The following is a 144,179-nucleotide window of genomic DNA, read 5'->3' as shown; positions in this document are numbered from 1 at the left end:
ATCAATTATAAATACAAGATGGGAAACACTGAAAGACACAAGAAGCAACCTCTGAAAAGGATTTAGGGGTTGTGACCACCAGGAAGCATACAGCTCCCCAAACCCCTGACACAACAGACACAGAGGCCAAATCCAGCACAGAACACACGTTTATTATACAGTATGTGGGGGAGCATTTTCTCTCATTCCCCACAGCAGCACAGTACAGTGCACAAGCACAATAACTACCCTTTCCTTTCTTCTCTTTTTTCTTCTTCCTTTTTCTTCTCTGTCATCACCTCCACTCCTCCTCCACCAAAATTTGTCCTCCTCCTCCTCCCAGCTCTGGCTTGTCTGAATGGAGTGAGGAGGCCCCCTTTATAGAGCTCCCTGAAGTGTTCCAGGGATTCCATAATCTCCTTCTGGCCATACTTCTGGGTGGGGTGGCAGCCCTGCAGAGTGCGATTCAGCCATTCTCCATGCACCCTCTGGTGGTGGCAACGGGCCCTAGTAGGGTTGAGCTTCCATGTTTCAACCCCATGGCACTATAGTAAGCCAGGGGGGCTGCCCTGTGCCATCCCAGGGGAGGTATTGCCCTGTGCAAGCTCTTTCCTGTGGTCATTCAGTTACAAAGGGGTACCAGCTAGGTAGGAGTCCCAGCTGTCCGCTACAGGGTTTATGTTGATGCAATATTTTCATCAACTAAGCTACTGTATGTACAGAAGCAATTAAAAAGGCAACTAAAATGTTAGATTGTATCATAAAAACTATTGAATTTAAGTTATGGGACTATATAATGCACTGGTAAGACCACATCTGGAGTACTGTGTGCAGTTCTGGTCACCACGGTACAAGAAAGACATAGCAGCACTTGAGGAGACTTAAGAACATTTCTTACTCTGACAGACTCGGTGAATTAAACCTGATTAGTCTCAAGCAGAGGGGACTGCCTGGGCACCTAATCCAGGTTTTTAAAAATTGATAAAGTAGATCCATTAATATTCTTTCGGCTTAAGGGTGAATCAAATACTCGAGGACATCAGTGGAAATTAAGGGGAAGTAGATTTAAAACTGAAGCCAGGAAGCCCTTACTTATGCAAAGAGCTGTGGGAATCTGGAACAAACTACTGAAGCATGTAGTTGAAGCAGAACCCTTGACGACCTTTAAGAAGAAATTGGATGAGATACTGGGAAAGCTTAGCATTTAGCTAATAAAAATTCGCTTGAATGGACTGAATGGTCTTCTCTTGTTTGTCAGATTTCTTATGTTCTTATGCTCTTGGGTAATTTGTGGCCATTACCAGTTCATCTGTCTGTTTATATACAAAGTTTGCAATGGCTTTTTGATGGATTGAAGATTTTTATGAAAAATAGACATTTTCAAACCAAAATTCATTGGTGCTTTTCATCTCCTACGGACCACCAGATGGTAGCCTCCTGGGTTAAGGTGGTGCCACAGATTCCTGCAGGGCATTATTGGCTTTGGAGTTCTTTAACTCAGTCCTGTTGGGTTCTGTGGGTGCTGCCAGGGGTTGCTGAGGGGACCAGTGATCCAAACTTTGTGGGGCTCCCGCCTTACCCGGAAGTGTTCCTGGGAAAAGCCTTTGAGGCACCTGAAATACTTCTGGGGATTATTTAAAAGGAGCTGCCTACCACTGCTTGAATAGCTAGGGTCAGGAGAAAGGAGACAAAGCTTGCTTGAGGAGTGGAGGAGGCAGGAAGAGACAAAGAAAAGACAAAAACAAAGTCAACGAGAATTGTCTTGTGCTGCTTTTGCTTTTTACTATGCATTTGGTGTTGTGGAAAATGCTTACAGGAAGCATTTCACACCAGTAAATCCTCTTCTTTTATTGAGATTTGTGTCCAGAGCCTGTCTGTGTTGGGTGTTTGGGGAGCTGGAGCGCCACCTGGTGGCCACACTGCCAATAGGTCCAAATGGCACAGGAAGTAGACTTCTCTTTTTAAGAAATTTTATACTATTATTAGAATGGTGCACTAGTTAACAACCCGAGGATACTTGGTTTGAATTCTGGGTCATCACCTCTGTCAAATCTACACATTCTCCTTATGTCTGTGTGCATTTTCCTTTGAGTACTCTGCATTTTTTCATTTTAAAGATGTGCATGTAAGATCCATTTGAAGGTCTAAATCTGGTACTTTGGTGCAAGTCTCCAAATCCTGTGAACCTGAAATAGGTTAGTCATTTTGGTGATGGATGAATTCCTATGTTTGGTCCATTCTGTAGAATCTAAAAACTCTAACACCCTGGTCCATATCTGCATTTGTTGCCCTTTTTAAATTTCTAAAGCGCCCTTGCATCACCTTATCCTAAAATTACATTCTGGCATCCCTATTTCCAAAAATTAGACAGATGGTTTGTTTTTCCCTTGAAAAAGTGGAAATGAAAATAAAAAATATATTCTGAATAAAAAATGCATCACAGAATAAACAGAAACCATTACAAAAGTTCTCTGGAAAATAATGAAAAAGCAGAGTAAATGAGTGAATTCCTTCCGAGTATAATACAAAATTGGTTTTCAAAGTCAGAGGATTGCATTAAGAGGCATGCTCCTTTCCTTGTAGAGCCCATTCCCTCTAAAATAACATTAAAATGTGGTATTTGAGATAAGCAGGCAATTGATTTATTTACATGTGCAAGACCAGCAAATCGCTGGAGGAGCAACAGACAGAATACAAGATCACCAATGTTGCTGTTTTATGACACTCAGGAATGACAGCATGAGCAGCAGAAGAGGCGATATCTCCAATCTTAGACTGATAGCCATGGCAGACAACTGGAGGGAAGGTAAAGTGAAAAAAACTTAAAAAAAAAAAAAGAAGCATGAAATGAATGAAGTCTCATTCTTCAGGAGAACACTGATAAGGAATCACGTGGGCACGGGATTATTGTTGCAAAAGTGCACACATACACACATTCACACATACAGTTCAGGTATTTCCTCTGGCTTTTTTTTATCCACACACATGAATCTCAACATCCACAAAAATGTGACTATAAAAGTCAATAGATATACTGGCTTAACAGATTTATTTTTTAAAATAGGGGTGTTGCTGTAATGCTATAATGTCAGGTTTTCATGAGTTATTATCTGCCTAATAACATTTCTTCAAAATACTGGCCCTTGGTGGTTGTAATTCATGCTTATGCTAACCCTTCCACTCTAATATACTGCTGACATTTAAATGAAAGTGTTATTTCATTTTTATGAGAAAAATATCAGCTTTCAATTCAGTTCAGTTTATTTTCATACAGCATTTTTCAGTGAGTACAGTCTCAGAGCATTAGCGGAAGTTTACAGCTATAAAGAAATAACTTGAGTTGATGCATACATCATAACCAAATTAGGTCAAGCACACAATAAAATGGTGTTTTTACATAAACATTATCCTACCATTAATACTAAGACATGGCCAGTTGACAATATAGGAAAGAAAAAGAAAAAACTCCTGTCAACATTCCTGGACAAAATGATATTTTGGGGGTTCACAGTTAAAATCACAGTAAAGTCAGAGAACGTCACAATTGTGATGACATAGGTCAACTGGAAGACCCCAAACACACACACACCACCACCACCACTCCCACTCCCATAACTGTGTACTGAGAAGAAGAATAAACCCTTTCAACCTGGGGCTGCAAAGCTCCCAGTATCTTTGGCATCATTTCCCAGGGGCAGAGTAGGCAGCTTCTTAATAAAGCAGTGGCACAAGGAGGTTTGTATTAATATGTGCTGATAGGTAAGAAGAGCCGAGGTCGCTTAAAGATTTCAGCATGAGAAGATGGATTTCTAAATTAGCTCTAAACTTAAGTGGAAATTTCAGTCCCAAATCTAAAGAACTTGGGACCAACCTGTGATCATCCCCACCAGCTGTGTTTTTTGGCATGAAACTTCTAGTAAAGCCATAACAGAATATTCCTATATGTGTGTGTAGACAACTGTAACATTAACATTAATTCATTTAACTAATAAATATCTGCCTATGTTTTGCTAATAATTATTAAAATATGCAAGTTCATGCACCTTTCATGAAACAAAAATGTCAATCAAAGTGACACTGGTGCATTGCATTGTCATCATCTGAAAAATACAGCTTAAGAGACTTCAGTTCTAAGTAAACAGAGAGCCTTGCAAACACCCCTCTGCTCAGGAAAATATAATGGGTATGAATGAACTGCATAAATTGCAACCGCAATATCTCACATTTACAATCAAACATCTTTGAGATGAAAAACGACAAGCCATAATAACATGGAAAGAACATGATACATGTCCAGCAGCAGCACTTACAACCATGTGACCAGGTGTTTGCTAGCCAGCACTAGCTAATAATCAATTAAAAATGATTTTCCACATGCACAAGAATTCAATGCTTCTTTGAATCTGGATTATCAAACTGATGGCTTCTTTTCCATGAAGTGGAAGGAGCACACATGGGAGTCCTTGGTGACGTTTTTAAAATTAGCAGCAGTGACTGAAAATCAAGATACAGCACAATATCTTATGATCAATGAAAAACTGATATTAATCTAACTTTTTAAAATTACTGTTGCTATCTTTTAGGGGTTAAATAGTGTAGTATTTTTTGTATTTTTTTATTAGATTGCACTGCATGGCCACCACTAGGAAAAGCTGAAAGTGGAAGTGCAAACTCACAATTAGAAAAAATAACAAGAACAACAGGCGGTCCACATCTTAATACAGGTAATGACCTTTCAATCCCCATCGATAAACTACAAATTTTAGTTTGCACCTGCACACATACACACCCAAGGGTATAGAGAACACTTCAAGGCCAATTGGTCAGGCCCCTCAGCCAGAAACAGGTTTGGGTACTCAGCACAAAGCCAATTTCACATACTACAAGAAGCAATATTTTTCTAAATAAGTAATCACATTGAACATATGAGAGAAAATTAGAATACAATGCTGAAGAAGGAAAAGTAACAGGTCTGTGTTCCACTAGTCCTTAAAGCAGAAGTGCTGCTGATCAACATTAAAATTTTACAAATACTGGAAAAGGTAAATTGGCTAAGGAGCAAAAGTCTTGAAAGAAGGCAGTTATTCCTTACATGCAGGGATTTATATTTTCAAACCACTCAAAGCAGTTAGTGCTCACTTTCTGTTGAACAGCAGAAGAAAACCATACATTAAAACTTTTAAAGTGGTGTAAAAAAAGACACAACCATATAATTTGAAAGAATGCACAATAATGCAGCACACAATAATTTGCAAAGATGTTTTTCCAGACGCGAGTTCAAAACAGTTTCCAGATTATTCAAGAGGGTAGATAATGGAAGTGACATCAGTGGCTGTCAGTCTTCTGTTCTGCTGAATGAGAAAGAGAGAGGGCTATTAGACCACAGCGTCAACCCTTGGGTCGGCAGATAGTTGCAACCACCAGAGACCCTAAGCTGTCTCCCATGTACACACAGTGGTCATAGCTTACCTTACTTACTTAATTTATTATCTACCATTATATCTTACAATGTTTAGATGTTCATCCAATGATTACATTTTTTTCCAGGATCTTCACTTGCCCCCTTGTCATAACAACTTACAGCAAATTTCAAAAAGGAGATTCAACCTTGGGCGGCACGGTGGCGCAGTGGGTAGTGCTGCTGCCTCGCAGTTGGGTGATCTGGGGACCTGGGTTCGCTTCCCGGGTCCTCCCTGCGTGGAGTTTGCATGTTCTCCCCGTGTCTGCGTGGGTTTCCTCCGGGTGCTCCGGTTTCCTCCCACAGTCCAAAGACATGCAGGTTAAGTGGATTGGCGATTCTAAATTGGCCCTAGTGTGTGCTTGGTGTGTGGGTGTGTTTGCGTGTGTCCTGCGGTGGGTTGGCACCCTGCCCAGGATTGTTTCCTGCCTTGTGCCCTGTGTTGGCTGGGATTGGCTCCAGCAGACCCCCGTGACCCTGTGTTCGGATTCAGCGGGTTGGAAAATGGATGGATGGATGGATTCAACCTTATTAATCCACAGGAGGAGGCCATTCAAATCTATGAATGAAGACTGTAAGCACAGATGAAAGATTTTCAGCCATATGTCTAAATTACCTGAGGGCAATTCTTTTTTTCTTTTTTTTTAGTTTGTTCTACATTATAGCTCACTATTTTTATGGCCTCTTTTAGAACTTGTTTTTTTTATTTCTCAGCCTTATAATAGTAATAATAATTGTTTGCATTTATATAGCGCTTTTCTCACTACTCCTTATCACAAATATCTAGATGTTTCAATGTAAAACACCCTCCAATTTACAAATTTGAAGTATGATGCACAATTACAAATTAAACAATTTAAAAAAACCACTATGCAATACATTCATAAAAATGATACATCCAATAATGTTTAATTTTTGGTATTTTTCCTAAAAAAAAATACCTTAAATATTTCTTGATTTTATCAAAGATGAAAATGTGTGATATGGCTTATGTGGCTTTATGTATTTACAACAACAAAATGTGAAATTAAAACAATATATTAGCCACAGGGGATGCGCAAACCAGTGTGTTTCTTCATGGTGGTCCCAAGCCTGGATAAATGGGGAGGGTTATGTCAGGAAAGACATCCAGTGTAAAATTTTGCCAAATCAATATGCGGACAACAATGCAAATTTCCATACCAGATCGGTCGGCCCCGGGTTAACAACAACCGCCACCAGTACTGTTAGTCAACAGGGTGCTGGCGAAAATTGGGCTACTGTTGGCCGAAGTAAGAAGGAGAAGGAGAAGAAGAGGGGGGAGACATGTCTGGAGGCAGGAGGAGAGGAGTAAGGCAAAGAGAATGGAACTGAGGGTAGGAACTTCGAATGCTGGCAGTATGACTGGTAAGGGGAGAGAGTTAGTAGATATGATGGAGAGAAGGAAGGTTGATTGCATTCAAGAGTCTAAATGGAAGGGGAGTAAGGCGGGGGGATCGGAGGTGGATTCAAATTGTTCTATCATGGTGTGGATGGGAGGAGAAATGGCGTAGGGGTTATTCTGAAGGAACAGTATGTCAAGATTGTTTTGGAGGTGAAAAGAGTGTCAGACAGAGTAATGATTATGAAGCTGGAAATTGGAGGTGTGATGATGAATGTTGTTAGTGCATATGACCCGCAAGTTGGGTGTGCAATGGATGAGAAAGAAGATTTTTGGAGTGAGTTGGATGAAGTGATGAACAGTGTACCCAAGGGACAAAAAGTGGTGATTGGAGCGGATTTCAATGGAAATGTTGGTGAAGGGAATTAAGGAGACGAGGAGGAGATGGGTAGGTGTGGTGTCAAGGAGAGGAATGAAGAAGGTCAGAGGATAGTGGATTTTGCCAAAAGGATGGACATGGCTGTGGTGAATACGTATTTTAAGAAGAGGGAGGAACATAGGGTTATGTACAAGAGTGGAGGAAGATGCACACAGGTAGATTACCACCTACGCAGAAGAGTCAATCTGAAGGAGATTGAAGACTGCAAAGTGGTGGCAGGGGAAAGTGTAAGTAAGCAGCATAGGATGGTGGTCTATAGGATGACGTTGGATATCAAGAAGAGGAACAGAGTGAGGGCAGAGCCAAGGATCAAATGGTGGAAGTTGAAAAAGGAAGACTGCAAGGTTCAGTTTAGGGAGAAGGTGAGACAGGCACTGGTGGTAGTGAAGAATTACAAGGCAGTTGGGAAGCTACAGCAGATGTAGTAAGGGTGACAGCAAGAAGGGTGCTTGACATGACATCTGGACAGAGGAAGGAGGAAAAGGAAGCCTGGTGGTGGAATGGGGAAGTACAGGAGTACACAGAGGAAGAGGATGGCAAAGAAGTGGGATAGTCAGAGAGATGCAGAAAGTAGACAAGAGTACAAGGAGATAAGGCACAAGGTGAAGAGAGAGGTGGTGAAAGCTAAAAAAAGGTGTATGATGAGTTGCTTGAGATGTTGGACACTAAGGAGGGAGGAAAGGACCTGTACCGATTGGCTAGACAGAGGTTCCGAGCTGGGAAACATGTGCAGCAGGTTAGGGTGATAAAGGATAAAGATGGAAACGGACTCACAAGTGAGGAGAGTGTGTTGAGGAGATGGAAAGAGTACTTTGAGAGGCTGATGAATGAAGAGATCAAGAGAGAGAAGAGGTTGGATGATGTGGAGATAGTGAATCAGGAAGTGCAATGGATTAGCAAGGAGGAAGTAAGGACAGCTATGAAGTGGATGAAGAATGGAAAAGCCGTTGGTCCAGATATACCTGTAGAAGCATGGAGGTGTTTAGAAGAGATGGCAGTGGAGTTTTTAACCAGATGGTTTAATGGAGTCTTGCAAAGTGAGAGGATGCCTGAAGAGTGGAGAAGAAGTGTACTGGTGCCGATATTTAAGAATAAGGTGGATGTGCAGGACTATAGTAACTACAGGGGGATAAAATTGATGAGTCACAGCATAAAGTTATTGGAAAGATTAGTGGAAGATAGGTTAAGAACTGAGGTTATGATTAGTGAGCAGCAGTATGGTTTCCTGCCAAGAAAGAGCACCACAGATGCAATGTTTGCTCTGAGGATGTTGATGGAGAAGTATAGAGAAGGCCAGAAGGAGTTGCATTGTGTCCTTGTGGATCTGGAGAAAACATATGACAGGGTGCCTCGAGAGGAGTTGTATGAGTTGTATGAGGAAGTCAGAAGTGGCAGAGAAGTATGTAATAGTTGAACATGATATGTACGAGGGAAGTGTGACAATAGTGAGGTCTGCGGTGGGAGTGACGGATGCATTCAAGGTGGAGGTGGGATTACATCAGGGATCGGCTCTGAGCCCTTTCTTATTTGCAATGGTGATGGACAGGTTGACAGACGAGATTAGACAGGAGTCCCCGTGGACTATGATGTTTGCTGATGACATTGTGATCTGTAGTGATAGTAGGGAGCAGGTTGAGGAGACCCTGGAGAGGTGGAGATATGCTCTAGAGAGGAGAGGAATGAAGGTCAGTAGGAACAAGACAGAATACATGTGTGTAAATGAGAGGTAGGTCAGTGCAATGGTGAGGTTGCAAGGAGTAGAGTTGGTGAATGTGGATGGGTTTAAATACTAGGGATCAACAGTACAGAGTAATGGGGATTGTGGAAGAGAGGTGAAATAGAGAGTGCAGACAGGGTGGAATGGGTGTAAAAGAGTGTCAGGAGTGATTTGTGACAGACGGATATCAGCAAGAGTGAAAGGGAAGGTCTACAGGACAGTAGTGAGACCAGCTATGTTATATGGGTTGGAGACAGTGGCACTGACCAGAAAGCAGGAGACAGAGCTGGAGGTAGCAGAGTTAAAGATGCTAAGATTTGCATTGAGTGTGACGAGGATGGATAGGATTAGAAATGAGTACATTAGAGGGTCAGCTCAAGTTGGACGGTTGGGAGACAAAGTCAGAGAGGCAAGATTGCATTGGTTTGGACATGTGCAGAGGAGAGATGCTGAGTATATTGGGAGAAGGGTGCTAAGGATAGAGCTACCAGGGAAGAGGAAAAGAGGAAGGCCAAAGCGAAGGTTTATGGATGTGGTGAGAGAGGATATGCAGGTGATGGGTGTAACAGAAGAAGATACAGAGGACTGAAAGATATGGAAGAAGATGATCTGCTGTGGCGACCCCTAACGGGAGCAGCTGAAAAAAAAAGATTAATATACACAGGTTCCAACATTTTTAATTTGTGATTAGTAGCTTTCATTGGCAAAGGCATAGCTTTAAACAAAACCTTTAGTTTGCATAGATTCTAGCAGATAAATAAACAATGGTGCCCATTTGGCCACCCAGTTTCACCCTATAATATCCTATAGTACAAGCCCCTGATTATAATCTCCCTGGAATATGGCCAATGGAAAAAGTGTCATTGGTGATACTGTTGTTTCTCATCCACTGTAAAATTCCCATTCCATGGACTGGATAAATAAACTCATAAAAGTAGAAATCATGTGAAGTATTAGTAGTACACATGCCTATCTGATATATAAACGTCTACACGTGGAAGTGTGTGTCTGTATGTCTGGCCAGGAAGTGTGAGAAGGCCCGGAAGTACGAGGCTACAGCATGAAGCTCAATGAGCCGGCAAGGCAGCCCTAAGTTAACAAGTCAGAAGAAGAAAGAAGTACGAGGCTACAGCATGAAGCTGAAAGAATGCCACTCCATCGCCAAAGTGAAACCGCCGGGGAAAGACAAACGAGAGAGAAACTCGCTTAGCCATTGATCAACAATTTTTTTTCTGACGAGTTCAAAAGTTTTTGGAGCCCAGGCTTTTTACAGCACATGCTTACACAGCTAGTGTTATATAATATTGGACTCACTAACTTGGTTGTATTTACATTTGTATTTTTGTTTTTTAAATTTCAAGCCACCATTTTAATTTTCCCACAGTTGTCACCATTTTGTATAGTATTCTCATGGAGATGACCATCTTGTTTATTATTTCCATGGTTGTTGCTATCACATGATGGCGATGGCATAGAATTCTTTTGTCCTTAATTCTTCTATTTAAGATGGTGCCATGCAGGTCATGTTAAACAAGTTTTTGGAATTAAAAGTATAAAAAAAAATTTTTGCATGAAAGTATTGTTCAGGAATTCATCTTCTAAATACTGTTCTGACCTCTAGCTTTGTTATTCTTTTCTTGGATGTTTGCTTCATTTCTTGTTTTTGATACTTTGATCCTTTCTGGCTATTAATCCTCGCCTGGTTAATAGATAATTCTTTTCCCTAGTCCTTTGCCAACCCTCTTTATCTCCTGGTCCATTTCTTTACTGAATTTGCCTCACATTATTATTTTTCATCTAGCCACCTTAAAAATTTGGACCACTACATAAATGAATGATCCTGTGATGAAGAGAGTTTTTGGAGAAATAAAACAATTCTAAGAAAAGTGAAAATTAATGCAAAACATCTCAGGGATATTTCTGCTACAGTTCAGAAGCTTGAGCTGGAGATTAAAGTACAGCAACAAAGTCAGGTCTGGAACCACTGATGCAGTTCTCCACTTGGTCGTTGAATGCAAGCCACCTCCTAAGTGGTTCAATGGGATCTCAGCATACTGCTGTAGCTTTTTAAAGCAATGCTGGCTGGTATTTGACCAGCATCCACAAATATAGATATAAAATACCCTTTATTATATCTTTATTATGTGTTGTCCTTTCAAGTGGAGGTGCACTCTGTATGGAAACCAACCACCATGTTGTTCTAGTATTGAAAATTTTTATAAGAATTCTGTACTGTTTCTGATCAGCCAGAGAGAGAAGGAGTAGCTACTCGTTATTTAGTAAATCACAAGCAAACTAGTAATTGCATTGGAGACTAAATGCTATTATTCAAAGTGTTGGCAGTGGATGAGGAACTGGATGTGTAGACTTTCAGAGATCAAAATGGAAAACCATGATCTTGATGGGGCTTGATGGAAGAAAAGAGATAAACAAAATAAACCTATTTCAGTTAGATCACCAACACACCTAAAAGAAACTCCTGTGCCCAAGGAATTTGGAAAAACTGCTGTTAGTCTACAAAAAAAGAAGAATATTATTGTCATGCTTTCATTGTGTAAGGTCAGGTCATTTAATAACAAAATGTCCTATGCTTAAGGACAACAGAAATGACAATCACTTTTGAGCATCGGTGTGTTCAGAAATTGTAATCAATTGCATTTACAGAATCATGTAACAATTCCAATAATGATAAATAATTCATCTCAAGCTTTGTTGGGCTGAATGGTCTGTTATCATCCAACTTGTTCTTGAATCAGGAGCAAATGAAAATTTCATTAGTTCGGAGTTATTAGAAAAGCTGCAGATCACAATGATATCAATAAGGTATTATTTAAAGGTTTATTCAGTAAGTGGGGATTTCATTTTTAATGGTATAAATGAGCACATCCCTTCAACAGTGATGTTACAAATCAGTATTTTACATTTTGACCAGACTGTCTGTTGTTATAACCTTGCAAAGGCCCTCAGTTTATTTTGGGTTATCAATGGTGGAGAATACATAACCCTATGATCACTTGGAAAACCAGTGTACAAACTGCTTCAAGGGGCGGCACAGTGGTGCAGTGGTAGCTGCCTCGCAGTTAGGAGACCTGGGTTCGCTTCCCAGGTTCTCCCTGCATGGAGTTTGCATGTTCTCCCTGTGTCTGCGTGAGTTTCCTCTGGGTACAGTGATCCCTCCTCCATCGTGGGGGTTGCGTTCCAGAGCCCCCCGCGAAAGATGACAATCCACAAAGTAAAAACCATATGGTTATTTTTATATTGTCACGCTTGGGTCACAGATTTGCACAGAAACACAGGAGGTTGTAGAGAGACAGGAACTTTATCCAAAAACTGCAAACAAACATTTGTCTCTTTTTCAAAAGTTTAAATGTGCTCCATGACAAGACAGAGATGACAGTTCCGTCTCACAATTAAAAGAATGCAACAATATCTTCCTCTTCAAAGGAGTGCGCGTCAGGAACAGAGAATGTCAGAGAAACAGAGAGAGAGAAAAGCAAACAATCAAAAACCAATTGGTGCTGTTCGAGCTTTTAAGTATGCGAAGCACCGTGCGGGAAGCATATCGCTTGACAAAGCAGCCATAAGTTAGCCCAGCAAGGAAGGGAGCCATGTGAAGGTAGTCTTTCATCATTTTTTAGACGAGTGTCCATATCCTCTAGGGGTGCGAACAGCCCCCCTGCTCACACCCCCTCCGTCAGGAGCAGAGAATGTCAGAGCAAGAGAGAGAGAGAAAAGCAAACAATCAAAAATCAATAGGTGCTGTTTGGACTTTTAAGTATGCGAAGCACCGTGCGGGAAGCATATCGCGCAAAAAAGCAGTCATAAGTAAGCCCAGCATGGAAGGGAGCAATGTGAAGGTAGTCTTTCAGTGTTTTTTGAGGAGCGTCCATATCCTCTAGGGGTGCAAACAGCCCCCGTGCTCACAATATATTTGAGGAGTTTTATTTAATACGTAATATGTGCTATGATTGGGTAGCTTCTCAGCCATCTGCCAATAGCGTCCCTTGTATGAAATCAACTGGGCAAACCAACTGAGGAAGCATGTACCAGAAATTAAAAGACCCATTGTCCACTGAAACCCACGAACCAGCAAAAAATCCGCGATATACATTTAAATATGCTTACATATAAAATCCGCGATAGAGTGAAGCCGCGAAAGTCGAAGCGCGATATAGCGAGAGATTACTGTACTCCGGTTTCATCCCACAATCCAAAGACATGCAGGTTAGGTGAATTGGCGATTCTAAATTGTCCCTAGTGTGTGGGTGTGTGTGTGGCACCCTGCCCCGGGGTTTGTTTCCTGCCTTGCACCCTGTGTGGGCTGGGATTGGCTCCAGCAGACCCCCTTGACCCTATGTTAGGATATACCCGGTGGCATAATGGATGGATAACTGCTTCAAGGGATTCCTGTTATGGTACATCCAGGGTTGTTACCCTGGCTCAATTATATTTTTTATTAATTTAACATTTTAGTCATTATTTAAATAAAGTCACAATTTATTAACACTGTCTTTTTTCAACTTTTATTGAATTTATTTAAAGCATGTAACATTCCATACAATCAAGTCAAACATAAAACTAAATTCAATTCAACCACACATCTATGAGAAAGACAGAAAGGCCAACAGGCAGAGTAAAACTTTTGAGAGTAGTATAGAGGGAAAGGAGTCTTTCTCCCCAATATAAATGCTTATTGTAAAATATTATTGATTGGATCCTTCCAGTTTTTTAAAAGAGAATTAGATTTTTTCCAATTTCAAATAGTATATAACATCAGTTACCTACTGACTTAATAGAGGCAGGTTAAGATTCTTCCAGTTGAGCAAGATAAGTCTACGTGCTAATAGTGAAGTAAAGGCAATTACAGTTTTTTGTCCTTCTCCACTTTAAGTCCATCTGGAAGAACACCAAACACAACTGTTAATGGATCAGGAGGGATTGTGACACCAAGTCTATCTGATAGGCATTTACAAATTTTTGGCCAGAATGATGTTAATTTGGTGCACGCCCAAAACATGTGGCCCAGTGAAGCTGGAGCTTGATTGCAAAATTCACAGGTTGGATCTTGCCCTGGAAACATTTTGGACAATTTTAAACGAGACACATGTGCTCGATAAAAAATTATAAGTTGAAGAATTGAATGCAATCGGAGCTAGAGTGAATTCTGTACCTAGCTGCCTCCCACTCCTTTTCTGAAATGCTGAGTAAGAGATCCTTTTCCCAATGTACTTTGGGATCTTTAAAGGGAGGGACTTTAAAATGATTTTATATATTATAGAAATGCTGCCTGAGTCTTCAAGACTGATCAATATCTCTTCTGGAATTGAAGTAGGTGGGAGGTGAGGAAAAATGGGCAGATTTTGTTTAGCAAAGTTTATGAATTGGAGATAGTGGAAAAATTGTTGATGGGAAACTAAATTTGAGATATTTGAGATATGAGATAATCTGTCCTCTTAAAAATGCCTTCAGAGTTTCCCAGAGTATTCCTGCAGAAACTTCTGAGGATGCATTTGTCTCTAATAAATAATTAATTTGCTTGGATATAAATTCTGTGGGGCATAGTGATGTGAGCTCCATGATCAGAGGGGCATGGTCAGAGATAACAATAGCGTTGGATTTGTAAGATTTGATCATGGGCAAGAAATTGTTATCTAAAAAGAAATAATCAATTTTTGAATAACAACGATGTACTGGTGAGAAGAAGGAATATGCTCTTAAGTATGGATTTAGAAATCTCCATAGGTCTGATAAATTATGATCAATTCAAAACCTTGTGATTATTTTTGCAGTGTTAGATGTTGTTGTAGCTGAAGACCTATTCATGTCTGGATTTAATACACAATTAAAGTCTCCGGCCATTATAATTTTGTGAGTGTTCATGTTATAAATCAATGCAAATGCATTTTGGATAAAGTCTCTATCATCCACATTAGTTGGGTAGATATTTAACAAAATCACTTTAAAATTAAATAATTTACCCATCACCATCACATATCACCTTTCAGGATCAGATACTACATCTGATACAGGAAATAAAATTGTTCTATAAATTAAGACTCCCACATCTCTAGTTTTCATTTTATAGCTGGAGTGGAATATTTGTCCAGTCCAGTCTCTTTGCAACTGAAACTGATCCTTGCTGATTAAGTCAGTCTTGTGTAAAAATACTATATTGGCGTTTAGACTTGTTAGGTGAGAGAATACTTTCTTCCTCTTTAATTTGTGATTAAGACCTTTGACATTCCAACTCTGTGTTTGGTCACAGAGACATTGCTTCTGATTTTTTGTTGTCATTTTATAATCTTAAATTAAGTTTGTTCATTATTACAAATGATAGCTTGTTTCGGTCTCTGAGCTCTGCAGGTGGAGCAGCAAACCCAGTTGGGGTCAGTGGCATTGATTTGTGGTGGGTAGTTGACAGCGCAGAAAATAAGGCCATTTTCAGTTTCAATTAACCTTCTAGAATCGATGAGGTCTCCTGGCCCGACTCACTCGTGCTTTTGCTCCCACTTTAGCTGTCAGTTGGAGGTAATGTTGCGCCGTCAGGTTCTGGGAGATCCATTCTTTCCTCTGTCTGTTCCAGGTCAGTCTCTGCAAGGCCATATCTTGAACTTGAGGCCTCTGTTTAGACTTAGATTAAGCTTTAGTGGTCTTTATAGTTTCTTTCTAAGCCTTTTTACTGCCAGTCATGCTTATATATACTTGCATATGTTGTAATCAAATCACTCGCATTGAGTAAATACAGGATACTGCGGGATGATAAAAAAAAGGTAAAGCAACACCACTGCTAGTGGAGTTCCATCTCAGATGCCCATCTCCCAAAATAGATGACAGCAACTTTTTATGTAATATTGTATTAGTAATTTTGCTAATGGGTCTTATGTTAAGAACATATCTAGTGTTTTTTTTTTTTTTTTTGCCTGAGCTATCTCTTGCATGTGGAGTTTAAGGAGGCAGAGTCACCTGATTCTGTTGGTGGAATATTAGCTCCAGCAGCATTTAGGCTGTTACTGGTGGACTAGCAGCTTCATCAGCAGTAGCAGCTTTGGCATTGTACTCTTGATTTTGATTCCTGTCTTTTGTGATATTGTAATGGTTTTAACCCCTGCTTTCACTTGTATCATTTTCTTGTTTGTGATTCTCAGATTTGATCTGAGGTGAAACCTGTTTTTATTCTTTTTTGCCTTGCCTTGTTGTGCTTCTTTGTATTTTGAATTCTTGAATAAATATCTTTAGATACAACAAATTTTTGATGTTGCTGTCTTGGGATCAGAGGTTTCAAAGTTTTCTTGTCCAGCTTTAAGTACATTTTTGGATATTTTAAAAGTATAAGCCATATTTTTGGGCCTGTGTAGGTTAGACGCCTGCCATTTTAGTTTTGGGTTAGGCATACTTTTATTAGTAATTCTCAGGTTCAGTACTGGGAGACCCCTGTGGCTGTAGGTTTCTGGTCCAACCAGTTCTGCTTTTAATTATTCTTTTTCCTTAATTAATCCTGTTGTTTTCAACTTTTAGTGACAGTCCATACTTATGAGCTTGCTAAATTTTAATATGTATTTAGAAAGCATTAATAAATTTTAGCTTTTGATAACTGTGTTTTTATTTTGGATTTAAAGATTTTTGTCCTCGTCATGATTGTACTCCATTTCCAGATGTTCTAGGTATTTAAGTTTACTAATGACCTTATTAGTATCTACAGCCTTTCTGTCATGGTTTGGGGTTTCCTGCTAGGTGAAATGGGTAAGGCCTGCAAAACATGCTAAGGAGCAGGCAAGAATCTTACATGGTCTGCCCAACAGAGGCTCACCAGACTCCAGTCAGGCTTCTAAGGCTTCAGCAGAAGCAGGCCACAAAGCAGGGAGATGACAAAACAACTATAAAAATCTCAAAATGTACACCAAAAGACCCACAAGAGGAAGGATCCTCATTTATCATTAGTTTGTAAGAACAGGGCAAATGAAGATTTTTTTGACAAACTAAAGATTTACTTGCAAACAAAAATCAAAAATACAAAGGAAAGGTTAAAAGGGCAAACAGAGGCAGGCACAAATTAGTTGAGAAAAGAGAAGACCTTAAGCAAACAAAGTCCCAAAACACAGTCCATTAATAAGAATATGTGAAACAAAGCAAAACATAATTGAAACAACAGAAAATCAAGTAATTAGTAGTGATACTTACAGAACAGAAAACTCATTTATATGACCAATGGTTCCCACTTCTGAGCCTTTTCAGCCAGTTTAAATAGTCTGAGGGAGGGCTCAGAAGTGATGACATCATGGTGGTCCCACTTCTTGGGGCTCCATCCACAAATAACATGGAATTTAAGCAAATTTAAAGACTGTACATAATTAACCAATATTAAATAAAAATTTACAGAAATAACAAAGTATGAAAGATAATAACACAAAAACAACAAAACGTCCAACCATAAAGGTAATACATAACACTTTCAGTTTACATTGATGGTTGCTCCTGTGCCTACTTCGCTCATTGTTATATTTCACTGTAATTGGATATAAATCCAAATTGTATTATGTGATATTATCTACTGTTGAATTCTGCTCTGCACTTGTAATATAACTGTTGTACTATTGTATTGAGGATTACTTGTGTTCTGTTCTGTGTATTGTATTGTATTTACCCCCTTTTTTTTGACATCCACTGCACACCCAACCTACCTGGTAGGGGACACTCTTTGAACTGCTTTTCCCAAGGTTTCTTCCATTTTTTTCCCTACAAGGGTATTTTTGGGAGAGTCAAAAGCAGGGCCTGTTAAAGTCCATTGCGGCACTTCTTGTGTGATTTTGGGATATGTAAAAATAAATTGTATTGTAAATTGTATATAATCATTGGAGCAAAGTTCACTGCAAAAATGTAAATGAATAGGAAAATAACAAAAAAGAGTTAATCATATACTGTAAAGTGATGGCAAAAACACAAATATTTCTGAACATCAAATTAGTGTAGATGTGAAATTTTTGTGATTTTTTTAATGCAGAATAAGAGGAGAAAAATAAGAAAAAAAGACCAGCTAATTCAACAATGAGATCATTTGGAGGTAAAATGATTCACAGATTGTGAAACTGACTGGAACAAAAATACAACCTCAGAGTTGAGAAGCAAAGGCCTAGGGTAGGGGTACTCAAACGGCGGACCGCGGTCCACAATCCGGACCGCCAAGACGTTTTTGGCGGACCGCGACTGTCTTCTGCGTAAGTCAAAAGTCCGAATATAAAAGCTCCAAAATTATTGTTGTTTTATTATTTACTCTGTAGCAGGGTTGCCAACTGGCATTATGCCAAATAACTGAAATCTGGCATTTTTGAAAACTGTTTGTCATATAAAATTTGCGTTTGGTCTACTGGCATTTTTTGGTCTTTTTTACAATGCGAATTATCCACCAAAGTCAGAGCTCCGTTCGCATAAGATCGACGCCCTTAAGTCGTCGTTGGTAGCGAGTTCATCGCTGATGACGAAAGCGACCACCACACAATCAAATGTTACAGAAGCTTCGCTACACGTTGTTTGGTTTCTTGGCAGACATAAGAAAGTATTTACTGATGCAGAGGTTGTTAAAGAATGCATGATGTCTGCTTCTTCGGTTCTGTTTAGCGACAAAAAGTGTGTTGAACTTATTCAGCAGATACCATTATCAGACAGTACTGCTAGATAGATAGATAGATAGATAGATAGATAGATAGATAGATAGATAGATAGATAGATAGATAGATAGATAGATAGATAGATAGATAGATAGATAGATAGATAGATAGATAGATAGATAGATAGATAGATAGATAGATAGATACTTTATTAATCCCAATGGGAAATTCACATGTGGTCGGTGGTCAGTTAATATCAGATCTTAAACAGGCTGAATTGTTTGCTCTCGCGTGCGATGAATCCACTGATAAAACTGACATGTCTCAACTCTGTATGTTCACAAGATTTTTTGATGGCCATAATTTTGTTGAAGAGTTTCTGACATTACTACCGCTAGCAAAACAGACCCGCGGTGAGGACGTGTTTTCAGCATTATCGCAGTTTATGCACGCAGCTGGATTGGATGTAACAAAAATGGTTTCCCTTACAACAGACGGGGCACCAGCAATGACTGGTAAAGATAGAGGACTTGTCACTCGTATGAAGGCACTTCAGCCCAACCTTGTTGCTTATCACTGCATCATTCATCAGTCTGCTCTCTGTTCAAAACTTTGTGACGAACTGGCGGAAGTGATGTCTACTCTTGTGAAATTAGTGAATTTTTTACGATGAAATTCGTCTCTGCAGCATCGTCTGTTTCGTTCTTTTCTTGAAGAGATGTCTGCAGAATTTGGAGTCTTGCTGCTTCACAATGACGTCAGATGGTTAAGCAAGGGCCGTGTGTTGGAAAGGTTCTGGAATCTCCGTGAAGATGTAGCTGACTTTCTGCAGTCTTTGAAAACAAAGAAGCTGCAGAATTTTTAACATTTATTCAAGACAGTGACAAGGTCGCACTGCTGGCATTTCTTGTTGATATTTTGGGACATATAAATACACTGAATTTGTCACTTCAGGGTGCAGACAAAACCGTTGTCGAATTGCAAGAAAAATGTTGTGCCTTTGAAACAAAACTGAGCATTTTCATCAATGACTTGGAAGGTGGCAAGATGCTGCATTTCCCAAACCTGAAGAGCTGCATGACAGCTGATCAACAGGCATGTTTTCAGTTGATTTCCACATTTCTACATCATTTGAAGGTCGAGTTTGATGAACGTTTTAAGGATTTCAGAAAACTGAAGCCTGTGTTTTTGTTTGTTGCTGATCCTTTCATTGTCCAGCCTGACGGTGAATGGACTCAAACCCGTCACTGTTGCAAATGGAAGCAGCTGATTTGCAAGCTTCTCACGTTTTGAAAGCAAAATTGAACGAAGTCGGCATAACAATTTTTTGGTCAAAGTTTGTTCCAGATTCTCAGTATCCTGCTGCAAAGAAACTGGCGATTTCCGTGCTCACTATGTTTGGTTCAACATATTCTTGTGAGTGTGCGTTCTCCACTATGAACACTATCAAGACAAAACATCGAAGTGTATTTACCGACCAGAACCTCAGGAATGCAATAAGAATTGCACTCGCTGGTTACTCACCGAACTATGCTGCCATTATGAAATCGAAACAACAGTTTCTCACTTCACACTGAGTGACAATCACTTACGTACTAACTGTTGTAATTGGTGTGTTAATTGCAAGTAGTCATGTGACATTTTTTAATTGTTTTCCATGTTTTGTGCATGTCTTGGTCTTCTGTAAAAATTTTATCATTTGCGTTGAATCTATTACTAGCCTCCTACAGACCTACACCTACAGTCCTACAGACCTACACGGTAAACCTGGCTATAGCGGACCCCGATGGTTGGTTGCGAACTGAATGTGGACCGGCATTCAAAAACTTTGAGTACCCCTGGCCTAGGGTGCAGCCTATCTTGTTAGCAAAGATATATTAAGAGGGTGTATCTGTTTTTTTGTGGTTTTCTGCGGCCTTCACCCATTTCTGATTTAAGAGTATGTCAGGAATCACTGTTTTAGTCGCTGTATGCAGTATTTACAGATACCTAACATTCATTTTTTTACTGCACAAAATAATCAATCACATAAGTGTTCACCCTTCTTCAAGTCAGAATTTAGTAGATACACCTTTGGCAGCACTTCTAGCCTTTAGTCAGTGTGGACAGGTCTCTATCAGCTTGCAAATCTAGTTTATTTAGATATACCAAGAGGGAGGGGGTCTCAGCCACAGCAAGGTTCACAGAAACACATGTTTAGACTGCCTACACATATTACTAGCAACTTGAACTCCAGTGAAAGACTGATTTGTCTCATTTTAATTATCAAATAAATGAGATTTCCTGACAACACAATGTTCAAGATATCGGGCATTGTGTGGCATTGCCGTCTCTATGCTTTTTTATGTTCTGGGCAGTTTCTAGCAGGTGAACTCACTTCTCTTCTTTCTGTGCATCTCACAAAAATTCTGATAACCCTTATGGTTGGTTGTGATTAAAAAAGGAATATCATTTAAATAATAATGACAGAAATGGGGTAGAAGGTTGGTAATGCTGCCTCAATTCTCCAGAGACCTGGGTTTGATTTCCAGACCAAGACGTTTGCTTGATCTCCCTGTGTTACACAAATTTCCTGTCAGTTCCTAAAATTTGCAGATTTGGTAAAGTAATAGCTCTAATCTAGCCAAATGTGAGCCTGTGTAGAGTAAGTGTTTTCTGAAATAGTCTGGCATCCAATGCCATCCAAACTAATGGCCAGGGTACACCCTAGAACCCCGTGTCCCTGGTTAAGAAAATGGTCATCAAGTTCAAATCAAATGAATACAGGACCAAGATTAGAGCAACCCCAGCGTCTCTCATTGAGTTAACTTTAACTAAAATATACAAACCCATTGAAAACACTGCATTCTAGTTGCTTGTTTTATTCATGTTTCTCATCATGCAGACCTTTATTTTGTGCCTGACATTTGAATCAAATGATCTGCAATCAGGGATGCTTCCCAATGCAATTAGCATCATTTAAATTCTCCTTTGATTAGATTGTAAATATTAACAACATGCTGAAAATACTTGAAACCTGAATGTATTTCTATGCAAAGTGTTTGCACCAGCATTTAGGAATTTGCTGCAAACTCAAACTACTTCTGAATTCTGTGTAACTGTATTATATTTTTTAAAAGTTATTATACATGCAGTTGTTTTAAGCTTCCTCCAATATTTACATCTAAATTGTAGGAATGTAGTGCAAGACTGAAACGATTGTAAAGATCTTACATTGCAAGAAAGTATTTGTTTTTGTGAGCCTCTAAAATCTACAGAAAGAGACACACAGCATGGAGACACTCATGAAATAAATAAATCAATAGAAGTATTCAGCCTCGGCTGATGGTTTGAAAAAAGAAAAGAAAATGAAACCTGGAGCTCTCCATACATCCAGCTTCCTTTATAAAGTTTTTTGTACTTCACTTTGACTTCTAAGTACTGCTCTTATTATTATTACAACATTTTCGCTTGGTTGTGGGTCTCGGTCACATTGAACAGGGTATATGTTTTCTCCCATGTCTTTCCTGATGTGTTTTAATCACAAAACTTCATATTTCTCTCCAGAATAAAAAAACTTAACAAGAAATATATAACTGTGAAAAAGAATACATGCAGCATTTACCACTTTCAATAAATCTTTATAGAAATTGTTATCAGCAGTATAAGAATATCTTACTTCATCGTCCCATATCAACTCAATCCCTGCTGAACCTGATTAATCCAGGGTTTGTGGTGGATTTGTACCATAAGAAGCCATCCCTGGGTTTTGTGTGAGTCCATAACAGACACACACTTATATATCAGGTTCGAATATAGAAAAGATTTAGCAGGGGGTACCAGAAATTCACTGAGGGCCTGATGCGTGCTTACAATACAAAATATAGCCTGCAGTTTTTTTTCAATTCAACATTTGTCTCAGGGTGCATGCGCAACAGACTAGATCAAAAAGAAGTTCATTCTTCAAAATGCAACTCCACAGATTAATAATGTAACAAGTCAAGCACAGGTTGTATCTTAAAGCATACGGCACCAAACATACAGCTTAGTGCAATGAAAGATCATAAATAATCAAAATAAAAAAAGGATTATACATAGGTATAAATTGTCAAGTTTGGGTCACTAAGTTGCACAGGAGACTAGATAAGGGAACCGATTTCCAAGGAATAATATCTTTATTGCTGAACTAGCAGGTACAAATACAAGACCTTATCCAGAAGGGGTTTGTCAACAGCAGAAAGGCACACAGGTTGCTGCTGTCAAATGTGCCAGTCCAGCTCACCTCTCTAGGTCAAAAGAACACTAAGTCTTTCTCATCAAGTGGGTTCAATGGAATGACTGGAGCAGTCGCAGCCTGAGGAAGAGAGGACAGGAGAGTGAGTCGTTAGGTTGGCCGGGACTTGGTCTTTTAAATGTTCTAAACCTCGTGCTGGAAGGATGTTGCATGGTAAGCCTGCAGCTGATCTTGCAAAGTGGACGGGTAAGAGTGTTTGTTTCTCATTGAAATACTGTTTGAGAGGGAGTTTCTGAAGGGCGGCTGGGTTTCTTTGCCATAGGTTTACTGTTAAGAGCAGCAACACCAGTCACGCTCCCTCCCTCAGCTTTGTTCACACCTCTGTGAACTAAGTGACATTCCGAACTGGGTTCAGCTAGCCGATAGAGGACATCACCATTGACGTGCGCAGAGCCTGGACAATGACAAATAAGAAAATTAAACAAGCTGGGAGTTTGTATCTTTCTGTCTGTAGAGCCACTGTAGGAGAATGTGATCAGTCACCAAGGTAAATGTATGCCCCCACAAGTAATAACGGAGCACTTCCATGGCCCATTTAATCGCTCTCTTTCACAATGGTGAGTAATTATGCTCTCTGGGTAGCAGTTTTCTACTCAAATATATGATGGGATGCTCCTCACCTTCAAAAACCTGAGACAGGACAGCCCCCAAACCAAATGCACTAGCGTCTGTCTGCAGGATGAACTCCTTAGAAAAGTCGGGGTTCATTAAAACTGGGTACGACAACAAAGCAGTCTTCAAATCAGAGAAGGACCATTGCACAATCATCAGACCAGACAATACAGTGGTTCTTCTGGCCCTTCGTAAGATCAGTTAGAGGAGCAGCTCTATTTGCAAAATTTGGGATGAATCCTCAATAATAAACAGCAAGTCCCAGGAAGGCACGAACCTGCTTTTGTGTTTCCATATGGGGATATGCAAGCACTTTGCCTACCTTCTTCAACTAAAGTCTAATCAAACCATTCCCCAGAGAATATCCCAAATAATGTGTTTCAGACATTCCCAATTTACATTTCTTAGGGTTAGCTGTTAACCCGGCCTGCCTCAAGCTGTCAAATGTGACTCCCAATCATTACTAAAAATGACAACATCATCAAGATATGCCCAAGAATTTTCGGAATGAGGGCGTAAAAATGAATCCATCATACACTGGAAAGTAAGAGGTGCACCATGTAGTCCAAAAGGGAGCCTAATAAATTTGAATAACTCATCAGGGTTGGCTAACACTGCCAGTACCCCTTTGTAATATCGAGCGTAGTGAGTTACAATGCCTGAACCACTTTCTCCAGTAATTCATCAATACGCAGCATTGGATAAGCATCAAATTTGGAAACCTTATTTAAGGGTCTAAAATCGATATAGAACTGAAATCAAACCGTCCGGTTTTGGGACTAATAAGATCGGGCTCCACCAATCGCTTTAACTTACACCTAATTCAAGCATCTGTTTGACCTCATTGCGCACCACTTTCCTCCTTGCCTCCAGTATCCGATATGGGTGCATTTTTAACACCAGGCAGCATTGCGATTTTATGTTCCGCAAGGTTAGTAAGGTCAGGCAGAGAGGTACAGACATCAGTGCTTCTTCCGATCAAAGACAGAAACTCCTTTTTTTGAATGTCCATCAGATCGTCACCAATAGTAATGTCAGACTGGGAGACTACAGCCATGGACATTAACACCTCCTGAGGTTCATGCCATTCTTTTAAGAGATTAACATGTAAAATTTGTACAGGCTTTCTTCGGCCCGGTATTATATCTTTGTAATTTACAGGGCCCATATGCTCTTATACTACAGCAGAACCATGACATTTTGCCAGGAACTTATGTGGGTCAAATGGAATCAGAACAAGTACTCAATCCCCCATTTTGAATTCACAGAGTTTGCTTTTCATTTCATAATTATGTTTTTGGGTATCCTGCTCATGCTGCTGATGCTCCACGGTGATAAAGGATAGCTTAGAAATGTGTTCCTGCAGTGAAATGACCCAATCTACAAATTTGAAACCTTGAGTATTAGGCTGCACGCTCGCCCACTCCTCACAAATAATATCCAAGACACACTGCAGACGCCTGCCAAACAGTAACTCAAATGGACTTAAGCCGGTAGAAGCCTGAGGGATTCTCGAATTGCAAACATGAGGAACGGTATGTCGGGTCATCATGAGCAACACGCCTAATCATCTGCTTTAAAGTCTTGTTAAATCGCTCCATCAGGCCATTTCTCTGAGGATGGTAAACAGTGGTGCTTAATTTTTTATAACTGTTTCATTACCCGGGAAGTAAATGGCGTACCCTGGTCAGTTAAAATTTCCCAGGGAATGCCAATACAAGTAAAGATCTCACATAGAGCCCTGGCAACAGTAGGTGAGTTGGCCTTCCACAGAGCAACCACTTCAGGATATTGCATCACGTAATCAACAAGTACGAGTATATACTGATAACCATTCTTATTTTAAGGGAGTGGGCCGACAATATCCAACCCAACTCGTTGGAAGGGAATGTCTAAAATAGGCATTAGTGAAAGTGGAGTCCTAGGATGTCTGTGAGTGGAGACCACCTAACAGTCAGAGTAAGACTTACAGAACTGCTTGACATCTCTGCCCATATTCAGCCAATAGAACCGTTTTGGAACGCGGCCCCTAGTTTTCTCAGCATCAAGATGACTGTCCAAGAGGTGTGTGTGAGCAATCTTCAACACAAGCTCTTTATGCTCACCTGGGATGACCAGCTGTTCAATCAAACTGCCACCTATATGATCACAAATCACCCAATAAAGGAAGACACTTTTAACCAAAAAGTGCAGAGTTTTGAAGCTAGGGGAGTCAGGCCCTTATAGCAGGAATCATTGGTGGTATTAGCTTGTTTAAATTCAAACTCTAAGGAGCTGTCAGCTTGTTGCAAGCGTGCAAACTCCATCTGCTTGCCAGCCAATCCCTCCGGAGGGGCAGGGGCTGTGGCTCTCCCTGAAGAGGTTGAAGGACCAGGCAGCTGCCCTAGGAAATCCAAAGAGGAATCCCTGCCTTCCTCACTGGAGAGATCAGGTTCAACTTCCATGCTGGTTTCCTGGCCTACTTGGTCAGCTACCAGTCCCTCCCCTCCCACCAAAGGTGCAGGTGCTTTGTAGTTGGCCAAGACAAGCGGAAAAAGGATATTTCTCTTCCCAATCAAGAAGGAACAGGAGTCAGAAATGGCAATCCAAACTTTAAAGTTTCTCCCCTTATACTTCAGAGGAAGTAACACAGTCTCATATTCTTTAACATCACCATGAACACAGTATGTGCTCACTCGCTCCATGCCAGAACAGGGGGCTACCCGAAGCCAGTCACATCTGATCACAAAAAGCCTCTACCAGAGTCTAATAGGGCAGGGATCTTGTGCTCGGCCAAAGGGACAGATACCCTAAAACCATCTTTCTTCAAGGTTTTAGAGGGGACATTAGAGCAACACACCTCAGCTAAGCCAATCTCCATGAACTGAGCAGGAGAGAGGTGCCACTCCCTTGCCAGATGTTCAGTCTGGTCCCAGTGGAAGCATCTGTGCTCAGTCCCAGCTGTGGAGAACCTACAACAGTGTCTTCTACTCACCGCCACTCCAAGGGCCCCTGTCAGCAATGTCAGTGACTCTGGGTGGCTGGGCAAGGGTAAAGTGACTTGCTGGAGGGGTTGGTAGGCACCAAAGGCCGCTCTGATAAAAGAAAAGGATGAGCCTGAGGTTGGGGCTGAGGTAAGAAGCTGTCTTGATTGCCCGGCGGATGAGGGCAGGAGGGTTGCAGTGGAGTAGGAGCCAGACTAGGGTAGCTACTCTGCCTCCAAGTGGCTTGGGCATCTTCCAATCTATGGGCTATATCAATCAGCGAGTCAATGTGGATCCATAGCATCTCATCATGGAGGTCTTCACCTATCCCAGACAACACTGCATCAACAAAGTTTTCCACTATGCATTCGATGGAGTCTCCACAGAACCAGCTCTGAACAAGGTGTAGCAGGTCCTCAGATGGGGCAATTAGAATCAATTTGCCACAGCCAGAACTTACACCCCTTGGCTAGGGAACTCATAGCAGTACAAAGAACAACTTGCTGCTTCAGGAAATCATAATAATCAAGTTTCTCAAGAGAGAGGTTTTGCATAACCTGCAGGGCATCTCCCAACAGAAAAGGGATGGCAATGGCAGGCCAGTTTCATCTGTCCCAGTGCATCAAAGTGGTCGTCCGCTCAAAGCAGAAGAGGAAACTCTCTGGGTCATCCGTAGAGTCTATCTTCACAAGCAGGAACCTGGGAAGGGCAGCGGGTGGAGCTGGCACATCCTCTAGGTTTGCTGGAAGGGGAAGGTCTAAAGCAGGCATGTCAAACACGCGGCCCCCGGGCCGCATGCGGCCCGCAACACAAATCTGTGCGGCCCACATGACAGATCCTAGTTAGCACTGAACTTGTACAAAATGATTACTATCGTTTGTGACTGAATCATTCTGCATCTTCGGTGTTACTTATTGACTTTTCTTACTTCTGCCTTCTGACAAAAGCGCGTTTTCCCATGGCATTACGGTACCGGAAACGTCATCTGCTAGTATAGCCACGAGCCTTGACCAAAGTTAATGAGCCGCAGCGTCACAACCGAAGTGCTAGGCTGCAGCAGGGGTGGCCTTAGGCATGTGCAAACTGTGCACCTGCACAGTGCCGCCAAATCCCAGGGGCCGCCACGCCAATATATATTGAATATAAAACAGAAAGAGAAAATAACGACACAGCTGACGGCAATGTGGCCGAAAAACATTCTGTTTCTTGTTAATTAGTACGCTGTATTTACAAATGTCGCTAGAGTCGGAGCAGTAAGCTACAGTATATGTAGTATTATAATGTTTTGCCGTAATGAGAATATCATGGGCCGCCACTTGATTTTCAAGTTACGGACACTCGTATATTGAAGCGTGTCATGAGCATGAGGTGGCTATGCAGTGTCCGCAATGGATGTGGCCATCCACCGTGCATAAGATACCATATTGACATTGCCAGACGAAGGGGCCACCGATTCTTTCTCTGCCCAGGGCCGCCACGAGCCTAGAGCCGCCCCTGCTAAGGCTACACTACTGACTGGGCTACTGAGACTGGCCACTGGGCAGAACTGACCATCACGAGTAGTAATAGCCGGCATATTTTCACGTTTTTTTGCTCTAGTTTCATGTAATTTTGTGCTAGTATTGTAACGTTCTGTTAGTGCAGACTACAGCTGAAGATCTGAAGTGGACGCGAGAAGTTGGTGAGTTGTTTATTTACATATTTTTGTGATTTTGAGTTTGTAAAATTATTGTAGGTCAGGTGGCTTTTTGCATATCGGCTTATTTTACAATATAAACTTTGAAGTAAACTTAGTAAAGTAATATTTGATTTTTGGAGGATTGGTTTTCCAACTTGAATTACTGAGCAATGAATTCAGTGAGCATTTTCGTGATTTCAGTTCACACAAACAGGGTATTGCGCTTTTCTCTTACAACGTTGAGAATGCGCCTGAGAATATCCAAATGGAATTGACTGAAGTGCAGTCAGATTCTATTCTGAAGGCAAAATACAACGAAGTTGGTGTGCCAGGCTTGTATGCTTACCTGCCACCCTCGTATGTGCAGATCCGTAAGCTGGCATCGAGAGTACTGTCAATATTCGGAAGCACTTACCTTTGTGAGCAATTGTTTTTGTTAAGGAAAGCTACCAAAACCCCACATCGCTCAAGACTTACCATCGAGCACCTTTCATCCCTCATAAAAGTTGCAGCTGCACAAGATTTCAAGCCTGATATTGACGAACTGGTTACTAACAAGAGATGCCGGGTGAGAGTGTCGGGACAAAAGAAATAAATCTCACACTGTAAGGCTCCTATATAAGCAATGAATATAATATAATGAATATCAATCATCAAGACACTATATAAAAGCGGTCGGGATTGTCCTTCCGTCCCGTGAGTGCAAAGCGTAGCGGTATTCCGCTTATCACAGACTTACTACTTGCGGCTTGCGGTATGAAGTGACGCGATGTGAGCAGAGTTCTGGTGCTCCCATCGTTCCCTTGCTTTTGTGCGTGATGCGCTGGAAAAATAGACAAAATTATGTCTCTGGAAATAATTAATGTTGATGGAGTACAAATGCCTTACCGTGTAGTAAATATCAGGGGAGATGGTGCTTGCTTATTCTCATCTATAGCTTATTTAGTGCATGAAACTCCGTCTTTAGCGGTACAGATTCCGGCTGACATTGTACGACATGTTTTAAGTAACTGGTCAAGGTTTCAGCCATTTACAATGATGCCGTCAGGAATCTCTTATACAAATGAGCTTCAGTATCTCACTGAAATGTCAAAGTCTCAAACTTATGGTACCATTTCTGAGCTAATGGCAGCGGGATAGTTGTTCCCCAATGAGTTTCAAGTATATTATTATGGAGTCCTACACTCCAAGTTTGGACAGGCACTCGAAGGGATAAAAAAACTCGGGAGATGTTATGAATGGGCACTTCGATGTTCTCATTCCCTACACTTACATACCTGATGTACACATGGAGCGCACACAAATTGAGGATAAAAGTCGGTCGCCTTAAAAGGCGGGTGAGCCTAGTAATATAATAAGGACCTAGCTAAGAGGTTAAGACTCTAATTCTACACTGTTGTATGGAGACTGCATGGAAATAAATTGCATTTCTTTAAACTTTAAGTGTTACATTTTTTAAAGTTTTCAGTATTGGAAAGAAAGCTACAGTAACTTTGTATAATAGTATACAGTGATCCCTCGCTATATCGCGCTTCGCCTTTCGCGGCTTCACTCCATCGCGGATTTTATATGTAAGCATATTTAAATATATATCGCGGATTTCTTGCTGGTTCACGGATTTCTGCGGACAATGGGTCTTTTAATTTCTGGTACATGCTTCCTCAGTTGGTTTGCCCAGTTGATTTCATAAAAGGGACGCTATTGGCAGATGGCTGAGAAGCTAGATTGCTTACTTTTCTCTCTCTCTTGCGCTGACTATCTGTGATCCTGACATATGGGGATTGAGCAGGGGGGCTGTTCGCACACCTAGACGATACGGATGCTTGTCTAAAAATGCTGAAAGATTATCTTCACGTTGCTATCTTTTGTGCAGCTGCTTCCTGAAACGACATGCTGCACAGTGCTTCGCATACTTAAAAGCTCGAAGGGCACGTATTCATTTTTGACTGAAAAACAACCTCTCTCTTGCTCTCTCTCTCTCTCTCTCTCTCTCTCTCTCTCTCTCTCCCTGCTCCTGACGGAGGGGGTGTGAGCTGCCGCCTTCAACAGCTTTGTGCCGCGGTGCTTCGCATACTTAAAAGCCAAACAGCCCTATTGATTTGTTTGCTAGAGATTGTTTTCTCTATCTATGTGACATTCTGTGCTCCTCACACGCACTCCTTTGAAGAGGAAGATATGTTTGCATTCTTTTAATTGTGAGACAGAACTGTCATCTCTGTCTTGTCATGGAGCACAGTTTAAACTTTTGAAAAAGAGACAAATGTTTGTTTGCAGTGTTTGAATAACGTTCCTGTCTCTCTACAACCTCCTGTGTTTCTGCGCAAATCTGTGACCCAAGCATGACAATATAAAAATAACCATATAAACATATGGTTTCTACTTCGCGGATTTTCTTATTTCGCGGGTGGCTCTGGAACGCAACCCCCGCGATGGAGGAGGGATTACTGTAATAGTATTTGTTACAGTACGGCCCACTGACGCACGTATGGCAGTCGAAGCGGCCCACCAATGGTAGTGAGTTTGACATGCCTGGTCTAAAGGATCCATCTGTGCAACACCCCACTTCTGATGTCATACAAGAAGCAGCTGTCAAACGTGGTGCTTCAGCTACCATTTCCATGTCAAAAGAACACAAAGTCCTCCTCATCAAGTGGGTTTAATAGTTTGGAAGCAGTGACTGGAGCAGAGGGAGTCTGAGGGAGAGAGTACAGGAGAGTGAGCCATTAGGTTGGCCAGGACTTGGCCTTTAAAATGTTCCAAACCTTGTGCGAGAAGCATGTCGCATTGCAAGCTTGCAAGCCAGCAGCTGATCCTGCAAAGGGGACGGGTAAGAGTGTGCTTGTTTCTCATTGAAATAATGTTCAAGAGGGAGTTTCTGAAGGGCAGCTGTGTTGCTTTGCCATAGTTTTACTGTTAAGAACGGCGACACCAGTCACAAAATACTCCGGAATATCCTTCCTGCAGCTTATCCTATCACTGCATTAAGCTAACTAATAAAAGCTACTAAAATAATGCACTGTCATCTTAATATTTATGTGCTGACTTCAAAATGAAAGCCAAAAATGTTGAAGGACTGGAAGAAAATACTCAAAAGTGGCAAAAGAACAGAAATGCTAATTCAAAAATCAAAGTCAAATTGCAGAGCAAAAGTCTTATTTTAAAAATTCACAAAAGAAAGCACATAGTTTGCAAATAAATTCAATCTCAGATAAAGTAGGCCAGAGAGAGGTGACTTTTATATAGTCACACCAATGATGAGATCATTGCATCATCCTGGTGAATTGTGGGATGTGTCACCATGGTAACAAGCAACCAGAAATTCTCAAAATGGTAGAACTCATTGGACAAAAAATACTATTGAAAATGCTGTTAAAACATTGTAAACTTAAATAAGGTTTCCAAAATAAAAACAAATATGATATCAGAAATAAATTATCTGGGTCATTTTTACAATAATTTAGCTATGCCAACACTTCACCATAGATAAAGTAAAAGTGCAGTAAGCTGATATGTGATAATGCTGGGCTAAAACACACATACATATTGTACACAAAGAAAATTGTTTAACTGGTGAACTCACCATTTGAAGAGCTGAACGTGACAAATCTGAAAACTGAAACTCTGCAAAAGTTACATAATCAAACTGGTGAACTGACAAAAGCATGTGGGATAAATGCAAGCTGTGACAAATGTGCTCAGTAACATTTAAATATTTAAGGTAGGGTAAAGTGCCTTTTGGTAGTAATTTCTCCATTTCATATATAAATAAGTCTGCTGTGAACAGTGATTTCACCACCTAATTATTTACTAGGAAGTTATTTTTAAAAATTATTAAAAAGAAAAAAGAAAATGAGGCACAAAATTATAACTCGTGGAGAAACAATATGGACAAGTGGAGAGAAAACACAAAACCATCATGCACAGTAAATACAAGGGTAACTGTGTAGAATTTAAAACACCAAATTATGTTCAGTCCCACTCATAAAGTAAAAAAGTGACAACCATCCAATGCTGGTATTAACTGCGTGGACGGTAGTTAATCTAGACATTGAATTCAGGCATGTAATCATAAGGAATAAAAATTAAAGCTAATGGTAATTTATCTTGTAAGCAAACCTGTTTGTTGTTTTCTATATATCCACCAAATTGAATTCCCACATTTTTCTCCACAGATGGAAAAAGGAACATAAGTCGCTGGGAAGACAGTTTTGCATATGATATGGCAAACATGAATTGTGAATAAAAGGCAAGGTGATAATACAAATGTTAGTGCATTTTTCTCTTTGTTCCTGTGTTCTTTAGTTTAGCCACTCAAAATCTCATTGCACATTTTACAATTTTATGTCAATCAGTAATTTTTATTGAGTTCAGTTTTTATTGTATGAGTTCAGTTTTTATTGTTTTTATGTAAAACACATGCATTAAAAAGTGTATACATATATACTGTATGTTTTTTAAGATTTTTTTCAGTAGAAAATGTTTCTGAATGTGTGAACCTAGCCTGCACAATCCCCCAAGCCCCCCACCCGGTATGTTTCATAGGCTGGGTCAATCAAGTCAAACTTCCCAGTATTATTATCATTATTTGGCTGATGCCTTTATCTAAGGCAACTCACAACATCTAAGAGATACAATTTGTTACGTTTCTTTTTTCAGTTGGAGCACAGGCAGGTGAAGTGGCTTGTTCTTGGTCACACAATGTTAGTCATGAGGTGTGAACCCACAACCTTGGGGTTTGAAGTCCAAAGTACAGCTGAGGGTCACAAGTATAAACACTAAAACACACCAAACTGTCACCCTGAAGACAAAGTTCTTCAGGCTAAATTATTCTTTTTTTAACTGCGTCACTCTGTAAACGGAACTATAAATGTATATGGAAAACTGAAGTACCCAGACAGAAAATTCACACAAACCTGAGAAAAAGTGTAAATGTCATAGCAACAGCAGGGCCATCTTTTCATATTACATTCCCCAGAATACAGCGAATTAAATAAGTGTGATCATACAAATTAATGGATGATACTTTTATATATGAGGATAAGAAGGCTCCATAAAAATAGATTTCCACTGAGACTTTGGGGAAAACACATGGATGTAGTTTATTTTGTAAATCAATATTCACTAGAAATTCAGTCATTCAGAGTGCATGTTTATCAAAGGTGACCCCACTATCTGAAACTTCATCACATCTGTCATTTTGTCATCGTACTGGAAACGCTTAGATTTACATGCTATACTTTTTATCGTGTGGCGCTAAGAAAAGTCATTCCTTCTTAAAATGAATAATTTACCTGTTTCTCATTAAATTACAGTCTGTATGTACAGTCCATCCTAACACAAAACTTGACACCCCCGAATGCACTAAAAACACTGCAAACTTGGCTCAGAATAAAATCATCTTTTCAAAACACAAATATTTATCCAACAAAAATCCATATTTAAACTCCATTATTAACCTAAAAGTATTTCTATATAGTACTGTATATACGTATATAGTGGAGACTTACCATTTTATACAAACAAAAATGAAAAATTATGTATCAGTGAAATTATTAGGGAACAAATGCTAATTTTCCTGTTTAAACCCAAACACCCAGTATTGAATATTTGAGTGGTATTAAAATTAAATTATTTTTATCTCATAACTAAGTATAAAATGCGACAACCAGCAGGTGTAATATCTAGCTAAGTATGAAAAAGTAAAGTAGTAATAAAAGACAATACTTTTTGATTTGACCTAATACCTTTTCATGAACCCCGCCATAATTATAATACATTTCAACAACAAAAAGCTTAGTCAAAACGTGATTCTACTTACTGCAAACAGAAGCTGTCGTGGGGTCTCATATCCCTATTGTCAACCCAACTGTGACAATTATATACCTAACAGAATTGCAAAAAAGTCTAAAACCATAGATACTGTATATACCCTTTCTTGAACAAGTTGGCTAATATTACAAAATAAAATAGACTTATCCCAATTAATGTAATCGTTCAACTTCCCTTTTATACTTAATTTTATTATTATTATCTAAAGAATACTCTGTCATGAATCTCAAGGTTGTCTGGTTGCCATGTGCTCTTGGCTGATTGGCAGCCAATGCCTTTAATCTCTCTGTCTCCATAAATAGGAGCAAGAGAGCCACCAGACGATGAATCTTTGAGTCACTAAAAAGAGAGAAATGCTGTCAATATGAAAAGAAGAGATGCAAAAATATATAGTTATAAAAATTATGACAGATGGTAAGCAAGAAAAAAAATGTAAATAGTTGGATTTAGACCTTTCGTCTCCCTAATCCTTTGTTTCTCTGTTTCAGGCCGAATGCTCTTGAGTCTCGAGTACACAACCTTGCTTCTATTATTCCTTTGGTTGTCAGCAGCAATGTCTGTTAAAACAAAACAATAATAAGTTATTCATCCTTGCACATCGGTGGATACCAATTTGACGCTGTTGCTTGGAGCTTGAAAGGCTGCAGATCTAGAAGTTATTTTAAAGGCTCTTTTAAAGTGTTTTCTTTTATTTTTCCTTCTTGGCCTTGGAAAAGCATAGGTCTTACTTTTTCAGACTCCTAAGAAAAAGCAGACAAAAAAAAAAAAAACATTTCTAAGCGTAAACCATAACTGACACGCTGTTACAATATTATATTAGGTATACACTTCCCCTCACTTATGAGAAAATTTTAATGCATACCATTGATACTAAATGCAATATTAATGCAATACCTTCTCAGTCAGACAGAAAACAGACTGAGTAAATATTAAGTCTCCATGTCCAGACATTTCTTCTTTCCTCCTCTTTACAAAATATTCTGATTATAATCAGTCCTTTAGTGTAGTAATCAGTTTTCCTCACTGCTGCAGATTCTCACCCGTAAGGGCCAAATACTGAAGATCAGGGGACACTGTAAGCTCAAAATCTCAAAATGATTGGTGAGCCAAAGCCAAACATTATCCCTGAAATAACTTAAATTCCTCTACACACAATTTCCTTGATTTTTCAGCAAGGTTTTGGCATATAAGGGTATGTGGATTGAAGTTAAATAAAATGGCCCTGTGATATTACATTGACATCACTGATAGCAATACTTAAAACTATTAAGTCTTCTTCTTAAATCCTCACAATTATAGCAAGAATAATGTATTTCTTGTGCAAATATATGCATTAATTAGCAAGCTGGAGTACATCCCTTACTGTGTGTAGGTTTGCCTCAGTGCTGAAAGGTTGTTCACACCATTAAGAGCAATTATCCTATGATTAATTTTGACCTACTCTGCTTAAATTTCCAAGCTACTGTTCATTTTCAGATGACATTTAACAGTCCATGTACAGTTCCATCGTGTTGATTGCAAGTTACCTGTCTTCTTTCTATTTAGCCTTCTTGTTGCATCTTACTTAGTCTACAGTATGTCTCAGTAGTAGTCCTTTTTTGTGTCTAAATGCAGAGACTATTATGGGCAGCACTGGACTGCAATGATCGGTGTTACTACCTTATATTCCCAGCAGACTGAGCTTCAATCCCAGCCCATTAACTGTCTGCTTATTTTTTTTCAAGGTACATTAATTTTCCACCAATATTCCAAAGATGTGAAGGTTAGGTTCCTAGTGACTCTAATTTAGCCTGGAGTATGGAGCATGTAAGTTTACTGCATGCCCATGTGTCCACTTTAATGAACTGACACTCTGTCCAGGATTTCTCCAGCACGAGTCTGTTCAGTCTGATACTACTATTTTGATACCATACCAAGTTCACTTAACTCTTTGAGGGCTGAATATTTATTTCCAAAAACATAGTTTCTGAAAAGCAATGGTTTCACACAGAAATCAACATAAAACGTCTGTTGCTGCATGCTGTGGCTGCCAGTTTGCCAAGAATGTGTGGTAGGCTTGCTGCCAGGCTGACTGTGTGCCTGGGGCAAAGTTGCAGTGCATTGCAATCTGGCTTCTACCTCTTATCATTGTTAAGTGGCAGTCCTCCCTGGCGAACATTGTCAGTACAACGACTAGCTGGGGACCAATCAGCTGAAGCTGGAACCTCACACTCGTTTTCAATCACTTGTATCAAAATCTGAGTCCGACGAGTCATAGTCCAGTTCAGAGATAATAGGCAAAATGTCGTCCACAGATTATTTTGCTTTACGCACTCGCTTTGATCTCTCACCAAATGTCAGTGCCATTTTTGCCGTTGTTTGCGCCTTGCTACTCATGCGAGCACAGGAGATCTCAGTAAAACCAATGAATCTAACTTTTCTTCTAGCCACAAGAGTCCAACTAAAACATAATGGTTGTTTTTGTCACAGTTTACAGTTGATTACCATCGACAACTCCTCCTTTTGACAAAAGTCGACATCAGCCCTGAAAGAGTTAATCCTGAACAGGGTCACAGTGGGCTGGAGCCTATTCTAACAAGCATAGGTTACAAAGCAAGAACAATGCCAGTCCCTCACAGATTAATTTGATACTCCATTCATTTTTAATAGAGTCCTAATTCAGCAAAAGCCAATTTGTGATTGAGTGATATCTTATAGTGATATGACAGAAGTCTGTCAATGCCAAAGATCTATAGGCACATAGAACGGAAATCTGTCTGCATGATCTTAGCTAAAATTAGTTAGTGATTACTTTGGACATTTCAAAACAGGCTCTAACATCTGAATGAGAGCTCATCTTTTTATTAACAATGAGTTGGTCAGTTTGCTTTCTTTTTTGAGCATTGCACTGACAATGGTTACATATCTGCACCATTCAACGTTACCCCCACTTTGACTCCAAATCCACTGGCATTCTATGAAGGAACAAAGACTTTACAGCACTAAAATCTGAATTGTCTTGGACTACTCAATGCTTGGTTGAACCACTGTTTATAACCATAAGACTGTGGCCAGTGCCAGTTTACTGTCATGATTTTAAAGAGGCAAGTTGTATCTCTGATTTTGCTCTGAAAATTTATGGTGACTGTTATGTTTTTTTGTGAACCTCCTTATAGGTGTTTAACTAGATACAGTAGTTACAATTTTGTATTTTATGTTTGTGTTAACTTCTTGAGATGTATATGTATATTGTCACACATGTGCACCTCGGGGGCAGCTTAAACGCTCTGGTGGTGGTAGTTCTTTTCAGATCCACAGGGTGGTGCTGAATACTTATGCCTCTTCCTTCCTTCCTCTGAAGACTGGATGATTGACAGCCTTACCACCTCTGATGCCATTTCCAGTGTCCATCCACCTGGACCCAACCCTACCTGCCTGACCTGTACTTAACTCAAAGTGTCACCATCTTGGAGCAGTCACTCTTGAGACTTGAATCTGTGAAGACATTCTTTTCATATCTAACGAGTTTATAACTCACAGACAAACCACTGTATATTCGAAACAAAATGCAAGTGCCCCACGTCTTTATGATTGTTTGTGGTTTTTCTTACAATATATATAGTATGTCTATGCAAAATAAGTAAACAGACATTTATTTGATATTGTGGTGTGATGCAAGTTATTCCAAGTTTGGAGTTGAGTTGAGTTTCTTTTTTCACCTACAAATACCATTATTCAAAAAGAAAACCCCTATGTTTGTTTTTCTCAGATAAGTGTCAAATGCACTTTGTATTTGAATCTAAACATTCATGGTTGAGAATTTTTGTAACAGAGACTGAAGTAAGTAAACAGGGCTGACCCTTCCAATTGGTATAGGTAGTTGCATCTTCATGCTAGAAATGTACAAATTCATTTTTGACCCGTGGCCTGGATGAACTAGGCTGCTGTCTGGGGCAACTCTCTTTGGTGGAGGCTCACAGACAGAATCATAAGTGAAAATGACTTAGAAAACCTCACAACTTTTGATGCGACTTTTTTCTTACTGGTCACAGTTGTTCAAAGGCCACCAAATTCAGCAGGTCACTTAGGTATGTTGGGCCATAATGTAACTCTTTGTCCAATAAACATCTTCAGTAAAATCTGGTTCCGAGCAATGTCCTTGCAAATGACTTGAAAAATTATAAAATTTTTGCAATCTTTTTTTTATTAGGAAATTAAACAAGCTGTAATTGAATTATTCTGTGTCAGGAAATTTTATCTACATACCAATTATGCAGAACACTACATTATACATTATTGTTTTCTGTGACAATTGAGTTATCCAATCCCACATCACTTAGAAAGTAAAATGTATACAATATTACAAGAAACAAATCATTTTATGTGTTCTGGACACTTATAATTGTTTCATACTGTATGCAATTTATACATTATAAAATGCATAACAATCAGTTTAAACTTCACTTGACGCCGAGATCTGATAAGTATAAGTTTCTTCCTCTGTTCTTAAGATGTTCGTAATGTTTACTCTTTCAGCTTACCTTGACTCTTATCTTTCTACTCCATTTGAACCCTTCTTAGCAGCGGTCTTTGCCTGTGGTCAGACAGCCTTGACATTACCATAAAATTCTCACTTTCTAAGAGCCCTTTTGGGCCAATGAAGCATTACAGATCATAATGTGCAGTATACTATACAGCTCATTCACCACATTGTCTGTTTCACATGGAAGTCAGTTCTGTGTACTATAGTGTAATGAGAAAATTACAATTAAACTACAGAAAATTACAGAAAATTAAATTTCCTGTATAAAATCAATTCACACATTTTTCAGTATACAGTAATCCCTCCTCCATCGCGGGGGTTGCGTTCCAGAGCCACCCGCGAAATAAGAAAATCCGCGAAGTAGAAACCATATGTTTATATGGTTATTTTTATATTGTCATGCTTGGGTCACAGATTTGCGCAGAAACACAGGAGGTTGTAGAGAGACAGGAACGTTATTCAAACACTGCAAACAAACATTTGTCTCTTTTTCAAAAGTTTAAACTGTGCTCCATGACAAGACAGAGATGACAGTTCCGTCTCACAATTAAAAGAATGCAAACATATCTTCCTCCTCAAGTCAGGAGCAGATGTTAGAGAGACAGAGAAAAAAAGCAAACAAATCAATAGGGCTGTTTAGCTTTTAAGTATGCGAAGCACCGCGGCACAAAGCTGTTGAAGGCGGCAGCTCACACCCCCTCCGTCAGGAGCAGTGAGAGAGAGAGAGAGAGATAGAGAGCCAGAGAAAAACAAAGAAGCACAAATCAATACGTGCCCTTCGAGTTTTTAAGTATGCGAAACACTGTGCAGCATGTCGCTTCAGGAAGAAGCTTGCACAGAAGGTAGCAACGTGAAGATAATCTTTCAGCATTTTTAGACGAGCGTCCGTATCGTCTAGGTTTGCGAACAGCCCCCCTGCTCAATCCCCCTACGCAAGAGAGAGACGGAGAAAAGTAAGTTGGGTAGCTTCTCAGCCATCTGCCAGTAGCGTCCCTTGTATGAAATCAACTGGGCAAACCAACTGAGGAAGCATGTACCAGAAATTAAAAGATCCATTGTCCGCAGAAATCCGCGAACCAGCAAAAAATCCGCGATATATATTTAAATATGCTTACATATAAAATCCGCGATGGAGTGAAGCCGCGAAAGGCGAAGCGCGATATAGCGAGGGATTACTGTATACCAGTCACTCAACGTCATCTTCAGCTATTAATTGCTAAAAAAGGTCACCTGCTTCAAGTCCTTTAACTACATGTTCTTTTACTATAATTCCCCCACTCCACTCCAGCCTGCCCCGCCCCGCCCCGCCCCGCCCTTGCAATCTATGGTTTAGGCCAGTGTTTCCCAAACTCGTTCTGGGGACCCCCTGTGGCTGCAGGTTTTTGTTCCAACCGGATTCCTAATCAGTGACAACACCTGATAGCACTGATCTCATTTAATTAGCTGGTATTGTTTTTTCTTTTATTCGACATTCAGAAAAGCATAGCAGCATGATTTTTACATTTATAAGACATTTAGAAATATTTCTGCTTTTGCTATAGATTTAAATGCTTAACTCTCTTTTGTTGATTTCATTATATTTTGCCCTTTCTCTGTGCAGTTTTCCCCCCTCATTGCATTTTATTAATGACAATTTAATACGAGCAGATCAGACACCCAGGCAGACAACAAAGGCTGCAACTACTTTAGCGTCAGACCCACTAATTAGTAAATAATGGATTAGTTAAACAATTAGAACACCTAGAAAAATAGAATGAAAAATCAAGATGAAAATACTGTTAAAAAGAAAAAAAAACGTTATTCCTATAAAACTGCTTGGTACATTTTAATATATATATATTTTTTTTGGCAAACTTAGTTTTCTAATTTCTATATTGTTCTCTAAACAAAGAACTTGGGAAATATCAGTTCACTTAATTAGCCCAGGAGTTCAATTAAAAACAGAAGCTGGTTGGAACAAAAACCTGCAGCCACAGTGGGCCCCCAGGACCAAGTTTGGGAAACACTGGTCTAGAGGGAGAATTTTAAAATATTTGTTATATGGTGCACTTACTGAACGTAATTCTAAATGTGTGTCATAGACAAACATGTTAAAATCAATAAAAACAGGATTACTTGGAAATGGTTTAAGATGGCCACAGATACACCAACAGCAATTCTCCAGCATCAAATGCAATAATGCACTGCATAAAGTCTGTGAAAGATTGCTGTGCCTTTCTGCCTATTATTTACACATGTACTTGTAGCACACGTCCAGCATTTAATATAATAAATGCTCATACCTTTATAGAGTCGTACAAATAAAAATTTATTACAGACAACAGATAAACAGCCTTGTTGAGGCTTTCATTAAAACTTGAATGCAAATGAATGTCGCAGTGTGCAATAAAACCCCACAAACCTGCCAAGAACTAGTGAAATAATAATAAAACAAGGAAAAACAAAATCTATAAACAAACTGTGCAACAATAACGCATGGTAAATCAATCCAACAATATCATGGAAAGAATAAAGGAAAACATGACAAGCCCCATGGTCTCTACAAAACAAAACTTAAAATTAGTTAAAATACCTTGACCCTTAAAAATATATACATATATATAAAAATTACTTAAAATTCTCATAAAAATTAAACCCTTTAAATAAAATCTACATTTGGGGCACATAGATTTTTCTCCCTCACTGCAGCACCCAGTTAGCTGTTGATCTCCTCACACACCTGCCTGAGACCTTTTCTAGGCCAGTTTATACAGATGAGTGAATTAGTCTCTTAAAGAGACAACAGCCACCTTGTCCACAAACCACGTGTTACTATTGGGGCCATCCATCCATATTTATCAGTCCTACACAATGTTAAGTATATTGAAATGTACAGAATCCTTTACATACACTAATCAGGTTTTTCTTAAGGGATTTTAAAAGCTTGAATTTGTTCAGTGTGTGCATTGAGGAAAGTGTATTTGCAGAAGTTTTTATGATGAGTGTTTTTTTAATAGTTTTTAAAATATAAATCTTATTCACATTAAATAACATTCTTATCTTTTGGCATTTCATTGTACTGCTTAGTCATTTAAAAGTAACATTTGGCTCATTAATCCAACACATTACAGTACATTAATGGCAGGCTTTCATAATCAGGTATGACTAGTTTACAAAATGTTTATTTTTTAATCAGTTTTTAAATCAAACCAAAATAGAACTATGCTAAAGAATAGACTGTTATATTTAAACTAAATCTATATAGCAAATTTTTACTACAGAACATCTAAACAGATAATGGATACCAGATAAAGAAAAAAGAAAGAAACAGAGTTCTATTGTTAATAAAAAAAATGGCAACAATTAGCTATATTTTCTGTAACTAGCATGAACACCGTCATATAACAAGGAGCATAGGGGTGTTCTGTGCATGCTGAAAATGTATTTATTAGGCTTATACACATGAATTTGCATTAGAATTATAAAGAATAAAATTTTTCTTTCAGGTTTGCAGTGTTTTGATGGCGATCCAAAAGTGACCATTACTGTACAGTATAACACAGGTCTGGAAAATTATACACATAAAAAAAAGTTTTAATTGTGAATAGTTATTTTTATTTATACTAGGGGGCTTCGCCCCCTGCTCGCTTCACTTGCCAACCCTCGAGTTTGGTTTTCCAGATACACACTTTTAATACTCGACATTAATATGACAATCAAATATTTTTAGAAAATACAGGTTATATGGTACAATCATTGAATTATCGATCATCACAATTTTTCCATCTTTCTTTCGGTGATAAGTGTGTTGTTCATGACAATTATCTCTTCGGCGATAATCTGGAAAGCCAGCCTTAGTCATATCTGTTGTTTGAACGAAAGCTTTTGGAAATTTTTTTAACACTTTCTTTCTTTTGAGTCCCAACATGCTGAATCTTTTAAATGAGGTCCGTGAGACATGTGTTTAATGACTTTGTACCATAATTCAGGATAGGTTTCTCTGTTTGGAATTTTAGCACAAACAAAACAATCTACATCATCAGTAGTTAATAATTTTTTTTTGCAAAGTAACCAATAAATGCATGTGTGGTAAACCCCGTTTTTGAAATTCAATCGTGTAAATGTATGCTCGGATTTGACCAAACACTGTTTCGAGTTTTTTCAATAAAATGAAGACTTTCTGATAAAACAATCTACTTACGAAAGTCGGAATATCCTGAGCCAATGTAGACGGTGGCATTGTTCTCAAGAATCTCCGGATTTCTGGCCATTGTGGATTGCACGTCATTGTAATAAATAAATCTGGCCGACTGATAGTTCTGGATATTGCCATTGCATCATGATACAATTGTTGTAATGCTCTTGGACTACCTTGATATGATGATGGTAATATTACTGCTTTACCTATTTTGAATTTGTCTGAACTATTGACATTTGAATTTTGAATGTGATCAATGAGACCTTGCATATGTTCCTTTCTAAGTTTTGCTTGATTCGATATAATAAAGAAGAGACGATTAGCTTCAACTTTTAGATACGCATTAATAATGTAATGTTGCGTTAGATGTTGAGATGACAGAGGTGGGTTAAATACATTGAAACTTATCACTAATTTTGCCCCGAAATATTGTGTTGGTGTTATTCGTTTTTCTGAATTTGTGTGTTTCATATTGTATGACTATCCTGTTTCTCCATCTGGGAAAAGCAAAGGAAAGAGTAACGGATCGGAATGTGGTGAATTATTAGACAGAAATGTTGATTCATGTTTTGCTTTTGGATAAACACGAATATCTACTCTGTTTTTGATATTTTTTGGTCTTTCGAAACTATTATCGCTGATAATTCGTCACATGTTGGTTTATTATATATGCATGCGTGGTCTTTCTAATTCATATAGAAATCCAAGAAAACTTCTTTGTCTGTGTTTTGCAGATACATTTTGTGTAAAGTGTGATACTTTTGGACATATGGATTTGTATCCATTATTGACTATATAATTTTTAATACGTCAAGTCATTTAACTCTTTTGATTCTATGTTGCATCGCTTCTCCGTGATCATAAATATACACCTGACCGAATTGTGGTTTCTTCAAAATTAAACTTGTTGTTGCTTTAATTGTTGCTGGACCACAGATTCTCATAGCGTAATGGTCCATTCTTGTGTAAGTCTACGTTCTGAGCATTGAATGATGCAAATGCGAAAAGATTATTGTAGACTCGGATATTTTGCCTGTATTATTTGTGGATTTCACTTTCCCCAAACATCAAATCTTTTAACTTTCTTGGATACACCTCCTCATTGTGTATAAACACTACTTTTCCCTGATGGCAACATGAATTAGACAATCTACAAGTCTCTGACTTAAACTTCAAAGCCTTACAATATTTACATACTACATCACCTATGTCCATATATTCGATCTCTATTCGCCTTTCCATTATTTCTCAGAGTAATCATTTTTCTTTGTTTGCGCTAATGCGATCTTTACTTTCTTTTTTTTGATACTTTCGTTTTTTTCTGCTTTCATATTCTGTATCTTGCTCTGCATTTTTTTTGAGGCTTTTGAATTCCAGTTTTCATTATCTCTAACCTGCTCTGCATGTGTTTGGCCCCCTTGTTTTTTAACCTCTTTATGACGTTTTACTATGTTTTCTACTCTTTTATTTCTGACCTCGCTTTGTCCTGCTTTTTTTTTCAATTACACCTGGTCCATGGTAATTATTTTCCCTTTTTACGAGAAATAATTTCCGTTTGTTTGCGCCACTGCGATCTTTACTGTCTATTTTTTTTGATACTTTCGAATTTTCCTGCTTTCATATTCTTTAACTTTTTCTGTATTTGTATCGCGTCAACGTTTTTTTTTGAGCCTTTCGAATTCCACTGCTTTCATAATCTCTAACCTGCTCTGCATGTGTATCGCGCCAACGCTTTTGAATGTCTTTATAAAGTTCTACCTTGTCTTTTACTCTTTGTCTTTTATTTCTGAGCCCAATTGGACTTGCTTTTTTTCAATTCCACTTGTTCTGGGCTGATTATTACTTTCCTTATTTTCTGATTTTGCACATAGATTATCCTTTTCCTTTTTGCATTTTTTCTCTCCAATGCTTTTGGGTCTCTTTTCTCCATGCTGCTCTTTCTTCTTCGATTATTCGTTGACGTTTCATCTATAACGTATTGTCCTTATACACTTTATATGCGCTGAAAGCCCTGGATATGTGTTTGCTAAAAGCCTTTACACAACTGAGTGTTTTGCTGCCCATGGTCTTATTTGATATTGGTTGTAAGTAGGGCATGTCTTGCAAGAATCTTAAGTTCTATGTCCCCGCAAGACGGTCCTGGGTCCAATCTATTGGCACAAAGTCTCATGTTTAAGGTCCCCGCGAGACGCTCTGTGGCCAATCTCTTTCATCTCATGCGTCTTTTAAGTGTCTTCCGTGAAGATCATGTCTGGTCTCCCTAGTCACTCCCTCCCAGAATTTAGTTTTTATAATAGAGAGATGATTTATAAACACAAGAAAAAAAATAATTGGAATGCTTCCATCATTTCACACTTAAGTACAAAATTGAAAAGAAATTTAATTAAAAATTACCAATTACACAATTTATTCACGTTTACAATATTGCTCTAAGTAAATTTAACATGAACATATTTATTCAATCTAATATTTTTAAACATATTTTTAAAGAAAACAGCAATACATATTCTTTGACTTAAATATAAGTTCTCTGTTTTTTGTAACATCTTAGTTTTTTTGATGCAAAACTTTGTTCTTTTTACCCCTATGAATCATCCAGCAATAATTCGCCTTGATACTGATATCCTAACATCCCTGAAACCTTCTTTCCATGTCGTTGATATCCTAGTGGAATCTTTCACCCTCTTCTTCACTCACCGCTCCCAAGATTTTCTGTGAAACATTCCAAATGCAAATCCAAAAAATGAACCTTGAAACTCATGTTGCAATTGTATTCTTTAAACTTAACTAATACATTTGTCAATTTCTTTATAATTTTGATCTTAATTGTTAATTAAAGTTTAGAAATTACTTCTTTGAATGATACCAAAACCATTCGTTCCAGGTCATTCATCACACCATCAAATTCTGCATTAGAAATCAGTTTTCTAATACCAGAGCTGACAAAAATGTCCTTTTTCAATTTAGCTCTCAGACTAACCTGGAAGCATTAAACAGACTCCATCATTTGATAGAGGCTTTCACAAAGTGCATCATTACCACTTAATATGAAGCACTGGCAGCAACATGTTACCCTGTTCCACCAGTCTAGGTCTGATGTTTTTGACATCAACCTGTAGCGTTTTTATAGCTGGCAATTCCTTCAAACCCCAATGTCAATTCTTGGCTGCGCTGTCCCATTCACAGAGAAAATGTGGGAATGTTGTGCACCCTGCAATCTGACACAATATGATATACAGAACTGTCTGGTCAACACATATGATAAAAAATGTGCTCATTGTAGTTGAATGCCTCGAGAGGATTTTCAAAGTTCTCTTAGGTTTCTTTCAAATGCACAGAATGAGTAACAGGTATTGATGCATATGAGTATTAATCTATGAAGAAGTACTATATGAGGCTTCTTTTAGATCACTCTATAAACATTGTCCATTCTTCTGCATTGTTACCTCTGCCATATTTCTCCATTAAGCTGCAGTAAACCTAAGGTCCAACTCTTTTGAAATATGCTGCAAGTACCAAGACAAATTTGTATTTGGATGTAATAAGTTTTATCTTTTAACTGGGAACCCAAGAGTGCTGCAGCATCTTTGGGAAGTCCTAAATCTCTTACTAAATCATTAAGTTTGTTCTGAGTGAATGGCAATGGCTCCTTGCTTGAACATGCTTGAACAAATTCTCCATTGCCACATGAAGTATTTTCTCCCTTTTAGCAATTTAAAACTGTCAGGTGGAGTAGGGTTGGTACGTCAGGTCCATGAAGTTTAGAAGATTACGATAAATAATCGCTTTTTGTTATTTCCTTGAATTTTGCAGGAACAGAAATAACAATCGCCACTATGATTTTTGAGATGCCATATCATTGGAATACCAAAAGAAGGCACCTCTTTCTTACCTTTTGTTAATTTTCTTAGTTCCTCAAAACAAATGGAGTACACTAAGTGAGGAGGTACTGTTTTTATTAAATTCAATTCAATTCAAACACATTATCAATAATTGATAGCTAAAAAATGTGTTTTGTGAAATAATGTTATGTGATGGAGAAAAACGGTTTTCATTTTATAATTCAGCACCCATAAATATATAAAAAATCACATAAAATAATCAAAACGATTATTTGTTTTAATGAATACCTGTGATAATAATTTATCCTATTTAGTGTTTATAATCAGATTAGATGGAGATTTCACATACTGCATCCAGGCATCCAGCCACACACTAAAAATAGAACAGACATAATCAGTTCTTATCAATTGTATGCAAGGCATAGTATTTACAGTTATTTACAGTTTCATCCAAAGAAAATGTTTATTAAATTTTATAAGTAACATTTTCAAAGCTTGTACAAAGTTTAGTTTGTAGAAAATTATTTGTCTTCAATTGCATTTCAAGATACTACTGCTATTTCCATACTTTAATCTAGAGGAAATAACCAATTAAGAATAAAATAATAATTAGGGTGTTACTATGAACTTTGTAAAATATATTGTTTATTGTTTTATCTTAATTAATTAAGTGTATACTCAAGTGATAGAATATTTAGAGTTGCTGCCTCAGAGCTCAAGAGATTTGGCTTCAGATCCTGGCCTGGTCATCGTGAAGAGCTTGCATATTCTCCTTGTTTCTAATGTGTTCAAAACAAATTCATGTTAAGTTAATTGGAAACTGTAAAATAGCCAGTGATGTCAGGATGTGTCCCTTATAGTGCGGTATCCTACCTAAACCATACTGCTGCTGGGATGATACAATAAGTAGGCTGATGTTCTCAGAGAGAGCTGGAAAAGGTTTGTGGCTAACAAGTGTTACATCTTTATAAAACATGTTGATGTGCTGCTCATAGTATGTACAATAATTTGTAATACTTTGTCTTTAGATTTTTTGCACCAATATTGACACCCTAAATATAATCAAATAAATGAAGGCTATGAGCCAATCTAACAAAAATTGAATTTGACTTCACTAAACAATGTTACTAGCATGTAACATCATTACAATCTTTACAAGGACTTCTTTGGGAATAACCAGGATTTGGAAGCACAAGAATAAAAGTTTCATCTTTTCATTCTTGGTATACCATCAAAATTTGTTTCCTGCCTTGCAGACAGCGGGGCAATAATAGGCTCCAGATAAGGCAGACAATAAACTGGATTATAAAGATTTGATAATGGATAGATGAATGGATCTTTTCATCTATTGGTTGAAAGCAAGAAGACAGCTTGTATTATTAAATAAAGATTAAGAAAAAATATAAAAATTCAATTTTCACTCTTGTGTTATTAAATAAAACGTTTGAAAAATAAAAATTCATCCATTTTCAACATTCTTTGAAAACCCAGTCTAAGGAAATATTTCAGGGAGGTGATCGATGATAAAAAAAATTATATATACATACAGCAGATCCATCCATCAGTTTATGAATTTATTTTTATCCCACTAGTCCAGTGGCACTTTGCAGAGCTTGAGCATATCCCAGTAGTACTGGACACAAAGAGAGAACCTTTTTTTCAATATAAGAATACAAATCTGTCAGCTAATTTTAAGTACTGAAACCAGACCAAATTTTTGCAAAAAGCAATTAGACATAATATCAATAAAAACGTCTCTCAGTATTGTTACCAAGCTGAACTACTCAATTCAAGAACATTTGTATCAGACGTTGAGCTTAGTGGTATCTAAAACGGCCACTAAAATAAATGTCACTTTTGAGTCATGCATGTGCACAATAGTAAAGTTGTCAAAAAGAGACAAGACATTATTAAATGTAATAAAATTTGACATACAACATAACAGCTTCAAATTATGATTTGTGTGCGCATTGCTCTATTAATTCCTGACCACAGTGAGATACAGTGTATTATTCAATACAGAAATAAAAAATAAAAAGAACAGCACCAATACAAGTTCACAATGCAACTAGTTTCATTCTGCAATTAAAATGTGTTAAAGAGAATGCAAGTGACATTTATTGCAGTCTTCTTCTTCTTCTTTCGGCTGCTCCCGTTAGGGATTGCCACAGTGGATCATCTTCTTCCATATCTTTCTGTCCTCTGCATCTTGCTCTGTTACACTCATCACCTGCATGTCGTCTCTCACCACATCCATAAACCTTCTCTTAGGCCTTCTTCTTTTCCTCTTCCCTGGCAGCTCTATCCTTAGCATCCTCCTCCCAATATACTCAGCATCTCTCCTCTATACATGTCCAAACCAGCACAATCTCACCTCTTTGACTTTGTCTCCCAACCGTCCAACTTGAGCTGACCCACCAATGTCCTCATTTCTAATCCTATCCATCCTCGTCACACTCAATGCAAATCTTTGCATCTTTAACTCTGCTACCTCCAGCTCTGTCTCCTGCTTTCTGGTCAGTACCACCACCTCCAACCCATATAACATAGCTGGTCTCACTACCGTCCTGTAGACCTTCCCTTTCACTCTTGCTGATACCCGTCTGTCACAAATTACTCCTGACACTCTTCTCCACCCATTCCACCCTGCCTGCAGTCTCTTTTTCACCTCTCTTCCACAATCCCCATTACTCTGTACTGTTGATCCCAAGTATTTAAACTCATCCACCTTTGCCAACTCTACTCCCTGCATCCTCACCATTCCACTCACCTCCCTCTCATTTACACACATGTATTCTGTCTTGTTCCTACTGACCTTCATTCCTCTCCTCTCTAGAGCATATGTCCACCTCTCCAGTGTCTTCTCAACCTGCTCCCTACTATCGCTACAGATCACAATGTCATCAGCAAGCATCATAGTCCACGGGGACTCCTGTCTAATCTCGTCTGTCAACCTGTCCATCACCATTGCAAATAAGAAAGGGCTCAGAGCCGATCCCTGATGTAATCCCACCTCCACATTGAATGCATCCGTCACTCCTACTGCAGAGCTCACCACTGTCACACTTCCCTCGTACATATCCTGTACAACTCTTACGTACTGCTCTGCTACTCCCGACTTCCTCATACAATACCACAGCTCCTCTCGAGGCACCCTGTCTTATGCTTTCTTCAGGTCCATAAAGACTCAATGCAACTCATTCTGGCCTTCTCTAAACTTCTCCAACATCCTCAGAGCAAACATCACATCTGTGGTGCTCTTTCTTGGCATGAAACCATACTGCTGCTCACTAATCATCACCTCACTTCTTAACCTAGCTTCCACTACTCCTACCCTAACTTCATGCTGTGGTGCATCAATTTTATTCCCCTGTAGTTACTGCAGTCCTGCACATCCCCCTTATTCTTAAATATCGGCACCAGTACACTTCTTCTCCACTCCTCAGGCATCCTCTCACTTTCCAAGATTCCATTAAGCAATCTGGTTACAAACTCCACTGCCATCTCTCCTAAACACCTCCATGCTTCCATAGGTATGTCATCTGGACCAACGGCCTTTCCATTTTTCATCCTCTTCATAGCTATCCTTACTTCCTCCTTGCTAATCCGTTGCACTTCCTGATTCGCTATCTCCACATCATCCAACTTCTTCTCTCTCTCGTTCTCTTCATTCATCAGCCTCTCAAAGTACTCTTTCCATCTGCTCAACACACTCTCCTTGCTTGTGAGTAGATTTCCATCTTTATCCTTTATCACCCTAACCTGCTGCACATCTTTCCCAGCTCGGTCCCTCTGTCTAGCCAATCGGTACAGGTCCTTTTCTCCCTCCTTAGTGTCCAACCTCTCATACAACTCATCATACGCCTTTTCTTTAGCCTTCGCCACCTCTCTCTTGACCTTGTGCCTTATCTCTTTGTACTCTTGTCTACTTTCTGCATCTTTCTGACTATCCCACTTCTTCTTTGCCATCCTCTTCCTCTGTATACTCTCCTGTATTTCCTCATTCCACCACCAGGTTTCCTTTTCCTCCTTCCTCTTTCCAGATGTCACGCCAAGCACCCTTCTTGCTGTCACCCTTACTACATCTGCTGTAGTTTCCCAGCTGTCTGGTAACTCTTCACTGCCACCCAGTGCCTGTCTCACCTCCTCCCTAAACTGAACCTTGCAGTCTTCCTTTTTCAACTTCCACCATTTGATCCTTGGCTCTGCCCTCACTCTCTTCCTCTTCTTGATCTCCAACATCATCCTACAGACCACCATCCTATGCTGCTTAACTACACTTTCCCCTGCCACCACTTTGCAGTCTTCAATCTCCTTCAGATCAACTCATAGGATGTAATCTGCATAGGATGTAATCTACCTGTGTGCATCTTCCTCCACTCTTGTACGTAACCCTATGTTCCTCCCTCTTCTTAAAATACGTATTCACCACAGCCATGCCCATTCTTTTGGCAAAATCCACTATCCTCTGACCTTCTTCATTCCTCTCCTTGACACCTACCCATCACCTCCTTGTCTCCACTGTTCCCTTCACCAATATGCCCAATGAAATCAGCTCCAATCACCACTTTCTGTGCTTTGGGTACACTGTTCATCACTTCATCCAACTCACTCCAAAAATCTTCGTTCTCACCCATTGCACACCCAACTTGCGGTGCATATGCACTAACAACATTCATCATCACACCTCCAAGTTCCAGCTTCATAATCATTACTCTGTCTGACACTCTTTTCACCTCCAAAACACTCTTGACATAGTGTTCCTTCAGAATAACTCCTACCCCATTTCTCCTCCTATCCACACCATGATAGAACAATTTGAATCCACCTCCAGTCCACCCGGCCTTACTCCCCTTCCATTTAGTCTCTTGCACGCACAATATATCAACCTTCCTTCTCTCCATCATATCTGCTAACTCTCTCCCCTTACCAGTCATACTGCCAACATTTACAGTTCCTACCCTCAGTTCCACTCTCTTTACTCTCCTCCTGCCTCCGGACACATCTCCCCCCTCTTCTTCTCCTTCTTCTTCTTCGGCCAACAGTAGCCAAATTTCCGCCAGTACCCTGTTGGCTAACAGTACTGGTGGCGGTCGTTGTTAACCCAGGGCTCGACCAATCCGGTATGGAAATTTGTATTTTTGTCCACATATTGATTTGGCAAAATTTTACACCGGATGCCCTTCCTGACATAACTGTAACCCTCCCCATTTATTCGGGCTTGGGACCAGCACAAAGAAACACACTGGTTTGTGCATCCCCAGTGGCTGGGTTAAGTTACATTCATTTATTGCAGTAATGTGCCATTATTTGCTTAAAGGAGAATATAACAATAATGAATTGGTGGTTGAAGGTTTACTTCACCTAGTAAAAAACATTGATTCCTGTCGATTTCTGGATTGTGCCAAATTGCTGGTTTTTTTCTTCTTTTTAATTCCCTCTTCTTTAGTTCCAATTGCATTTTAGGACATAATATTCCAATAAATACTGAAATTATACTTGTCTATAAACATGGCACAGGTTTTATTTGGCCCATAGTCAGACAATATGCTCTCAAGTGATGCCAGCCCTGCTCGGTAAAAAACTCACTGGAGAAACAGCTCACCTGCCCTATTCAATGGTGATACCTGAATTATTTGCCATTTTCATCCTGATGTCTCTCAGATAAGGTAGATAAGCAAAAGTGGTACTTAAGTAGTTTAAACACAGAAGAGGGGAGAAAAACAAAGTGAGAAGTTCCCCTCGTTTATCTCCCACTTCAAACTTTTCAGACTTCCCCACAATGGGGCTACTGCAGTCTCACCAAAAATGGGCTTAGCAAAGAAAGAAGAAAATTAGCGACCTCGTATTGTTTGCTTTCTAATAACGGAAGAATGCATGCAAACATGCATATATTTTGTAAAAGTATTTGTTTTAAACATTTTTCAGATGTAGCAGGATTACAAGTGTTTTTTATACCCTTTTCTCTAGCATGTAATTTTGTTATAAAATCCCTGGCTTTAGGGAGGCAAAATTATTTTTACATAATAAATATTAATTATCTTATGATTGTTATTTATTATGTATTGTCTTCAGATTAATCAGGGAAAATTTCACACCACATGCCCTTTCTGATGTAACCCTCCCCATTTATCCAGGCCTGGGGCCAGCACAAAGAAACACAGTGGTTTGTGCATCCCCACTCTGTGGATGGGTTAGAAGAGGGGTGAAGAACAGAGTGCAGGCAGGGTGGAGTGGGTGGAGAAGAGTGTCAAGAGTGATTTATGACTGACTGGTACCAGTAAGAGTGAAAGGGATGGTCTACAAGATGAGTAGTGAGATCAGCTATGTTTTATGGGTTATAGACAGTGGCACTAACAAAAAGACAGGAGACAGAGCTGGAGGTGGCAGAGTTTAAGATGTTAAGATTTGCATTGGGTGTGACGAGGTTGAACAAGATTAGGAACAAGTACATTAGAGGGTCAGCTCAGGCTTGATGGATTGGATACAAAGCCAGAGAGGCAAGATTACATTGGTTTAGACATGTGTAGAGGAGAGATGCTGAGTATATTGGGAGAAGGATGCTAGGGATGGAGTTGCCAGGCAAGAGGTGAAGAAGAAGGCCTAAGAGAAGTTTTATGGATGTGGGGAGGGAGAACATGCTGGTGATGGGTGTAACAGAGCAAGATGCAGAGGACAGGAAAATATGGAAACAGATGATCTGTTGTGGCGACCCTTAACAGGAGTAGCCAAGAAATGGAAAAGAATTATTATTTAAAAAAGACAAAACCTAAAATCTATTGCTTGTGTATGTACTTAGCCTCTATTGGCTCTAATTACCTTGCTGTGGAATCAGAAAATGGTACAGAGAAGTCAGAAACACACAGAAACCATAGCTGGGAAGACAATAATTGCATAACAAAGCTTAGGACTTGTAGCCAGAATAGAGCTCAGAGAAGAAAGCAAAAAATCATGAACCAAAAAGGGTACACATAACTAGAGCCATGAAACACCAACATAAATCATAATCGGAAAACAGAAAAAAAGTCGTAACCAGCAAATTCAAAAATTAATAATGGCCAACTTTTCTTTTACAAATCTAAATCCTTGATGATTAGATATGTGTGGATCTGGCTGTTTAAAACATAATTCTAGTGACATCATGCCACCAGACATGTGGGAACCTCACCCAAGCTTTGGGGCTTTCCTTCCTAGTAATCAGTCTCAGCATGGTGTTGGTCATAAGGAAAATAAGACGATAAAGTTGATAGAACATGAATCATTTTTAACAATGTTAAAAGTAGTGGTGTTATTTTGGAGGAATTAGGTGGATACGATTGGTGTGCTTTGTTGGGCTGAATAGTATATTGTTGTCAGAAGTTTTCTAATGTTTTGCTTTTAAAAACACAACAAAACAAAAGATTGACCCAAAGAACCCCAAACGCCATACTCAAATATTTTTTAGAGGTCAAGGAACAGGCGGAATAAATAATTTTACAGTTCGGATCATGACAACCGTGACTATGAAGAAGTGTTATGACAATAAAGAATAAAGCAGATTGTGTTCAAGTCTGAAACAGTGAGATAAAGATGCATAGATTAAGAAAAGGGTTCAAAAGTATATTTTTGTAATGTTTGAATCTCCCTTTGAGCTTATGATTGGTTCATTAGTCAAGAGTTGAAAGCCCAGACACTACCAAAAAAAGGGCATTTGTTAAAACATCATAATAAAAAGGAGACCACTGATAAGCCAGCAAACCCCTTTAAAAGCTTACATTTTGACTCTTCAACACACCACTCAGTTGCATGTAAGAAAATTAATCAACTTTAGGCCTCTCTGGAGCTGCGGTGTGATGAAACAGATATAATGAATTTTGGGCAAATGTCAAAGCACAAACATAACATTTCTGCACACCAAAGAGACACTTACCCTTAAAAGTGAAGTATGCTTGGGGTGGAATTATGCCTCTGTGGACTGGCAACATTGTAGAAATACAGAGAAAAATAAATGGAGCAAAATACCAGAAAATAGTATTAGGAAGCTATTTTCAGACTACTACAAAATTTAAATTTGAGAGAAGATTCACCTTGTAGGAAGATGATGATCCCAAGTACACAGCTTCACTCATAGTGGAGTGTCTCAAGTGTAAGTGATGAATGGCCTTGTGTGCCAAGTCAAAGCCCTAACTCCAACTCCACTGAGAACGCAGAGAACAATTTGAAAATTGCAGTCCACCAGTACTGTCCTAGATACTTGAATGAGGTACTGTAAATCAGACAAAAAGAAAAGGAAAAAACTGTCTTAACCAGCATGCAGAGCAAAGACTTAAAGCACTTATTTAAAGTTTGAAATAGTAAAACTAACACGTTGACTCTGGAACAATCAATTTCAATGTTTATGTAAGAATGACAAAGGTACCAGTATTGTATTTTAAGGTCCACAAAACTCCCATTCTTCACCCATCTAATTATTTGATAAATAAACTACAAAAGGATTCCAACCCACTTATCTTTTAAAGCGGGCTACTTGTACTTTGTCTTACATTGTACCATGCCTGGTTGTGAATGTTAACAGTCTTTCTGAGAAAGGATTTATTTCATTTTCTTTATAATGGCAAAGCGACTGGATTCAAATTTGAAAAAGCATTTATCAAATTATCTAGATTAGTCAGAAACAGAAAAACATCATCGGTCTATGACGCACATCTAATCTCAAAGCTATCAATCTTGAGTCTGTTTAACACTTTCTGTACCTGCATACAGAGAACAAAATGTTAAAGCAGGCTGAGTCACCGAGAGCCGACACCCCAGTCACATACCCACTGAGAGGTCAAATTATTAGTAACCCTTTCCATTAATGAATGTTTGAATTTGAAACCATTTATTAATCCAGCAATTTAAAAACAAAGTAAAAGAATTCTTATGTAAATAACATTACTGAATCTGTCCTAACTTATTAAAAATCTTTTTTTTGTCATTTAAAGGCTGTTTGTGGATCTTCTACATGCAAGGCACTAAGCACTTACTAATGAAAGCATGTTGACCTCTTAACAGTTTAATTTTGATTTTTGGCTTAGGGAAATAGGAAAACTTTTACCAAAACTAAACCTTTTGTGTCAAATTCATTAAATAGACTAATTTATATAACTCTTAAATCATGGGCTGCTTTTCCATATTTATGTATTAAAATACCATAGTAAGGTGAAATTATTAGAGTAGGTGACCCGGAAACATATCAATAAATTATAATAAATGTTTTCTTTGAAGCAGATTTCTTAATCACCTTATGAATCCAGGCTGGACATATCTTATTCTACTCATTATATAACTGATGGCATTTTGACACAGCAGATAATTCACTTTAGCAATTAATCACTGTTTTAGTCTCTCAAAAAAAGGAAATTAAATAAGCCAAGCATGATAGCACTGGACTCCATTGTACTTTTTAGAAGTTCCAACTTGCAAATACTTGTAAATCAAATTGAATTATTTCTATATGGCCTAGTATTAGCTATACTGTAGGTGTCTTACTAAATATGATTTGTTACAAAATTGCTTAGCGAAATATGAGAATTAAAAAATACATTATTTTTTAAATTTTTTTATCCCATTCAGTTAATATAAGGCTAAGGCCAGGTTTATACTTTACACGACGCATGCTGCAGTGGACGCTCCTGCTACGCAAGTGTTTTACTGTTTATACTTGCGTGCGTACTTTACATAAATCTGGAGGAATCCACCAGTGGCAGTGCGAGATATTATCACGGTGAGAACAGGTTCGGCTTCGCTGTGTTGTGAATTGCCTGGACCCCCCTTTAAATTCCGATGACACCTTACCACAATATCTCTGAAAAGGATGTTTAATGCTTAAATCCATCAATCCAGGGATGTGTCCATTCCAGCAAGCATTGGGCATGAGGCAGAAACAATTCCTAAACAGGGCATCAGCTCATCGCAAGGTGAATACAAGCACACACACACACTAGACTCATTTTAGCGGCACCAAATCTGCAGGTGTTTGGAAGGAAACCGGAGCACACTGTGGAAACCGAGCAGGAAAACATGCAAACTCCAGGCAGGGAATACCAGCGACATGACTCCCTGCGAGACAGCAGCGCTACCGCTCTGCCACCATGTCACTCCCATGTGTGTAATTTTTAACAGTATTCATTATTTAAATTAAATTAATGATCTATCTGTAAAATGTAACATACAGTACATACTTTAATGCATTTCATCATGAAAGTGATATCAAGCATAAATCTAAGGATTCTAAATGTGCAAAGAGTTGGAATATCATACATTTAATGTGTTCTGTGTGGTGATGCATTGCTGTTTGCCGCTGCTGTCAGGTCAGGAGGAATCCCCAGAAAAGAAAGATGGCACAAAAGATGTATTGTGTAATTACGATCGGGAATATGCGACGCTTGAATATAAAAGCACCACGAATGCATCTGTATGTCGACATTTTGGTTCACCACATCGAACCATTCATCAAACATCAAAGAGCGTACATCAATCCCGTAGGATCCTCAAAGTAGCTTTCTGTCATGAGTAGATAGTAAACAGAGACCTTGACATCACATACCAACATTTATCACACTGCGCCCACCGACTTTTTGCTGGTACTGCAACTCGCGTACGCACCGCGTTAATTTCTGAGGACCTGCTCAGAGGACGCGTCAAATGAACGCTGGGAATGCCTTGCAGCCATGATGCATGCGCGTATGCGTTCTGAGCATGAGGTATAAACAAGCCTTTAGAAAAAGAGAAAGACAAAAGAAGAGGAGAATATAAACCTTTCTTACTTTCTAGCTGATTGCCTAAGGTCATAGTTAGGCATGGAGGTCACATTTTTTATTGATTGATTGATTGATTGATTGATTGATTGATTGATTGATTGATTGATTGATTGCTCATGATGGTGTGATGTAGTCTTCTTTCCTGAGGACCCCATGTGACTGCAGTTTTTCTTCCAGCTAGTTTCACACTCAGTGAGTCATTTTAACTGTAATTGTTCACTTAGTTAATTTTTTTCTTATCTTATTAAGTTCTTAACATGAGATTTACATCTTTAAGATATTTAGAAATATTTGCATTTTGCCATGTTTTTACATTTTTAACTCTCTAGTAATTTTCCTATTAATTCACATTTTTCCGTGCAGATTGCTTTCTTATTTGTATCCTAATAATGACAACTAAAAATGAATGGAGCAAACAGAAGTGCAAATATCCCTGAAAAATAAAACCAGACTAAAAGGTGAGAGTGTGACAGATAGGACAGTTAAACCTTCATATTATTATAACAGCCTGGCAACAGTGAGCATAGTAATAAGGCACAAGGTGGTCAGCCTGCATCAGTAAGGTCTCTCTCAGGCAGGCAGATAGATAGATAGATAGATAGATAGATAGATAGATAGATAGATAGATAGATAGATAGATAGATAGATAGATAGATAGATAGATAGATAGATAGATAGATAGATAGATACTTTTTCCAAGGGGAAATTCACATGCTCCAGCAGCAGCATACTGATAAAAACAATATTAATTAAAGAGTGATAAAAACACAGTGCACGTTAAAAAGTGCAAGGTGGAGAGTGCGAGGCAGGTATAACAGTCAATAATGTAGTGTAATGTTACTGTTTACCCCCCAAAGGGTGGAATTGAAGAGTCGCATAGTGTGGGGGAGGAATGATCTCCTCAGTCTGTCAGTGGAGCAGGATGGTGACAGCAGTCTGTCGCTGAAGCTGCTCCTCTGTCTGGAGATGATACTGTTTAGTGGATGCAGTGGATTCTCCATGATTAACAGGATCCTGGTCAGCACCCATCGTTCTGCCACAGATGTCAAACTGTCCAGCTCCATGCCAACAATAGAGCCTGCCTTCCTCCCAAGTTTGTCCAGGCATGAGGCGTCCCTCTTCTTTATGCTGCCTCCCCAGCACACCACTGCGTAGAAGAAGGCGCTCACCACAACCGTCTCATAGAACATCTGCAGTATCTTATTGCAGATGTTGAACGACGCCAGCCTTCTAAGGAAGTATAGTCGGCTCTGTCCTCTCTTGCACAGAGCATCAGTATCGGCAGTCCAGTCCAGTTTATCATCCAGCTGCACTCCCAGGTATTTATAGGTCTGTACCCTCTGCAGACAGTCACCTCTGATAATCACAGGGTCCGTGAGTGGCCTGGGCCTCCTAAAATCCACCACCAGCTCTTTGGTTTTACTGGTGTTCAGTTGTAGGTGGTTTGAGTCGCACCATTTAACAAAGTTCTTGATTAGGTTCCTATACTCCTCCTCCTGCCCACTCCTGATGCAGCCCATGATAGCAGTGTCGTCAGCGAACTTTTTTTGGAGGCCCTGGCCCCTCATAGACCCCATGATTATCAGAGGTGACTGTGTGCAGAGGGCACAGACCTATAAATACCTGCATGGCAAGGAGCTGGACAGTTTGACATCTGTGGTGGAGCAACGGGCGCTGAGCAGGCTCCTGTCAATCATGGAGAATCCACTGCATTCACTAAACAGTGTCATCTCCAGACAGAGGAGCAGCTTCAGCAACAGACTGCTGTCACTATCCTGCTCCACTGACAGACTGAGGAGACTGTTCCTCCCCCCCACTATGCGACTCTTCAATTCCACTGGGGGGGGGGGGGGGGGGGGGGCTGTAAACGTTAACATTATACAAAGTTATTGTCTGTTTTACATGCATTTTTATCATTCTTTAATTTAATATTGTTTTTTATCAGTATGCTGCTGCTGCAGTATGTGAATTTCCCCTTGGGGATTAATAAGGTATCTATCTATCTATCTATCTATCTATCTATCTATCTATCTATCTATCTATCTATCTATCTATCTATCTATCTATCTATCTATCTATCTATCTATCTATCTATCTATCTATCTATCTATCTAAAGCAATGTGATCCTAACACCTGTAAACTGAATATCAATGATAACTTCATCTACACATCCTGCAGTGTTTCTATGGCTCTTCTACAAAATAATGATGCCATCTGTTTGAGATAAAGATCTTCTTTAATAGTCATTTAAATTACTCATGGGCCTGCTTTCACCACTGGATTTATCCTATGAAGGGATTGGCCTTGGTGGATACTAAGGGTTAACCCAACCTTAGTTACAGTGGTGTCCAAATCATGTCCTTTAAAGTGGTCATCTACTGTAATTTCAGCATAAAGAGTGTAACAGACTTGAACATGTGAGCCACTATGGTGTGGTGAAGAAACTGCCTCTGCCAATAATAGCAAACTTTCCAAGCACTAAACATCAAAAGAAAAGTTTTATATTTAGCTTGGATATTTTACTGCTTTTTTTAGGTGTGATTAATTATTTATTAAAAAGGTAAAACAACCAAATGCAGATACACTGTGTATACAAAATAGTTATATAATGAAATAACTACCCTTCCTTGGGAAAATAGGCTTTGAAAGCTGAGAATGATAGATAGTCCACAGATTTCCAACAGGTTATTAAAACAGATTTAGCAGCAACAGAGCCAATGGAGAAAAACCTCTGGTGGGGAAGATTCAGTGAGAGGGGTGAAAGATCAAGCAGGAAAAAATAATAAGGCAGAGAGGAATATTAATAACAAGAATAGAACACAGAAGAGAGGCAACATTAGCCAAAAACTAGCTATGATGCCACAAAAACATGTGAAGAAAAGTGCCTACTGCCACAGACTGACACAAATGGCATGAAGGGTCTTTGACAAAGCCCAAAATAAACTGTTTACATGAGGTAGTATATAATCTCTGTTCAGACTTAATTTGAATATTTTGTAGATTTGTGTTTCTAGCAAAGATAGTAATAGACCCTTTTGGGAGGACCATGGTGATGCATGACCTGAGGCATCTCGCAAAAGTGCATACAGGGCTGATGCTGGTTTTGCAGGTAGATATTGAGGTGTATAATCTGATCAAGAAGTGACTTAGTGGGGTGGATTAGTGGTTGACAATATAAAGACATTTTACAGGCCTTAAGTACTGATCTAAGCTGGAAAAAGACATTTTATAGTTGGACCTCAAAGACTGAGGCGTACAGAGACAAGAAACATCACAAATATCTCAGGCTATGGAGATGCCTCATTTGGGCCTCAGTGGAAGGGATACTGGATTACCTTCAATACATAGAGCTGCATTATTAAAAATAGGAGTGAAGATTCCAGAATGGGCATGAATCCAGCCATCTTTCCATCTTACGCCAAATACTCAATGCATAAGAAATTATGGGACCAAGTTTGTAATTTCTGAGATTTTAATTTTAGGTAGAGTAAAATGAGGCCTGAGTGCAGCAATGCTATATTCAGTTAAAAGCCACAAAGAAAAATATCAATAAGCAAAAGCCAGTTCAAAACAGGATTTGGTACAAAGGCTCAGTTATATAATTCCATGTCTGGTAAAGATTTTCTTCCCAGTGCCCCATTTCTAATTGCAGTAAGATGTTTAAGTGCTAGTCCACTCTCCATAAATATACAGAATTTAATAAGGACTTAATATTGTATCAATAATTAGCTGGGGATAGTAAGAGTAGCAGGGTGCTAACTTAATTAATTCATGAAACTATATTCATTTTAAGGATAGCCAGTCTGGAATGAAAGGACACTAGCAGAGTGGACCATGCAGAGAGAGATTCTTTATTGCTCAATAATACTTGGTGATAGTTATTAGTCACGGTGGAATGTAAAGATGGATAAATATCTGGTCCTTATATTTGATGGACTTTGATATTGAGTAAGTGGATGGAAAAATATTCTGCTCACAAGTGACAATAAGTGGTAAAAGAGCAGACTTCATCTGAGAGGGATTCAAAGGATTTTAATTAGTTTAAAACATGGGATAAGTCCTGGGGAGCATTGCCCAAAAATATTATACTGTCATATGCATGAAGTGCAATTTTTGTGGGATACCTCATAATTACTAATTTGGGTAGTTATATAATGTTTTAACCATATTTATGAAGCAAAGTTTCCCTTCTCGCTGCAGATGCTGAGAAAGCATTTGACCATATAAAAGGCATTTCTTATGGCAAGTATTGAAATGGATGGGATGAGCAATGGCAATTGGATGAGACAGAGATGGGAATACGTCTAAGATGTGTAGTAGCTGCCTAACGTTATCTGCTGCATGACGGGCTTAGACAAACCCTGCCTAAACTGGATTAATCAATTTGTGAATAACTTGCTGTAACCGTCTCGTAAGCAGCTTTGCCAGCAGCTTGGTGTTCAAATTCATCAAAGAAATAGGACAATAGTTAGAGCAGATTATTGAATCCCTACCTTGTTTTAATAATAAAGTGAATAAAGTGATTAAAGCAGAATTAATTATTAGTTATAGTTTAAAGAAGCGACAACAGATCCCAGAATATTAAAAGTACTTTTGGTGGAATCCCTTCTGGCCCTGACAAGCACCCCGCGTTCATTGATTTCAGGGCACACCTCAGCTCCTTGACCAAAGCCGGAGCATCTAGCCTAACAACATGTTCAGAAGATTACAATGAAAACTGTACATCTTTAAAGAGAGGGTTATTGTTCTGCGAGGAACATTCCAGACAAGCCTGAAATAAGTTGGAAATGAATTTCCGAATCAGATTGTTTATTTGTAGGGGCTGTTAACAATAGTACCAGATTTATTTTTAATAGCTGGGATACTAAAGAATGCATCACATCAGCACAGTCTGAGGGCTAGTAATTTACTGGACACCTGAAGAATGGCACTTATTGCGTCTCAATTCTGCCTTTTGAAGAAGAAGGACATTTAATTCAGATCTAATGGAAGTAATCTGATGTTTGTAATCAGGGTCTACCATGCTAGGTTATGGCTCCACAAAGCACATGATACGTTTCTCCAGGTCGTTTATCTGTTGTCTTTGTGACTGTACCAAATTTGTACAGTACGTAAAAAAGTGAATGAATTGCACCTTTAAGTGCTAGCCAGATATAAGTAGGGTCCTCAGCTGAGTGCATAATAACCATAAGAAATCTACTAGCACAAATGAGAGATTTTTACAGAAATCTGTTGTATTAAAACGCCGTTGGGGCACTCATGAGTTAAATTGTGATACACTAATTCATTCAGCCAAGCCAGCTTTGTGGTCTCATAAGGTAGCAAATTCAAGAATGGAGTTTGACAATGATTTTGATTAGGACTGACAAATAAAAATGTAGTCAATTTTTGAATAAGAACACAAGCATACAGAGAAAAAAGAAATCTATTTAGAGGATGGGTTAAGCAAGCAGAATGTGACAGCAAAAAGTTGGTAGCATATTTCCATAAAACATGTGTGGACTGGGGGAAGTAGTGTCGAGCGTGTGACTTATCCAAAAGTAGAGTCATAATGGCATTTGCATAAAAACCCACAATGATGTAAAAATCTTTTAGTTAGAGGAATTGATTAGTGATGTATACATAGAATGGCAGTTAAAACGGTGTAGGACTGTATATCAAACAGAAGGTTATTTTCTTTTGTGTGAATTCAACTAGCACGTAGCCAAATCTTACTTGGATGTACATCCAGCATCTAATATTTTAAACCTCAATTTTTTTAGAATTAGAAGATACTGATGCAGCTTAGTAATATCTTTTGTTACAGAGTTGCCCGACATCTTTACTTAACAGTTTGGTTTTTTGGAGGAAGGCTATGTCACCCTGCTTAGCCAAAGGTAATTACACCCTGCGGTCCTTTTAGTGCCTGACACTACCTCATGCACATTCTAAGAAATTATTATAAAATTATTCATAAGTAAGTTAAAGTAGAGGCAGAATGAGAGACAGAAAGAAAAGAAACCTAACAGAGAGTGAACTTCCAGTCGTGCTTGCAATAAAATAACGAAGGACTATCTCACTTACACTTGACCCAACAAAGCTTTGAACTCCAGTATATAGGTACACATATACTGTAAATACCAAGATAAGACCCCCAAAGGCACTTGAAAAGGCTTGATGCCCTTCCCACATCTCCCTGGACTGCACAATTTAAAATAACAAAGTGAGCAATAAATTCCTCTACACGTGTTACACAGATAAAAGAAATTAGAATTACCCAGAAAAATGCTCTGAGTCAAAAGGATAAGTGTGTCACTAAACCCCTGATGTCCAGTTGCTGATCAGGTATTTAGGCAGCAGTGGAGCCATCCCTACTCAATGTCACCCTCCCACCAGACAATAAAGAAGGCGCATTAAATTGTATATAAACAATCCCTCAAATGAAAAAAAAGACTAATTTCAGAGAGTCGTATAAAAGTATTTGCTCAAAGGTAACATTGAAAAACACTGAAAAGGGGAGCAAAACTACTGTATAATAAAGGAACGCCAACAGCTGATCCCTCTCCTCTATGCATAATCCCTAAGACGCATCGTACCATATCATTTTGGTGCAAAGAATAAATACTGTGACTTTGCTCGACTATCAGACAAAAACCTTGTAAACAAAGGAATATGAATGGCCACAGTTTTTTCAGAAATTGAATCATGAGTTCTTCTTGAAGCCAGCTATATACAGTACTTATAAGTTGCAGCTTTTGTTTCTGTCCTCGGGTTCATCTAATTTGGCACTTAAAGATGTCACATGGGCATCAAAGAAATGGATCTGTTTGCCTTTTTGGCCCAAGGTGTGCATCATTTTAGCAGCATTTTGTGAAAGTTTTGCTTTCTTTATCCCTCACTGCAGCCAAGTCTCATTAAAGAGAACCAAGCTCTTCATTTAACCTCTGTTGAGCAGAGTCACGTGTTGCTGCAAGCTGTTTGAACACAAAGGCCTTTATGTCTTTTTAAAAGGTGTTCATCGTGGCTGTGTTGATTTCCTCAGACTCTGCTCTGACAACTTTCTTTGTTTGACTGGAAAGTTCACAATGCAATTTAGCGGACCCAGATGACATCCTCACAACAAAGGTTAGGTCTACAATATTTATGTAACAAATAGTTAGGTTAAAGGAGGGAACAGAGGAAAAAAATGGACAGCTCCAAATAGCTACCAAAACAGACTAGCATCTAGCAACTGGGGGTCTCCTGTTTGTTGGATATATTGCTGTTAAGGGCAGGATGCTGTGCCATGGATAAAGCACCCTAGATTTGAATCTCTTTTTTTTTTTTGTATTTTTTCGATCAGAACTTTGGGTTGCATGGTGGAACAGTGGTTCATGCTGCATGGATCCAGTGTCCTGAATTGAAAACCTGGACCTCGTCATTGTCTTTTAAGAGCTTCAGGATTATCAGGACAGAAAAAGAATAATTTGCATGTTTTCTGGCCATGTGGACAAAATTAGAGAAATTGGGCTCCTTTTAGCTACAAATTCACACAAAAAATAGAAATAGAAGGCATGGTAAAAGTTGCATATGTAATTGAGCATCTCCAAAAAGAGCAATTTTTTTCTAAATCCACAGTTTCTACTTCTAAACTCTATACCAGTGGTTTTTCCTACACTTCCCCACAGCTACTTTTTATGCACTTGTTTCTTTACATGTTATTAAGTGTTTCAAACTTAAGTATGGGCTGTTAAATTGCAGAACTTGAGCCTTGGGATTAGAGATTTGTTTAATTGTTAGGTTAAATCATTTTATATTTAGTAAAAAAAAACAGTTGAGAAGTTTAATAATCCAAAACCATATTTTAAAAAAGAGGCCAGTCTAGTCCTGTTGAGGTTTCGTCTTTTTGGAAGATTTTTGGGACTTTTATGCACAGTGTGTCAAAATTTCCTGACATCAACGACTCACTTACAGCACTCTTTGGAAAGAAAAGATGAATGAATCAGCTTGTTTCAAATATGATTCATGTTCTCTTTATCTTTCTCTGATTATTTACCCTTGAGTTTCCACAAGCAGACATTTCAACAGAGTGCCAATGGAAGATTAAAACATTTATGCAGTTTTCAAAATGTCTTATGACCTTTGTCATCTCAGCCCCCTTCATTCCTTCTTTCAACTCAAGGATCAAGACACCTTTGTGCAAAGAAACTATAGCAAAATCTTCTTGCTGCTTTCTGGAAGAAAGTGGTGAATTTACGACTCGGAAAAATAAAGCAAGTAACTTAATATTTTGCAAACTGCCTCTGGGGTCTTGGGTTTGAGCAACCAAGCATCAAAAATTGGTGTAACTGGGAAATCTGAGTGGAAGAAGAATGATCTTTTTGACTTTAGTGAGTTAAAAGTCTTTCTGGAATTAAGCGCAAGTGTCAAAGCACAAACTCCCTTTGCCATTTTATGTAAAGATCTGTGTACATGGTTTGGAAGCATAAATTAAAAATATTCTTTCTCTCTTGACATGTGACACAGAGAAACCCATTCACATATTGAATGTCAGGATCTTCAAAGATCTGAATATATTATGGTCTTCATTTAGAATTATTCAGTATTCTTAGTTTCATTTATTCTTTTTGTTCTTTTGTTTGTCGTCATCTTGATGATGTCATTCTGTGTTTAATGCCGCGTTTCACATTCATGGATGCTCAAATGTTTCAGCACATTTTATATTTTTAAATTTCAGTTAAGGCAGGTGAAGTAACTTGCTTGTCGTCACATAGCATCAGTAGCGGGATTTCAGCCCACAGTCACAAAGTTCAAAGTCCAAAGTCTGAACCATTATGCCTTCATGGTGCTGCAATGTCAATTTTTGATATATTATTCTTATACTAAAAGTGTGAAAAATCAAAGTTTCAAGTGTATATTTTTAATTAGTCTCGACTATGTACTGTAGTGATGATTTTACTGATCATGGCTACGGTTATTGATTAATCAATTACATTAAATGTCATCTATCCCTTTAAATCCATCCTTATAATGTGAAAAGCACCTACTGGCCATGTCTGTCTGTCTGTCTGTACATCTGCATACATGAAACAACTGTGCTCCAAGTGGCAAATTTAAATCATCTATCTTAAAACAGAGAAGCATTCTGTGTGACTTCAGTTATGAATTTGATTACTAGTTCAACTTTTATCTTGAGAGCAGTTACTTCAGCTTGTATATGTTTTATTTTTTTCTCTTTTATTCATTTGACAGCTGTTCTTGATTGCAGAATAGTGAAACACCTACAGGGTGTACGCTGAAATAAGTACACCTTGCTGCAGGATGCAGTATGGGGCGGGGTCAGATGTAGGTGGAGTTGGATGGCTGAGTGTTACCTTATAAGAAGGTATGATGTTAGATGTGTATTTATGTATACAATTCACTAATTATGATATTCTCTATTTATTCAATACTCTTGTTATTATATTGTTTATTTATTCATCACCATACAAGGTATGCAACATCCTTTACTGTCCCAAAATGCAGGAGTAGGTCTCATTATATGCTAACATTCTGAACTCATGTCAGCCAGGGGTGCCGGTAGCTTCTGCACTTATAGGGGGCTTAGCCCCAGTTACCTGACAATGATAGGTTGATCCCTGTTGGAGCTTTTGTGCTGTCAAGACGGTAAATGGGAGAAACCAGGGCTAGCCTATAGGTCACAGCTGTGCGCAACCTGCGGCCGTACGGCCGCATGCGGCCGTGGGCAAGGACTTTGGCGGCCGTGGACGTGTATATTAAAGTGTACGTAATGGCGGCCGTGCAGGTGTAGGGTCTCTGGACTCCAGCGAGTAAGGGGTCTCAACGCCGCGGAATCTTTGTCGGCCGGGTCGGTATGGTGACGCCGAAAGCCGATTTGGACTTTCCACAACTGACGGCTCTGATTGACAGCAAAGAAGTAAAGCCTGACCAAATTCCTACCGTCCGTTTTTCGGGCACTTTAGACGGGCTGTTGCAGGAATTCGCTAACCGTTTTCAAGATTTCAAAAAGATTTCAGCAACAATAAGACTCGTTGCTTCTCCTCATCTGGTGGAGACAGAGAGTGCACCGTTACATCTACAAATGGAGCTAGTAGAGTTGAAGAACAATGAGCAGCTTGTGAAAAAGTTTACGGAAGAAAGCGACCTGCTGGATACGTGGAAATCAGCAGTAGAATACCCACAACTACGAGAACTGGCCAGGAACATTCTCGTTCTTTTCGGAAGCACTTATTTGTGCGAAGCAGCGTTTTCCAGAATGAAATATCTGAAAAACAAGTACCGAACCCGATTGGTAGACAGCAATCTAGAGTCTGGAATACGGCTAATGGTCTCCAGCGAGTCCCCTGACTTTGCAAGTCTGTCTGCAAACATGCAAGAGCAAGGAAGCCATTAATGGCGATGTTTTCCAAACTTCCTGAAACAATTGCTGTAAAGGTTTTTGGTCCTATATGACGTTTCGTAGACATTTTTTTACATATGTAGACCAGTAAATTGAATATTGTCAGATATATCATACTCTGTTTTAATGTGTAATCTGTAAATTTTTACATAAATCATAAAACATTATTAAGTTTACTTGGACTTACTGGCGGCCGTTATTAAAGTAAAAAGTCTGTAGTGCGGCCGTTATTAAAGTAAAAAGTCTGTAGTGCGGCCGTCAATAGCGGAAAGGTTGCGCATGCCTGCTATAGGAGATCAGGGCTGTAAGCATATGTGCATCGAACAGCTCTTGAAAATCAGGGGCAGAAGTCCCTCCTAACAATGCCACTGGCGTCAGCAGCTGCAGGGCATCTTGCACAATCCTCTGTCACTGCAGCTCATGTCTCCAGCTTCAAATCGAAGTGAGTAAGTGACACAATGTTCATATCTGAAAAAGTAAAAAATAAAAGAAAATGAACTTATGTAGAATTGTAAGAAAGACTGCTCTGTGACATTTTGGGTAACATTGACGAAACATATATTCAGTATTTCCTTAACTAAAAAAATCTCATGGCTGCATTATCTAAACACAATTCAGTATTTCTCTGGCACTGCAATTTATTGACAAATCACCACAATGATTTGATATGTGTCATGTTTGGATGGAGACAGAAATTTTGGCTTGAGACTTCTGTGCAGATTTTAAGATTCCATCTGGCACTTCTTTTAAAAATTTTCTGTTTAAGAAATTTGAATAACAATTTGCTATGGACCCTCCAAATTCAATAACTAACAAAAGCACATAAATCTGTTTATCACTTGAAATCTGCTGTCTAAGAAAGCAATTTCAGGCACATAATATTTTAAAATGAGATTAAAGCATATATTATGTACACTATAATACATGTAATTATTATTAGTGTTATTTTGAATATGACTCATGGTGATAAAAATATGTAATAAATAAAAGTGAGCCTCCCAACATACCTGAATGTTATGCCATGCATGCATTCTCTTTCTTGTTGGTACTTTATAGAGTTCTAGCTATGCTACCCATCTAAGATGAGTTGAAATCTAAGCAATTAGCGTAGACTTCAGCATTAATGTTTGTAGTGCACCAAGCAATGGATATGTCTCTGTTATATGTAATTTGGTATGGGATTCATAAAAGCAGTGCTAATGTATGTGATGTACCATCTGTTAGAATGACAAATGCAATGCATTTTATGACTAAATTGTCTGGATGCTCCATCTTTTGGAATGACAGAAACATACCAGCCAGACAGACGTACAGACACCATTTATTAAGGAGGCTCATATAAATACTGACCCTAATTCCTATGATTTACAGCAGTATAAACTGTAAAATAGTAATTATCAGTTTTAAAGACAGTATTATTTAAAAATACACCGTGTGAGCTTAATCTGAAGGCCTACTTCTGCCTTCTGACTGGACTGTAGCTCCTTTTCCATCTGCTGCAGTTTACTTTGTGCAGTCTTTTTTCTGCACACTGCTTCTGCAAAAAGATCTGATCAGAAAACAAACATGCATATAAAAAGAATGACAAAACAGTATTTTATTGCTACAAATGGTTCTTTAAAAAGAAGTTTCAACTATGTGACTTTTTATCTGCCTCAGGAAAGAATCCTCTCTGTTTATACTGCTTGTGCTACCTGTCTAAGATGCGTTGAAATCTAAGTAATCAATGTACACCTCAGCATTAATGCAATACATGTCTCTGCTATATGCCATTTGGCATGGGATTCATAAAAGCATTGCTAATGTTTGTGAGATGCCATCTGTTGGAATGACAAATGCAATGCATTTTTATTACTAAAAAGGTTTGTGATGCTATGGAATGACAGAGACATAGCAACTGGACAGACACACAGACAGACATGCAGACAATTATCCTTTTATTAAATTATATTGGGTTTTAAGTGTTTGTCCTGGCTACAGCTGTGCAATGCAGAAATACCATTAGACATTCACTCACACAAATAGAAAATGAAAGATTAATATGTTATGCTGCACTAATATGTGGCAGGCAGTGTTGCTTTGTAAGCTTTGGACTTCAATTCCTGAGGTTGTGGGTTCAAATCCCACTAGTGACACTGTCACTTGACCTGCCTGTACTCCAATTGGAAAGCCCAAAAAAAATAAATGTAGCCAGTTGTATCATACAGTAAATGTGGATAAAGGTGTCAGCCAAATAAGTAAATGTAAATGTGTGTCTGCTAATATGAAACGTTAGTAGGATTGTAATAAATAATAGTATTTTGATAGAGATGCAGTTTTTCTTCTTGATAGGGTGTTTTTTCAAACAGAGCATTATTTCATTTTACTGTATTTTAACATTGCTGCATATAAATAATTTTGCTACACCTTACCAAACATTATAGAATGTTTAACAGATTATTAGTTCATGTATCTTCAAATAGTTACACATTTAATTAAATGATACTTCACACATTGGTTAGACTTCATAGTAGTTTTCATTAATAAGTCACTAATAAACATTATGTAATGCATCTTTAAAAATCATTTGTTCATCAGTTGTACAGCAGATCTTTTCCCTTTACCTAATCTAAAGTCAGAACTATCCATCCATTGTAAACAATGGTAAAGGTTTATAATAAAAGCCCTTATAATTTACTTATATTTTCACATCTGTATAATTATATAATGCTTTTAAATGCATACAATGTAATTATTACATTCAAACTAATATACTGTGGCTTTCATGTCATATTTACGTTAGAACTTATTTATTCACATTTCTACAGAAAATATTTTTTAAAATATCTCTGTATAAAAGGTGTGCTTGGGAAGAAATATCTTATAGCGTGAGCGCTCCATTTGTCCGATTAATCACATAATTGGGCAAATTAAAAATTATGAGGCTCACTGACATGAATAGCAGCAGAACACGAGTCCCTCAAGGACTTAACTTTAGATAAGACTGCTTATGCCATTAATTCCCCTTGGCTATTAGTGTTAAAGCCCAGAGTGATAAGTTGAACTTCAAGTGTGTCACTACAATTTGTTCGAAAACCATCCTGTATGTGAAATACTTTAGTCTTTTTGACAAGAAAAGTGGCTGGGATTCTGCATGACAAAACCTTAATGGCCAAAGGGTCTCTTCTCTTAATTTCAAATCTTGGCTCTCACTTACACTGCTTTAATGATTCCTGTCAATTTTTTCAGTATACAAACCCCCACGACAGAAATGTTCACTTTGTCAAGTTTGCATAACAGAGCACTAGCTTATCTAAGTAAAATGTCATTTTAACTAACCGACTGCAAGCATGAATTATGCTCCCTGTCTTCTCATCTTGTCTCTGTGTCTGTTGTGATGACCAGACTAGTATTTTAAAGCTGACATTCATCTCTTCTATTATTGGCTCTTTTTCTTTTCTTTTTTTTACTGCTGCTTGCTAACAACATATGGTAGTTTTTCCTTATAAAAAGTTGTGTTCTGTTTTACCTTAGAAAGAAGTGAGCATTTATTACTTACACATTTCGTTTTTTTTCTAACCTGTATCTGTCAGAAAAACTCAAACTGAAGATGTAACAGTAAATGGCATACAAGGATAGACAGCTAATGATAGCAAAATAAAAAAAGCCCTAAAAGGTGTAAGTAACCTTGCAATCTAAGAAAACGTACATAAACAAAAGACTTTTTTGATTCATGCACATAACTTAGACACACTGTTTAAGGCTGATGCCTCATCATGCCACAGAGGTCAAAATCCCAGAACTAGTCACTCTCAGTGTGTTGTTTCTTCAGGCACTCTGCATGCCCTTCCACATCCCAAACACATGCAGCTCAGTTTGACTGGTTACTCTGAATTTGCCCAGTGATGGTTTGGCAACCCCTTCATAGCCTGCTCTTGTCTTGGACCTAATGCTTTCAGGATAAGCTCTGGCCCTCACAAGTGCTAGAACACTTGGTAGTAACATGAAAACATATTTAATAAAGTCCTTATATATTTGCTCTTACTAGTTTCCAATTGGTGGTGACTGTCCCGTTCAACTGAACAGGCCCAGTAACAGTTTTGGTTTTCTTCAGGTGCTATCCCACAGCCTGAGACAAGGATTAGGATTTAATCTTCAAGAACGTCTAGTGACAACACACCTAAAGGGTTAGTATGGTATGTATGGCCTCTTTATCAGCTCATTATAACAGATAATAGAGAGCAATATATAATATGCACAGCTAATCCAGTACCAGTGTTTCTGGCTTGGAAACTCATAATAATAATAATAATTCATTACATTTATATAGCGCTTTTCTCAGTACTCAAAGCGCTATCCACACAGGGAGGAACCGGGAAGCGAACCCACAATCTTCCTCATAGCCAGTTCTTAGTTGTTGTTGTTGTGATGTGAAATTTTGCATACAAGTTGACACATATTTTGTATGTCTTTATTTGTAACTTAGGCAAAGCAATGTAGTATTAGTGTTACATTAGTGAGAAGCATTCATGTTTACAACCCCCCAAGGACTAAGTCAGGAAAGTGAATTTTACGACAGAGTTGGGGGAAGTGCCTCAAACAAGTTTGGTAAATGTTTCTCTGAAGTCTCTTAATCCCCAGAGGAAAGCCAGGCTGCCTAACTGCCAAGCTTTACGTTAACACATGGTTTGGAGGGCAGGTGTAAAGGTGTTCTATCCCCACATTGGTCTGAAGTATGGCTGTTTGGAACTGGCTTGTATGAAAAGCTTTTAAGTACTATGACGCCCTATTGGCTTGTAGAGGTTGGACAGAAAACCTATAAATTTGCTTGCTTTTCCTAGCTCTCTCTCTCTCTTACCAAACTGATGAAAGACCATCTCACACCATGAACTGAAAAGAACAACACAATGAAGAGCACAGCTCAGCAGCCATATTGAGACAGGCATGTGGCTGACCATAAATGATGCATTAACTAGAGACATTTTAAGTAACTAACAAGTCTGTGTGCTGCCTGAAACTACACATCACCATTTATCAGGTTGTATGGTTGCCAGTATTCAAATGTACTTTGCATATTGTTATTATTTATGAATATTATCAATAATACATTGTTTAAATTGTAACTTAACACCTGCTTGTCTTTTACTACACCTGATTGCCTGAGGTTATAAATGTTGAAGAGAAGGTGGGGAGAAGTTATATACTACAGTACCTTATAAACAGTGGTAAGTCTGGGAGACTTGAGGCATTCTGACAAAGGCTACATATTAATACTGTAATACAAAGGGGAAAGTAGAGCAATATAAGTCTCTACCAAGACAAAACAGTTGTTCATCCAAGCTCTTCATCATGTCCTATATCACTGAACTATCTAACTTCAGGGCACTCTTTTCAACCTTTTGATAATAGTCCCTTCTTTCCCAGAAAGTCTGATAATTCCCTGTGGTAATTTTAGCATCTAAACTGCCAATCCCAGTTTAGTGTACCACATTTTGTACCCCTTTCCAGGGCCATTTTAATGTACTAGCCAACCCGCAGCGTACCATACGCTGCATAATCAGACCGCTTTTTTAATGATTTTTAAGCACAGGGAGAAAATTAACATTTGAAAAATCGGTAATGTAATAAATCACCAACAAAAGTCACATTTCATGTGCCCACTCCCAACTCGTCACCTGAGTCATTTTCCTCTTTCCACAGTCCACATGCACGTGTGAGTCACGTAGACTTTTCATTGTTGTTTGCAGTTTATCCGTGCGAGCGTATGACCCGCTAGCCATGTTTTTGAAAGTTTGGCCCTGTGCCTTATTAATTGTCATCGCAAAGGCAAATCTAACAGGAAATAGTCTTCATGTTAAAGTAAAAGGCAAATTATCCGCAACAAACAAACTGTTTTACATGCTGCATACCAACTCGTGCCGTAGTATACGCCGCATAATGATGCCGCTTTTTTAATGTTTTTTAAGCAGAGGGAAAAAAATGAACATTTGCAAAATCCGTAACGCTGCTTTCAGTAAGTACAATGCACACACGTTTAATTTGTCGGCCACTTTTTGCCAGCTGTCTTTTCTGGTTTGGGCTGCTTTTACAGTGTTACCGCTTGTGCATATTAAATCTTGAAATCCTTCGAGTAACTAATTAACTAACTAACACCCACCCACCCAGCTTGTTTGAAAAAAATGCGCCCGTTCTTTTATCATTTTGTTGCAGCCTATCAAAGACTTGCTGATCATGTTTTTTAGACTCAATATACATTGGCTTTTCACTCAGCGCGAGGGCGCGCATTCATTTCGGATTATTACATCCAGCTAGTCTGCTAGACTAATCTGCTACACGGCTGCGTTTGAAAAACCGACTTATCCCGGATGAGTTTCACCAGCATTAATGATTAGGAATCTGGTTGGAACAAAACCCTGCAATCACAGGGGTTCACCAAGACCGAGTTTGGGAAACACTGCTGAACACAAACGAAACCGACTCAGGTGAGGAGTGGGGGTGGGCAAAGTGGTTGCAGCTATTGATTATTCAGTGTTGTTTGCCTGGGTGTCTGATGTGCTCGACGGGATCATAAATAAAAGGAAAATAATGTGAAGGCAATGTCACAGGTGATCCTGTGGTATAGCGGGTCCACAGCTCCCCTTCAAAAGGCCATTTTTAAATAAATAATCATCGCACTCACAGCGTAGCGAGGGGCGTGGAAGTGTGGCTGAAACGGTTTCCGGGTGGAATCGTGCTGCGGGCATTCTCCCCTGTGCAGTGTGCGAGCGAGTGAGGAGAGAGAGGAAGCCGGTATGTTAGAGTGAGCGAGAGCAGGCTCGAAGGCAATATGTTCCTGTGGTATAGCGGGTCCATAGCTCCCCTTCAAAAGGCCATTTTTAATCAGGCGACTGACAGTAGGAAGGAGGAAACCCAGACAGACACGGGGAGAACATTCAAACTCCACGCAGGGAAGCGAACCCAGGTCTCCTAACTGGCACCTTTCACTGCGCCACCATGCCACCCGCATACAAACTTAAAAGGTTTAAATAAAACAGAAATATATACCTTTATTTTTACTTTCTTAACTTGTGGAGGGTGTATCCTGTAGCAAAGCCCTAACTTTTTTCATGAAAGCCCGTCTCAGTCAATAAGTCTTAAAAAGAGGTGTAAAGATATTGGCAATAAGCTACGCAAACCCACCAAGACATGGAATCGTTTAAATCAAGGCGCTGCGCTATCTTCTTCCAGATCGGCCCCAAGGCATTCATATTTTTCCAGAGCAGTTCTGGTCTCCATCAGCATCTGTAGCTGAGTCGAAAAACACCATCCCATACTATTAGTTAACGATTAACACATTTCTATATGTATTGTAAGCATACAATACAACTGATAATATGTTGCGCTTATTTATCTGGTGTACCGACATTTTTGCGCGTTTAACGGCTGAAATCCAACGTGGTTTGTGCCCTTCAGAATGAAAACAGTTTGCATTTACCTTTTTAATAAAAGGCGAGATTTTAAGCCTGAGAAATCACCCCGTAAATGCACACGTTTAATTGCACATGTGTTAATATGTACGCTTACACACTGATTCTTCTTCATTGAGGTTTTCTCTAGCATGTAGATCGGGGTAATTACATTCACGGCATTCGTAGTCTGAATCACAATCTGATTGTATGGGTGGTTACTTACCAGGTAACGCTTATGGTTGGCCAGCAAGTCAGCTAACATCAGCCACGGTGCCTTAAGTTGTGAGAAGCAGATCATAGAATGGTTGAAAATAGTTTACTGTCAAATAATGCAAAGAGTACGCGACACGTGTTTCGCCCTCATTCTTGGCTCATCAGGCATACACACTCACTGCACTCGCTTACGGGAATCGAACCTCGGATGTCAGCGCTAGAGGCAAAGCCCCTAACATTGCGGCACGACATGTGGTTCGTTTATTTGACAGCATGTAGATCGGGGTAATTACATTCACGGCATTCGTAGTCTGAATTACAATCTGATTGTATGGGTGGTTACCTACCAGGTAACGCTTATGGTTGGCCAGCAAGTCAGCTAACATCAGCCACGGTGCCTTCAGTTGTGAGAAGCAGATCATAGAATGGTTGAAAATAGTTTACTGTCAAATAATGCAAAGAGTACGCGACACGTGTTTCGCCCTAATTCTTGGCTCATCAGGCGTACACACTCACTGCAATCCCTTACGGGAATTGAACCTTGGACGTCAGCGCTAGAGGGGCTTCGCAGCGGTGAAGTATTGCTTTTAAATTTTAATTAATGTTTTTTTATGAAGCTGCCTTTACACAGCCTGTCCGCTGTTTTATAAACGAACGCCATATAAGGCAGTCCTTTCTCCTTCACAGTCAGTTCACGTGATTACGTGGGAGGCGTGATGACGCGATACGCAACCCCCGCAACCCCACCTCCCACGGCCAGCGAGCTGCAGTCCATTACTGTATATGGACAAAAAAGAGGTTCCAGTTATGACCGTTACGCTTTGAATTTCGAAATGAAACCTGCCTAACTTTTGTAAGTAAGCTGTAAGGAATGTGCCTGCCAAATTTCAGCCTTCCACCTACACAGGAAGTTGGAGAATTAGTGAGTGAGTGAGTGAGTGAGTGAGTGAGTGAGTGAGTGAGTGAGTGAGTGAGTGAGTGAGTGAGTGAGTGAGTGAGTGAGTGAGTGAGGGCTTTGCCTTTTATTAGTATAGATTGGCTCAATGGGCACTGGCCCCAGGAGCATAGGGGCCTAAGATGTTTCTGATGCCTGTGTATGTTTCTTTTTTGCTGTCAAAATAGGGGCCCCAGTGCACTACTTTGCCTGGAGGCCTATGATGCTGTTAAGACAGCCCTTTATCAAAAGGCTGTTTCTCAATATTTACATTAAAAAAACACAAAGTAATAATAATATTACAAATCTGCTCATTCCAATATTCCTAAACACATCGGTGCAACTCATACATAAACCATGCATGAACTGTCAAGAGTATTCAGTAAAACGATTTGCATGAAACTGAATTTGTAATAACAAAATCTGAACAATGAATTGTGTTTTGCTTCCAATGAAATTTGTGCTGTTGCCTCAAGAAGAAAAGTCTTTAGTTCTGTCTGCAAGCATTTACATGCAATAATTCTGCATGCGTCTCTCTATTATTTAGTATTTATGTAAAAATCTGTTGTGATAGAGAAAGATCACTGCACTCATTTCCTGTTACGACTTGACATTTTGTTGATCCACTAAATGTGTTCTGGTAGTAGAATCTTCACATTATGATAACCAATGGCAATTATGATAAGTCTTGGTGATTGCAATCCTTTAAAGATCTTTTGAAGACAGAAAAGAATTTTGATGTTCCAGGGTGTTTGGAGTGTGCATTATCTTCAATCTCTTTTGCATAACTCATGAAACAGAAAAGGGCAGTTTCTATGAAACCTGTGCTGTACGTTTTTCTGTGGAGAAAAGACAGTAATGTGCACAATGGCACATTTTAGTGTGTTATTCTGTGGAAAATATGCAACAAGTCACGTCTGTAAAAAGCATTCTGCACTCCTCTCCAGTGATGTGAATGAGAGACATAAATAGAATTGATTTGACTGGTGTGAGACAGATTACAAGCATTATGAAGCTGTAGATAGATAGATAGATAGATAGATAGATAGATAGATAGATAGATAGATAGATAGATAGATAGATAGATAGATAGATAGATAGATAGATAGATAGATAGATAGATAGATAGATAGATAGATAGATAGATAGATAGATAGATAGATAGATAGATAGATAGATAGATACTTTATTAATCCCAAGGGGAAATTCACATACTCCAGCAGCAGCATACTAATAAAGAAAATATTAAATTAAAGAGTGATAACAATGCAGGTATACAGACAGACAATAACTTTGAATGATGTTAACGTTTACCCCAAGGGTGGTATTGAAGAGTCGCATAGTGTGGGGGAGGAACGAAATCCTCCGTCTGTCAGTGGAGCAGGACAGTGACAGCAGTCTGTTGCTGAAGCTGCTCCTCTGTCTGGAGATGATACTGTTTAGTGGATGCAGTGGATTCTCCATTATTGACAGGAGCCTGTTGAGCGCCCGTAGCTCTGCCACAGATGTCAAACTGTCCAGCTCCATGCCTACAATAGAGCCTGCCTTCCTCACCAGTTTGTCCAGGCGTGAGGTGTCCCTCTTCTTTATGCTTCCTCCCCAGCACACCACCGCGTAAAAGTGGGCACTCACCACAACCGTCTGATAGAACATCTGTAGCATCTTATTGCAGATGTTGAAGGACGCCAGCCTTCTAAGGAAATATAGTCGGCTCTGTCCTTTCTTACACAGAGCATCAGTATTGGCAGTCCAGTCCAATTTATCATCCAGCTACACTCCCAGGTATTTATAGGTCTGCACCCTCTGCACACAGTCACCTCTGATGATCACGGGGTCCATGAGGGGCCTGGTCCTCCTAAAATCCACCACCAGCTCCTTGGTTTTGCTGGTGTTCATATGTAGGTGGTTTGAGTCGCACCATTTAACAAAGTCTTTGATTAGGTTCCTATACTCCTCCTCCTGCCCACTCCTGATGCAGCCCACAATAGCAGTGTCGTCAGCGAACTTTTGCACGTGGCAGGACTCCGAGTTGTATTGGAAGTCCGATGTATATAGGCTGAACAGGACCGGAGAAAGTATAGTCCCCTGTGGTGCTCCTGCGTTGCTGACCACAATGTCAGACCTGCAGTTCCTGAGACGCACATACTGAGGTCTGTCTTTAAGATAGTCCACGATCCATGCTACCAGGTATGAATCTACTCCCATCTCTGTCAGCTTGTCCCTAAGGAGCAGAGGTTGGATGGTGTTGAAGGCACTAGGGAAGTCCAGAAACATAATTCTTACAGCACCACTGCCTCTGTCCAAGTGGGAGAGGGATCGGTGTAGCATGTAGATGATGGCATCCTCCGCTCCCACCTTCTCCTGGTATGCGAACTGCAGAGGGTTGAGGGCGTGACGGAGCTGTGGCCTCAGGTGGTGAAGCAGCAGCCGCTCCATGGTCTTCATCACATGCGACGTCAGAACGACAGACACAGCGACACCACCTTCAAAAGTCATTCAGATGCAAGATGTTTTCCAAAGCCTCGGGACTCTCCCCTGTTCCAGGCTCAGGTTGAAGATGTGCTGTAGAGGACTCCCCAGCTCCAATGCACAGGCCTTCAGCAGTCATGGCAATACTCCATCTGGACCCGCTGCTTTGCTGGCACAAATTCTCCTCAGCTCTCTGCTTACCTGGGCTGCTGTAATTGTGGGTTGGGGTAAACTATCTCCTAAGCTGGTATCAGCAGAAGGATGGGTGGAGGGTGCAGTACTCTGAGGTGAGAGTGGGTTAGGGTGGTCAAACCTGTTAAAAAAATTGTTCATCTAGTTTGCTCTCTCCACATCTCTCTCAATGGTGGCACCCTGCTTCGAGCTGCAGCCAGTGATGATATTCATCCCATCCCACACTTCCTTCATGCTGTTGTTCTGCAACTTCTGCTCCAGCTTTCTCCTGTGCTGCTCCTTCGCCGCCCTGAGCTGGACTCGGAGTTCCTTCTGCACTCGCTTGAGCTCATGCTGATCACCGCCTTTAAAAGCCCTTTTCTTCTGGTTCAAAAGGCCCTTGATGTCACTTGTAATCCATGGCATGTTGTTAGCATAGCAGCGTACTGTTCTTACTGGAACTACAATGTCCACACAGAAGTTGATGTAGTCAGTAGTGCAGTCAACAACCTCCTCAATGTTCTCACTATAAGATCCCTGCAGGATATCCCAGTCCGTAGTTCCAAAGCAGTCTCTCAGAGCCTGCTCTGCCTCAGGGGACCACTTCCTGAATGAGCGTATGGTTGTAGGTAGCTCCCTCACTCTTAGTTTGTAGTGAGGCTGAAGTAGAACCAGGTTATGATCTGCTTTCCAAAGCGCAGACAGCAGGGTGGCGCTGTATGCATCTTTAACGTTTGTATACAGTACATCAATAGTCCTATTTCCCCAGGTGTTACAATCCACATACTGGGAGAAGGCAGGTAATGTTTTGTCCAGCGTTACATGGTTGAAGTCTCCAGCGATTAGCACAAGTGCCTCAGGGTGCTATGCTTGTAGTTTAGCAACTGCGGAATAGATGAGGTCACCCGCTATCTCCACATCCGCCCGAGGAGGGATGTAAACAATAAAAACAATGACATGTCCAAACTCTCTGGACAAGTAATAGGGACGCAGACTTACGACTAACAGTTCGATGTCCCTGCAGCAACTGGAGATTTTAACGTTAACATGTCCAGAGTTGCACCATCTTTTATTGACATAGAGTGCAAGTCCACCACCTTTCTGCTTTCCGCAGGTACTTGCATCTCTGTCCGCTCAAACTGTGCTAAACCCGGGTAGCTCCACGTTAGCATCTGGGATGTTAGTTGTTAGCCACATTTCACTAAAACACAACAAACTGCATTCTCTGTAGGTCCTGACATTTTTCACCAGCGCAGCCAGTTCGTCGATTTTATTTGGTAGTGAGTTCACATTTCCCAGGATCACAGAAGGCACCGAAGGTTTGTAGCACCACTTTCTCACTAAACGCTTGGCTTTTATCTTAGCGCCGGCTCTGCTGCCGCGATACCATCTTCTTACCTCGTCAGGTAAATAGGGAACCACACCGGTGCGGGCATTTGTTCTCAGTGCTAGAAGTTGACTACTTGAATAGATGAGTCTCGGCGTGTAAAAATCCATGTCCAAGTAGTAAAAAAGTGTCCAGGGAATGAGTCCACATAAAAGAAAGTGGTAGGAGTTAACAGTGAATAGAGAAAAAGGTAGAAAAATAAAGTCATACACGGAGCTGCTGGAATAGCTGCCAAGTGTGACTGAGGCTTTAGAAATCAGTATGTCTTGTTTTCCATCCCAAAAAAACTTAAAACCTCCAAAAGGTTTTGCAATTCTACATCTACATCACTAATTTTAGTGTCAGTTTCTCGAAACTGTAGGCAAATGGAAACTCGCCTGTTTCGCTCATCACTATCTGTTGCAATAAGACACAAGAACACGTCACAAGATTGTATACTGTAATATACAAAAAGAAACAAAAGAAAAAGAATGTAATAATCAAAGTTGTCTTGTTCTGATGAGAGCCTTCTTCAGACCGCCTCATGATGGCATTAGATTCAATTATGACGTCTGCAAGCTGGAAGGGGCATAGTTCAGGGGGAAGGTGACCAGAAGTGATGTCAGAGATGGAAGAGCTATCAATCATCCTTTCTGCAGAGGGGGGAAGAGACAGCGCCACCCTCTGGCCGGAGTGTTACAGTTACCAAATGAGCCCTGAGGTTGTAGCACATGTAATGCTCTCAAAACTATTTATGCATTTAGTGGCTTTACACCCAAGGTTGATTGGATGTAGATTATTTTTTATATGAAGTCGAAACACTTGCACTAATCCATCTGTTTATCAGAAATGCATTTAAACGCAATCTAATAAAGGATGTTCATAAATTTGAACTCAAATTACTCAAAACAGATTAATGGTAAAGAATAAGTGAAAACAAAGAGCAATTCTTAATAGTAAAATTAAAATAAACAGACATGGTACTTAGGGTGAAAAGATTCAGCTCTTTACATTTGATGCTATAGCTTGTGCACTTCAGTCCAAGAATATTTAACAGCTCTTGTCTGCACGCTATCATATTGCTGTCTTTCCAAACACACTGTACCTTAAGTCCCCAGCAGAGCGTATTAATGACTCAGGTGTTTTAATATTCATATTATAGTTTAAGCAGCAGATCTCCAGCGCTGTCACTCTACAAACACAGATAAGAAACCAGCATCTTATTTGCCTTTGTAATTGCTTTCTAATTGTTTCTGGGTCATCTTCCTACTGTGTGCTTTGTTGATTTAAACACGGGATTCTGTAAATGTGTTCAACATTAGTATTCCAAATTAGAAATTAGTATAGCAAATAGCAGGTCATTCAGCTATAAAGTGCAATTTTAACTAAGAGCCATACACATATTTCAGCTGCCCAGTTGGCTAGAGAATTTCAAAAGTTTGCCATTGGTATTTTTGCCAACTCAGGCAATTGTCTTCAGCAGGTCTTCAGGCGGAACAGTGAACTCATTGCATCCTGGAGAATTTCCAGGGGTGTCATGTGCTGTGTGGGAGTAATCAAGTTCAGTATGGTTGCCAGTTAGCTTTGATGATCTAACCCAATTCTATGTGTAAACTAGGAATTCTGCCAAAATAGATCTCTCATCTCCAGTGCCTTGTAAAGTAAGTGTGCAAAGAAAATGTTCTTCTTCATATAGCATACATAATTAACAATCCATCTTATTTACTCAAGTACCCAGTAAAGCCCAAATGTGTCAATGTAGCATCAGCCTCCATTTAATCTAAATAATAGTTGCTTTGCTCTGACAATCCTGAAAATGGATGAGCAGGTTTAGTAAATGAATGGACGGATTTCTTGTGAATTTATACTTTGTAGATAGTGAGCCTTCGGAGCTATAATGTGTTTTACTGTCCTTTAACTCATTGGAATATGGTAACACACTGCTTACAGATTGGCAAATGATATTATGCAACATTTCTTTCTATTTATAAGACTTTAGTGCATCAACTCTCTAATACTTTTAAGAAGGCACTTTAGTTATAAGGTTAAAAGAAAGAGTCGTCTATTAAGAATAAATTCAGTAAATATGAAAAATAAAAATAAGAAAAATATACTGTTACTAAAAATGTAGTAAATTTTATTTTGACATGCAGCAACAAGTAAAAGGTGCTTGGCCAGTAAATGTGCAGGTATTTATTGCGACAGTACTGTATATTAACATTCTTTAATGTTTCGGTCGCCCAGCACTACAGCTTTCGTGATTTCAGCTTATCTCTGTTATTAAGAAAGGTGCATGACCTCCCAACTCTAGAGACCTGGTTTTGATTCATGGGGTAGTCCCTGTCTTTGTGGAGTCTGCTTGTTCTGCATATGTCTGCTTAGGTTTTATATTGGCACACCAGAATCTTCCCAAAAGATATTTATGTTACTTTGATTGGTGAATCTAACTAGGCTCAGAATGAGTGAGGATAGGTGTGTAAGTGAGTGTTTTCTGTCAAGGTCTTGCACATGGTCAATAGTTGGTTTTTGCCTTATATTGCTATAAAGGATAAAGTGGTTTCAGAAAATGGATGGGTATAAATAGTACCTAATTGCTCTTTGGTTATCATAATACTGTCCATCCATCCATCCATTTTCCAACCCGCTGAATCCGAACACAGGGTCACGGGGGTCTGCTGGAGCCAATCCCAGCCAACACAGGGCACAAGGCAGGGAACCAATCCCGGGCAGGGTGCCAACCCACCGCAGGACACACACAAACACACCCACACACCAAGCACACACTAGGGCCAAGTTAGAATCGCCAATCCACCTAACCTGCATGTCTTTGGACTGTGGGAGGAAACCGGAGCGCCCGGAGGAAACCCACGCAGACACGGGGAGAACATGCAAACTCCACGCAGGGAGGACCCGGGAAGCGAACCCAGGTCCCCAGGTCTCCCAACTGCGAGGCAGCAGCGCTACCCACTGTGCCACCGTGCCGCCCCATAATACTGTGGATGATTAAAAAAGAGGTATCACTATAAAAGCACCAAAAAAAGGAAAGCATATGACCAAAATGTGAATATGCAGTGTGAACACTCCTTCATAGTGATTAAGATGTTAAGTTCAATTCACTGAAAATCAGCAATACAGGAACATATAACAGTCAATTTTTTCTTCTGATCGAAAATGACTGGTGGTCATGTGTTGAGAATATTCGAGTGCTGTTCCTGAATTTGTGTTCTCTCTTCCACTGTTCCCAATTGTCCCGATCGATAAATATGGGCACAGATGACAACTGTCTTCTTCCTTTATTCCTGTTTTAACACTCCTGCATTGCCTAGAGGCCAGTGTCATTCAAATTAACATTGTCTAATCAAATTCAAGGCTCATTGGTAACATGAGTGTTCTGAGCTATATGCATATTCTTTTCCATTTATTTATAAAATTTAAGACACAACATTTAAGAAAGAAATGACAAAATAGCAAGGTATGTCAGCAAAGAGATGCCATCTATTTGAAATAAGCATAGCAAAAATGGAATACTTACAATCGCTATTAATATGTCAACCTCCGCTTGCTACTCTAGCACATCCAACACCCTGCTGGGCTACATTGGAATTAAACCTTTTCTGTTAAGTGGTGTAGAATAAAATTGATCTTTTTATTATGTTTAAGTACATGGGTAGACATTTAATCAGATTGTAAGTACACGAATGTATGTATATATGTATAGCTGCCATTTTCCATCTGTTCAGACTTTTAGTTTAATCATGCTTAAAACATAGTGGGTGCCATAATCACCTCTGTCTTAAACATCCAAGGACTAAGATACAATTAAATATCAATCTAAATGTAAACATCAAGACATCCAAAAAGAAAATGTTGAAACTGTTCTTAGCAGTGCCAGCTGCCACCCAAAATCACTCTCTAAAATTCATCCATCTGTTTTCTAAACTCTTCTTTGGAAACCAGAACCTTACTTTAATTGGTATGAAAGTGCATGACTGGGATATTCATTAGTGTCTGTTTTGGGGAGAAGTGGAAGAAGTCCACACAAACACAGGGTAAGCATTTTAACTCTACATAGAAAACATTCTTGTTGGAGGTGTGGTAATACAACCACTGCTCTAATAGATTGTCCTAAACATATTCATCTACAATCTAAGATTGGCAGAGAGTAAGAGACTGCCTGTGGGTGGAAGGTAAGAATGACTCTGGGTAGAACAGCAATACTTAATATCTCCATCCATTATCTCACTTTTTAAAATTGCAAAATCAAGGGAGGCAGAGTCTTACCCACTATCGAAGTGCATTGTGATGGAACCAAATCTGGGCAGAAAGGCATATGAACAAATTAAGTAATATATATAAAATCTAATCAAAGGACAATAGAGCACAAGCACTCACAGGGAAGCACATATAAATGGAATAAGTTACCAATGAGTGTTTTAGAGAGTGGTGCTTTAGGAACCTTCAAACTCAACTTTATGTTAACCTTGGTGAAATTAGTACAGGTAGAACAGAAAAAGGATTGGACTGAATAACCTGTTCTCATTAAATTGTTCTCATTTTATAAACCCCATGATGGGCAAAAATAACTCCAAGTCAAGAAGGTGCTTACAAACCACAGCTTTTTCAATTTATTTCAGTTTTTTTAATCCATCCACGAATCCATCCATTTTCTGCCAGTTATCTGTGTCCGGGTCACAGGGACAGCAATCTGAGCAAAGATGCACAGACATCCCTTTTCTCTGCCACTTTTTCCAAGTGCTTTGTGTAAATACCAAACCATCCCCAGACGTGCTGAGAGATATAATCTCTTCAGTGTGTCCTGGTTCTCCTATAAGGTATCCTCCTTGGACATGTCTAATCAGATGACAAAACCACCTCAATTGGTTCTTTTCAATGCACAGGAATTGCAGGTCTACTTTGAGCTACTCATCCTGAATCTAAAGCTAAGCCCAGATGCCCTGCGTGTATCCACAATGTAGTTCTTTTGGTCACTACTCAAAGCTCATGGGTGAGGGCAGAAATGCAGATCAGTCAGTGAATCAAGAGTGTTGCTTTTCAGCTCAATTCTCCCTTCACCACAACTGACTGGTACACCGTCCACATAACTGCCAAAGCTGCTCCAGTGCACCTGTCAATCCTTCTTCCCTCATTCCTGAATAAGACCCCAAATTACTTAAAATCCTATATACTGTATATATGGAGACACTTGTGTGGGTTCAATGCTTGTTCTCGACCACTCAGATCTGATGATGAATGGCGTCTGGTGATGCCACCTCTGCTTGATGTTATATCTCATTCCAAACACTTTTCATGTGTAGCTCCAAGCTGGAGGAATGAGCTGCCCACCTCCATTCAGAATTCTGTGTTTAAGAAGCATTTGAAGACACTCTTATTCTGTGAATTTCTGTCTAACCTTAACATACACACATCCGCAGATCCTATCCATTGAAGCACTAATTCTGAGTGATGCCTGAACAGCTTGTCATCCCTTCAGCGTGAACAGCACACGTATATAATCTAGACCTAAACGCTGACACACATAGGTCTACGAGAACAACTTAGACACATACTGTACATGATAATACACCTTGATTAATGCCTTTTACCAAAGACATGTTACTAACCCAGCCACAGGGGATGCACAAATGTAGTAAGGGTGACAGCAAGAAGGGTGCTTGGCGTGACATCTGGAAAGAGGAAGGAGGAAAAGGAAACCTGGTGGTGGAATGACGAAATACAGGAGAGTATACAGAGGAAGAGGATGCCAAAGAAGAAGTGAGATAGTCGGAGAGATGCAGAAAGTAGACGAGTACAAGGAGATAAGGCACAAGGTGAAGAGAGAGGTGGCGAAGGCTAAAGAAAAGGCGTATGATGAGTTGTATGAGAGGTTGGACACTAAGGAGGGAGAAAAGGACCTGTACTGATTGGCCAGACAGAGGGACCGAGCTGGGAAAGATGTGCAGCAGGTTAGGGTGATAAAGGATAAAGATGGAAACTGTCACAAAAACGACCATAAGACGCTGAGAAGGTTTGGGGCAGCCACCCGTATAATTTTTCCCGGCTGCAAAATTGATTCCAAAGAACAGACATGTTCACACAACAGAACTAACTCATTATACACAAGATTGCAGCTTTAAAGGCCATTAGAGGAAGTGATGTCATCAGGACCGGAACCGGAAGTGACATCATTGGCTACCCCAGAGCCGGGCGGGATTTCCCTAAAATGGTCTGCAAAAGATCGAGTGGGAGAATTAGTGCACTTCGCCACCCCCTGGTCCGGCATGGAATCACATGTACTCAAGCCCTTTAGTTGTCTCCTAAACACGCATGTGTGACAGGGCCTCCCCCTCAGCCCAGACCCGTTCTGCACCAAGAGGTCGTGAATGCGGAAGAGAGCATCGGCGTTGGTGTGGAGAGAACCCTTCCGATGAACGAGCGAGAACTTATAAGGTTGCAGATCAAGGAACCACCTAGTGACTCGAGGGTTAGACTCCTTATGCAGGGCCATCCACTGTAAAGGTGCATGGTCTGTAACAAGCGTAAACTCCCGACCCAAGAGGTAGTACCTCAACTGTGTAATCGCCCACTTAATCGCAAGAGCCTCTCTTTGCACTGCCGCATACCTGGTCTCCCGATCCAGCAGTTTCCGTCTAGGGAACAAGATGGGGTGTTTAGCACCATCGACGCTTTAGCTCAGCACTGCTCCTAGTCCTGTGTCCGAAGCATCCGTGTGGAGGATAAATGGAAGTGAAAAGTCAGGTGCCTTCAAAACAGGTGCCAACGTCAGGGCCCTTTTTAAGTCACAGAATTTAGCTTCTGTCGTTTCAGTCCATACCACAATGTTAGGAGCCCTCTTCTTTGTTAAATCAGTTAAGGGCACAGCTCTCTCCGAAAAGCGTGGTACAAACTGGCGGTAGTACCCTGCTAAGCCGAGAAATGCCTGGACTTGCTGCTTGGTTCGCGGAAGGGGCCATTTCAAAATGGCATCTATTTTGGAGCACTGCGGCTTCACAGTACCACAACCAACCAGGTAGCCCAAATATTTGGCTTCTTTCAATCCAAAGAAACATTTTTTTGGATTGATTTGAAGACCGGTTTCACCCAATGTTCGTAATACCACTCAGACATGCTGTAGGTGTTCCTACTAGGTGCTGGAATAGATGATGACGTCATCCAGGTAGGCAGCACTATATTATATGTTATGGGGATGGAGTACTTTGTCCACCAGACGCTGGAAAGTCGCAGGAGCCCCATGTAACCCAAATGGAAGGACACGATATTGCCAGTGCCCACTACGGGTGCTAAACGCAGTTGTAACCTTTGCGGAGTCCGTTAAAGGAACCTGCCAGTACTCCTTGGTCATGTCATGTGTGGTCAGATATTCAGTCTGTCCAAGCCTCTCAAGGAGGTCATCCACTCGAGGCATCGGATAAGCATCAAACTGTGAGACCTGATTAAGCCAACGGAAGTCATTGCAAAACCTCCAACTCCCGTCGGGCTTAGAAACCAAGACTATTGGGCTGGACCAGGGACTATGAGTTTCCTCTATGATGCTAGGTCCAGCATGTGCTTGATTTCCAGTTCCACTTCAGCCTTGTTTGCCTCGGGAAGATGATAGGGGTGTTCTCGGACAATAACCCCGGGTTCAGTCACAATATCGTGGGCAACCAGAGAGGTCCTTCCGGGGTTTTCGTCTACCACCTCCGGGACAGACAAGATAACTGCTTTGAGCTCTCGCCTCTGTCGGGTATTCAAATTAGATCCGAAGTTAAGTGTGTTGGTCTGTGCAAAAAAGGAGCAGGGCTGGATGGAGGTGGGATCAGGGTCCCTTTCCTTCCACGGTTTCAGCAGATTCACGTGATATATCCACTCGCTCGGTCGACGATTGGGCTGTTTCACCAAATAGTTGACGAGTACTTTTCTCTCCTTAACTTCGTATGGTCCTTGCCAGTGGACAAGTAGTTTAGAGTGGGAGGTGGGAACCAACACCATGACTCAATCCCCCAGTCGGAATTCCCAAAGCGTGGTGCCACAGTCATAATAGTGGGCTTGTGCTGCTTGCGCCTCCTCCATGTGACTTTTTAATATGGGTTGAATTTTCTCAAATCTATCGTGTAACTGCGCGATATATTCAAAAATATTAGTCGAGGGAAGAGCCTCTCTTTCCCAACCTTCTTTTAAAAAGTCCAATATGCCCCGGTGTTGTCGTCTATATAATAATTCAAAGGGTGAGAACCCCATCGAGGCTTGAGGGACTTCCCTGTAGACAAAGAGTATGAGGGGGAGGAGTTGATCCCAATTCCTTCCGTCCCCGCTGACCACCTTGCGAAGCATCTGTTTGAGAGTCTGATTAAACCTCTCCACTAGACCGTTGGTTGAGGATGATACACCGCAGTCTTCAAGTGCTTTATTTTAAGTAACTTAGCCATTTCCCTGAATGTCTCCGAGGTAAACGGCATCCCTTGGTCTGTAAGGACTTCTTTAGGAACCCCAACTTGTGCAAAGAACCCTACCAGTTTCCGTGCGATTGCTTTAGAATTAGCTGAGCGCAACGGAACAGCTTCTGGATACCGGGTCGCATAATCTACGAGGACTAATATATATTTATGTCCTTGGGCCGAGGGTTCCAAGGGTCCCACTATGTCGACCCGTATTCTTTCAAACGGGACATCAATCAAGGGAACATCAATCAAACAAGAGGAGCACAGTCCCTCCTAGGAATTTGCCACACCTCTTTATTTTCTGACACTCTGGACAAATGATACAGAAGCGGCAAACCTCCTTGTTAATTCCCGGCCAATAGAAAGCTTGATATGCTGTAATGTTTTCTTGGCCTCCTAGGAGGTGGGCGTGCGCTAACTCACAAACCTGCCGCCGGAAAGTTCATGGGATTAGCAACAGCTTTCGCACCCCATGTGCTCATTGACCCGATATAATAAATCATTTTCTAGAACAAAGTGGGACCCCTGTGGCATGGGCTGAAGGGTGCTTTGGCCGTTGACGGGAACCACTGCATTCTTTGCAAATTTAAGGGAATCATCATTGCATTGTTCCCTTTTAAACAAAGCCGATGTTTGTCTAAATTGGAAGCTTAGATCTGAGCGAGGGTCCGGTCTGACCTCAAGGGGCGGGGAGTCATCCCGCTCTGGCGAGACGCGGACAGATGACATAATGGTCTGCAACGGCCCAGGAAGCTCCTCTTCCTCCTCTTGGTCTCCCATATCTCTCTCTACCGGCTGAATACATGGTGTGGAGACAACCTGAGACGGAGGATTCCTGTCTGTTACTAGGCCCAACTTAGGTTTAGGAGGGGTCAGTACTTCACCGCTTTTATTATCAGACCAGTCCAGCCCGAGAATTACAGCGAAAGGTGGATTTGGGAGGACCACTACGGTGATTCTTTTAATTGATCCTCCCTGGCTGATGAAACACTGGGCCGATTTATAGAAGTGGAGATCTCCGTGAACACAGGTAATACTGGTCTTTATTTTTAACCACTGTCACGATAGTACGTACCGGCAATCAACAATGGAAATGTTGCTGCCAGAATCAAATAGAGCTTCCACTTTGAATCCATTTACAATTGCCTCTCCCATATGAGCCATTAATAAGGGGTTCGAAAGTGCACACAATCCATCCCCATCTCTCCATTTACATTCCGCCTCGCTCCTGAGAGAGGGCCGCACCTGTGGAATCAGGGACTCCGGTGCAAACTCCGGTTTATGCCAAGAGGGCAGATTAGGAGGGACATAATCTCTACGGTGTTCACTAAAGGACTGTTCTGCTCTCCCAAATTGCGAGGCTGTCCTAGATGTTTCAATGAGCTCAATGAGCTCATTCACATTAGAAAATTCTCCCCAGACTGGCTGGGTGAAATGTCCTGGCAGGTTATTTATTAATATAAAGCGGGCTACCTTCTTTACAATTTGGAAGGTGGTGCACTCAGCGGGCCTTAACCAACCTGCCACCTTTTCCCACAAAGCATCAAGCTGCTCTCGGGTAAACCACTCAGGGTCTTGTCTCCATTCCTGTAATTTCTTCATCTGCTGGTCTGGGAAATCCCCACTTTGCTCTGGGGCCTTAGCCACTGTGGGTAGGACAGCTCTCTCCTCCGAGAAAGCATAATAAATCTCTGTCGCTTCCCCCATAGACACCAGCCCACATCTGTGTGTCCCATCAACACTCTCCCTATTTGGTTTTTGTGGCCCGGAACTAGACAAAGGGAACGGAGTCTGCACCGGTTCTTTCTGAAATCCAAGACGCAATCCCCACCTGGAAGCTCGGCCCCGGTACTGTTCCACCTGGTCATGATAAAGGTCTGGTCCCATTCTCTTCTGGGGTTTTATCATCCTGCCAGCTATGCCACTGTCACAAAAACGACCATAAGATGCTGAGAAGGTTTGGGGCAGCCACCCGTATAATTTTTCCTGGCTGCAAAATTGATTCCAAAGAACAGACATGTTCACATAACAGAGTCCAAAACAGAACTAATTCATTATACACAAGATAGCAGCTTTAAAGGCCAGTAGAGGAAGTGATGTCATCAGAACTGGAACTGGAAGTAACGTCATTGGCTGCCCCAGAGCCGGGCGGGATTTCCCTAGAATGGTCTGCAAAAGATCGAGAGGGAGAATTAGTGCACTTCGCCACCCCCTGGTCCTGCGTGGAATCACATGTACTCAAGCCCTTTAGTTGTCTCCTAAACACGCGTGTGTAACAAAACGTATTCACAAGTGAGGAGAGAGTGTTGAGAAGATGGAAAGAGTACTTTGAGAGGCTGATGAATGAAGAGAACGAGAGAGAGAAGAGGTTGGATGAAGTGGAGATAGTGAATCAGGAAGTGAGGACAGCTATGAAGAGGATGAAAAATGGAAAGGCCGTTGGTCCAGATGATATACCTATGGAAGCTTGGAGGAGTTTAGGAGAGATGGCAGTGGAGTTTTTAACCAGATTGCTTAATGGAATCTTGGAAAGTGAGAGGATGCCTGAGGAGTGGAGAAGAAGCGTACTGGTGCTGTTATTTAAGAATAAGGGGGATGTGCAGAACTGCAGTAACTACAGGGGAATAAAATTGATGAGCCACACCATGAAGTTATGGGAAAGAGTAGTGGAAGCTAGGTTTAAGAAGTGTGGTTATGATTAGTGAGCAGCAGTATGGTTTCATGCCAAGAAAGAGCACCACAGATGCAATGTTTGCTCTGAGGATGTTGATGGAGAAGTTTAGATAAGGCCAGAAGGAGTTGCATTGCGTCTTTGTGGACATGGAGAAAGCATATGACAGGGTGCCTTGAGAGGAGCTATGGTATTGTATGAGGAATTCGGGAGTGGCAGAGAAGTACGTAAGAGTGGTACAGGGAAATGTGACAGTGGTGAGGTCTGCGGTAGGAGTGATGGATGAATTCAAGTTGGAGGTTGGATTACATCAGGGATCGGCTCTGAGCCCTTTCTTATTTGCAATGGTGATGGACAGGTTGACAGACGAGATTAGACAGGAGTCCCCGTGGACTATGATGCATGCTGATGGACATTGTGATCTGTAGCGATAGTAGGGAGCAGGTTGAGGAGACACTGGAGAGGTGGACATATGCTCTAGAGAGGAGAGGAATGAAGGTCAGTAGGAACAAGACAGAATACATGTGTGTAAATGAGAGGGAGGTCAGTGGAATGGTGAGGATGCAAGGAGTAGAGTTAGCGAAGGTGGATGAGTTTAAATACTTGTGATCAACAGTACAGAATAATAGGGATTGTGGAAGAGAGGTGAAAAAGAGAGTGCAGGCAGGGTGGAATGGGTGGAAAAGAGTGTCAGGAGTAATTTGTGACAGACGGGTATCAGCAAGAGTGAAAGGGAAGGTCTACTGGACGGTAGTGAGACCAGCTATGTTATATGGGTTGGAGATGGTGGCACTGACCAGAAAGCAAGAGACAGAGCTGGAGGTAGCAAAGTTAAAGATGCAAAGATTTACACTTGGTGTGACGAGGATGGATAGGATTAGAAATGAGTACATTAGAGGGTCAGCTCAAGTTGGACAGTTGGGAGACAAAGTCAGAGAGGCGAGATTGCGTTGGTTTGGACATGTGCAGAAGATAGATGCTGAGTATATTGGGAGAAGGATGCTAAGGATAGAGCTGCCAGGGAAGCGATTGTTTATGGATGTGGTGAGAGAGGACATGCAGGTGATGGGTGTAACAGAACAAGATGCAGAGGACAGAAAGACATGGAAGAAGATGATCTGCTGTGGCAACCCCTAACAGGAGCAGCCGAAAGAAGAAGACCAAAGACATGTTACTCCCACCATGTGCTCCTCTGTTGGGGACATCTCACCTCAGCCAGTTAATCCTGTGGGAAAGAAAGTGATAGTCTTTCCATACCAAGAGTTCTGTATCTATTTCATTATTTGAGACACTCAAGATATGCAAAGTATAGAAGCCTAAAAGCAAAGCAGTATTTATTGAAATACAATAACAAATTAACTAAATGAAATATATGATAGAACATACATATACAGTATATGATACAACATACAAATAATTTGTTTATGTGGGCTCCCACTTCTCAGCCTGTTTCCCAATTAGCAAGGCTACTGTATGTACTTCTCCCCTACTTTATTCCTTGTACACCAATGACTGTAGGTCCACTGATCCTTCAGTTAAAGTCATTATGTTCGCTGATGACACCACCATTATTGGTCTAATTACTAATGGCAACTAAACACCTTATAGAAAAGAGGTATCGTGTCTAGTCTTGTGTCTTGGTGTTCTTCCAAAAACCTAGTGCTCAATACCGCCAAGACAATGGAAATGGTCACTGACTTTCACAAACAGCAGTTACAACCTCGTCCACTAGAAATTAATGATTCTGCAGTCAATATGGTGGAATCCTTCATATTTTTGGGCACAACTATCACAAACACTCTTATCTGGGACATTAACATCACTTCCATCACTGAAAATGTTCAACAGCGATTGTACTTCTTACACCAGCTAAAGAAATTAAATATTTCCCAGCCAATCCTAGTTTCATCCATCCATCCATTTTCCAACCCGCTGAATCCGAACACAGGGTCACGGGGGTCGGCTGGAGCCAATCCCAGCCAACACAGGGCAGGAACCAATTCCGGGCAGGGTGCCAACCCACCGCAGGACACACTCCAAGCACACACACTAGGGACAATTTAGAATCACCAATCCACCTAACCTGCATGTCTTTGGACTGTGGGAGGAAACCGGAGCACGCAGAGGAAACCCACACAGACACGGGGAGAACATGCAAACTCCACGCAGGGAGAACCTGGGAAGTGAAACCGGGTCTCCTAACTGCGAGGCAGCAGCGCTACCACTGCACCACCATGCCACCCCAATCCTAGTTCAGTTTTACGAAGTCATAATTGAAATGTGATCACATCCTTAATTGGCAGCTCTGTGGCAGATTTGTATACATTTAGTGTCTCTAAGCATGTCATAAGGATCACCAAGGACTCATCCCACCCAGCTCATCATTTATTCCAAAAACTCCCTTCTGATTAACATTTCAGGTGAATTAAAGTTAAAACAATCAGACACCTCAAGAGTTTCTTTCCCATAGCCATAGCCCTCTCAAACCAGTAACTTAGTCTGTCTTCTTTGTATATTTATGTATTCTGTCATATACTTTATGAATGTGTGTGTGTGTGTGTATGTGTGTACTGTACATGTACACATATGGATGTGCAAGTGAATATACACTCATACTTGGACATCATCATTTGCACATCTCCTTTATAACTTTACTGTTCTGCAACTTTGTATGATATTTTTCTTTTTAACTTATGCTATTTATGCTACTTTTTATGTGACGTTGTTTTATGTTATAAGCAGCACCAAATGTACCATCCTGGCAAATAAAAGTGACTCTGAATAGTAAAGTGCGGATGTAAAGCCTTAATAAAACTCAACTCTTTCTTCAAAGTCAGAAACCTTAAATCAGCGTTTCTCAACCTTTAAGTATTTGCGACCCGTGTTCTCATAACAGTTTTAATCGCGCCCCCCTAACATTTTTTTGAAACCCTAATAAAATTTATTCCTATATTTTTTGCTGCAGATACACCGCTACAAGTTTAAAATTTTCCTACGAATAGCGAAATTCGCGCCCCCTTTTTTGTTACTTCACAGTTTGAGAACCGCTGCCTTAAATAATAATTTCCATAAAGATAAAAGCCATGTCTGTGTCAGAAGAGTTATCTTTGGTGTCCTTCAGATTTAGCAGTTGGGCTGATGCATGGACTGTGAATTCGATGTATAGGTGAATGGACTCTTCTCAGTTGGACTCTCTCTCTCCTTCTATCTCTGACATCTTTTGGACAGTCTGTTTTTTTATGCCAAAAGGATCACATGGGGTTCCATACCATGTGATGTTACTTAGAGATAATTGTCATGCTACTCTGGTGACAGACTGCTCTGTAAATGAAAAGTAAGTAAAAGTAATGACTTATGAAAGTATGTTAACTTTATCCTGTCAAGGGTACTATCTGTTGTATCTCCAGTTCCCTTGAGAAAAAAGATATACTCCCATCTAAAATGTAAGTTATAGGCATTTAATAGTAGATCCGTTATAACGGAAAATATACCAAGTACGTGGGAATAAAACAAAAATAGTAAACACACTCACATTGCCAATTACGGCCTTGCTCTTCACTGGGTTTCACAACATTGCTCTGAGTCTTGAAAATTAATTTGCAGGTCATTAAACTGAAACTGAAGATTGCAGCTTGCTTTTAATATAGTGCCTGCAGTCCCAAAATGACGATTGTCCACTTCATAACAACACCCCTCCTCAAACAAAAGTTTTATTTCATTAGATTGTTTGCTTTGTATGTCTATCTAACTTTGTATTAGGCTTTTATCATCATTCTGTATATCAGTTCATGTCATTTTAAATTACACAGCCTAACTAAAAGTTGATTGTCCTTCTTTTTAAATCCAATATTGCTGTCAAGTGCTTTTAAGACAATGTTTATCAACACGACCCTCTTTTTCATATGTAAGTGTCTTTGAGAGCCACTGAGGGGTTCCCCTTGATGAATTTAAAACAGTTGTCAGAGCACGGAGCGGAAATTTGGCGGTGCTGGTTGCTGAGGCATCCCACTGCGGCCAACTTCACAGCTCAACGCAACAAACTATAATTAAAAGAATAGGAACTTGCGAACAAGTGCTGGCAGACCTAGTGGTTGAAAAACACTGTTTTTACACACTTTTACATCAAAAAAGTACGAAGTCATAAAGTAAGATTCAAGTCCAGGGTATTTTTCCAAGCCCTTAAATATATTGTAACCAAGTCACTCTAAGAACAATGAATTGAATGTACAAATGACAGGAGTCACCAATAAATGGTAGATGGTGTCAGCTTCTATATGATACGCTCAATAGAGAAAGATTACAGATATAAAATGTGTGAAAGGGCAGTTGGATTTTAAGCTGAGATTGAAATGTTATGCCAGATAAAGCTAACAGATGTGCAGAGATTAGAAAGCATGCTATTTGTTCCTTGCATTTTAATTTCTGTTAATTCTCTATTTTTTATCTTCCTTAACAACAGGAGTTTGCAGCTACTCTCCCTAACATCACTCACTCCATTTAATTTTGTTAGTGTATTTCATGTCAGGTCAGACAACGACCTCCTTACCAGCTTGTTTTGCTTTTATTTATGAAAAGAATCCACAGTACCAAATAAATTGGCTACCTTTCAAGTCAGGCACATATGCTAGGTTACATAAATGTATCACATTTCTGCAAAATAAAAGCCAGAGAATGGATTTGTAGAGTTCTTTCCAGCAGTTTTATTGTGCTTATTTCAGCATTCGGGCTTTATCAATTATTCAGAGGGTTTCCCTGCAGTCAGAGTGTACTAGTTACTTTTAGGAAGACTGGCATCCACTCCTACTTACTTTAACAGAAATCATTTGTTACTCTCCATCTTCTTACAACACCATGAGACCTCAACTGTATTCAAGTATATACTGTAGCAACACCTCCTCAAAAAGTGATGTAAGATACAGTACCATTATGTGAAAAGATAAAGCCTTGTGTCAGATGCTGCTGGGATAGTCTCAGTCATAACCATGAAAAGCAGGTCTATTAAATGGAAAAATAAAGAAGTCACATATTAAGAAATTTAAACTATACTTTGCAAGGTCTGATCTGAGCAGAAAAATTGCTGAAATGTCATGTCATTTTCTAAAACGCTTAATGCAGATCAGTTTGCGGGGGTGCTGCATTTCGTTCACTCTGTAGGAATAGAAAAGAATAATTGAAATCATAAAACAAAACTGATATTGTAGAATATTGGAAGAATGAAGGTCCTGGTGCAATCAGTTGTTTGTTTTGGCTGATTAGATTATAAGCAACTAGCTAACTGGTAATGAGGCCATTTGTTTTCATCTACACTTCCTCTGTGGGTTGCTTCTTATTAAAGTACCTTTTGTTTTGCATTTGCCAAAATGTATTTGTAAGTGGAAAGTTGGTTTTACACTTTTCTGTAAGTCAAAAGCTGGTCAGATCACTTCAAGCCATGTCTCAGATCATAAATAGTTTTAATTCTTAGTGACATAAATTGTTGCAAGCCTCAATCAGTGCATCAACAAAATGTAATTAAATACTGAAGAGCAGTATGTAGTAATATAAAACACAGAACTGAAGTACTGAAAACACCAGACCATACTAACAGTGGGTGATATTACCCAATGTAATACTCGGAGCTCAAGAGGTGATGACCCTTGAGGCACTTCTACAAGGGGATGTTAATTTTAAACATCTCCCATGTAGATGTGTTGCAGCAGTGAAGGTGAACAAAATAAGTGTGGCCTTCTGCAACTTTCCATAGTGGGCTGAACCTATAAGAGAGAGCTGAGAACCTTAATTGCAGGGTAACCTGGTGTGTATTAGGAGAACACTAGCAAGATAGGGGAATCCTGAGGTAGTTCCCAGACCTGACTCAGAAGTCATTCCTGAATAGAGCTTCAAAGTCCTTTCCAACAACAAGAGCGATCAGCTTGGAGTCAAGAGGACTGGTGTAGGCAGAGCTTCACCTGACAGGAAAGAGATAGACCAGAAGCAGAAAGGCCAGAGGGTGTCAACCAGAGGTAGAAGGTGGGAAAATTGGGCCTGCCACCCTACCATGGAGATATGGTGTCTGTGACTAGGTAGGAGCAAAAGGGCTTTTTGTGATTAGCTTGATTTCCAATATTTATGGACTCTCCTCTACTTCATTATTTCTATTACAATAAATATTTTCACCTCATACTTATGATTATGTGACTTTATACATTTTTTCCAGGCTCCCGAAATTTTTCTTATTAACGTTCAGGTCTGTTTTCAATGTTTTTGAATATGGGGAATGTACATATTTGATTACATTTTTTATGAATTATTGTTTTTGCATTTTAAGAATTCATTAGAATTTCATTGGATTATTAACGTTCAAGTAGGTCAAGGTTCATCTATCTTATAGCTTGTAGAGAAGTACTTTTATTAAATCTGATAATCTTGGCCAGACTGTCCTAAGACATTTACCAGACAGTGCAGCACATTAATGGGGGTTTGATGGGTAAGAACTTTAGTGCTTAACTTTTCAGTCATATACCAAATCCACAATGGGGAGACGGTGACTAAAGATTTTAGATATAGTTAGTATACATTATTCTCTTTAGATACTTCCTGAGCTTTACAGAGAAGGTGAAGGACACGTTTTAATAATGAACCTGGAGAAAATGCTCACTACTTCCTGTGATATTCATACTTTTTAACTGTTTCAGAAAAACCAACCTCCAGTGGACTTACTTTGCCATAAAAGATGTGTTGACCTTGTTTGTTAGAGTGCTGGAAATGGCAGAACTCAGGTACTTGAAAGTCTATACTTCCTGTTTAGTGATGTATAAATGCAAGAGAGATCTTTTGTCTTGTTTAGAGTTTACCATTAATTCATTTTTTTGGCATTCATTAATATATATCCTATGATGCACACAAATAGGTTACAGCCTGGCACATTGTCAACTGGGATATCTTGAGTGTGACAAGAATATGGTTTATACTGTATGTACATGTATATATCCTATGCATAATACTGTATGAATATAGATTTCAACAAGAGATATCCTAATCATTCTATGTATGTGTTATTTGTGTCAGCAATTAAAAAGCCTTACAGAGATGGATGGTAATGGGGAAAAGGTTAATGATGATGTGGAAGATCTGCAGCTTACTGGTTTGCCCTCTTTCTCTACAGCCAGGAACACAACAAAGAAGCAGACCACTTAGGCCATCTCCTGATCACCTACAAAACCAACCCCTTCCTCTCCACAACCCTTATAAGCTCTAAAAGAGAGCAGAATGCCATCCCTATTAGATCACAAGAAGTGCAGAAAAAGGAGTAATGTGGCTGGAAGCACCCTCAGCATTTATTCTTTTCTGTACCTTTGTTAACTGCCAATAAATAGGGAATAATTTGGATCCGTGATCTCATGTTTCTCTATCTTTTATTCACAACATGATTTGTCAAATCCAAAAATATCCGTCTCTAGAAGTATCATCCTGGACAGGATGAGTGTAATATGATAAGAACAGTGAAATCATGCCCCAAAATATCCTACCCATAACATTGATCATAGCCAGGGACATCCTCAACAAGAGGATGGTGCAGAATAAAAAGATATCTTCAAATTGATGAAGAATAAGTGAAGAGTGTAGTCTGAGATACTGAATCCTGAAGGCTATTTAGATGTCAGGACCAACTGAATGGAAAAACAGATTGAGCCAGACAAGAAGATCTGCCTTAATTATCAAAGAGAAGCAGAGGGCAGTGAAAGCTGAATACGAGAATCTAATGGCACATAATCAGAGGAGGAGGAGGAGGAGCTTTGCACAGTAAAAGTCCAAAGGATACTATTACCAATGATAGACTCCCAAAATTGGTAGAAGCTAGTGACAAGACAAAGACAAATTTCTTATAATGATAGGCTGTGAACGTGAGCTGGTAAAAGCGAGCCTGCCAAGTCTGAAACTGAGCAGGAGCTAAGGAGTGCTCTCTCTTATTGAAATGGACAACAGAATTCATGAATATAGAGAGCCCATTAGTATGTCTAGGAGAGGGAGGCCACATTAACTCAAATTAATGATTAAGCAAGGAACAGGAAACTACTGCCAACAACAATCACCTCCAACTCTAATCAGCCCACCAAGGGGCCCCTCCAGCTTGTCAGTGCCAACTTAAGGCCAGCTGGCAGTAAGCAGTATACGCAAGAACAACAGTTCAATAGCTGTATATGAATAGAGGTATTTGTTGTGAGTCTTGACCTACAATAAACAGGATGGGTAAGAACCATTGGGCAGTCTACTGGAAAGCAAAGGTCAATTATTTCCACTACAAAGTCAGAGATCAAAGTATGGCAAGTAAAATAGGAATTTTTATGAAGACTATGTAAAGAACAAATTGAAAGCATAGCCTGTGAACAGCTTGATAATAATCAGGGAGGCTATTGAATGTTACAGCATCTTTTAATATTGCAGGGCATGAGAGATTGGAAAGTGTGGCTTGTGTAGGAGTACCATTATCCCAAGACAACAGGCTTCTCAGATTTTGATGGCAGCCCTTTATTCCCAGCCTGATTGATCTATAGCAGAGTGGGGGAAGTTGTTGAAATGCCCCTATTTGAGCAGGAATGAAAAATCTATGAGCGCATGTGGAGTTAGTTAAAATGAAGAAGTTGAGAAATTTGCACATCCCTGCACAGAGAATCGATCTCAATTAAAAAAAGTGAACAAAATAAAAACAAGCCCAAGTGGTCAATAGTAAGCGTAGCAAAATAAAACACTAATTACCCACAGTAAGTCTGTTTGTCTTGCACCCAAGACAATGATGGATCATGTATCTGAGATGAAGATAAGAAATTTCTACAAGTTAGTGGCTGGGGTGACAGTTAAAATCCTCCATGGTTGTAATTAGTAAGGAGAGTTGGGCGACTGCCTGAAGCTGAAACAGCTTACATTATGCCATCTTCAGATCTCAGCAGCGGTGCAAACTGGGGCCTGTTGTGTGATAGCTGGTTAGGCATTATATGTGGGAGATGTCTCTTGGCATTACCAAGCAGTAGTTGGCACGGAGGCAGCCTTGAAGCAAGGACAGGGATATAAGACTGATACTGCAGACTGCACAGACAGAGACTGGTATTTTGTATGACCATTTCCAGCTCTTCTGTATTGTTTGTTACACCATATTAACTGCATAAGTAAAATTTCACAGACAACTCCTTAATCCACATAGACTTAAGTGTTATGCTGCTTGATTATTATTTTGTACTCTCCTTGCCGGAAAAGCACACTGACACAGCTTGAATCTGTGACTCATCTTATGATTGCGAGCAAATCACTTAACCTGCTTGAACCAAGCTGAGATGTGAAATCAACATTCCCATTGACCACTGCACAGTTAACGCTTCCAAACAAAAACATCATATCCAGTCAGAATGAAGTAGATAGCCACTCATAATAATAATAATAATAATTCATTACATTTATATAGCGCTTTTCTAGGTACTCAAAGAACTATACCTTGTTTATATTACCAATTATCCAATTTTGGCCCTGGTCATTGTTAATGTAGTTTGCATGCTTCCTTCGGCCTGAAAAGCTCCACTTGCCAGTATAGTAGTTTTCCTTCTACATGTACAATTCAGGTTAGATGGCAAATCTAAATCAACCTGTCATGTATATTAGGGTATATTAATATATCCTGTAATAGACTAGTGTCTTCTCCTGGTTTAGTTTGTGTCTTGCTGGAAGCTCTTTTGGGATTGTTGATAGCTTTCTACAATTCTGCATTTAGATAGAGAAATTTTAGGAAATAACGGAATGGTTCTTTATAATGCATCCATTAGTGGAATTAAGGTTTTTACTCATATAGTATTAACTTTTCATCAAGTTTTTACTATCCAATGTAGAGTTATCAGTTAAAGTAGGGTGCATGTCGTTGATGTGCTGGAGAAAACTAAGGTTACAGGGAAAAAAACAAACAAAGTGGCAAAAATATCCCGACTCTGTACAGAAAGTAACTGGGATAAAATGAAAACCCACTTCCATAAACTACTTGGTTGTGAAGACTTCACACTGGAGCAGATGTGGGCACAAGAGTGTAACCTGAATGGACGGGTAGCCAGTCCAGTGCACAACATACCCACATAAACAGCCATATTTGAACTGTTTTGAAATCATTACTTTCCAATATTAACACTTCCTTGGGATTCAGAATGAGACACTGTGACCAAAGTTTGAATTAAAATCCATTCCCTTGACATGTACAGCCACAACAATAATGCTCACCCATTATGCCATCTCACTCATCTAATGGTCTTTATAATTTTATTTTGTGGCTTCATTGACCACCCTGTCCCGGGCTGGTTTCTGCCCTGCACTCAGCACTGATGAACTAGGCTCTATTCTATGACTCTTCAGGATTTTCAGGCCAACAAGTTAATCCACTCTATTTAATTTGATTGCCCAGAATAACATCAAGGTGAGATTTGAAGGTCTCCAAAGTCATACTTTTCATCACTCTACTTGGAAATGTATTTCATGTGCCTTAGGTTCTTTGTGTGAAGAAAACCTTTCTAACATTTGTGAGAAAACTGCCCTTTACTAGTTTTCAACTGTATCCCCATGTTCTTGTTACAGAATTTATTTTAAAGTAACAGTCTTAATCCACTGTACTAATTCCTTTCATTATTGTAAACACCTCAGTCATGGCTCCTCTTAAACTCTGTTTGCTTAACCTGAAAAGCTCCTTCAATCTCTCCCCATAGTTCATACCTCTCAATTTCAGAATTTAGCCTAATTGCTCTTCTTTGACCTTTCTTTAGCACTGCTATGTCTTTTTTGTAATATAGAGACCAAAACTGAAGACTACTTCAAATGAGGCCTCACTAGTGAGTTACATAAGTTAAGAATAACTTCTCCTGACTTGTATTCTAAACATTGTCGTAAATGACCTAACATCACATTAGCTTTCATGATCGTTTCTGCCCACTGACTGGATGCAAATAATGATGAGCCCACTATGATTACTAGGTCCTTCTCAAAAGGTGTACTTTCATGTCTCAGACCTCCCATTTTGTAAATCTAACATTTTTTACTTCCTCGTTTCTCGCTCTTGCTGTGAAACCATCTCTTGCATTACAGTCGTGTGTTTTCAGTTCTTTTCTCACTTCATTTTTGGTGTGTTTGGTTATATATTTATATATATATATATATATACAGTATATATATTTATATATATATATATATATAAAACCCATCTATTAACCATGTCATCCAGTATTGATTATTGAGGAGAAACAGGAAGCACAGTTATTTGGCTCTTTTGTGGCCCCCTTCCAAATAGTAGCCACTCCACCAGCCACCACTCCTCACTAAGGTACAGTAAATGCAATTTTCATTTTATTATACAGTATTTATGCATTTTATTTATTCTTTTCATGTTTTAATTAATTATTTAGGAAATTTAGTCTGTGTTATTGTTACCTTAAATTATGTGTATTTACTGTTTAAGTTTATCGAAATGGGTATTGTTTAGAGTCTGGGAATGGATTAATTTACTTTCCATTATTTTTACTGAGGAAAACTGATTCAGACTTCGAACAATTCAGAGTTCTAGCAGCCTTCTGAAATGAATTAAGTTTGAAGTACAAGACACCACTGTATTTACATTAATTGTCATCTATCACAAATCTGCCCAAAGCCTCTATTCTATCCAATTCCTCCTGTACGTCATCTGCCCTTTCACCTAGTTTGGTATCACCTGCAAATTTATCCAGCTTATTATTTACATCGTTGCCCGGATTTTTATTTATATTAAAAAAGACAGCATCCCCAGCACTGATCTCTGAGTGACACCACTTTTAACATCACATAATTCTGATAAACTTCCCCTCACAATTAATCTTTGCTTCTTATCTTTGAACCAATTGTGTGCCCTGTACACTGTGCCCTGAATTCCCACTTATTTTAGTTTGATCATTTATGTGAAAATAAAGATATGCAACATCATTTAGACTTCTTTTATCATGGGCTTTTGTTATTTCCTCATAGAATCCCAGCATTTAAGTGAAACATAACCTTCTTTGTCTGAACCCATATTGACTAACGGCTAATACTTCAGTTCTAGACATGTGTTGGTCAATCTAATAATTGCTTCCATTAATTTACCTGTGATGCACATTAAGTTTACTAGCATATAGCTAAATCAGCTCGACCACCCTTTTTATACAAGGTTTTAATATTTGCTAGACTCCATTCTTTAGCAATTTCCCCAGTTTGCAGAAATTTTCAAAAAATTTGTTCCAAGGGTTTATATATATATACTCTCTCACTTCCTTAAGCACTGGTCTTGGTGATTTTTTTAGATTTCAGCCTTTTTAATTTAAGCAGTAATTCTCCCTCTACAATGTCCAAGTCACTAAGTACCTCCTTAGTAGTCCCTGTTACTTTTGGAAGGTTATCTCCTTCTTCACACATGTAAACTTCATAAAGGGGAAAGTGCTAAGCATTTGCTGTTTCACTGTCTGTATAGTCAATCTCATCTTTACCATTCTTAATACCTCCTCTGTGACCATCATTTTGCTGTTAAAATATTGAAAGAATCTCTTTGGGTTATCTTTACTCTTTTCTGCAATATCTCCAACTGCCTTTTAGCCTTCCTAATATCCTTTTTATCCATTGCTCTTATATGTCCTATTTTTAGTGCTGGAATTCCTAGTCTTATTTGCATTATATAGCTGCCTCCATGGCAGACGTGTTTGCTCGCTTCACCCCACACCTTCTCTACAGCGCACAAATGCCTTGCACTGCGATCATACAGCAGACAGGCATTGCTGGACATTGCTAACTCACACAGTTCCCTGAAATTTACTAGTTTTATACCATCTGAGCTACAGTTCATTGTTCACTCCCGCAGCCAACACCACAACCACACCCAGGAAGACCCCGTAGCACCAAGCTCGAGTGACCAAGCTGACCCCAGGAGAGTGCCCTGGAGACGACGATGCAAGCGAGGCAAGAGGGGAAGGCTCCACGCTAGGCTGAAAGCCCGTGCTAGCCGACCACCGCTACCTAGCCTCTTGCTAGCCAACGTGCGGTCTCTGGAAAACAAACTGGATGAGCTAAGAGCCAGGAATACAGCGCAACAGGAAATAAGAGAGTGCCACGCTCTAATTTTCACTGAGACCTGGCTTTCGGACAAAGTCCCAGAATGCGCCATTCATCTACAGACTCACTCCATGCACCGAGGAGATCGCAATGCAGCCTCCGGTAAAGTCAAAGGGGGGTGTGTGTGTGTGTTTATTAACAACTCATGGTGTGGAGATGTACGGACTGTTTATAAGCACTGCTCACAAGATGGGGAGATTTTTACTGCTGAAATGCCGACCCTATTATCTACCAAGGGAATTCACTGCTGTGTTTTTGGCCGATGTTTATGTCCCACCGTGAGCTAACTCCACAGCAGCGCTCGGCAAACTCCATGACGTCATCAGCGCCTTAGAGACAGCTCATCCCGATGCTGTTTTTATTGCAGCTGGCTACTTTAATCAGTGCAGTTTACAGACTGTACTTCCTAAACACCACCAACACGTGAACATTACCACCTGTAAGAAGAACACACTGGATCACGTTTACAGCAATATACGCAGTGCATACAGGGCTGCTCCCCGCTCCCACTTCGGAAAATCAGACCATGTCACTCTCTTCCTGTACCCAGCCTACAGACAAAGGCTGAAACAAACAAACCCTATCATTAAGCAAGTTAAACTTTGGACCCCAGAGACTGAGAGCACCCTGCAGGACTGTTTTGCTCAGACAGACTGGGATGTGTATAGGGTTGCAGCCACTCTAGAGGACTCTTCTATCAGCATACAGGACTATGCTGAGTACGTGACTGGGTACATTAGCACCTGTATTGACAACATCGTGCCCACAATACCAGTCAGGAAGTTCCCCAACCAGAAACCCTGGATAAACAGTCAGGTACACCACATGCTGCATGCCCGCTCTCTTGCATTTAGATCAGGCACGGAGACGGAGTACAAAGCTGCGAAGTACGGACTAAGAAAAGCCATCACAGCAACCAAGAGGCACTACAGAGAGAAGCTGGAGGGCTTCTATTCTACTGCTGACTCTGGACGTATGTGGCAGGGCCTACAGCACATCACAGACTACAAGCCCACCACCAGAACAATCAACTCCACTGACAGCCTGCCGGATGATCTCAACACTTTCTACACCCGCTTTGAGACATACAGCAACAGCACAGAGTGGAGGCACACACACACCTGGACCACACAACCCCCCTCCCCTCCCCCAATGGTCTCTTCAGGTCAGGTACACAAAGCACTAAGGAAGATCAACCCCCATAAGGCAGCTGGACCAGACAACATCCCTGGGCGGGCTCTCAAAGCATGTGCCAACGAGCTGGCTGATGTTCTCTGTTTCATCTTCAACCTTTCCCTCAGTCAGCGCATCGTTCCGTCCTGCTTTAAGTCTACGATCATTGTCCCCCTTGCTAAAAAAAGCCCACCCACCTGCCTGAATGATTACAGACCAGTAGAACTCACTCCAATCATCATGAAGTGTTTTGAGACAGTGGTGCTGGCCCACATTCAGAACAGCATACCGGACACTCTGGACCACCTGCAGTATGCCTACCAGCCCAACAGGTCCACCTCAGATGTCATCGTGGCCGTACTACATCATTCCCTCTCCCATCTGGAGAACAAAGACTCCTACATCAGGATGCTCTTTGTTGACTACAGCTCCGCCTTTAACACGGTTATCCCCCATAAACTCACCCGTAAACTGTCTGCACTTGGTCTGCACCCCACCCTCTGTGACTGGTTCCTAGACTTTCTGACTGGCAGGCCCTAGTCTGTCAGGATTGGTAATAGGATTTCAGTCACCATTATCACAAACACAGGCACCCCACAGGGATGCGTCCTCAGCCCCATCCTCTACACCCTGTTCACCCACGACTGTGTCGCCTCCCACAAAAATAACATCATACTAAAGTTCGCAGATGACATAGCAGTGATTGGACGCATCACTGGCGGGGATGAGGAAGCCTACAGGAGGGAGGTGGACAGTCTTGTGTCATGGTGTGAGGACAGCAACCTCACCCTCAACACAGACAAGACAAAGGAGATGATAGTGGACATGAGGAAGGAGAGGAGACCTCACCGGCCACTGTTCATCTGAAGGCTTGAAGTGGAGAGGGTGAGCAGCATTAAAATACCTGGACACTTAACACCACACAGCTGGTCATGAGGGCTCAACAGAGGCTATACTTGCTGAGGAGGCTGAGGAAGTTTGGTATGTCAACTAAGATCCTCAGCAACTTTTACAGCTGCATTGTTGAGAGCATCTTGACCAGCTGCATCACTGCCCTCTCTGCAGAGCATCTACAACTGCAGAGTCCACAGGAGAACTGCCTTGATCCTCAGGGACCCCACCCAACCCGGGACCCCACCCACCTCCAACACGAACTGTTCACACTTCTACCCTCAGGCAGGAGGTATAGAAGTATGAAATGCAGGACTTCCAGGCTAAAGAACTCTTTCTTTCCTAAGGCCATTAGACTCCTAAATAACTGACTGGAGTGTATAACTGTGGTTCATCTTATTCTGTCTACCTCACACAACTGTATTTGACTTGTCCATCACACACCTACCTGCACATTACACTTTATATTTCTATTGTGTTTTTATACTTTATGCTGCCTCCGTTACTTATTATCTATCTGCTACTTATTATTTATGTTTATCTTTATACGTTGGTTTTGTCATTTGGTGTGGACAGCAAAGAAAGAATTTCATTGTACAGGGAAACATGTTTCCTCACTTCACACATGATAATAAACTTTGAACTTGAACTTTGAACTTACTCTTTGTATTTACTTTATTTGCTCCTTATTTCTCCTCCTCAGAGTTTTCTTTAATTTCTTATTGCTTCTAAGCCAGACTTCCCATTTCACATGACCCTCTCTGGTTTGCCTATCACCCAAACCACTACACTGATGATGCTGTATCATTTACTGTTCCTCTGGCCCTGTCCCATCTGGACAAAAGAGATTCTTAAGTTAGAATTCCTTTCATTGATTTTAGTTCAGTTTTTAACACAATCATTCCTCAGAAGCTCATAGTGAAGGGAAGTCTGATTAGCTATAGAATTTCCCTATGTATGTGGATCCTGGACTTCCTGACAAAGAGACCCCAAACAGTCCCCCATTGGAAAAACCCATTTCCAACACCATCACGCTGAGAACTAGTGTCCTCCAGGGCTCTGTACTAGTTTGCTTCTGTTCACACAGCTGACTCAGGATTGTATGGCTGCATACAACTCTAACACCATCATTACGTTTGTGGACGACGCAACAGTGATGGGTCTCGTCAGCAATTGGGATGAATCAGCCTAAATAATGGAGGTATGATGATTTGCAGACTGGTGCAGGTGCAACAATTTGTCTCTTAATATGGACAAGATGAAAGAAAAGGTTGTTGATTGACTTTAGGAGACCCATGCTGTCCACACTCCACTGGAGAGCTCTAACTGACTTGGTTAATTAACTCCACCTCCATAGTCAAGAAGATGCAGCATTGTCTCCCCTTCCTTTGGCTGCTAAAGAAGGCAAGTTTATCTAACCCTAGTCTTACCACATTGTACAGGGGCATCATCAAGAGCTTTCTGACAAGCTGCATCACTGGTATGGTTTGAGAACTAGATAGATAGATAGACTTGGCTACAGTGTCTCTAGTCGTAAGTCAAACAACAGATAGAACATACAGCAGACAAGACCTCTCTGGCCTCCATTAAGATCATCTTTATAAAGTGTTGCATCTACAAACCCTATAGCATTGTGAAGGACCTCTCATCTTTGTCCCACTTTCATCTTCTTCATTCAAACCAGTTTTGCCAGGTTCTGCAACAGCCTCAACCTATTTGCTGTCCAGATTCTGAAGTGTGGGCCGCCCACTGGCCCATAGATCTGCTCCTAGTAGCTCATTTATTTGCAGTAACACTGGTTAGTACTGTGTTTTTTATTATTATTGTTATTTTTTTTACTATCTATTTCATATTATTACTGTCTATTCACCACCTATTATTTATTTATTTATCATTTTATAAAATACTATAGTTTATTTCTTTGCTTGTCTTGCACTTGTCCTGTATTTAGGCATGTGCTGCACTCCAGTTCTGGGGAATGTTTTTTCATGCCACTGTATACTGTAATATGGTTTATGGATGGTATGACATTAAAGCCACTTGACTTTATTCGACTATATTGTGGCCACTAGATCCTAATGGTTCAAACGCCCTCACCCCTTTAATTCTATCTTGACTATTACAGAGTAGTAAATCTAGACAGGCCTCCCTTCTAGTTGGCATTTTAACATTTTGTGCTAAAATCAGTCACTTGTGTGTAAAAACTTCTGCTCTTGTGCTGTGTTATTTGTAAGGCTAGCCAGTTAATATTTGGGTAATTGAAGTCCCCATTGAGATGTTCTAAACCTGGCCTGTCCTAAACTCCTCGCACCCCCCACACCCCATTCCATTAACCCTCAACTAACCCATTCATAAGCTTCCCAAATACATTGTTACCCCATCTGTTCAAATGTAGTCCTTTTTTATTCATTTCTGTTTGTTATTTGCATTTTGACAAGAGCTCTGAGCCAAACATTGTGAAGAACACTACATAAAAGTGAATTGAACTGAAGAACGAGTCAGCAGGGAGCAGAAATGAAGCGCTCTTCATGTAGAGTATGGGGCTAGAAGCACAGAGTGATTAGAGTCGCTGCCGGCCTCTTAAGATCTTAGCTTTTAGGAAGCTTTCCAAAGCCGACTCAAAACTGCTTTTTAGCAGGTTTTATCTTTCATGTTTTCTAGATCTGGAAGACGGAAAAGTTGTGTACACTGGCTGTTTAAGGTGACAGAGGTCAAGTGAGCTATGTGGGGATCTAATTGTGGTCTGTCTGCTGTTAATTTTTTCTTTTCTACTTCCACATATTATAATTTTTACTGTTGTCTCAATTGAAGGATATATGTGAAGAGGCTGTAGATGGCATGGAGGGCTGTGGAGTTGGAGTTTGTTGGTGAATTTCCATCCAAGCAAAAAGACCAAAATCTTCATTGGATTGGACCATCACAACACAACCAGGAGAAGCAGCCACATTAAATCAATGCATGTCTCTGCACAATTATGTTTTTTGCTTGCTGGTACAAAGACATTGTGCAAACAGGCCTTTTAATGTATAGTGGGTGGCACGGCACAATGGCTTGATCGGGATGTCTTTAATGTTCTCCTGAGAACTTAGGTTTGCTCTGAACTGGCCCAGAGTAAGAAGCACCTTTAGTGTTAGCATGCCTTGTGTCGTATCCAGGGCTTGTTTCCTGAATCTGCCTAGGAAGTGTACATCCCACCCAAGACCCTGCAATGGAAAAAGAAGATGCAGGAAATGGACAGCAAGGTAGACCTTTATGTTTGTGAGGAAAGACAGGAAGGGGCATTACAAGTTGCTGTACAGAGTATATAAAGTCAAACAAAAAAGTATTTATGAAAATCTGAGCACAGTGACAGTGAATATTCAAGACATAGCAGCAACAAAAGAAAGCCCCACTTATTTAGCTATTTTGAAGCACTTTGCTTAGAAGGTTACAACTCATAATAAACATAATAATAATAGAATGCTTAAGCATACAAGATACAATTAAAATGGCCCTTGAGTTTCACAGCTCACGTCAATTTCAACAAGTAAAATAAAATGTACTGACAAGAGACGTACATTCAAAGCGCTTGGACAATATGTACATCACATCCCTAAACAGTAATAAAAATAATAAAATGATAACTCATAGAGTAGGTCCACCTAAACAATGCCTCGGATGCTGCACACATTTTCTCCTCTTTTATTTGCCGGGGGCAGTTCCTCAGTGACTTAACTGATTAGCCAGAGACGCCTCAAGGTATTAAGAATCACAGTTTAAGGATGAAGAGGGAACAGGATTTGTTTTTCTGTGACTTGATGAGATTTGGGGGGGGGGGGTCAAGGGGCCCTTTTTCTAAAAAATCACCATGGTGATGTAATCATGCTAAGCTCTAATCATCACTCTCACTCTTTTCGCTCTCCATTGTGAGCTGAGAGGGAGAAGTTGCCATGGAAACAAGTTAAAATTGATACTTTGGGACCTGACCAGCATTTCTCAACACTGATGAGGGTCTTTTCTATAGTATTTTGCAGTTTATTTATTAATTTGCATATTTATGTCTATCTGTAGATATAATAAACCGCTTTTCAAATCTGTCATCATCTACTGAACCAGTTTAATACAGGTTTGGGTTAGCATGAGAGACAGGTTACCTTGGCAGCGTAGTGTATTGACACACACCCACATTTAAAATCTTCAGATCAGTTGCATAAGTTCACATTTGGGGAGAATGCCAGAGAACCTGGAGGCAAGCTAATATGTGCACAAGGAGAACATGTAAACTCCACTCAGATGGTGACCAGAGTACTATTTGTACCCAGCCTCCTGAACCCGGCGGTGACCACTGTGCTGCTATATCACCCATTTTGATATCATTCTACCTACTAATGCATCTATTTTTATTTATAAATCTGTCTTTATTTTGTAAAGTGCTATTAACTGCATGCATTGAAAGACTACAGAGAGAGCTGCATATTCATCTTTTTAACCATTTATTTATGATTGGCCTAGTTAAAGTAAATCATGTTTTTTCCCACTTCTTAAGGACTGTAGTTGAGGCAACTATTATCCGACCCATCACCACCAATGTGTTTACTTTCTGATTTTTTTTTTAATTCCTGTAAATCTCTTCAGGTTTCCAACTAAACCCTACTCTTCTAAATCTTGTGCACAGGCAGACAGTGCCTGAGGCTAATAAACATTGAGAAGCATGGCTGGTGACACTTTATTTTAGGAGGCTCCTCATTGTGCAGTCATTCAGGTTTATTTATTATTTGTACCTTAGCAGCTGGAGCATGCAGACCCAGGAGGACAAGTTTATGTTTGTCTCTGGTAACATTGTAGCATTACTTACAGGATGAGAAAATAATAAAATCATCCTTTTTTCTCTGCTGATATAAAAATAAAATTTAAATTATGCAACATTCCTGTACCTTTTGTGCCAAAATTAGTTAAGATGCCTGAGTTCGTAGTAAAGGAAAATCAAGATTAAATAAACATATAATATAATATAATATAATATAATATAATATAATATAATATAATATAATATAATATAATATAATATAATGTGATGGACTGACATCTCTTTCAGAGTTCATTCCTATTGTATCCCTAATTCTGCTGAGGTAGACTCCAGCCTGTGACCCTGAGTTGGATTGACTCTGGAATTATAGCTTAATATAATATAATATAATATAATATAATATAATATAATATAATATAATATAATATAATATAATATAATATAATATAATATAAATCAGAAAGTAAATGCAATTTGAAAATTACATGGTAATTGCAATGGATAGAAGCTAACTCTATGCAACATGTTTGCAATGCCTTATGGGTAGTTTAAACACTACCAGCGCAGTGCTCTGCCATTGTTCTAGTTGAAGCCAAGGTCAAATGAACATGTATGCTCAACTGCAGGATTGTGCCATTGTTTAACAATGCACCATAGTGAGATTTCTTTGGGCAGAGGTAGTGAAACCTGTTGAAATTCACCAAAGGATGTTGGCTTGTCCAGATCAATAAGCTTTTTGGGTATTCATCTTGGACAAACATTACTGTACCCCAAGTCATTATGGACTATTGCACATTTAGGTCCATAGCTGATATCCAAATGTGCATTAACAATGAATAATGTAATCTATCTGTATTCTCAGATGAAGGCATTTGCCATGTTAATGTGAGCTTGTGTGTATGATGTTGATGGTAGACCAGATCTCGCTTCATTGGTTACACTTGTTCTTTGCTCTTTAAACCCTTCTAACTATTTGTAAACTATTGATGCTGTTTTTATTTTCATACTGAGCTAACATCCTTCAGTTTCACTCCCTCTGCCCAACGAAATCTCACTACAGCATGTTGCTCAACAGTGGTGCGATCTCACATTGCATTGTCATTGTTAATTTGACGTTGGCTTCAACTAGTCAAATGGAGTTCCGCATTGTGAGTGTTCAAACTACCCAACTACTAAAGCGTTGAATTGCATCAGTGTCTATCCATTGCAGTTATCAAGTCATTTTCAAATTACCTTTACTTTTTGACTTACCCTCATATAATATAATAGAGCTGTAATGGTTAGAATTGCTGCCTCATGGAACCAGGGTCCCCAGTTTTAAATCTGATATTGGTCAATGCCTGGTGCCACCAGGTACTTCTTTTTCTTTCCATAACCACAGAGGTGTGTATTTTAAGTTAATTTGTGACACTAAATTGCTTCTTCCTGAGTTTGAGTTTGGGTTAGTACTTGAATGGTCTTAGTAGTTGCATCCTGTCCCCAACTTTCTTTAATGAGACTAAGTGTGTTTGCAAACCACACTCAATCCATTAATTTGTTATACTATAGCATAACTTCCTTCTTAATTTTTGGCTATTTAATAATTGGTCCTGTGTTGGCATGAGAACTGTATATGTATGAATGGGCCCTGTGACCTGGCCTGTCCAGTATGTGCATTTAGATTCATTTTACTGATTTGATTCTTTCCAAATTCCCATTTAGGTGAACTGATTAATTTGATTCGTTATATTCATTTAATTCATCAATGGGATCTGAGGCTGGTGGAAGTAAAAAAACATTTGGGGGGGTTGGGGCAGGTGTTCCTTTGAATGAATCACAAAATATACAAGAAATCTATTAGTTGTATATTCTAAATTATATATTACACATGCTGATAGTTCATATCATATAATACTGTCCAGTTTGACAGTATGAAGAACAAGAATTATAAATGAACAAGAACTGTGTACCTCATTCTTGGGTAATGATTTAGTTTGAGAATCTAATGAATATAAATTGTGTGACCATTTGTAGGTAACGCATCACACTTGAAAGAATCAGTGAATGATGCAAGTTCCGTGCAGTCACTGAACTGTAAAAAAGTGTGCGTTAAAGTAAAGTTGAAAGCAAATAATTGTTAGAAATTACAATAGTGTTTTTATAAGGTTCTATGTTGTGTTTTACTAAGTTGTTGAAAGTTCAAAGGGTTTAAAACAATTCCAATAACGAACTGTACAAAACAAAAAATTTATACTTTCAAGTATAAATGTGCTACAACTGTATTGTTTTTTTATGAGAAACATGACAATTAATTGACAGAGTTCTTCTTTGCTGGTAATAATTCAGTTCAAGCTTGAAAGAATCATAAGAGGAGTGAATGAGAATCATGTTGGGCAGTATAAGTAGTTTAAACATCTACCTACGAAATGAAAGGCACTTACGACATCACACAGTACTTCTGCTGCAGTCCACTTAATCACTTCATATAACTTACTGAAAAGAATTGTTCTAAAAGAACGAATAACTACTATCCTGAGCCGTTTCCTGCTGTGCACCTAGTGGTGCCATTATATGCTATGACCCCCTGCAATGTTATGTTATATGTCATGTCATGTCATGTAATGTCAGGTTAGGTTAGGTTATGTTATGTTATGTTTGCGATCTAATCACTCTCTATGTGGAGTTTACTTTCTCCCTAATCTGTCTGTATGAGTTTCAGGATGGAAGTAACATCACAGCATGTCTGGACCTGCACTTAAAATATAACTTATTATAATGGTAATAAACGTTTATACGTCCTCACAAACCATATTGATTGACACGCTAACCACATCAAACCCTAACCATAACAAAACTAATGCCTAACAATAACTTACCCCTAACCTTAACCATTTATCCTACACGCTAAACATACTAAACCTTAACCTTAACTTCTGTCCTATAACTGGTGGTCTAGGATTGCCAGTGTTGACCTGCGGTGACGTATGCTGCTCTGGCTCTGCAGGTGGATATTATTGTAAAGATGTACCAAATCTAAACAGGCTATACACATAAGTAAACTCCCAATACCACTGAAATTAATTAATTAATCGATGCATATATTATATTATATTATATTATATTATATTATATTATATTATATTATATTATATTATATTATATTATACCAGTAATGGCACATTGCATGATAACGTGCAGTGAATACACTTGACTTTTAGTTTTCATACTCTTTCTTTTCTCTGCACGTTTATCATTCGTTTGCTCAGAGGTTGATGCGCTTGCTGCTTCCTAAGCAGCTCTTTTTTTCTCCGCCCTAGCGGCCCACTTCTTTTCTTCTTCTGTTGGCATCTTTTCACATTAAAACTGATTAAGTCAGTGATGGTGTTGCAATTACTTAGTATGTTTTCTTTACTTTTTCACTTAAGCTGGCACTTAAGACTTCAATCTGCCTTAAGAATGATTTAAGATATGAAGAGGTAGGGGAAGTGACGGCGAAGGTGGTAGGGAATTAGTATTTTGCAGTTGCGCCATACTTCTGCCCTGCTGGCCACTGCCAAGAATTGATTCTACAATAAAATAAAATAAAAATAAAAAGAGGAATGACCTTGGAGGTCAATCATCACCCTGAAAGCGGACAGTAGACGTCACATAGTATATGTATACCAAATTTCAGGTTAATAGGTCAAACAGTTTGCGAGCTACAGGTGATTTAAAATCCTGGACAGACAAACAAACAGCCACGGTAGTGTATTATTTAAGAAGATTATGTGTGTGCATCAGTCCCAGCAATCCTGAACTAGGCTGATCATGCTCATAATATGTGTTTATATATTTATGTATATATTAAACAAACTGACAGCATGTTATTTTCTGCCTAAGCTTAAGAGGTGAGCTTGATTTTTAAATATATTTGAAATATGTTATCCACAATCTCCTTTTTCTGTTTTTTCCCAGAACTCCCTAGCCAGTTTTCATAATGTAAACACTGTGTTATTGTTCTCAGAAACAAAGGTTGCTTTTAGCAACCCCCACCTCCCCAAATCACCACCTCTGTTCCCTCTGGAAGTCATTGATAATTCAGAAGGCTGTTTAATAAAATTCTGTCTTAACTGCCAAGGGCTGGTTTGTGTAGTGGGTCTAATTTAAAGTAATAATCAAGAATGTGTAAATATTTGAGAAACGCATCTCCTTGGAATTCGAGTACAGGTAGGCAGTATAAATGAAAAAGCACGAAAGTGGTTAGCCTTCTTCATTTTTCACTTAACCCAGTCTAGGCAGGCTTCACGCAAGTTACTGCCACCATTACAGAACTCAAGGTGTGAAGTAAGGCAGTAACAGATACCAGGAGTAACCAGACTTCAATGGGAGCCACACACTCACAGGTCCTATAAACTCTAATAATGCCAGTGGGTCATGAGCACCATATACTATAAAACTAAACAACATTACTGTAGATACTCTGCACAAATACACAAACTTCCTGCTGTTTTTTATATTTAATTCCATTATTCTTTGTTATGTGATTAGATCTGTCATCATTCACATGTATCTCCATCATAATTAAACTTACTGATTGCTGCTATTAGTCACTGAGCTCACTTTAGGAGGCTGATGACTTCACAATTCATGCATTTGGGGAGCGTTTGACCAAACGGAGAAATAAATTATAAAGGACAGCAATTAGCTCTGGTAATGTACAGAAAGCCAAGAGAGCGGTGAGGAAGCTGTGTGTTCATATGTAGGTAAAATATATGCAGAATTTATTTTAATATTCTACAAACAGATGTAGATTTTAAGGCATGTTCCTAAAAATACATTATGATATTTAGGATGCATTGAAATATGTAAATATTGTAGAGAGGGACTCACAGATCCAACATTTTGAATCAGTTGAATGTGTTATGTAAAACAGTCAAGTGTGAATCTGGGTGTGTTCATGTCTGGGGCCCTCTGATGAATTGGTGACCCACTTGAGGTTAGTCAGTACTGCTGTGACCTTAAATTACACAAAGTGGGTTTAAGAATGCTACTTGTATGTTGTCATTATTGGAATGTGTTGAAATAGATACTGCAAAGACTCATATTTGTGAACCAGCTTAGTATTGTTAGAGTTGTAGCATGAACCCAGTTGAAACTATGAACTTCAAAAGAAAAGAGTATGAAGCTCAGGAGGGAATAGCAGCTGTGTGCAAAGGACACTAGAAGGGAATGACATCTGAGAGTCAAGTGGTGCCAATGCTCGCAGCAGCACTACCATGTATGTCATCTCAGCACTGTCAGTTATTAGTGTCGTAATGGATAGACAGACGTCCTGATTGGGAGGGAGTATGGTGCCTTACACGGCCAGGAGGAAATCATGTGGATGGAGGTGCAGCCCGGCTGGATTGGTTCCCGATCCTAATCCCAGTTGGGAAGTCAGAATAATGGATGGACTATGAAAATATGAATATCAGGGTCAATGCACTTTCAGGGTTTTCTGGGATTTGTAGTTCTGAAGAGTGATGGTGTCTGAGTCCTTGGGTGCCACCAGGGGGAGCTGCCAGTAGATAACTTCAGTGTTTCACCAAGCTTCCATATTTCTCAGAAGTGCTTCCACAGAGTAATGCTGTAGCACCACAGGTACTACCGGATCCAAGGTAAAAGGAGGCATCTCACCTCTCTTTGGAGGGTCAGGGTCAGAAGGAATTTGGAAAATACTTGCTGAAGAGTGGTGAGAAGAAAAAAGAAAGAGCATACAGTGGTGTGAAAAACTATTTGCCCCCTTCCTGATTTCTTATTCTTTTGCATGTTTGTCACACAAAATGTTTCTGATCATCAAACACATTTAACCATTAGTCAAATATAACACAAGTAAACACAAAATGCAGTTTTTAAATGATGGTTTTTATTATTTAGGGAGAAAAAAAATCCAAACCTACATGGCCCTGTGTGAAAAAGTAATTGCCCCCTTGTTAAAAAATAACCTAACTGTGGTGTATCACACCTGAGTTCAATTTCCGTAGCCACCCCCAGGCCTGATTACTGCCACACCTGTTTCGATCAAGAAATCACTTAAATAGGAGCTGCCTGACACAGAGAAGTAGACCAAAAGCACCTCAAAAGCTAGACATCATGCCAAGATCCAAAGAAATTCAGGAACAAATGAGAACAGAAGTAATTGAGATCTATCAGTCTGGTAAAGGTTATAAAGCCATTTCTAAAGCTTTGGGACTCCAGCGAACCACAGTGAGAGCCATTATCCACAAATGGCAAAAACATGGAACAGTGGTGAACCTTCCCAGGAGTGGCCGGCTGACCAAAATTACCCCAAGAGCGCAGAGACGACTCATCCGAGAGGTCACAAAAGACCCCAGGACAACGTCTAAAGAACTGCAGGCCTCACTTGCCTCAATTAAGGTCAGTGTTCACGACTCCACCATAAGAAAGAGACTGGGCAAAAACGGCCTGCATGGCAGATTTCCAAGACGCAAACCACTGTTAAGCAAAAAGAACATTAGGGCTCGTCTCAATTTTGCTAAGAAACATCTCAATGATTGCCAAGACTTTTGGGAAAATACCTTGTGGACTGATGAGTCAAAAGTTGAACTTTTTGGAAGGCAAATGTCCCATTACATCTGGCGTAAAAGGAACACAGCATTTCAGAAAAAGAACATCATACCAACAGTAAAATATGATGGTGGTAGTGTGATGGTCTGGGGTTGTTTTGCTGCTTCAGGACCTGGAAGGCTTGCTGTGATAGATGGAACCATGAATTCTACTGTCTACCAAAAAATCCTGAAGGAGAATGTCCGGCCATCTGTTCGTCAACTCAAGCTGAAGCGATCTTGGGTGCTGCAACAGGACAATGACCCAAAACACACCAGCAAATCCACCTCTGAATGGCTGAAGAAAAACAAAATGAAGACTTTGGAGTGGCCTAGTCAAAGTCCTGACCTGAATCCAATTGAGATGCTATGGCATGACCTTAAAAAGGCGGTTCATGCTAGAAAACCCTCAAATAAAGCTGAATTACAACAATTTTGCAAAGATGAGTGGGCCAAAATTCCTCCAGAGCGCTGTAAAAGACTCATTGCAAGTTATCGCAAACGCTTGATTGCAGTTATTGCTGCTAAGGGTGGCCCAACCAGTTATTAGGTTCAGGGGGCAATTACTTTTTCACACAGGGCCATGTAGGTTTGGATTTTTTATTCTCCCTAAATAATAAAAACCACCATTTACAAACTGCATTTTGTGTTTACTTGTGTTATATTTGACTAATGGTTAAATGTGTTTGATGATCAGAAACATTTTGTGTGACAAACATGCAAAAGAATAAGAAATCAGGAAGGGGGCAAATAGTTTTTCACACCACTGTAAATTACTGAAATTGTGTGGCATACTGGAGGATCTAACTTGTCAAGGTACCTCAAGTGAATAAAAACACTGATTTTTGAATCAGGGACTGTCTTGGTGTTGATGGGTGCCACCCTTCTGGCCACACAGTGTAGTTTTTTGAAATACACTGTAGTTAGAAGCAGAATATGACATCTGTGTGAAGTGACAGAGTAATGAAAAATACATACAAGTAAAACAGTTTACAAAAAACTGATGTGAAATACATTCCAAATAATATGCAACATGAGTATGTTTCATATTTTAACTTTTGAAATCCATCCATTTTCTAAGCACACTTAATATTTTTTTTTTTAATAATATTTTTTTTTGAAGGAAGCCAGAAGATCAATAAATGGGCCAACTGTTTTGTCAGACTAGTAAGAGAAACACCCATCCAAGGGAAGACGGTATGGGGCACTTGGTAGCCCAGACAGGAACTAACACTGAACATGGAGTTAATCTGTCTTATCCTGACACACACCTCACTCATACCATTAAGTTAACACAGCCAAATGTATTTGAGATTTGGGAGGAAGGACAGAGTGCAGATAAAAACAAATGCTGACACAGGAATTACTAGAAAATTACATTTAAGCAGTGCCTGGAATGGAAGTTCAACCTGACTTGAGGTTGTAGTGCTCCACTGTGCCAGCCTAATTTTTTAAAATACAACATAACATTCTGAAACCCATTTAATCTACTTCAGGGTCATGAGGGGTCAAATCCATCCCAGCAGCACTGGGTATAATTCAGAACATCCCCTTGAATATTGCTGTATATTTTGATTGTAATAAAAAGCCTTCAAAAGGTCATATATATACAATGACATGGGTAACTGAAAAAGGCGAGAATATAAAAAATAATGACTCTTATAAGAAGGGATGAAAATTCACATGGAATAACATGAAATACAGTCCTGCATAAGAAGGCCTGTCTTCCACGGAGTTTTCTGAAAGTCCACAGTTGTCTAATGGGAACAATTTGAAATGAGTAGCTTGGCAGGGTATGGGCTTCATGCAGTTGGGTCATGATGTTTGTAGTAAACAGGTGCTTGTACTTTGTACCACTCTGTCTCAAAATGGCAGAATCTTTCTGACAGGCTTCTTCACCCATGTTTCAGGATACAAACAAAACAATCAGCATGTTCAAGTTTGATAACACTTATGGGAAACCCTTTGGCTCTGGGTTAGATTTGATGGCAAAAAGACAACTAAGAGGAAAAAAAATCTCATCATTCCCAATGGAGAGAACTAAACTAATATTCACTTCTTTATACATGGGAGAGAGGATCTAGAGGCCATTTCTCTGGAACTATTACTACAATGCCTCATTCTTTAAGAAGGAATATTGTGGACAAAATTAAATAAATAAATATACAAATAAATAAAGGGCAGAACGGTGGCGCAGTGGTAGCGCTGTTGCCTCGCAGTTAGGAGACCTGGGTTCACTTCCCAGGTCCTCCCTGCGTGGAGTTTGCATGTTCTCCCCGTGTCTGCGTGGGTTTTCTCCGGGTGCTCTGGTTTCCTCCCACAGTCCAAAGACATGCAGGTTAGGTGCATTGGTATGTGGGTATGTCCTGCGGTGGGCTGGTGCTCTGCCTGGGGATTTGTTGCTGCCTTGCGCCCTGTGCTGGCTGGGATTGGCTCTGGCAAACCCCTGTGACCCTGTGTTAGGATATATAGCGGGTTGGACAATGACTGACAAATAAATAAAAGCATCTTTAAATGTGACACATTTTTTATTTACTCTTATGTTTTGTGTTCTTTTTCTTCATTTATTGCCACATTTCTCAGTACTTTCATTTATTTGCATATGTATTTATTTATTGTGTCGCTCCTCCCCCACAATAGCCTATCATCTATGGGGGTGGAGCGACAGCTTTAGAGTCATCAAAAATTTAGATCTCTGGTTTTCGATGGATCTCAACATTTTAGGGTCCCCTGATACCAAAAACATCAATGGATGTGTGCCAGTCTGTGTGTGTGTGTGTCACAGTCTCCTGAGGACAGTCTAGAGCTAAAATAGCTGGACAGAAAACATACCAAACTTGAAACTTAAGCTTGTTATGAGATGACGATGTGCTGATTAGTGTTGAGCCAAATCGTGAAAGAGAAAGAGGCTTTCTAGAGGAACCCTCAAATTAATTTTTCATAATGTCTCGAGAATTATGGCAAATACCATAATTTTGTAATTAATTATGAATTTTTCTCATCAATTACTATCATAATGACCTATTTTATGATCAGAAAGATCAGCATCAGAGAGATAAATAATTATTGAAATGTTATAGAATAGTTCAGGTAACTTAGCTCCTAGGGCGCAAAGCCTACTGCCGCTCACGTCCGAATCTTTTAGTTTTGTCCAAAAAATTCCATCATAGTTCTCAAAATGTCTAGTCTCCGTTCCAAATGAGACTACTTGCCTCACATCTGCAGAAGAGCATGTTTTGGAGTCCACTTCTGGATGCAGTACGTCTAGTGGACAGTGAGTCCTTAACACCTTTATTTTCAGCTGTATGTTATAAAAGATCCTGAACCAACTCTTGCTCTGTGTAACCACATGAGCTTCAAACTAACTTCTATATGTATTTGTACTGTAGACCAATTACAATCAAATTTGTAGTCTTGAACCAGCTTTTCTCATAACAGTGTGGTGCCTGTTTGAATCATTCATAGAGCCTGACCTTTTGTTTAGCCTGTAAAGTGTGTTGTCCATGCAGCCCACAAAAACTTTTTGAAAGTTAGTGAACCTTTCACAACACAGATCTTCAGAATTGCTTAGTGGAGGTACAAATCACCAACTGGATAGATTAGAAAGTGTAGGTCTTTAGCAAACCAGTATTTTGATGACTCTGTTATTGAGTAAACATCATTGATGGTCAGGGAAAAACAGAAAACAAGAGGAGCTCCCTCTAGTGACAGTGTGGTAAATTGCCTTGAATGTTCACATATTTTGGTACCATCATAGCATACCAAAAATATAATTTTGACTTAGTGAAAGTGGGTGGAGCAATGTCATAGGAAAACAAATCAGAAGTGTAAATTCTACAGTTGTCATAATTAGTCTTAAGTCATTCTTAGACTGTGACAATTTACTCTACAAATAAGAAACAGATTTCACATTATTAAAGCAATACTGAAGTGACAGGCTCTGCTTCTACCACTGACAACCATAATAAAGAAAACACTTAAAATGAAAATAAGCAGAAAAGAAGAGATGACGCACAAGGCCACACACACATCAACAGGAGAAATGAAGAAAAGATTACACGGATGATGAGGGAAGTGTGACGCAAAAACAAATCACCTGCTAAATGTGTGCATATTGTGCTGGTAGGAGGAGGAATGCAGCCCTCCAGGGGGGGTTTTCTGATAAAATCATGACAGTAAAGAGAAAAGAAGAATACTGAAGTATACATTACAAATGTTCAGCCGAAAACACTCATCCAAAATGATGAACTATAGTTTGGACAATTAAGATGAAGAACTGAAGACGGGGCCAGTCAGGACAAAAAAGATAGATGCCAAGGTGTACCAAAATAATACACAAAAAAACAAAAACAAGGGATACATGCATAGAAAAATTACTGCATCAACAGAATCCATATCCTGGGTGTTCCACTACCTCACATAAGTCTTGAATTCCAGTCTAATAAAAAGACTGCCTTATGATTCTACACACAACATAGAACAAGCTTAATGGTCATGGGGGACTTTTAAAAATGGGGTTAAAACCACTTCAACAGCACAAGACAGCTTCTTAAACCTTCACATCTCCTGGGTCAGGAATGATCCTTGAATCTCCTAGGGTAGGCCTTGTAGAACTCCTTAGTGTTTCTAGTTGTCCCAGGAGTTCAGAGACCAAGCGTTCCACTAAAGGAGCACAAAGGGTTCCTGCTCACCTCAGCAGGTAGCTGTGAACTACACAGTAGATAGAATTTACATACAGGGCCATTCTGCTGCCACCTATCAGAGTGGTGGAGTTGTCACAAGGATTGTCAAAGGCAGTGTACAATCTGAACTAGGTATCTTAGGGCCCTATAAAAGTTGCACCCAAACCACAGAGTCAATTGCCAAATAAGAGCTGGTGTGTTTGGTCCCTCTTCCACTTTTGAGAGTGATGCAATAGAGACATTGGATCAAGGAGTGACTTTTGAGCATGAGTGTTTGTAAATGATGCCTCTGTAGTGATGGACAAAATGCTGCATTTCAAAAACTTTGCCACCTAGTTTGCCTATATGGTATAGTCAGCCCTGGGCAGAGGGAATACATCCACCGATTTATTGAATATGCTTTTACCTTTACCAAGACATTCTGATCATGACTTTAACTCCATGAAAAATCAGGTGCTAGGTAGAAATCAACTATAAATGACACATTAATCCATTGTGGATCACACTTATGTACCACACCTCTACACCAAGCCAACATCCATTCATCTATTCATTTCTAACTCTGTTTTTTTTTTGTCTAGAGAGCTGGAACCTACTCTGACAGAAACCAGATGGCCAGAATGGCAATCCACTCTATGAAGCTTTTAGGCACACACTGACACCCAGTTATGTTGGGCCAGTTAACCAATGATGCATATGTTTATGATGTGGAGAACCTGCATATACGCAGTAAAGTGTGCAAAATTATATGAGGAGGTGTCTGCATCAGCTATGGAAACCATGTCCCCAGAATTATGAAACTTCAAAACCAGTTGAATCCATTCTTCACCTCATTTATGGAACTTGTTCAATGCAATTATAGGGTTGTGAGGAACAAGAGGATACTCATACAGCATTGAGTACAAGACATAAAACAAATGGATGCCAGTCCATTGCAGAACAAGGTCACTCAGATCAGGCCTTTTTTACGGAAAGCAACTAACATACATTTGGGATACTTCAGAGAAAAAAGATACACATAGACACAGAGAAAACATGCAAACTGCACCTAGACAACTACAGGGTCAGAAATGGAATCCAGTCACCTGTGTCTGTAAAACAATAAGACTAAACACAGTACCATCTCCTGTATATATAAGAATGTTCACCCAACCATTTACTAAAGTGAAGACGCAATCTATTCTGACAGAACTGAACACAAGTAAAGAACTACCCATTAATGGGGCACCCAGTGTGCAAGCACTCATACCAGACCAATTTATTGTAGCTAACCTCAAGAACAAACCTTTGAGATACTAGTGCAAAACCAGAGAATCTGGAGAAAACCCCACACTGATAACAAGAGAAAACATAAATTTCATGCAGACAGCAACCATGTCAGAAATTAAACTTAGGACGCTGAAGGGGTGAGACCACAGAGCTTTGCCACCATGCCTTCTATTTATAAATATGTCCATTCATTTAGGATTTAGTTCTAGGCTCCAACTCTAGGAAATGTTGGCAGTGGTCCTAGCCACGTTGCCAGCTTGCCAAGCAGTCCATCTCTCTTTTAGATGAAATTTACATGAAGCAGTAAATGTGCAGTTACCGACAGACCAACAGACACTTTAGAAGAAGTAACCATCCATCCATCCATTTTCCAACCCGCTGAATCCGAACACAGGGTCACGGGGGTCTGCTGGAGCCAATCCCAGCCAACACAGGGCACAAGGCAGGAAGTAACCATCTTTAATTATTTAGACAAATTCACGAGAACAGCATAGCAGACATAAGGAACAGGCATGTTTCTCTTTAAAGCAGAATCAGAATGGAAAATTCTGGTCAGGGAACAGGGGCAATTGAACGTTTAGTTTGTTGAAGAATGAAGACTTTTAAAAGACTGGATATTTCAAGAGACAATGTTCACATCTTGCAGTGTTAAATAGCTTAAAATCCGACAAGCCTCCCTCAGCACTCATCCTAAAGCTCCTTACAGACTTCAGAAAGAAATCCTTAACTTGCATAAATAACGTTTCAGTGGTAGTGCTGAGCTGGGAGAATCCTTCAAGTACACACAGTGACTGACTCGATCTCAGCTTGGCCTGCATAATGAGAGAACATCTTTGATCTGCATTCTCCCTAAGTGCTGCTAGGCCGAGAGTTCTCTTAACTGGCAAAATCCCTTCCTGCACTGTAAGACCACATACATCTCTTCAAATTTCAAGAAGTGGCCAGCTCGCCCTCCCCTGGCTGCAGATGTGATTTACATCTATCTATCTATCTATCTATCTATCTATCTATCTATCTATCTATCTATCTATCTATCTATCTATCCAACCCGCTATATCCAAACTACAGGATCACGGGGGTCTGCTGGAGTCAATCCCAGCCAACACAGGGCGCAAGGCAGGAAACAAACCCCGGGCAGGGCGCCAGCCCACCGCAGTTTATCTATCTATCTATCTATCTATCTATCTATCTATCTATCTATCTATCTATCTATCTATCTATCTATCTATCTATCTATCTATCTATCTATCTATCTATCTATCATGTTATAGTTTACAGAATACAGTTAAATTCTTATTTGTATATCTGAACAAAATGCAACACATCACCACTATCTGCTGCCATGATAAACAAGAATATACTGTATTAAAATACTGAAAATCATTCTAATGAAGCACCATTTAAAAATGTAACACAATTGCTTGCATTTTTAACATGGCAGGTTCAATGACTGAGTCAGAATAACACACATAGATGAGGAAATTGAACCGCCAACCTTGGGGTTATATGTTCAGTATTTTAGCAATTACGCCATACTGTCAATGTGCAGTTCTTCAAGGGCTCATGTAACAGCAAGAAATTATAGTGCAGATATACAGGATGCGATTTATTTTTGAATGGGGTTACTCAGAAGTGGTCTACACTCTTTTTAAGGGAGAAAAGCTTTAGAAAAAGGTGATAGGCTAGTGAGAGGGGATACTACTTCCACTTTGTTTTTCAGAGAGAAATTACTGGTATCAGGAAATTGCTGAGGACTGATGCTGCCTTCACCAGGGATCCTGCTTGGTATTTCTGCCAAGCTTGAAGAGTGAAGGAAGAAGTTGGCTGTGTTGAAAATCACAGAGCAAGAGCAGCAGAGAATCTGTGCCAAGAAAGGCAGCTGGCTGGCATTGGCAGTGTGGCATGGTGAATGAAACAGTGGGCTTTAAACCACTAGGTTGCAGGTTTAATCCTGACTTCTGAGTCACTGTGTAAAATTGAGCAGATCTCTTAAATTGCTTAAAGATCCATCTGTAGAAGGTATTTTATGTATAATATCTATATGAACTATATGGATGCAAAATGTATATGTATGTATGTGTGTGTGTGTGTGTGTGCGTGTGTGTGTGTGTGTGGTGCATAGTGTGTGTGTGTGGTGCATACATACTGTACATACATAGATCTGAACGTATAAAGCAATCTGAAGCACTGTATATATACTTGAGTATGGCTGTATGCTGGATGGTATTGTGAACAAACTGAATATATTTGAGGCCACACCTAACAGTGAGCTACAGTACGTCTGCATTTTAATTTTTTAAAACTAAATAGAGATATGGTGTCATGATACGCTCACTGGCCACTTTATTAAGTACACCTGTTCAACTATCTAATCAGCCAATCACATGGCAGCAACCCAATACATATAGACATGTAGACATTGTCAAGACGTCCTGCTGAAATTCAAACCAAGCAGCAGAATGGGAAAGAAAGTGGCTTTGAGCGAGGCATGGTTGTTGGTACCATATGGACTGGTTTGAGTATTTCAGAAACTGCTGATCTACTGGGATTTTCACACACAACCATCTCAATCTAGGGTTTACAGAGAATGGTCAGAAAAATGGAAAATATCCATTGAGTGGCACTTCTCTGGGTGAAAATTCTTTGTTGATGCCAGAGGTCAGAGGAGAATGGTCAGACTTGTTTGAGCAGAAAGGTAACAGTAAGTCAAATAACCACTTGTTACAACCAAAGTATGCAGAAGAACATCTCTGAATGCACAACATGTCAAATCCTGAAGAAGATGGGCTACAGCAGCAGTAGACCACACTGGGTGCCACTCCTGTCAGCTAAGAACAGGCAGCTGAGGTTACAATTCACATGGGTTTACCAAAATTGAACAATAGAAGACTGGAAAAATGTTGCCTGGTCTGAGTCTTGGTTTCTGCTGCGACATTAGGATGGTCGGGTCGGAATTTGGCAACAATGACATGAAAGCAAGGATCTGTCCTGCCTTGTATCAACGGTTCAGGCTGGTGGTGGTTGTGTAATGGTGTGGGGGATATCATGATGATCATGATTATGTCCATCCCTTTATGACCACAGTGTACTCATCTTCTGATGGCTACTTCCAGCAGGATAACGCACCATTGTCATTTCAAACTGGTTTCTTGAACATGACAATGAGTTCACTGTAATCAAATGGCCTCTGTAGTCACCAGATCTCAGTCCAACAGAGCACCTTTCAGATGCGGTAGAACAGGAGATTCGCATCATAGATGTGCAACCAGAAAATCTGTCAATGTGGACCAAAATCCCTGAGGAACGTTTCCAACACCTTGCTGAATCTATGCCATGAAGAATTATGGCAGTTCTAAAGGCAAAAGGGGGTCCAACCTGGTACTAGCAAAGTGTACCTAATAAAATGGCTGATGAGTTCATATAGGTCAGCTGCCTCTCAGATATACAGCCTAGGGTTCAGATCTCAGTCCTGGCATTCTCAGTGTTCCAATTGCATGCTCTCCCATTTCAGTACATCCATTGAAATCTTTCAGGTCAGTACAGAGGAAAAAGGTAGCTGTCTAACATAATGCACAGTAAGCTCAGATAGTTATGAACCTTAACTAGATAACAGTCACTTTTATTGTAATGTTATAATTTACTAAACCCACTAAGTCTTGTGGAGACAATGTTCAATTAATCTTACCTGCATGGTATGAGATATGTGTAGAAAGTGAATTACCAGGAAAAACCCACAGCAGCACAGGAAGGATACACAAACCCCACTCAGACAGGATCCGTGCCACCATGCCATCCCCCTTTTAATTATGTTATCTGCATATTCTGAGACAGAGGGTGTTGCAGCTTCTGTGCCATGTTTGCCCACTGCCAAGCTGCTAAGTTCCTTGCTGCCAAACAGCCTACACGGGGATTGCCCACTGCCAAAGAGTCAAGAGACAGCCAGCACCAAAACTCCCACGGGTGATAGCCTGGCAGGTCACATTGCAACAGGATTGCTCTTATTAAGCACAAGACAAGAGGAAAACATCATTTTTTTCACCTCTAAAAATGCAAAGCTAATCACAGCCATGACGCCCCACTGTACACTAGGTGCTGTTTCTGATTTCTTCTTATTCACAGATTTTTATGTGCTTCAGCATGTCCATTATCTAATGAAGGTCAAATCCAAGCCCTTTGCACAGATACTGTACTGTGTCAAGACAGCCACTCCAGTTTAAGTACATTTGCCTCGTTTCTAGCATTTATTCATCCAGCTTCCAAGTCATCACTCTATGTTTACAGCAGGCTTTCTCAATATAAAGCAAGGTCAGCTAACAATATAAGTCTATCATAATCAGCCCAGCACATTAGGGGCAGAAAATAAAATTAAAGAAAAAGTAATGGGTAGAGTGCCAGCGCTCCCACATTGCATTCGGACAAATGTCTTTGATAAAGAAAGACCCCAAATCCCTGCTGAACTTTCTTGTCTAAACGCTTATTATCTTGTCGAAAAGATCTGTGAGTTTGATCATGTATAAGAGAGATCAATGGGAATTGAGAGCCAAAAAGTATAGAATCAATGAAGTCATGGGAGCAATAACACAGAGGCTAATCAAGCAATCCATCAGTTGGAATTAGTGATGCACAGGAGATGTATTTTGGCTGGTGTTCTTTAATTTAATTGCAGAACTCCAGCCTGTCTCAATTGTGGCAGATCCCTGGTGTACAGGTATATTGCAAGGCCTACTGTGAAATTAGGTTGGCTGTCTTAAATAAAAGTACATACGGCCATTGAGGTCAAAGGAGCTCAGCAGCCATTACTGCTGAACCTAATTCCTGTTTCCCTGAAGGAATGGCTGCAAATTTAGACCGATTATATAAACTGCATGTCTTTTCTCCATCATATCTGTATTTTTCCTATTCCCCTTTTCAGACTTTCTGATTTAAGTGTGTAATTGCAGAGGCCAACCCTTAATGAAATACTAGTCAACTGCAAGGTCCACTTATAGACATCCACTTCATTTACACCGATGGAATGTGGAGTCATACTTATTTCATGACCTGACCAAAAGTGTATAAAACTCTCAATGTTTATGTGTGCTGTTTGTCACTTTGGTTAAAGTGTAACAAGAGATAACATGGGGTGGAAAAGAATCCTTGCCCTTAACTTAAATTTGAGGGTAAAAACTAAGCAGAAAAAATAAAATGATCTTGTGAGACCATACTGCTTTCATCTGACAAAGCACAGTCATCATGACTAGATCTCCTAATAGGTACACACTCACTATAGTGTATAATAAAAATAAGTTAGCAAAAAAAATGTCAAAACAACAACATGACCTTGTAAAAAAAAGTATAGGAAATGGGAAAAGAGTGCTTCCAACCACGGAAGAGTGTAGGATTGAATAAATAACATTTTCATTTTGTTTTATAATGTATTAGTTTTGTTTACATTTTTTTGTGACACCAGTTAGACACCATTTTCTAAAATTACTTGTTTATGCGTGTCACCATTTTGTGTTTCTGATTTTTACTTGTATAGCCATTATGTGCATTTAATGGCTATAATGTTACATGGTGGAGAGGTATATGATACACATGCCATGTGACCCATGACATCATGGGAGTTGTGCGCTAAAAGATAGCAGCATGCATGAAACTGAAACTGATCTTTGTAGTAATGTAAAGGAATAGCCTTGGAGAAAAAAGGTACAATTTTCTAATTACAATTAGAATTTAGGGAGTTTTCTTAAAACTTGGTGTATTCAACTTTGGTATCTTGAAACTGACTACATCTAGCATCCCTTCTGTAACATCTCCAAAATTTCTGCCACTAAATTATAACTTATGCAAAAAGCTCATGGTGATTGCAACAGAGAGAAACCATCACAGTGACATCAAACACACTGACCTTTGTGATCATGCTTATCTTGTTATGAGACTATGTCCTTTATGTGGCTATGCTGTTTTGGACCTTGGATGGAAGATTGCAGGTGTTGTATCAATCTAAATGTACATAGTTATTGTTATCTTAGTTGTCTTTATGTTATTATGTGTCTGAGTTTCATGTATTTTCTATTATGTCTGTTATTGGGTACTTTTTCAAATGTGCTTATGTTCCTTGTTCTACCTTGACGTCATAGCTGCTGGGTTCTCCTTCTGGCTTTATATTCCAGCCAGAAGTTGGATTCAGCTGCTGAGCATTTCATTTATTGTTGGAGTGTGCTAGCATTGCTTTTACTGTTTGGATTTATTGATTTCCTGATTATTTCCTGCTTTGTCTTAAGGATTTTGATTTCTGGATTCTATTTTAGGACTTTGCTTAGGATTGCCTTTTAGACAACTCTTGTGTGCCTCTGTTTGCATTTTTTTTAGATGTTCTTGTTTTCCTAATTTTCACAAATAAATCTAAATTTTCTCCATTTGCCCATCAATACAAGTTAAGGGTTTATTGTTATCATTTTCCTTGTGGGTCTTTGTTATATTTTTTGAGATATTTATAGCTATTTTTCCAGATTTCCATTTTTGGATCTGCTCCAGTAGATGGTATTTGGGGCCTAGTTGGATTAAAGTGAGACTGCACTTGACACACCAGTGAAGATCCTGGCCAGCTTTATGGGTCTTTTGGAGGCCTCACACATCCTTATGCCATGTTAAGAAGTTCAAACCATAACAGCATGTTATACGATACAAACTGAATAACAAAGAATAAAAATGATAAAAAAAACACAAACATATTCAATTGGATATGAAACCTAACACTCCAAAACAAGGCAATTAAATTGCACATTTGAGATGCCTATTTTGGAGTGTTTGTTGCTTAGAATATATATCTTATATTATTCTTGCCATTATTTGCGATTCTCAATGTAGACTCATAGGAAGCTCTTTGATGTGTACTGCCATACTTATATCTATTCTAGGTATTCAAAAACGAAGAGAAGAACTAGTATTGAAATAAATAAAATAAAAAAAGATGTGCATCAACTTAGTTGAGAATTACATAGAAGTAAGGTGAACAGTTTAAAAATAAAAGAAAAAGCAATACTTTGAAGATAAGGGTCCAATCAAGTGCATAAGAACTGGCATTTGTTAATTTAAGAGTGTTATTGATAAAATCCCTTAACTTTGCTGAAGATTACGGGCTCTCTTCTTGTGAAGAGTACTTCTGATTCAGACTGTGACATAGGGTACAAATGGACAAGTGACAATGAGGACATAAATAAGGGACAGTACAAGGACCAGGAGATGAAACGCAACTGCAAAACACAGCAGGAATCAAAACCAGGGATACAAAAACCTTGTGTCAAAATATGGAAAATATTTGAAAATATAGCGAAGAGGTCTAATTCTTTTAAGTAGGGCTAAACCTAACACTGAACTCAAAACAGAATGAAGCTCAAAATCAGGTTCTTTACCTTAAGAAGTATCAGAGCTTGCTTAAATACTAGTCTCTCATAAGGGTCTTTTGTTTAATTAAATTAGGTTTGCTATGATACATAATGCATGCTGCTATTTTTTATAATACAAACATGATTATATCACATATAATAATGTGCATCACGTGATAAGCAACATGGCACACATGTACATACTTTTAAATGAAGGTGCCCTTCAAAGCAGAAAAACACAGACAAAAAATTTTGATGCAATGTCGTCCTGGTGGCCTTATGTACATTTGAGCTCCTTTATGTTCTTGTGTTTTAGAGTTCTACATTTTTGTGCTTAGAGATGCTTTTATCTGTTTTTGGATTCTTATGATATTTAGAAATTTTTTGCCTAGTCTGCATATGACCTACTACTTGTCCTTTTGATCACAGACTTGGTAATAAAGTATCTTGTTGTATTTATTAACTTTATCTTCTGAAGTCAGTGTCTCTCTGCAATCCAACAAAGTTATCCATTGCCATCCATGCTGCAGTCCTGTGGCTCAGTCTTGCTTGTGGAGCAGCCAGCACAATGCAGCTGTGTTTCTGTTTCTATGAGCACAAAAGACGCCAAGGACCAACAAGGGCATACCAAAACATAACTGCCTACTCTGAACTCCTTATTCTTAATTAGTTTGTTTCCTTTTTAGCTTTATAAATTTTACCAAATGACATAATACACTCAACAAGGCGGTTCTACCTACCAAAGTTTTCTTTTAATTGAAATTCTGCTTTTCCTATTTTTTTACTAAGGCTTATATACAGTTCATAATGCTGCAGTTGACTGACATGGATAACACTGAGTTTTTCAAGTTAAGAATTGGTTTGATGTTTTTATGTTCTGGTTCCTAAAAGTTTATTATTTCTTAAAACACACACACACTTTATCTGTACCTTTGAGGTCTTTGCTTGCTCAGACTCAGCTCCTGACTCGTCCATCAAATAGCAACTTGCACACAGCAATCTTTAAATGTCACCCTGCATTTGCTTCTGTGACAATTTCTATAGTCAGATCCAGGCTAAAGAATGCCCTCTGAAAGTGAATTTTCTTTGGAGGCTCTAGTTGTCTCTGCATTTGTCTTTGCATCCCTCAGCCCCAACTCACAGCTAAAGAACCTAGTACCCTTATGGGCTTCCATGTTGCCTTCCCATCATAATACACTTGCAAGGCTCCACTTTTTCAATATACAAATCTAGTACTGCCAACTGAAGTTCTGGAAATGGCCTCCAGGCATCTCCACTGGAATATCTCTTTAACACTGACCAATCAATAATTTCACCCTGAGCACATTTAAATTAAAAATGTCATAGTTCTCCCTAAAGTTGTGAATGTGCATGATTAACTGCATGTCATGATTTCTTTCATATTCTATTGCCTTGTTGAGTCCAATTCTGGTTCTGTGTCATTATTCACTGCAAGGAAACCAACTGTCCACAAGAAAATCCATGATCTATCTATCTATCTATCTATCTATCTATCTATCTATCTATCTATCTATCTATCTATAGTCATATGAAAATGTTTGGGAACCCCTCTCAGTCTGCATAATAATTTACTCTCAACAAAAAAGATAATAGTGGTATGTCTTTCATTTCCTAGGAACATCTGAGTACTGGGGTGTTTTCCGAACAAAGATTTTTAGTGAAGCAGTATTTAGTTGTATGAAATTAAATCAAATGTGAAAAACTGCCTCTGCACAAATTTGGGTCCCCTTGTAATTTTGCTGATTTGAATGCATGTAACTGCTCAATACTGATTACTTGCAACACCAAATTTGTTGGATTAGCTTGCTAAGCCTTCAGCTTCATAAACAGGTGTGTCCAATCATGAGAAAAGGTATTTAAGGTGGTCAATTGCAAGTTGCACTTCCCTTTGACTCTCCTCTGAAGAGTGACAGTATGGGATCCTCAAAGCAACTCTCAAAAGATCTGAAAACAAAGATTGTTCAGTATCATGGTTTAGGGGAAGGCTACAAAAAGCTATCTCAGAGGTTTAAACTGTCAGTTTCAACTGTAAGGAATGTAATCAGGAAATGGAAGGCCACAGGCACAGTTACTATTAAACCCAGAAGGTCTGGCAGGCCAAGAAAAATACGGGAGCGGCATATGCTCAGGATTGTGAGACAATCCACAGATCACCTCCAAAGATCTGCAAGAACATCTTGCTGCAGATGATGTTATATCAATAGTTGATATAACCACATGGCCAAGGGATTACTTTAGCAAACCTTTGTCAAGCTTTCTAATACGAAGTTACATTCATAAATTCCACTTAAAATGTTACTGTGCATAAAAGAAGCCTTATGTTAACCATATCCAGAAGTGGCATCAACTTCTCTGGGCTTGGATGGGATGGACCATCACACAACAGAAATGTGTATTGTGGTCAGACAAATCAGTATTCCAGATCATTTTTGGGACAAAATGGACACTGTGTGCTCCAGATCAAAGACGAAAAGGACCATCCAGACTGTTATCAACAACAAATCCAAAAGCCAGGGTCTATCATGGTATTTTGTTGTGTCAGTGTTCTTGGCCAAGGTAGTTTATACTTCTGTGATGGCAGCATTAATGGAGAAAAGTGCATTGAGATTTTACAGCAACATATGCTACCGTTAAGACAACATCTTTTCCAGGGATGCCCATGCATTTTTCATCAAGACATTCCAAAACCACAGTCTGCATTCATTACAAAGGCATGGCTGTGGAAGAAGAGGGTATGGGTACCTGACTGGCCTGCCTTCAGTCCACACCTGTCCACAATAGAGAATGTGTGGAGAATTTTGAAATGAAAAATTTGACAACAACTACCGTGTACTGTTGCAAACCTCAAGATGTGTTTATGGGAAGAATGGAACAAAATAACACATGAAATGTTTCATCACTTGGTATCCTTAGTGCCAAAATGTCTTTTAAGTGTTGTGAGAAGGAAAGGTGACATTACAAAGTAGTGAATGCTTTACTTTCCCAACATGTATATTAACAAATGAAATTAAGCTGACCAGACAAAGCATGAAATATATTGGGTTCATACAATGAAATAAAAGTCAAAGTAAAGTTAAGAATCACTGTGCTTTTTTTAAAATTTTGTGTTGAATCGTTTTCTTTTTTAGTGCAATGCTTAAAAAGCTTTTCCACACTGCCTGAGGTTTAGACGACTACTATTGATCTCAGTATCTCATTGTACTGATTTGAAAGAGACACAACATGCCAGAAGACTTAAAGAGACTGGAATCTTGGAATTTTAGGAATTGTACCAGGTAATGCAAAGGTACCACTAGGGGACAGGCAAGGGGACAGGTGAAAAAATCAAACAGCAGAAAAAGCCAACTAAACTGAGTGGCAAAAACAGAACTGCAAAGATGAACTTTGTCAAAAAAAACAGATCAAAAGTAAAAAAAAAGAATCCTAACAGTAATTTGGGTTTGATTTTCTCTGGCATATACTGTAGCTTATTTCTTATTTTAGAGGTGATCCAACACTAGGACACTTACTTTAGCCATCACCATCTAACATGGGCGGAATGTGATGACATAGTGCATTACGTGATCTCCATTTCATACAAAAATAAATACAGTAAACAGGCAACAACGAAGCTACAACATCTTTCCATGACACTCTTGTTCTCTCTTTTGCTTCTTGTGATTTCACCCTTCTGGTCTTTTTGATAAGTAGTCGACTTATTGATGCCCTGGTGAAGAGACCTCTCTATATCCATATTCATCTATTTGTTCCTCACTATGTTTCAGTTTTTTCAGCCATTGATCTGATGATCTTTTTTGCAGTTCTAGTTGGCCTATGGCATTTTACTGATTGCAGCCAAGTCCTAGTGACCACTCTTTGTCTGCAGCTCAGCACATGACAGCACACTTCTTTTGCCAGATACACTCAGAGAACAGAACTTGTACCAGACAGGAAGATCTAATTCAGACATAATCTTAAAATACTTAAAACCGTTGATCACTTTAAATTTGTATGAAGTTATGTTAAGAGAAACTAATTCCTAATAGAAGCATGATGATAGTGCAATAATTTGTGCTTCAGCCTCTTGCTCTAGCAAGCAAGACTCAGTTCTTTGCCTGCTTACCATTTGTATGGAGTTGGTACTTTTCTCCTTTTTCCTAAAAATGAGCATGTTAGGCTGGAGAGTGAATGTAAGTTCAGTGAGTGTTGGTGAGTGTGCCCCGTGATGATCTGGGTTCTCTTCAGCATTTATTCCTTTGGACCACTTACTGCTAGATATACAACCAGATCTGCATGACTCCAAAACAGAAAATACTGCTTGAGAAAACAGATGTAGAGATAATTTGAAATGCAAAATAGTCATGCCTAATATGTTCACATCCCACTTATTTGTAGGAGTTTTCATTAAAAAAAATCAGATATTTCGAATAAACTCAAACAAAACAGCAGCATTAGAAAAAATGAAATTACTAAAATTAAAAATTAAGTGTATTGGATCCAGAGCCGGCCCAAGGCATACAGTGCATCCGGAAAGTATTCACAGCGCATCACATTTTCCACATTTTGTTATGTTACAGCCTTATTCCAAAATGGATTAAATTCATTTTTTTTCTCAGAATTCTACACACCACACCCCATAATGACAACGTGAAAAAAGTTTACTTGACGTTTTTGCAAATTTATTAAAAATAAAAAAACTGAGAAATCCCATGTACATAAGTATTCACAGCCTTTGCTCAATACTTTGTTAATGCACCTTTGGCAGCAATTACAGCCTCAAGTCTTTTTGAATATGATGCCACAAGCTTGGCACACCTATCCTTGGCCAGTTTCGCCCATTCCTCTTTGCAGCACCTCTCAAGCTCCATCAGGTTGGATGGGAAGTGTCGGTGCACAGCCATTTTAAGATCTCTCCAGAGATGTTCAATCGGATTCAAGTCTGGGCTCTGGCTGGGCCACTCAAGGACATTCACAGAGTTGTCCTGAAGCCACTCCTTTGATATCTTGGCTGTGTGCTTAGGGTCGTTGTCCTGCTGAAAGATGAACCGTCGCCCCAGTCTGAGGCCAAGAGCGCTCTGGAGCAGGTTTTCATCCAGGATGTCTCTGTACATTGCTGCAGTCATCTTTCCCTTTATCCTGACTAGTCTCCCAGTCCCTGCCGCTGAAAAACATCCCCACAGCATGATGCTGCCACCACCATGCTTCACTGTAGGAATGGTATTGGCCTGGTGTTGAGCGCTGCCTGGTTTCCTTCAAACGTGACGCCTGGCATTCACACCAAAGAGATCAATCTTTGTCTCATCAGACCAGAGAATTTTCTTTCTCATGGTCTGAGAGTCCTTCAGGTGCCTTTTGGCAAACTCCAGGCGGGCTGCCATGTGCCTTTTACTAAGGAGTGGCTTCCGTCTGACCACTCTACCATACAGGCCTGATTGGTGGATTGCTGCAGAGATAGTTGTCCTTCTGGAAGGTTCTCCTCTCTCCACAGAGGACCTCTGGAGCTCCGACAGAGTGATCATCGGGTTCTTGGTCACCTCCCTGTCTAAGGCCCTTCTCCCCCGATCGCTCAGTTTAGATGGCCGGCCAGCTCTAGGAAGAGTCCTGGTGGTTTCGAACTTCTTCCACTTACAGATGATGGAGGCCACTGTGCTCATTGGGACCTTCAAAGCAGCAGAAATTTTTCTGTAACCTTCCCCAGATTTGTCCCTCAATTGTCTACAGACAATTCCTTTAACTTCATGCTTGGTTTGTGCTCTGACATGAACTGTCAACTGTGGGACCTTATATAGACAGGTGTGTGCCTTTCCAAATCATGTCCAATCAACTGAATTTACCACAGGTGGACTCCAATTAAGCTGCAGAAACATCTCAAGGATGATCAGGGGAAACAGGATGCACCTGAGCTCAATTTTGAGCTTCATGGCAAAGGTTGTGAATACTTATATACATGTGCTTTCTCAATTTTTTTTATTTTTAATACATTTGCAAAAATCTCAAGTAAACTTTTTTCACGTTGTCATTATGGGGTGTTGTGTGTAGAATTCTGAGGAAAAAAATAATTTAATCCATTTTGGAATAAGGCTGTCACATAACAAAATGTGGAAAAAGTGATGCGCTGTGAATACTTTCCGGATGCACTGTATAAGAGCTCAGTGGCTGCATAGGTCCCCATGACCACTTATCCTTCTTAGAGATGCAGCCCTACACCTTGTTCTTCATTTATGTTGTTTACTTCCCTAGTGACACCAATGCCTAACTTTGTGAGACCCTGTACTGTAACTTTTTACCAAGCAGCCTCCAAATTTAATTGAGCTTAAGGCCCGAACAAATATACAATCTGCACTGATTGCATCACCTTTTAAAACAAATTTAGACCAAGGAAGACAACACTTCATTAGTTTGTTGGAAAAGAAACAACAAGGAGCACAAACAGAGATCACTTCCTGTCTCTCATTCTGGTGGTCCATAAATAAGAGCAGTGTATCATGAAAACTGTCTTTCTGTCAACAATATTCAAAATGAAACTGAGTTGACATCTATATGTATTTCACCATACAGAATTACGTTTTTTATTAAACTTGCCATTTGCTTGTATTGCTTTGAATGGTTAAAGTTAAGTCTGTTTGTAAATTAGGGATATTCTGAATTTGTGCTTAATTTGAATATAAAATATTTTTCCTTTTGCTTATGTAAGGTCCATCACTATTATGTTCTCTGTTATTCAGGAACGTAGCTGGCATTAAGGAAATCCACTGTAACATTTCAAACTTTCTTAAACAGGCTACTGATTAGAAAGTGTGGACACAACTTTGGTTAATCTTAATTTAAATTTGTCTTTGTTGAGGCTAAATTCTTCATTGTGTTCCCAATGGAAAGAAAGATATGGAAGTCAGCCACTGTATGGATAAGTGTGGGTAACCTCAGTCAAAGTGCAAGTTTCACTGAGAAGTGAAATGAAATTAGTACAGCCACTGTAGGTAGGAACCATTTTGTGAAGTATTTTTGTACAGTCAGTCAGTCATTTTCTAACTCACTTAGTCCAGGGTTGCATAGGTCTACTGGAGCCTATCCCAGCCAGCATAGGGCACAAGGCAGGAACAAACCCTGGATAGGGCGGCAGCTCATCACTGATTGAACACACACACACACCAAGCACACACTAGTGTCAATTTAGCGTCACCAAATCACCTAACCTGCATGTCTTTGGACTATGGGAGGAAACTGGAGCACCCGGAGGAAACCCACACAGACACAGGGAAAACATACAAGTTTCACGCAGAGAAGACCCCGGATGTGAACCCAGGTCTCCTTAATGTGAGGCAGCAGAGATACCTCTGTACCTCTGTGCCGCCCCATCTCTGCACACACACACACATATAAAATAACTATTAATTTATTTATTTTATATATATATATATATATATAAATATACTGCAGTGGGTTAGCACCCTGCCCGGGATTGGTTCCTGCCTTGTGCCCTGTGTTGGCCTGGATTGGCTCCAGCAGACCCCCGTGACCCTGTGTTCGGATTCAGCGGGTTGGAAAATGGATGGATATATATATATATATATATATATATATATATATATATTGTAGCAGTAGAGGCCCCTATCGACCTCTTGAACCCTCAGGTACCACTCCAAACACCGGGTAAAAATACAATTATTATTTATTTTATAATAATATTGTGCACAAAGCACCCTCCACTCCACACTACTCATATAAATCAATAATCACCAATCCTCCTCTCCCAGGCGCGTTGCCACCCTTCCTCCCAGCTCAGTTCAGTGTCTGGGCTTTCCCACAGTCCTTTTATATCCCCTGACCCAGAAGTGGTTCCAACCCTACAGTCCATGATTCGCTATCACTTCCGGGTCAGGTAAAAAGTCCTTTTCTTCATCCCGGAAGCACGTCGTTCCTTTCGGTCATGTGATCAGGACGCACTTCCGGGTTATAGGGCACGTAGCACTCTGCAAGCCTCCCTACAGCGGCTCCTGGTGGTCCCCACGGTATCCAGCAGGGCTGTTTATAAAAACTACAAGGTCCATAAGGCCCTGCTGGAATTCGGGGAACTTCCATGCTGCTGGGGGGGCTCCATCTGGCAGCCTGGAGGTGTGGGCCGGAATATTTGGCCGGCCATCCATCACAATATATATATATATATTGTGTTGCATACTCAGACTCAGACTACGAGTGCAATGAATATATATCCATCCATCCATCCATTTTCCAACCCGCTGAATCCGAACACAGGGTCACGGGGGTCTGCTGGAGCCAATCCCAGCCAACACAGGGCACAAGGCAGGAACCAATCCCGGGCAGGGTGCCAACCCACCACAGATGAATATATATATATATATATATATATATATATATATATATATTCATTGCATTCGTAGTCTGAGTCCCAACCTGAATTGTGTGGGTGGTTACCTACCAGGTAACACTTGTGGTTGGTCTGCCATTCGGCAAACATCCGCCACGGTGCACTCTTCAGTTGTGAGAAGCAGATCAGGGAATGTTGCATAGTTTACTGTCAAATAATGCAAAGAGTATGCAACACATGTTTCGACCACAAGCGTTACCTGGTAGGTACCCAGCAACACAATTCAAGTCGGGACTCAGACTACGAATACAATGAATGGAATTACTCCGGACCTACAGTCTGTCAAATAAATGAACCACACGCTGTGTCACAGCGTAAAGGGACTCCATCTCTGACGCTGATGTCCGAGGTTCGATCCCCAAGAGGGGAGCAGTAGAGTGTGTACACCTGATGAGCCCAAATGAGGGCGAAACATGTGTTGCATACTCTTTGCATTATTTGACAGTAAACTATGCAACATATATTATATATATATATATATATATATATATATATATATATATATATATATATATATATATTGTAGCAGTAGAGGTTCTGATCCACCTCTTGAACCCTCAGGTACCACTCCAAACACCAGGTACTATTATTATTTATTGTACAATGATCACGTGCACAAAGCACCCTCCACTCCACACTATTCATACAATAAACAAACCAATCACTAATTACAATACTCTCTCTCCTCCGCTCCCAGACATTTAGCCACCCTACCTCCCAGCTCAGCTCAATGTCTGGGCTTTCCCAGAGTCCTTTATAACCCCTGACCCGGAGGTGTTTCTGTTCCATTACCCACAAGTCCTTATTCCTTCCGGGTCAGGGTAAACAGTCCTTATCTTCAACCCGGGAGCATGTCGTTTCTTCCTGTCATGGGATTATGACGCACTTCCGGGTTATAGGGCATATATGAGTCCACGAGCCTCCCTACAGTGACTCCCAGTGGTCCCCAAGGTATCCAGCAGGGCTGTGCATAAAAACTACATAGTCCATGAGGCCCTGCTGGAATTCGGGGCCCGTCCATGCTGTCAGGAGAGCTCCTCCTGGCGGCCTGGGGGTGAGGGCCGGAAACTCTCGCCGGCCATCCATCACAATATATATATATATATATATATATATATATACTAGGTGGTTTGCCCCCTGCATGCTTCGCTCGCCAACCCCCCCAGCCTGCACTACACACCAGCCACTTCACATTTCTGCCACTGGCATTTTGAAGAGGGGAGCTGAACACACCCCAAGGAGATGCGGTCACTCCTCCGAAACCCCCTCTTAAACAGTGATACAATGGGAAACAACAAATACAGTGGAACCTCTGTTAACAAACATAATCCATTCCGTGACTCTGTTCGCTAACCAAAACGTTCGCTAACAAAGCAATTTTTCCCATTGAAATTAATGTAAATATAATTAATCCGTTCCAGCCTCAGAAATTTTGTAATTTTATTTTTTTAAGGGCTTTTCTGTGATGAAAAATATAATAATATACAACAAAATGTATATATCATTAGTACAAACACATAAACAATTAAATAAAACAGCATTGTATTTACCTTGTTTGTTGTAGTTGGTGGTACAGGTGGATAGCGGAGGAGAAGGAAGCTACAGCTTTAAAGGGGAATTCCCCTTCATAAAAACATCGGGTATCACTGATTCAGGGTTATTTTCACATTGCGATTCCTTTTCTTTGGGCACAAGAAAGCGATCTAATGAGATTTGTCTTTTTCTTTGCTGCAAAATTTTTCTAAAATGCGATATCGCATTGTCATTCATTATGTTATTTGCCCTATTAGCCACAACTTTGTTAGGGTGGTACTTCTCAATAAATTCCTGCACATCATTCCACTTTTTGCAAACTTCCTTTATCTGAGCACTAGTGATTTCCTCCCTAACCTCCTCTTCCTCTTACGAATGCTCTTCCTGTAAGGTTTTTACTTGTTCTTCCTGCAAGGCAACCAGCTCTTCTGTGGTTAGTTCATCTTGATTGTCCTCCATCAACTTCTCCACGTTGGCATCATTGACCTCTAATCCCATACTCTTGCCAGTGGACATGATTTCATTCACTACTTCAACAGTGCTCTGTGCTTCAAATCCCTCGAAGTCTCACTTTGGGACACAACTTGGCCAAAGTTTCCTCCAGGCAGATTGCAATGTGCGGGAAGAGACCTCACTCCAGGATTTGTCAATGAGGTTGATGCACTTGAGGATGTTAAAGTGCTTCTTCCAAAAAACTCAAAGGGTCAAATCATTGTCAATTAGTGACCTGGAAACACCTGGAAAACAGTGCCTTGGTGTATAGCTTCTTGAAATTAGAAATGACCTGCTGATCCCTCGGTTGCAGTAATGGAATAGTATTGGGTGGAAGAAATTTGACATTGATGAAGTCATACTCTATATCCAGTTCTTCCTCCAAACCTGGTGGATGTGCAGGAGCATCAGCCATTAAGAGAAGACATCTAAGAGGAACATCCTTTTCCTGAAGATAATTTTTGACAGTTGGGGCAAACACTTCTGTCAGTCAATCCATAAATAAGGTCAGAGTTACCCATGCCTTGCTATTTGCCCTCCATTGTACAGGCAATTTACTTTATTACATTATTGTGTTTAAAGACACAGAGATTTTCATCGTGGCAGACTAAAAGTGCCCAGAGGGGCCTGGGTGGTCTCATGGTCTGGAACCCCTACAGATTTTATTTTTTTCTCTCCAGCTGTCTGGAGTTTTTTTTGTTTTTTCTGTCCCCCCTGGCCATCGGACCTTACACTTACTCTATGTTAATTAGTGTTGTCTTATTTTAATTCTTACTTTGTCTTTTATTTTTCTTTTCTTCATCATGTAAATCACTTTGAGCTACATTATTTGTATGAAAATGTGCTATATAAATAAATGTTGTTGTTGTTGTAAAAGTGGCTTGACGTTAAAGTCACCACTTGCATTAGCGCAAAATAAAAGTGTAAGCCTGTCTAACATAGGCTTGTGTCCAGGTAGTGCCTTCTCCTCTTGGGTGATGTAGGTTCTTCTGGACGTTTTTTTCCAGAATAACCCTGTCTCGTCGCAATTAAACACTTGATGCGAGACGTAGCCTTCACTTTCAACAAACTCCGCGATTCATCCACAAATGGTTTTGCTGCTGTTTCATTTGAACTTGCAGCCTCCCCGTGCCTTATAACACTATGAATTCCACGTTGCCGGCGAAAATGATCAAACCACCCTCTACTCGCTTTAAAGTCTCGCTCGTCGACACTTGCACTGGGTGTTTTGGTCAACAAATCACTGTGTAACTGCTTAGCCTTTTCACAAATTATTGCTTCGCTAACACTATCTCCAGCCAGTTGCTTTTCATTTATCCAAATTCATGGCAGTTTTTACACTTAATCTAGCACTTTAGACCTTTGTTTCATTAACACAGTCACTCCTTTAGCCACTTCAGCCGCCTTAAATGCCTCTTTGTTCTTTAGAATTGTAGAGACTGTCGATTTCGCCATATTATATTCCTTTGCGATGTCAGAAACACAAATGTCATTCTCTTGTTTTGCTATAATTTTTTTTTTTACTGCTACACCAACACATTTTGTCTTTCTTACTTTAGGTGCCATAATGAGTAAATATGTAAATAAAAAATAATATCGAAACTGAAAAAATAACAAAAAAGAAACGTTAATGAACACAACACTCAGAAAAGCAATGCTTACAGCCAAGTGGCCAAAGTGTGCCAAAGCACAAATGAGCATGAATTTGTTCGTTAAGTAGGGCGTTCGTTAACCAAGGTTCCACTGTAGTTTTTTTTTTTTACCTCCTCTTTGCTCAGTCAGCACAGCGCTTTGAATATTTAAAATCCTGTACAGCAGCTGTCCTACTCCTTGTCTTTTATTTCTGGCCCTGGGCGTGGTCGAATCTGTTGGCACAAAGTCTTGTCTCGCAGGATGTGAGTTCTTGATATTTTTTAGTTTATAATTTAAAAACGGAATAAGATTCTGAAAATCTAAGAACATCACATTAAAGTTCAACAAATTCTGAAAAGAATGATACCAAACATATATATGTAGATTTTAAAATAAGCCAGATTGTAAGCGTGACAATAAACGTGACATAAGATCATTGCACAAAATCATTGCACTTTTAGGCTTAGGATTTTATATATATAAAAATATAACTATTCATTTATTTATTTTACAAGAGTTTCGATTGCCTTTCAGTAAAGCACTATTTGGCTGATAAGTTGTCAAACAAGAAACAAAAAGTCCTTCTGTTTTTGCTTTAGGGATTTCCTTCTCTCTCTTGTAGAACCCAGAGTTAAAATTATTATAGCAGTGATTATGGAGGTTCAATGAAAAACTATACAATGTTTTTTCATTATAGGAGATGTTGTCAAGCCACCTCCAAATCTAAAATAAATGCCATGTAGACCAAAACTAAAAAAGGGAGGGGGGCTTTTCTTAGCAAAAAACAAATGAATAAACTCAAGAAGTAGATGGAAACAAGAACTGAAGAATGTAATTAACAACATAAACATAAAACAGCATATTTTGAAACCCCTCTATGCCATGATCTGACTTCTCTCATTATAATTTTCAAAGTCTTCCTTTGTCTTATATTTTGGACATTACTTCATTAAGCTAAAATTAAATATCACTTAAGCTAAAAATAAATC

Source organism: Erpetoichthys calabaricus, chromosome 1 (assembly GCF_900747795.2).
Source record: "Erpetoichthys calabaricus chromosome 1, fErpCal1.3, whole genome shotgun sequence".
NCBI lineage: Eukaryota > Metazoa > Chordata > Cladistia > Polypteriformes > Polypteridae > Erpetoichthys > Erpetoichthys calabaricus.
The sequence above is the reverse complement of the archived record's forward strand: the minus strand, read 5'-3'. Positions refer to the sequence as shown.